General features: G+C 44.2%; 8 protein-coding genes and 1 long non-coding RNA gene across 12 annotated transcripts; 6 read left to right on the forward strand and 3 right to left on the reverse strand.

The window, feature by feature from the left end:
• The first annotated feature begins 368 nt into the window (after positions 1-368).
• UEVLD (UEV and lactate/malate dehyrogenase domains) lies at positions 369-14474 on the forward strand. Its single transcript, XM_010222724.2, has 13 exons — positions 369-423; positions 1965-2049; positions 2369-2431; positions 3271-3434; positions 4248-4383; positions 5491-5612; positions 6228-6333; positions 7138-7308; positions 7594-7767; positions 8297-8381; positions 8949-9072; positions 10222-10382; positions 14390-14474. Exons 1-13 carry the CDS (start codon positions 382-384, stop codon positions 14406-14408), a joined length of 1452 nt encoding a protein of 483 aa, XP_010221026.2. The 5' UTR covers positions 369-381; the 3' UTR covers positions 14409-14474.
• TSG101 (tumor susceptibility 101) lies at positions 12264-25637 on the forward strand. 2 transcript variants are annotated; one of them, XM_088525865.1, is made up of 10 exons: positions 12264-12416; positions 14390-14474; positions 16113-16178; positions 16751-16914; positions 17238-17364; positions 20304-20370; positions 21114-21208; positions 23375-23577; positions 23859-24098; positions 25303-25637. In XM_088525865.1, the coding sequence occupies exons 1-10, from the start codon at positions 12375-12377 to the stop codon at positions 25390-25392; spliced, it is 1179 nt and encodes a 392-aa protein (XP_088381991.1). In that variant the 5' UTR covers positions 12264-12374; the 3' UTR covers positions 25393-25637. The 2 variants fall into 2 exon arrangements, with proteins under 2 accessions (XP_088381991.1, XP_088381992.1); XM_088525866.1 differs by having other exon boundaries at positions 21117-21208.
• A 1537-nt stretch (positions 25638-27174) lies between these two features.
• LDHA (lactate dehydrogenase A) lies at positions 27175-33529 on the reverse strand. Its single transcript, XM_088525867.1, has 8 exons — positions 33511-33529; positions 31934-32068; positions 31031-31148; positions 30136-30309; positions 29729-29902; positions 28737-28854; positions 28193-28316; positions 27175-27987 (listed from the first exon to the last, which is right to left on the reverse strand). The coding sequence occupies exons 2-8, from the start codon at positions 32057-32059 to the stop codon at positions 27823-27825; spliced, it is 999 nt and encodes a 332-aa protein (XP_088381993.1). The 5' UTR covers positions 32060-32068; positions 33511-33529; the 3' UTR covers positions 27175-27822.
• An 868-nt stretch (positions 33530-34397) lies between these two features.
• On the forward strand, positions 34398-70582 carry LOC148594526 (uncharacterized). The gene is made up of 3 exons (XR_015913442.1): positions 34398-34656; positions 69221-69314; positions 70312-70582. It is a non-coding gene; the product is annotated as an uncharacterized LOC148594526 (long non-coding RNA).
• On the reverse strand, positions 54131-72603 carry GTF2H1 (general transcription factor IIH subunit 1). Of its 2 annotated transcripts, none has more exons than XM_010222722.2 (15): positions 72590-72603; positions 70576-70744; positions 68522-68714; positions 65985-66147; positions 64241-64334; positions 63588-63737; positions 62412-62491; positions 61140-61270; positions 60516-60603; positions 59769-59857; positions 58812-58929; positions 58170-58260; positions 56878-56993; positions 55914-56006; positions 54131-55295 (listed from the first exon to the last, which is right to left on the reverse strand). In XM_010222722.2, the coding sequence occupies exons 2-15, from the start codon at positions 70727-70729 to the stop codon at positions 55209-55211; spliced, it is 1647 nt and encodes a 548-aa protein (XP_010221024.2). In that variant the 5' UTR covers positions 70730-70744; positions 72590-72603; the 3' UTR covers positions 54131-55208. The 2 variants fall into 2 exon arrangements, with proteins under 2 accessions (XP_010221024.2, XP_088381994.1); XM_088525868.1 differs by lacking the exon at positions 72590-72603 and adding an exon at positions 68832-69234 and having other exon boundaries at positions 70576-70702.
• Positions 72604-74602: 1999 nt separating this feature from the next.
• Positions 74603-91380, forward strand: HPS5 (HPS5 biogenesis of lysosomal organelles complex 2 subunit 2). Its single transcript, XM_010222721.2, has 22 exons — positions 74603-74810; positions 75186-75296; positions 75728-75792; positions 75920-76112; positions 77009-77142; positions 77905-78120; positions 78456-78527; positions 78793-78881; positions 79800-79978; positions 80236-80394; positions 81229-81388; positions 82816-82939; positions 84424-84570; positions 85218-85292; positions 85770-86374; positions 87506-87629; positions 87921-88076; positions 88415-88534; positions 88850-88963; positions 89296-89402; positions 90062-90347; positions 91100-91380. Exons 1-22 carry the CDS (start codon positions 74703-74705, stop codon positions 91158-91160), a joined length of 3405 nt encoding a protein of 1134 aa, XP_010221023.2. The 5' UTR covers positions 74603-74702; the 3' UTR covers positions 91161-91380.
• Positions 91381-94839: 3459 nt separating this feature from the next.
• On the forward strand, positions 94840-95530 carry LOC104575392 (serum amyloid A protein). Its single transcript, XM_010222728.2, has 3 exons — positions 94840-94944; positions 95080-95218; positions 95363-95530. Exons 1-3 carry the CDS (start codon positions 94842-94844, stop codon positions 95502-95504), a joined length of 384 nt encoding a protein of 127 aa, XP_010221030.2. The 5' UTR covers positions 94840-94841; the 3' UTR covers positions 95505-95530.
• Positions 95531-95742: 212 nt separating this feature from the next.
• SAAL1 (serum amyloid A like 1) lies at positions 95743-104017 on the forward strand. Of its 2 annotated transcripts, XM_088525869.1 has the most exons (12): positions 95743-95882; positions 96004-96111; positions 97111-97194; positions 98661-98740; positions 99237-99296; positions 99539-99654; positions 100726-100909; positions 101181-101263; positions 101452-101640; positions 102491-102687; positions 103222-103314; positions 103865-104017. In XM_088525869.1, the coding sequence occupies exons 1-12, from the start codon at positions 95763-95765 to the stop codon at positions 103955-103957; spliced, it is 1407 nt and encodes a 468-aa protein (XP_088381995.1). In that variant the 5' UTR covers positions 95743-95762; the 3' UTR covers positions 103958-104017. The 2 variants fall into 2 exon arrangements, with proteins under 2 accessions (XP_088381995.1, XP_088381996.1); XM_088525870.1 differs by lacking the exon at positions 96004-96111.
• A 22681-nt stretch (positions 104018-126698) lies between these two features.
• Positions 126699-127407, reverse strand: FIBIN (fin bud initiation factor homolog). The gene has a single exon (XM_088525958.1). It carries the CDS (start codon positions 127324-127326, stop codon positions 126712-126714), a length of 615 nt encoding a protein of 204 aa, XP_088382084.1. The 5' UTR covers positions 127327-127407; the 3' UTR covers positions 126699-126711.
• Between the last annotated feature and the right edge of the window lie 11641 nt (positions 127408-139048).

Here is a 139048-nt window from a genome sequence, read left to right on the forward strand (position 1 = left end):
CCATCCTTGCTGAGGTCTCACTGCTGGGCAGAGCACATGTACTCGAGCACACGCATTTGCTAGTCCTGGTGGCTTCTGCTCTTATCACTGCCAAGGAGCAGCAAGGGGTTTGCTAGGGATTTCTGCATCCTCTAGACCCGCGCTGCTGTCCAGATGTCAGCACATTGTGCCACGTTTTATACCTGCCAGCTTTCCCTGATGGGATTTACTGTCTTTGAACTAGGATTTAATGAAGCTTTTGCTTCCGCACTAGGAGCACACAAGCGGCAGTATGGCACTACATTATTATTATTATCAGTGCTTATTTTTATTACTGTTATTATAATTTACTGTCCCGCGCAGGGGCGCCTGGGAGGCGGAGGCGTCCCCGGCGCCACCAAGATGGCGCTGAGCGAGGAGGCGCTGAGGCAGCAGCTGGGCAAGGTGCGCGCGCCGCCCGCGCGGGGCTGCTAACGGTCGCCGGGGGCGGTTGAACGGCGGCCGCCGCGCGCGCCCCCTCTCCCCCTGCCGCCCTGCCCGCGCGAGAGGCGCCGCCGTGAGGGAAGGGGCCTGTCCTGCGGCTGCTGAGGGAGGGAGGGAGAAAAGTTTATGTGTATCCTATATATAAACTGATTTTTAAAGTGCACCAGGTTTAGTGCGCTGGTGTAGGGCGCGGGAGCATGTCTGTTGTGCTGTGCGCTGCTCTGAGTGCAGAGTTCCTGACTTTCTGAGGTGGGGGGGTTAATGCCTGTGTTAATAAGTCCTGCTTGGCAGAGAGGGGTGTGTTTTTATAGCATTCCTAAAAAGATTTAAAAAAAAAAAAAAAAAAAAAAAAAAAAAACTATTTCCACAAGTGGCCTGGGGGTGTGCATGACAAAATGTCAGACATGCCAGCTGATTCCTGATGGGAATAGGGAAGGACTCTCTCCATAAAGCTCCCCGGGCTGCCCAGAATGCCTCACCTAGTTTGCTTTCAGAGCATAAAAGGAGGGAGATGGGGAGAATAAAGGTTTAGATTTCACAAAGCCGCTGTGGTTTTGCTGCTGTTTCTGGTTGATAGCTCTGCTGAAGAGGCTGAGTTCTAAACTGCTACTTTGGGACAGGTATTCTTTAAATATGAAATATTCCTTAAGGAACAGGTGTGCCCTAAGCCAGTGCAGGGCTGCAGCTGTGTTTGCCCTGGCCAGGGCTCTTGAGCAGCTTTGTAAAATGTGAAGCATTTCCTTAATCTGGGAAATGCAAGCTGTTTTTCACAACTGTCTGGTCTGGGTGGCTCCTCTGCTTGTGGAGGCTCAGGTCCAGATGTCTGAGGGTGACCTAGATGAAGCAATCTATTCCTGCTGACAATAACATTCAGACCACTTCTTTCTTTTTAGGCTACAGGCAGTTCTTGGGGGGGTGGAAGGGGTTGTGTTATTCTGTACGAAATTTCTCAGCCATCAAGGGCACCTTGAGCATGGGAAAATTTCCCCAAGGTTTGTTTCTGGCATGTTTAATAAGCTTGCAAATATGGACTTCTTATAAAGGTCTTTTAAAATGTGTAGAAATGGGTCTAGTTTTTTGGCAGTAACCATGTCAGTATTGTGACTTCTCTTTTCCAACGGGTTTATATTCAAATATTTTTTACACGTATTGTGCACAACTAATTTTAATTTTCCTAAGACTGTTCATAGTGACTTAAGGTGGGGTTTAAGGAACAGTGTCAGAGTTCAGGTTCTCCTGTAGCAAGAGCACACCTGTGGTCCTTCAGAGCTGATTTGGTAAGGCAAATTATATGTTAGATTGCATATAATGAAGAAAGTGGTGTAGTGTGCAAAGATCTCTGAGAATTAATTTCATGCCAAAACCGTTTATGATACCACAAGTAATTGCTAGCTGCCCTCTCTTGTATTTCTACCATTTAATTTCCCCTTGTTATATCCCGTAATGAAAGAAAACGTTTTTCTTAACTGGAACATTTTTATAATTCTTCCTTCCCTTCCCAGTATAAGTTCAGAGACCTGACCATAGAAGAACTAAAAAATGTTAACAAGACCTACCCGAACTTTGTATTCTCCATGAACACATACAGTAAGTGACTTGGTTACTTTACTTCTTGGTACTTCTACTTGCCATAAATTCAGTTTGTATATTATAGAGGCTAAGTAATGTAGTTACCTTTCAGTTGTGTTCCCATCTGTATTTTGACTTTCTGTGAAATTCTCCATTCCTCAAAGGAGTGTTTTTTTGTTTGTTTGTTTGTTTTTTTAAGGCATAGTTACATTCTGGGCTTGGGTGTTTAAGGCACAGTGTATTTGATACCTAATGTGCAGTGTGCATTGGTTGATGTGGGTGGAGTTGTTGTGTAAAATTCAAAATGATGTTTATAATATCCCATTTTTAATTTCAGCCTTCAAAGATGGGTCCCAGAAAGACCTCCTGAATTTTAGTGGCACCATTCCCGTGAAGTATGGTAGGATTAATTGAATATAATTTCCACACTTGTTACGTATCCAAAATGCTTCAGATGCGGCCCCTTAACAACATGCCACACTGCTGGGTCACAGAGACTCTTATAAAAACATGTGGCTGAAGCATGAGAGGCAAATTCTCTGCTCTCGTAGCCTGGTGGGAGAGCGGGGTGGGGAAAACCTGCGAGTGCTGCTTCTCGCTTCCAGCAGCCAAAGGGAGTGAGCTTGCTCCTAGATGTAAAGGAAGCGGAACGGCGAATTCAAACAGACAAAAACGATGCCTTTAAATGGCTTGGTCGTAGTAGTATACATGTAGGAGATGAGGCAACTCTTCTCTTTTTCAGTTGGGGTAGGATGACCAGGGCTAATCTTCCCCATTTTTGTCAAATACTGAAGCATATGTATGAATGCGAGTCTGCATGTGGTTCCTCTGGGGGCTTTTGGGACGTTCCCTGTACTTATCTCTGAGCTCAGGCTTCGTCAGAGGTGGCCGGAGGGATTTGGCATGAACTGATCGAAGCCCCTTCTGCTCCATAAGCAAGTCTCTTCATGCACACATTAGCACTAAAGTAAGCTAAGTCAGTCACCTATTAAAAATCATGTAGTTAGTGTGGGACGATGTGTATGCAAACTCTTTGCTTGTAAGGGAGGATGCATGAACCCTGTGCTTAAACAGAATTTAATCATTAGCACTTCACTTTGAGTCCTGTTTGTATTAACAGGACTAGAAGGTGATTTGTCTGGCTTGTTTTCTTTGTTACTATGAAAAATGACCTGTGTGTCTACATGTGTACCTGCTTTGCAGAGTCCCTTTCTAATGCTTTTGGTTTGTGTTGAACAGGTAACTCATATAACATACCTATTTGTCTGTGGATTATGGATTCACATCCCTTTGCTCCCCCCATTTGCTTCTTGAAGCCAACTGCGAATATGGGGATTTCAGTGGGAAAACACGTTGATGCTCGTGGCAGGATTTATTTGCCCTACCTGCAACGCTGGAGCCATGTAAGGCTGGAGTAGGTCACAGGAAAGGGAAGAATCTGGGAATAATGCATGATATATCCCATCCAGACCAAGGGATGGACTTTTTTCTTCTCTTTGCTTAATTTTTTATTAATATGAAATACATAATGATTACTCAAAGAGAAGCAGAATGATCTGTCCCTTGAAACTGCAGCCTTCAGCTAGTCTAAAGTGATTGTAAGGAAAATTATTTTAATGTGAAGAAAAAGAGGATTGATTTTGTTACAAAACAGTATATACCTCATGTGGTCCCTTCGGTATATTTTCCTTTTGTTGCTGTGAATGATTAATAATACTAGTCAAATTGAGTATTCTGTCTTTTTGACAGGAGTCCCCGATTGGTTAGAATATAAGTTCAAACGTTAATGATGTTACTAAATATTTTATGCACTGTATTAAATGAATTAATTGTGTCTTTTGGCCAAAAGAAGCAATGAATCACCAAAAATCTGAACATTTAAGCTCATCAGATAAGATTGAAGCTATCTTTCATTAGCTGCAGTTTGTCCTCTTTATTATTTTGGATGCTGCTGTATCAAAGGCTTGTGTTTGTTTATTGATGCTTTCAAAATGTAGTTGCACTAATTTAAGTCCTTGTTGTCTGATGCTTACATTTGAAATGCATCTCTTCAAAAAGTTTAAATGTTATGTAAGTGTTGAATGTCTCTGTAATACGATTAGATTCTGTATAGTTGTTTGCTTTGTGATTCTTTAAGAACTACTGCAGTTTACAGACAATGTAACTGTGTGAAATATCTTGTCAACTGTTTTGTATGTGGTGTTGCTATATTCCAGCCTCAATCAACTGTTATTGGATTAATCAAGGAAATGATTGCAAAATTCGAGGAAGAGCTCCCTTTATATTCGCTGTCCTCATCTGATGCAGCCAGGCAATCCGAACTCCTTTCTTACATTGCAAAGATTACAGAAGGTATGGATATTTTTTCATATATTTATTTGTAATGTTCTTGAACAGTATTTATTGTTACTTTACATGATAAATACGGCCGTGGAACTTTAATGCCTGGACCTTCGGCGTTTGCACGGCCACAGTGCAGTGCACAGTGCAGTGCACAGTGCAGTCTTATATCCACCGTCACAAGTCCCAGAATTTGTCTGGCCACAATCACTCATGCACAACTGTGAGGACAAGGGACATGGGGTGTTGAGTCCACGGCATATATGTTAGGTGGTTCTGGTTTGGTGGTGACCGACTCGACTGATTCTGGACTTGTCTTTTATACTTTTCAGAAGGGTTTTTTTTGAGGGGGGCTCATCTTTTGTCTTATTATATTATCTCACACGCTCTACTTTAGGGGCAAAAATTATGAAATTCACAGTTCTCATATCTGTGTATGTTATGGTCCAAGTCCTATTTTTCATGATATTGACATTTTCCTTCAAGTTACCATTTTCCTCCTCTTTCCGTTAATGACATCACATATGCTGGTCTGTAGCAATTATTACAAGCCTTGCCCTTTAGCTCTTGTTCTGCTGCTTCTTCCATTCGTTTGTGAGCGCGTTTACAAGCACACATGCACACAGTACACGTTTCTATTTACAGTTCATTTGTTCCAATCTCAAAATCTCTGTTAGAAATATTTATGCATTATACTAAGAATTGTTGATAACAGTGGCACTGGATAAACAACTTCAGATCATCGTATTTTAATCCAATTCTGTTTTGCACACCTTTACAAAATTTGAAGTCTTTTACAAGTTTTCTACCCATAATCTGTATCAACAGCAAAGGGATAACTGTTTGTATAGTCTGAATGTGCAACTCCTTAATACTTTTTGCTTGCACATTCCACCCAGTGAGAAAACATTCCTATCCAGAGAGGAATATTGGTTCTGCATGGTGGGAGTGATGATGGATTTTCCATGGCTAGCAAGGTTTGCCTATTATTTTGAAACATAGGTAATGTGGCTTAACTCTGGCTCAGCCATGATCCTTTATGGAGCAGCAATACTTGTATTGATGTTTTATAGTGGACCACACTGAGGTTTGTGTGTGTGTGTATGTTTTTAATTGTAGGAGAGACTGACACGAAAGCAAAGGGCAAAATTGGTGGAGACAAAGATAGATGTTTTAACAAAATCACTGTGATTGGAGCTGGAGATCTTGGCATGGCCTGTGTACTAGCAATCACAGCAAAGGTATGTGATTATTATGAATATTAAGAGGCCCTATTAATATTAAAGTTTCTAGGTTATTTCTTAGCATCTTCCACCCAGAAGTTAACTTAGCATTTTTAATAGTAATGTTATGGTTTATGTCATTTACTTCTTTCCTTTGGTTAACTGAGAGGAACGCGGAGCAGAAGTGTGAGTTTCTGGGTTGTTTCCTCAGTCAGCTTTTTGAATACGTAAGGTTGAATATTGAATTCATTTATATTTTGGGCATGTGCAGTTAAAGGGTTCTTGCCAAAACTGTAGCCTGTTTACATTTGGGACCTGCTAAGCCTCCAGAGGAGGATAGTCTGTAGCCTGTCAGTGACACACTCAAAGACAACAGTAACATCAACATTGATAACTTCCCAGGGTATAGGGTGCTTTGTTACTTAATGCTTTATTTTCCAGTTAAACTGATGAACTGCTTGATTCTTTTTTGTACATTTTGATGGTAATTTTGGTGAGATCTGCCCCTATTGCTTTTTTTAAATGCAGTACAACAGACAGTAATATCTTCTTATCTTCTCTTGCTGTCTCACCCTACCACCACCTTGAACAAATTTTGCTTTATTTAATTGTTGATCTGCATTATCCATACAGGGTGCTGCAGACAGGGTGGTTCTTTTGGATCTTTCTGAAGGTGCAACAAAAGGAGGAACCATGGACTTGGAGATATTTTCTCTGCCAAATGTAGAGATTAGCAAAGGTACCAGTTCTTGTTAGAAACAAAACTAGTACGGTTTTGTCTGTGCTTGTGCTCCTTTTAATGAGGACAGGACATCAAGAGAGAGACTTTGGCACATAGCCATGTTTTTAAAAAGATGCCATTATCTTTTGATAGCTTCTCATTTTTCTTCAGCTTTCCAGGGCAAAATTTGGAAAGGAGGGTTCAGTGAAGCTTGCATTTCTTCTATTTCAGGCTTTCTTCATTCTGTTCATTGAGGTGTGAGAGCCTTACTTCTAGGGTAGGAAGCCAATTCTGAAAGTAGACACATACAAATGCAGAGAATGAGATGCTGAGCTAGTACTTCAGTGTTGCAGCTGCAAAAAGAAAAGGGAAAAAAAACACAAATAGATATTAGGGAATTACAGATAGCTGTGACAATACTGTTTAAAAGACTGATAAATAAGGCCAAATTCATGCTTCAGAACATCACTTTCTTAGACTGACTTTGATTAAACATGCACATTGCCAATGAAATTGGAAAACTTACATTTCAAAAATCATCTTTTCCAGTCTTTGGTCTGTAACCTTAGGTAAATTGTGTTCTCCCTTCTCCAATTCCTGACTGTGAAATGGGGAAGGTTGTTCTGTGGGAGAACTATTTTTGACAAGTGCGGTGGAAGTACCCAAAATTTTGAGGCGGGGGGTAAAGGGGAAGTGGCCTGGCAGAGGAGAAGGATTCCTAAACTGATTGCAGCAGTTTATCATTTAGACTTATTCTTTGATTTGAATCCATTTTTTCTGTTATTTGATACAATTACATGTTTGTTTTTTTGACCTTTGCAGATTTTTCTACTTCAGCTAATTCAAAAGTTGTCGTACTTACAGTTAACTCTCTGGGTAATGCTCAGACTTACCTTGATGTCATACAAAGCAATGTGGAGCTGTTCAGAGGAATTATCCCAGCAATTTCACACTACAGTCAGAACAGTGTTCTCCTTGTTGCTTCTCATCCTGGTAGGTTGATATTTACATTCACCTGCAATATCTTCAAATTTCTGTCTGGTCTATTTTAAAAACATGTTGTTGCTTAATACATATGACGTAGTCATAAACACTTGCTACTCTAAAGTAAATTTTTCTTTTCAGCCTAGAGCAGGACACTGTCTTTGAGGTTTTTCTTCTTTTCTGTTACCAAGATAGAAAAAAATATATATACTTTGATTGATATAAAAAATACATATATTTGGATATCGAATTTGAAGAGTGACACTTCATTGTCAATCTCTCTCTCACATCTAGTTGAAATAATGACGTATGTGTCATGGAAGCTGAGCGCATTTCCCAAAAGCAGAGTTGTTGGAATAGGGGGCAATCTGGATACTAAGAGATTTCAGTATATTCTTGCAAACCTTTTGAAAACTGAGGTGCTTGGAAAAGATGCTTGGATTGTGGGTGAACAAGGGGAAGAAAAAGGTAAGCGATAAGGTATTATGAGTACTTAATGGCCTGATCATACACTTTACTGAGTAAATAAAGGAATAACTGATAAAGTAATATAGGTAGCATTAGCAGGGTGCTAGATTTTTCCACAATAATAATTTTAAATAAGATTTTGATGTGTGCCCAAGTTTTTAATGCTAAAGTGACAGAACAAATATTTGGCATAATCATAATGTAAGACTATATGAAATACAGACTTAAATGCTTTTAATTTGTTATTACAGCAAAGATTAGAGGTGCTGAAAAAGGAAGGTAAAATACATGCTAGATAACTACTAATTTAATATTTTTTACATTGCCTTTTTTTTTTTTTTTTTTTGAAAATGAGTGTCTCTGGCCAGGTACTCTAGAGATCATTTTGGCAATCCAGAGAAGGTTGCCAATAAAATTTGGGTTGTTGTGGGGAAGACATAAGGCTGTGCATTTTAATGTCCTCTGATAACCATTGTAGCCACTGTCCAGTCACTAAATGCACATTTAAATGTTATTTATTTCTGTCTAGTGCCTTCATGGACCAATTGTAATTTGGTTGCCCACCAAATTGAAACAGCAGCTGCACGTAACTCAAGGGAAAAGGTGGCTAACAGGTAACATGGTTGTAATTTTTTTGTTGTTGTTTTTCATACTTAGACTCTTTGGAGTCATAGGCTCTTTTCAGACTAAAGAGTTTCACGTATCTTCAGGTCTGAGTGTTTTTCACTTTTCTATGTTTGTGTATATTAATACCTCTGATTTTCTGGTAGTAATGCCGTGCCTGTGATGATTTGAGGACAAGCTATATTTTTTAAAATAAAAATGTCCTATTAGAGCAGCTTACATAAATATAAAAAAGTAGACAAGCCTTCTGGCACATTAGTTCTTTTTCTCATAGCTATTGCAGAAGCAATTTACCTCAAAAGGAAATACAAGTTTGGATCAATCTGATTAAATTAGCCACATATCAGTTATACTTCTTGATAGAAAGGGGTAGAAGATGGCTAAAATTCTCTAAAGCAATTCTCATCTCTTGTTTTCCCAAACAGCAAATCATGGTTATATGGTACAAATGGTACGCCTAGCTATCTTTACTGTTTTACATATAAAACGAAAGAATAATATGTCACATAAATAAAATCTCAACATTATTTTTTCCCCTCATTTCCTTATTTATATAGAGCTTTGGAAGTTCTAAAGGGAAAAGGGCAGAGATCTTGGTCTGTTGGCCTCTCGGTTGCTGATTTGACTGACAGTATACTGAAAGATAAAAGAAAGGTTCATTCTGTATCCACCCTAGCAAAGGTAAATGTTATTAATATCTCAGTTGACACTATAATGATGATATTACTGCATAGTCCATTAATTTTAACATCATAGACATTTCTACTTATAGCAACTGTTCTGAAGTAGCACTATTTTCATTACTTTCTTCTGACAGCTTTCAGCTCCAATCCACAAACATGCAAAAAACAATTGTTATGTTAACCTGAAATCATTACTAAAAGTGGATAGTTTTCAAAAAAAAACAAGAGCTCGGAGGGAAAAACATTCAGGGTTGCAGACCAGTTGCCCTCTGTTCAAGACTGCTGACCAGCTCCTCTGTAAGCCAGAACTGAGAGAAAAAAAAAAAAAAAAAAAGTACTCAGTGTGTGTCACAATTTTCAAGTACTCAGTGTTGAACGTGGATTTTTCCAGAGGGACAAAATCAGTTATGAAAATTTAAAATTTGTTTTCTGTCACTTTTTATTTGAACAACTCTGGAACAGTTGCTTTTGCTACCCCTTGATTACCTACTCTGGGAAGAAGAGCTAGAACGTATTTAAGCTAAAATCATAAACTGGGCCTTGCTGGAAGTTTTATCCTAAAAGGCTTGCTTAAAACATGGAGTCATTTCACACGATAAACAGCATGTAGAAACTTTTCATGGATCACTTCTATATACAAACTTACAGTGCTCAGTACATGGAAGTTGAACAGAAAGCTACTTATCAAATACAGATAAACATGGCTAATTTCATATTATTTTTAAGTAAAGTTTTTAACTTTTTATGAAATAAAGATGGAGGGAAATGACAAGTCTTCAGCACTAACAGAAGCAGTGATTTTTGTGTACTAACAAGAGAGTGTTTCTGCTTGTTCTACTTAAGAAACTGGTTAAACTGTGTTTTGTAGTATGTTTTGTTTGCATTGTTGAAGTCTGATGTATTCATAATAGAAAACTCTTTTAAGTGTGGCATGGTTCAAGGTGTGCAGTAATATTTTGCAGTAACTAACCAGTAATCCATAGCACAGGTTCTCAAATAGTTGAAGTCTAAGCTATGCTAAGACAAAACATGCCATGTGATGAAATGGCTTTGCTTAATTGAAATTACCAATTTACTATAATTCCATACCTCAAATTAAAGGCAAAGCAGGAATAACAAATGACAGGGTTGTTCTGTCTTGTTTCAGGGATGCTATAATATAAACAGTGAAGTATTTTTAAGTCTGCCTTGTATTCTGGGAACTGATGGAGTAATTGAAATGATGAAACTAGAGGAAGATCCCATAGTGCTAGAGAAACTGCAGAGCAGCGCAGCATCAATTCATGACCTTCAGCAACAACTGAAACTGTAAGCACACGGGAGGTTATGGTGCCTCTCAGAAGTTTGGAGGTTCGCTATGCAGAAAGTGTTGCCAAGTGTGTGTGGATTTCTCTGTAAATCAAGAACTTCATAATTTACTTTCAAATTTCCTTTTCTTAAAGATTTGGTTAAATCATGTATTACAGGCTGCACTGCACAGCAGAAAATTCCTTAAAAGTGAAGTTCTTGGTAGCCAAAATGAGGAGAGTAATGTGCAAGAATGTTTTACCTACATTTGGGTGACTCTTGTCTGCACAGTTATTGTTGCTAATTATGGCCTCGTTCGTGGGTTATTATTAGCTGTTTGCACCTCATTTGGACTCAGATACTAGGCCAGCAGCTTGCCCAGCTTTTAGAAACCTTACTGTGCAGAGGCAGCTAGAGCTCTGCCTTCTTTTTAAAGCTCTGCCTAAGGGGCTTGCCTAGAAATACGATCACACTCCAGCTGCCCAGGCGCTTGAGCTCTCATGCCCGTTGTAGGCACTCTGATGCCAGTGACTTCCCTTCTTGTATATCAGTGGGAAAAAGAAAGAAAAAAGCTTGAGTTAACATCTTTCAAACTTGAAGTATTGCATATGAATTTCTGCCATGTTTAATGATGATGTATGGGATTTTCTGGCATGACTTTTTCACTCTTATTCTGTGAGCACTTCCAAAGTATTAAAGCACCTGTATTTGGGGTTATATGGATGTAGTACTTGCACCCCCTGCAGCATTGGTGAAGGGCTTTTCCTCATGGGGAGGAGCTGGGATCAGGAATGGAATAAAGAACACTTGACAGTTGGGAACTGCAGAAATATCTGCAGCTCGGGCTGATCCGAAGCAGGTTCATGTCAGTAAGCCCTGTATCAGACTGAGGGGCTTACGGGGAAGGCAACAGATTCTACAGCCCTTCGCCAGGAGACAAAAAAGCAGCATGTGAGGCTTTAGGTAAATCTGAAAGCGTATGGTGTGAAGTTAAAGGGTCCTTTCTGTTTTAAACTATCTTGATCATTGCACTGGTATAAAAAAAGATTGTATTTGACCTTCTTAGACTTCAGCATCAAATTGCAGGCTACAAACCGCAGCAGAATTGTGGATGTTTAAGAACATCATGCTATAGTTAAGCTTTGAGGTCAAATTGTTTAATTATTCATGGGGCTTTCTAAGCAGAAGTAGGACTTGCATAATTGGTAAAGACTCGTTCCCTTGTGCCTTGTATCTGTATCTTGCAAAGTCAAGCTTGGAAGTTTCCAACGCTGGTTTTGTATTGGTCTCTCAAAGTCTTTTTTAATTTTTTAATTTTTTTTCCTGATGTTTTTAAATTTCCTTCTTGGTATTCAGTGCTGGGACAGAATTACTGATGGTTACAGAGATCAACGTAGCCATTATATTTGGAGAAAAAAAAAAGGGCAAGCCAAAAACACTATGGCTGGACTCTTGGACTCTTTGTTTTTTCATTATTTTAAAAATACACTTGAATTACCATTTGCAACTTGGTTCCTTGGGGTGCTGTGTCTTAGTTTAGGGAGCATTATCTTAATGGAAATAGTCTAGGTGTTTTTCTTTTATCTCCGCCTTCAAATTGTTAAAAGCCGGTGGCTCTTTTCGGGACTGATGATGCTTGTATCTTAAATAGCAAATGTATGTTATTCTGGAAGAAAAAAATATTTTTAAAGGAAAAAATACACAAATAACCAAAGGATTGTCATGGCAAAAATAATTATTTAAAAAAGAAGAAACAAACGCAAAAGTCCTTTCTAAAGTGAGGCTGCCTTCCATGCTGGGCGCCGCCATGACACTTCCTGGCACTGCGCCCCTCCTCCGCGCGGAAGTGGCGTCAGGGCCGGGCGGAAGCGGGTGTAGCCGGCGGAAGCGGGAGCCCGCCGCCGCTTCCTGTTGATGTAGGGGCGGGGAGGCGCGGGCCGGGCCGGGCCGTTGGGAGGCGGCGGCGACAACACCGGTGGCGGCGGCCCTTGGGCGTTTGGAGACGCGGCCGCCATGGCGTTCTCTGAGAGCCAACTCAAGAAAATGCTCGGCAAGGTAACGGCGGGGCGGGGGAGACCACTCAAAGGGCTGTGTGCGCCCCGCGGCGGGGCTCCGTGCCCCGGCCCGGGGGCCGCGCAGGAGCGGAGCGGCCGCCCGGAGCGGGCCGAGCCCGGCGGGAGCAGGCAGGGAGCCGCGCGTGGCTGGCCGCGGCCGTCGGGCTCGGCCCGAGAAGTCTCCATGCGGGGACATCGTTGTGTGTTAATGGCTGCCCCCTTCCCTGGGACCCCAAGTGCCGCGGGAGAGCTCGGTGGTTGTTTTTGTTTGTTTCCTTTTATTCGGGGAGGTGAGGGGGCGATGAGCGGTGCCTTTTAAGAAGATAAAGCATCTGCCAGCGCGTGGGTGCAGTTGCTGCAGGGGCTGCCTGAAGCCTTCCTGAGAAGCTTGCTCTTCCCCTCAAGGTATCCTCCTCACTTTCCAGTCCCTCTTTCTGTTGGGTTCCCGCTGCCGTGGGTAATGGGAGGCCTCGAATCATTTTGAGGCCTCGAATCATTTTGTGAGGAGATTCCTCTTGAAAAGTAGGCTGTAAGATATCTCTTTAACAAGGAAGTGATCCCAAGTTGCCTTCGCTAGACACGCTAAGGCCTTATTATGGGAGAGGCCTGGGGGTTGGCTCCTCTTTGTCCATCAATTAGTTGCTTCCTCATCTATCTCTGCAGAGTATAGAGTAGAAAATGATAGCTTTAAAATTTCATTGCACGTGTGAGTCTCTATGAGAGCAGAGGTGACCCTTAGGTATGACACTGCATTTGATGCTCTTTAACTTCTTTTTTTTTTTTTTTTTTTGATGGTACGTGCTTTGAGTATCAAACTTTTTATGGTGTTGGGCCCTTTTTCTTCTTTTCATGGTTGAACAAAAGAAATGTCTGTACATGTCCCTGTGATATCTGCAGACTGGCTTTTTTATTTCCTGGAGAATGTTGGCAAGGGACAATATTGTTTTTCCTTTTAAATGATAAATAACAGGAGGAACGGCCGCTGCCCAGGAGCCCATGCTTTGCTGTCTTTAAACTGTACTTCTACAACTATTAAATTCTGCATTTTGCAGATGCGTGGTACAAATTACTTCCTGCACCCGTAAAAGAAAGAAATGAAACCAAATTATTGTTGATAATATGCTGCCTTGAAAACTCTGCCTTCTGGTTGATAGATACATTAAAATATTTACAAATACTGTGATGCATGCTCTCATACTGTGAAACATGCTTTGAATGCCATGTAGCAGAAATAATCAAATGCTGCTCTGTTGATTCAGAGATGGTCTTTTATTTCTTTTCTCATAGGTTTCCTTTTCATCACATTTTTTGTTGTATTGCAAATTTACAAAAGTTCCGTGAAATCATTTAGAGCAGTTCCACTTTGGGTGGTGGTTGTATGTGACCAGAAGAGAGTGTGCTGGTTTTCTTTGCATTTTCCAAATGAAATAGATTTAATACAATTTCTTGGGTCAACTCTTACTCAATAAATGCAGGTGAACACACCGTGACATCTGCCATAGCAATATCTTAGTTGTAGAAAGATGGCAACTGGAATGCTACCTTATCAGGAAGCATGTTAAATTTTAACTTTAAAGACCCAATCCATCACAGTCTTGATCAAAAATATTCTATGCTTACCAATTCTAAAGGTATGCAGTGGTTATCTCAATGCTTGTCTTTACATGACATGTAATGTGGATTATAGTAGAATATGAATAAAAATGCATTCAATAGCTTTTCTCCAATCACTCGATGTATGGACCCGAATTTAAGAAGAAAAGCACCTTAACACTCTGTTAAAATTGGTTGAGTTACACAGGGTGTGTTCAGTCAAGTTATATGCAGAATAATGTTCTTATTCCAAGACAAGAACAGAGAAGAATGTCCATATATCATTGTAAATTCTCGTACATTAGGACTCTTTAGTAAAATTTAATTAGGTTACATGGAAGATTTAGGGTCTCAATATATTCTTTCACTTTTGTTTTCCAGTATAAGTATAGAGACTTAACTGTCCAGGAGACCAGCAGTGTTATTACTCAGTACAAGGACCTCAAACCTGTTATGGATTCGTATGGTAAGTCGGTGTGCAAGCAAAAAAAGATGTTTGCATTGCTGATAGATTTGGTAGTATTGTGGAAAAAGGAGATTAAAGCTAAAATACAGAATTTGGGTCTTTGACATCAGTACTTCCTTAGAAACAAGTGCAGTAACATAGAAGGGTTATTTAAGAAAATAAATGGCTTTACTGTGCCATGAAGTGTTACATTTCCATAGCTCAGCCTTTACCTGATTGCTGTTAGAAGTCATATTGTGCATTGCTAGCTAGTCAGCTGCTGCCCTAGAAACTGCTGGTATCCTACAGATTCAGCTTTGCTCAAATAGAAAGATATTTTTACAAGTGCATTGACTGAAAAAGTACAGTAAGTCAATGAATAAATACTTCATAAAAGTAAATTGATGTGGCAGGGCTTAAGATTATAAGAAGTATGTGATATAGCCATGTATATAGCAAACTGGCATGAGGGGTTCTGTATATAAATCAGGAGTGATTTAAACACCTTGTCAGGCATTTCACAGGGTCTCAGTAATTTCAGTGAGTTAAATGAAGAAGGCAGCCAGGGTCAGCTTTGAGGGCATGGTGGATGGTATAGCCTTTGAGGCTGTGCTGCTCCTCACTTTTTGCTACCTCTGTCAGCTGTTAGATCCTGCCATAAACCAGTTTATCTTACCAAAATTTCTACAAAAATGGGTAGTATTTTACATTCCAAATTATTATCAGGATTAATAAGTATTAAAAGGAGACATGGAAAGGTAGAAGGTAAGAGTTTTAACCTGAAAAGACGCATGTCAGCAGTTACTGGAGAAATAGAAATTCTTACTGTGGCCAGAGAATCAAAAATGATAGTGAAAGGGCTTCAGTCAAAAGAGTGCTCACAAGTTTGCATTGTGATTCAGTGTCTAAAATGCCAGGTAAGTGCAAAGCTCATTTCTGGTACCCGGATATTTCTAGAAAGGTTGAACACAAACCCACTTACAGATAATTTATAGTGCTGGGAGTAGTGAACTGAGCAATGAGAAAAGGATTACATTGCTCTTAATATTTTTCAAGTCTGTATTCAATAATGGAATATATTATCCAGTTAAGTCATGACATTTTACCTATCTCTAAAGAACATCAGCACAGAAGAACTGAAAATTGATTTATTATCCTTAATTAAACTTATCCTTTACTGATAATGTAACAAATTTAACATCTGCTGATTTTCAGTTCTCTTGCCAGCATGCTTGTTTGGAGAAACCATGAAGAATTCTTTATAATCCAGAGAAATAGTTTTTTGGGGGTTGGTTGGTTTTTGGTGTGTGTTTGTTTGAGCGTAGGTTTTTTGTTCTTTTGTTTGTTTTGTTTCTATACCTTGTCACAATTTGTATGTTTTTAAATTTGTGTGGTTTTATGTTGTACTTGGTCTTTGAATGAGGAAACAGTTTTATTTGCCTTGGGGGTAGACCGATGATATAATCAGTCATTCATTTCTCAGAAATACTTTATTTGTAAGAAATTACCAGATCATTTACTAGTCTTTAGATGTGCAAGAGCAGAACTTCTCAAGAGGAACTTATATATTTGTAACTTCTGAAAGTCTAGGTTAACCAATAGATAACTATAACTAGAACAGACTAGCATAGAAGTTTAATAATATTTGTTTTCTTTCAGTTTTTAACGATGGCTCATCTAGGGAGTTGATGAGCCTCAGTGGAACCATCCCTGTGCCTTATAGAGGTATGCATGTATTATCATTAACATTATTAATTCTTGTTGTTATTATTGTTTTTCTAGATGACATGAAGGGCTACTTAGATTTAGTGATTCACCTTCACTACTTCAGTGATTCCGATTTTCTTGAAATCCCTTACTGGTCCACAGTGGGATATTTTCCTGTTTTTGTTGTGAAAGAAGATTTTAGTGTGCAGCATTGTTGCTTCACTCTCATAGAAAGTATAAGTTACAGAGTTCTTAGTCCTGCACATTTTTCAACATTTTCTGTAGTGTTGCTGCAATAATTAACATATCAGGAGCTAGTGATGTTACGCTACAGAACAACAACAAATGAGATGGTGTATCGCTTGTTAATGATAAACATAAATCGCAGTTGAGCTGTTCTAACAAATGTTGAGTTTGTGGTTTTATTGGGAGTTGTACATTAAACTGATCGTTGGTAGATTTAAGCTTCATCTGTTAATTACCTCTGTATAATTGAATTTATTTGTTTAAGTGATGTTCTAAAAATTTGATTATAAAATGAGAGCTAGAGTTGGAATAACTTCTAAAATATTTCAAATTCTGTTTTCTAGGTAACACATACAACATCCCAATTTGCTTGTGGCTGCTGGACACCTACCCCTTTAATCCCCCAATTTGTTTTGTTAAACCCACTAGCTCTATGACAATAAAGACTGGGAAGCACGTTGATGCAAATGGGAAGATATACCTTCCTTATCTGCATGAGTGGAAACATGTAAGTGTCGCAAACCTGGAGTCAAATTGCTCTGTCCTGAATTTCTTTAGCTATTTAGATACTGTGCAGTCAGCAGCAGCTTAGGTGTTGCCCTGCGGTTCATATGCACCCATGTCTCACCCCCTTCATTCTGAGTGTAAGCGCAGCTCTAGCTGTGTTCTGCTGCGTTGTTTTTGGTATCAGCTAGCCAGATGGGAGTCTGTAAAGGGGTCTGTAACCAAAGTTAAATGAGAGCTGGTGAAATGACAGCGTTTTGTTATTTGTAGCATGTTAAGATATCCAGTAGCAGCACTCACCAACTGCTGATTCTCTTGCCCTCCCAGCCCCAGTCTGACTTGCTAGAACTGATTCAAGTTATGATCGTGGTGTTTGGAGAGGAGCCTCCAGTCTTCTCTCGGCCGACGGTTTCGCCAGCCTACCCACCATACCAGGCAACGGGCCCTCCGAACGGTAGGTGGACGTGACTACCGATCGCTATGAACACTCACACGCCTGTTCCAGGGCTTCCTGGTGCTCTGCAGAGCTGCTTGATACGTGATGTACTCTGCTTCGTTGTGGCTTTGTGTGTTGTGTTGATGGCTAATGAACTCACCTGTGCTGTTGCTGAGTTTTTTTTGAACTGTGCTGTAAAAATAGTGTGTGTGTTTTGGCTTTTAGAAGGGGAGAAAATGTCTCAGGTGTAGGAGTGTGTCTGTGTATATGCACATACATACATACATACATATATATATATATATATCTGTGACCTGTCAAAGACCTGTTCAAAGATATCCTATTCAAAGATATTTTTGGCTCTGCAGAGAGGGATCCAGCTCTGCAGAGAGGGACCTGGGTGTCATGGTGGATGACAAGTTGACCATGAGGCAGCAGTGTGCCCTCGTGGCCAAGAAGGCCAGTGGGATTCTGGGGTGCGTTAAGAAGAGCGTCTCCAGCAGGTCGAGGGAGGTGATCCTGCCCCTCTACTCAGCCCTGGTGAGGCCACATCTGGAGTATTGTGTCCAGTTCTGGGCTCCACAGTACAAGAGGGATGTGGAGCTGCTGGAGAGAGTCCAGCGCAGGGCCACAAGGATGATCAGGGGCCTGGAACATCTGCCCTATGAGGAGAGGCTGAGGGAGCTGGGCCTGTTCAGCCTGGAGAAGAGAAGGCTGAAAGGGGATCTAATCAGTGTTCATAAGTACCTCAAGGGAGGCAGTGAGGAGGATGGCGCTGCCCTCTCTTCACTGGTGGCCACCAACAGAACTAGAGGTAATGGCCACAAACTGAAACACCAAAAGTTCCACAGGAATTTAAAGAAAAATTTTTTAACGGTGATGGTGACCAGAGCACTGGAACAGGCTGCCCAGAGAGGTTGTGGAGTCTCCTTCTCTGGAGATCTTCAAAACCCGCTTGGATGCAGTCCTGTGCCACGTGCTCTAGGTGACCCTGTGTGTGCAGGGGGGTTGGACTAGATGACCTCTAGAGGTCCCTTCCAACCTTAAGCATTCTATGATTCTATGATCCTTAAAAAAGAGCCTTTTTAAGGTAACTACTTCATTTTCTTTTTCATTCTGATAATATGAGTCTTTTTATTAAGAAATTTTTTTAAACCATTGACTTTATGTGCATAAGCACACTGCTTTTATTTCCCCCATGCACTGGCCTGTTTGTATGTTTAACAACTGCTGCCTGAAAATGAAAAAAAAAAGTCATGATTTTTTTCAGATTTCTCAATTTTGATACTATTTGTTATCCATTCTTGTCTTCCTACAAATAGTCTCAAGGCTGCTTTTAAGGCTCTTATTTAAATGTTTAGGAGCATCTATTCTAAAGAATAGAGAAAGATGGAAAAAGAATTAGAGGGAGGAAAAAAATCCAAGAAAAAAACTTTACACGTGATGAGTGATTATGGAAGGGAAGCTGATGAGAAAGTCACCTCCACAACTGGTAGGGGGAGCAGGTTAGCTGTGGCCTGCTTAATGGTAGTGCAAAAGCATATGCAGTTGGATTTCTTTTTTTCTATATCTCTTGCGATATGTCTATTTTGTATTGAAATATGGCTTTTGTCAGATCATCAGATTACAGCTGAAGTGGTAGTCATCATAATTCCCAGAGGAAACTATTTTCTCCAAGGTGATCTAACATGTGAGAAATGCGTTAGCAAACACAAGTGGAAACTTTAGAGATGGCTGGACTAAAAGCTGGTGTTCTGTTCTTTTGCTTTTGTCTTTGTTTTCCAGCTTGTCCAGCACTAGCCTACCTACAACAAGAGCACTAGGCAATTCAGCAAACATGCTTGAGTTCTCAAGAACAGTGGGTGTCAGTACAAGTATAGTTTTGCTAGAGACTGTAAGCTGCATTGTGCTTTAAGGAAGGCTCAGCCCCTGAAATGTGGTCTCATCTTCTGCTTCTGTTTACAAATTATACTAAGGGCTACTATAACTGAAGGAATTTCAGAAAAAAATGCTTCCGTTCCCCCCCACACACACACATTTTTTAATAGCTGCTTGGATATGCTGGTGTAATCCTTTTTTTTTTTTTTCCCTTCCTCATTTTCCAGATACATAAACTTATTTCTAAGCTCTAGATATACCATTTAAGAAATGAAGGACACAACTTTTTAAAACACTGAATCATTTGAAAGCATTCAGGGAAGCTTTTTAAAAGCTATTTATAACATTTCTGAAATTAATATAAATATGTTGTGAGTATGCTCAAATATGAATAAGCATTATTTTTATAATAAAATTTAAAGATTCCAAAAAATAAAATTGATTAGGTTGTGTTAAAGCCTTAGGCATTTAAATGTGCTGCTGAGAGCTTTTAAAAAGTACAACTTTTAAATGTCAGAGGGGTAAAAGACTGAACGGGTTGTTAAATGGTTGATCAGTTGTTGAGAAGCCCAGCTACACTTAAGGTATTAAGAGGTATTACTCTCTTTTCAGAGAGTAGAGAATAATGGCTGCACTGGAAAGGTTTTTTTGTTTTGTTTTTTTTTGTTTGTTTGTTTGTTTTTGTTTTTTTTTTTTTTGGCCTTTCTTAAGGGAAAAAAAAGAGCGAAGGTGGGGCAAAAAAAAGCTCTTCGGGTGTGTTATAAATAACAGTATCACAGCTTATTCTGTTCCCTTGCTGAAGGTACTTTCTTATGTATCCGGAAATGTCAAGACTATTACTTCAGCATACGAGTAATTGTGCATTTTTTAATTGGCATCTATTTTTTATTCAAGCAGAGGCTAATGTATCTTTAAAGTAGCAATTAAGAAAAAATAAATGTGTCAAAGGTATTTTAGCCAGCTGTTCTGAGGAATGTATAATTGAACTATTGTTCTCATACATACATCCCCCTTCTGTTGTCTTCCCATATGGGAAACTTTTCAAAAGTAGAAATTAACAGAGTTGTTGTTTTATTTAGCATCCTACATGCCGGGCATGGCAGGTGGAATCTCTTCCTATCCACCAGGACACACACCTAACCCAAGGTAAGAACCGCTTTTAAGCATCATCATTTATATAGTAGAAGGTGACACTGAATAGAACTAGACTTATTTGTATTTGGGAATGCACAGAATATGCTTGTTTTGTATCTATTCTGTAGTGAATTGAGTCCTTTTTCTTTTTTCCTGGAATATTTTGCTTACACCACTATAAACAGGTTTACCACTGTGTTACTGGCTGTTTTGAATCCTTGTTTTGGTTGTTGTTAAATTTGTTTTATACTTAATGCAGCAGTTTCTGCTGTGACGGTAAGGAAACTTCTGTAGACTGTGGTGTTATGTCCCATCTGATAAACGTTTCAGTGACCAAATCAATAATGAGCTTCCCTTCATCTCTTGAACAGAACTGAGTCTCTCAGGAGAAGTTTCACCTTGCAACAGTGTTTCATGCAATGCTTTTATATTTATATAACGTAGCTAAGCAGCCTTACTGTTAATAGTTCTGTTAAAAATTATTAGAATTGCAATTTCTGTTTGTTAATAGCTTATCTAGTGTGTTCTAGATATTTTGGGGTTTTAGAATGGCAAGGTTAAGTGATTCTGTTCTATCATTTTTGTGTCATTTGAAATGATTCAGATGTTTGTCCAGGAAATAACCAAATAGGAACTCAAATAAAATGTCAAAATAAAGCCTAAGTAAATGTTTAACAGAGTGATGCAAAACTATCATACATGAATAACATTTTACAAATATTTACCTAACTTGAGCATGCCTTTCCTTGTCAAAGCAGCTATCCAGGCTATCCTTATCCAGCTGGGGTTCCGTTTCCAGCAACAACTAGTGTTCCGCATTACCCTTCCCAGCCTCCTGTGACTACTGTTGGTGAGTAGCTTTGACAGGATTTCTTTCCAGTGAAGCTGCCTATCAAAAATTATATGAAAGGAGAAAAATGAAGAAAATGATGGTTTTGTTTGTAATTAATCATTACAGAATAATGACATTTAATGAGGAAAAAATGTATTTCAAAGGAGGAATGAAATACTATCTTAAACATTTTTGCTTATTTTATGAATGAAAACAAAAAACTTGATTTGTCAGGTTTGATTCTTAATAGTTTATTGAGGAGCATAGCAGGAGTTGTATGTTGGTAAGGGGGGTGTCCTCTAGTGAGCTTAGTTTGCATTTAATGAAAATACTTATTCAGAGTTTTTATTAATATCCAGCCTTTCAAAGAGCTTTCTTTTTTTTTTTTTTTTTTCCCCTTCCCCTGCCATTACTTACCTTTTTGATTCAGTTACCGCTTTGCGGCTTTAGTAAGGTCACTTCTGAAACTAGACCCTGCCTAGTAAAGGTTAAGGCTTGTTGTAAAGGTTTCAGTGCTCGCTGGGTTTAATGGCCATGTGCCATCGTCTTCCCCAAGCTGGGCTAAATATGGAAGCAACAGAAAATGCTAAGGGTTCATGCTCTTTAAGAAGCTGTATAGAGTCTAATTCGATGCTCTTGAAATGATCCCTTACATGTGCAAAGGACTCTTTCCTATTTCCTGTATCTTTTTTTTTCTGAAATTTCATTGTGTTAGGCATATTGTGACTTTCCTCTCTCCTGCTTTATTGTTCAAGTGAGTTTTGTCTAAAACCTTCCAGGGTGAGGGATATCAGAAAACAAGAACAACTGATTGCTGATTGTGGTTTAAATTATAAATAATGCATTGCATGAAGGAAACAGTAGCTGAAATGTTAATGAAGCTGAAAAGGAGTTAATGCTACTTTTTGAAGTGAAATCTGATTTTCATTTTTAGCTAGGAACATGAATATTTACTATCTAGTTACAGCTTTATATAAGAAGTTCTAGACAGTGAATAAACTCCTCATCCCTGGTGGTTTAAGGTTGACTAGGTTAAGTTTTACTCCTCAGTGTAGGAAGCACTATCCAATTTTCCCTCTCATAGAAATAGTGAGGATAAATTTCTGGTTTTATGTGTGGTACCATTTGACAACTTTTGTTGTTAGTTCTAATAGATGATTAAATATCTATATATAAAATGCAATGGATGAAAAAATTGCGAAGGGTCCTGTTTACTGGCGACAGAGTGAATGGCTGCAGAAATTTAAATCGGACCAAATGGAGGCATTTGTATCACTATTAAGTGTTTTGGGTGTGATGAAGCAAGTAAAACCTGCAAATTAGCATGTGTGCAATCATGTTTTTATTATTGTTACTTAAAAAGCTGTTGTCAGCTTTTTTTTTTTTTTTTTTTTTTTTTTTTTTTTTTTAAGAGTCAGTTGATGTAACAAATAAAAGAATCTGTGTTCTTGACTAAGTTAACTTGCAACAAGCATTTTAGGAAGAATAGTTGCAGACTGTTCATAGGTGCCTTTAGCTTACTTTATAGACTGCTGTTCGTCTGATCTTCTCCCAAGTTGAGATACCATATTTTAAAAGGTTAAAAATGTAACGCTGAGTTTATACCTATAAAAAATGTGGTAGCTGATTTAGTCTGCTAGAACATGTATATAAACTATATACTAATAGCAATTGATTAATGTTTCTTAGCCATATGATCTTATTTATTTATTTATTTATTTCCTTTATTTATTTCCTTCCTTCCTTTATTTAAAGGAAGGCTGCTTGAATAAAGTGATAAATATTCTATATTAGCTTTTTTATCGTTGTTGTTTTTCCCTGCCCTCCCATAACTTGCCTCAAGTTGGCTGAATGATCATGGTGAAACCGCTTGGGAAGCGTAGATGAGTCTTTTAGTTATTTAATCCTGCTCTTACATTTTCAAAAATGTAAAAGGATTATGAGAGTTAATTTCTCTTTTTTTATTGACATTATTTTGTTAGCTCTGATAGTGTACATTTATTTTTATTTGTCTTAATGATCAGCATAGTCAGTAAACCTCAAAATTAGGATACCTACAGATAATAAAGAGAATGAATGGGGTAATAGATGAATTTAGCCCCCGCTTCCCCCCCCCGCCGCCCGAACAGGCCTGTATCAAAGACAGGGCAGGCAGTTAATTGTTTTGTGAATTTTCTTGTCCAGGCCCCAGTCGAGATGGAACCATCAGTGAGGACACCATCCGAGCCTCGCTCATTTCGGCTGTCAGTGACAAGCTGAGATGGCGAATGAAAGAAGAAATGGATCGTGCGCAAGCTGAGCTCAACGCCTTGAAGCGGACAGAGGAGGACCTGAAGAAAGGACACCAGAAGCTGGAAGAGATGGTAACTCGCCTGGACCAGGAAGTGGTAAGCTGGGATCAAATAAAGCCCTATATTTGTGCATTTCTGGTAGGGAACAGAAGTATGGGATCAGTTCCTCTTCAGCATGCTACACGTACCAAAGCTTTCAGCACTTGGCTTTCAAATAATGTATTCTCTTTCTAGGTTGAGGTGCGTGTGCAGACAGAAAGCAAGTTGGAAATAGCAGTTACGCTAAAAGATATTGTCCTCTTTCTGTCTCCTACAAATATCCATACTAGAAGAACAGCTCTTAAGAACTAGGAAATAAACATCTTAAATGTTTACAGGCTGAAGTCGACAAGAGCATTGAGATCCTCAAGAAGAAGGATGAAGAGCTCAGTTCTGCGTTAGAAAAAATGGAAAGTCAGTCAGAAAATAATGACATAGATGAAGTGATCATTCCTACGGCACCACTTTACAAGCAGATCCTGAACTTATATGCCGAGGAAAATGCCACTGAAGACACCATCTTTTACCTTGGGGAAGCACTGAGACGGGGAGTGATAGATCTAGATGTCTTTTTAAAGGTAGGCTTCTTCAAGCTATTTAAAATGCATATTTTAAATGCCTCAGCTCCTGTGTTCAGCTAAATCTCAGTGCTTTCTTCATTGAAGTAGAACTTGTAAGTATAGAAGTATTTGTATGTTGGAACACAAATTTTAAAAGAATTCCAGAATTAAGATAAAGGATCAATTCCAAAGTGTCACTGACATGAAGTCATTTATTATTAGACAAGTGCAACAGTGTCAGCATGAGCTTTCCTTCAGATGTGCATCCCGATTTTGGAGGAACTAACTTGAGGAGTGACTGGAGTATTCAGTCAGCTTTCCCCTTGCAGGCCGTGGATGCTGCTGCTGATGTGGTAGGTTGAGAGCATTAGGATTGCAGGAAAGAAATAAGGCTGAGAGAGCCCTTGAGAAGGCAGCTAGTTCTGTGTCTAGCAGGGGTCTTCCTAGACCATTTACTCCATTTCTTCGCTGTTCTTATTGCTGAAAGTTTTCATAATGTCAGGTCTAATAATTATATGAATTTCTAATACTTTAGCTAGTTATCTAATAATATCAAATTCATAATTGCTTAACTATCTAATATAACTACGTATGCAATAAAGGCTTTATTTTGAAAGTTGTATTTCCTGTGCTGTGCACTAGGGACATAGAATACAGATCTGCAGCTATTTTGAAAATACTAAAAATATTTATGAACTCGTAATTAAGCTTTGTATTTTGGAAAGAATAGTGTTCACAAATATCACAGTCTGCACTGGGGCCCCCTGGTAACAAGTGTTACCACTTGTTCCTTTTCCTAATAGTTCCATTTCCACAAAGTTTTCTACTCAAACTTTGCTTTTAACGGCTAGAGTGCAGTGCACTGAGGTGTATTACTTAGTTATGTAGCTCATTGGTTAAATTTATTGCTGTTAAAAGAACTGTTTTGCCTCCCACAGGAAGTGCATGAAGTACATGGAGTTTTTTTGTTTTGTTTCACTTTGTTAAGAATATGTTAAGAGCTAATTATTAAAATCACTAAAAATTATATAATCATTGCATTTGGTAGCCACTTGCAAGTTATCCTAAGCCAAGAAGAATGCATTTAGTGACTTAAAAATCTGTTTGGATCATACCATGTGTCATACTTTCAAAATTTGTATTGCTGTATAAATATTGTCATTTCGTAGCGTTTACAGTTGGTAGCTGTGTTTTTTTAAGTAGTTGTTTTTTCTTTCTGCAGCATGTACGTCTTCTGTCTCGCAAGCAGTTCCAGCTGAGGGCGTTAATGCAGAAAGCAAGGAAGACTGCTGGACTCAGTGACCTCTACTGAATTCTCAGACTTGAACGGAGGAGTTAGATTTCCTTTTGAAACAGCCACTCTCTTGATCTTTCTCTTAATCAGTAGATGCCCAGAATAAGTTATTACATCACTCAAGTGTAAGATATTTTGAATCAATAATATATTTTCTTTTTGGTAAAGACTAGCTTTTATTAATGCACTTTCTATTTCCTGTAATCTTTGTGCTGGTGGACTTAACGCTGAATAAAACTTGTTGCATATTTTCTTCCTCTACAGAGATGTGTACAGTGCAATGTCCTTACAAACAGGCCCAGTTTATGCAGTGGTAGTTTAACCAGGCCTTTATTTTACTTCTGAGCCCTGGAAAATATTTCAGTGTCCCAAATCAGGAAAAAAAAAAAAAAAAAAAAAAACCCAACTATGTTTGAGTGCAGCTAAGGTTTGTTATAGCCAGCAAAAGCCAGAAACTCAAAATTTCAAGACCCTGTTGGATCTTGCTGTTAACATCTAGGGATTCTGGTTTTCTGAAGTGATCTTGGGCTTGCCCTACCATCCAGCAACGATCAGAGTGTATAGACGTCTTTCCATGAGAAATAACATAAAAAAACAATTAAACGTGGGACAGTCTGTAGAAGAGAGCAGCTCATGCAGGTGAGTGTCTTTCAGTGTGACCTGCCACGGTGGCTAAAAGCGCCGCTGTGTCACTCAGCCGCAGCCGGCTGCTGTCCTTGTCCGATGGCCTGTGTGGGTTAAGACGTGAGAGCTGCCTCACCAAAGCGAGCTTGGAACCTGGTGTCTTGGTTTGATCCTGTTGCATCCATGTAGCAGCAATCAGTCTGGCTCAGACTTGCACATTTAAGGCTTTTCGTGTTGCAATTGCAGCTTGAAGTTTTGAGTTCATCTTGAAAAGCCTGTCAGGGCTTTGTCTAGTAAAGATCAAGTCCTGCGCATCTTTTGAAAGCTTTGAAGATGGAAATGGCTTCATGCCCTTGTTTTGTTAGCTATGTGAAACCTAACTGTTTGTGGTCAATATTATTCACACTTTTATTCCAGGTGCTAGCTTTACTCAGATGTATCTAAGAAAAGGTGTACAGTAAAGTACAACTTTTCCTTTGTTACTTAAGTTGCTTCTCCCCTGCCACCCCCTTACAACTAATTACAAAATATTCTGCTGTGAGCAGTACCTACCTTAGAAGTCTACTTTTGACTTAATCCAGTGATGTTCCTAAACTATAGTGTATGTTCTGATACAGGAAAAAGGCCTCTTTGTTAAATATTGGTGACAGAGAAGGTAATTAATTCTTCTTTTTCCCCATCTAGCATGTACTTAGACATAATTTGGTGATAACTTCTCTGCATAGCTGCTGTTCTGAACAGTGCAGTAATTCCAGATGAGCTGCTTCTGTGCCCTGGCAGCAACTGTTTATGGATGTCATGCACGAGATAAGAGGGAATTTGTTCCTACATGTACCTCTGTGCATAAAGGTAAGGAAGACAGCTCCTTTGGGCTGTGTAAAGTGGTTCTCCCCTCAGCTAAGATAGTGCAAAGGAACAGTCTCTGTTGGCATAACGATGAAGACCAAATTTAAGTCCTGCATATTGAACGCCCCTCGTGCTCTCATATCTCTGGTGTAAGTTCTCTATGCAAAGTAATTGGAGCCTACAGCAGAGTAGGTGCACGCGGGTGACGTCTGAGTTAGTGATAGTAAGGAAATAGGTGATGTTTTTGAATGATGTAAATATTGATGCCTTAAAGTAGAGATGGTTGGTGGAGGAACAAACCATATACAAAAAAAAAGCAGGAGACCAAAATAACAGTTCATTGTTTATTTGGTGTTGGAGCTGGTGCTACAGTTGGACAGCTGTTGTCTTGTTGCATACAGAGACATTAGGGTTTTATATAATACGTTTAGGAGACAGATTTACAACTGCTCTGATAGAGTACACAAAAATAAGGTTCTCTAAAAAAGGTATACACAAAAATTCCAAAGTAGTGTTAGGAAAATATATTTGGACCTACCAAGAGTGAAATATATAAGCTATTCAACTGGCAGAAAAGATTGGTCAGTTGGTTTGACAATCCTTTAACTGCAAGAGAAGTCTTTGGCTTCACACTGTGTAATAACCAGTTACCTGTTGTTCTGAACCAATATTAAACAGGTGAGGAAAAGGCAGAGGGTTTTCTAGGCAGTGCTGTTCTGAATGCTGGATTTACGTCACACCACTTCACATACAAGATTGGGTTGTTACGTAGCTCTGGTTAGGATCATGGGTATTTGTGAACAGGGAAAACCCTAGAGTAGTTTCCTAGCACTAGCTTCAGGAAACTGATTTGTTCAGGTTTTAATTTGTGCTCTAGTTGAGAGGCATACATTGGAGGCTTTGACGTACTTGGAAAGTGCAACGTAAGACAAACCACTAAATCCATTAAACTGCAAACAGTGAACTGCTTGGCCAAATCTAGAATTGTAGTTCCTTCTGGATTCCCCAGAGTGTCTCTGCACTCTTCCGTAACTTGTCCTCTTCCTCAGGTTTTAGGGTCATCTTTATTACATCAGTGATGCCATGGCTGCCCAGTACACAAGGAACACTTAGGAAGACATCGTCTTTTATTCCATGCATGCCCTGAAAAGCACAGAAGGACAGGCTAAGTCTTCTAGATCTCTTTCTGTTTCATAGGCTCTTCTATCAGTAAAGCTTAAGTAAGTGTAAGGTTCTGGAATTTCTGGAAATAGGTTTTAACCTAGAAAGTTACCTTCCAGGTTTCATTTTTATTATGGCAGAAAAATTGAGGGCCTGGGGTAGGGAGAAAGGGTTTAGGGCTGCTTACCTTAACCATTGTAGAGATGGGATGTACTCTTCTTAAGTTCTTCATAATAGTTTCAGCTAGATCTGCCACAGAAAGGCCAATCGCCCATGATGTGTATCCCTTCAGTTTGATAACCTCATAGGCACTGCAGAGACAAAGTTACTTACTGAAAAAACAGAGAGCATCCACTGGACTGTGTTAAGAGTTTTAATGAAAGCATTTTTGGAAATGCCCAAGTGGATCTGGAAACACCAGAAGTTTCACTGACTTGCTGACAAGACTGAAATAAAACATAGACCTGTGAAAAATCCTATCCACTATTCCCCCCAGGATTACCGTATGGTTGCAGTTAAAGCATTTCCCCAACTTTAAATTCACTAAATTGGAAAATTTATTTCTGCCGAATTTTATGTTATTACTTCATTACTACTTAATGCTTATTACTTAAAACACTACTTCAAGCTGTCTTATTTCTGTGTTTTCATATTCACTGGTATGGTGAGTGTTTACAAAAAATGAGAATATTGCATCTTAGTGATGTTATAGTTTGGGGAAAGTTATTTACCTGTCCACCACCTGCTTATGGACCTCCTTCCAGTGTTCCTTGTCTGCATCAGTTCCCATGTCGGGATGAAGAGCCTTCAGGGAGACACCAGCAACGTTCACTCCGCTCCAGACAGGTACTTAGAGTTGCACAAAGATTAGTCATCTCAAAGTCAAGAATCTCCCCAGCCACAAGAAAAATCTCACTCCTATCTTCCCCAAACTAATGGGCAACATATGACAAATTGAACTAGATACAAGTGTGACTGTTTTAGGTGTGTCTCTAGATGTAGTATGGCCTGTGAGCCTAAATCAAATGATGGGATAATAATCTAGGAGCAAACAGGCATCTTCCTTTATACATGATGTTACCGGATTTGAAAATATCTTGTCTAGGTGTTGTACTTTACTGAAGTTGAACTAATATGGCAGCAACTCTGTATTTTGCAAAGGCTTCTCTACGGAGGATGGATTTTGAAGAGTCCTCTTGGGTGCCTGGAAGCAGGTGGTGCTGCTTGGCTGCTGCTAGGAGGAGTGCAGGTTAAATTAGGGGAAACTTGCGCCTTCTCCCCTCCTTGTCTAGACTTGACCCTGCACTTCTATTCCTAAATATAGTTCTTGGAGTAAAATGAGAGATGCCAGTGAAGACAACTCAGTGACTACCAGTAGATCTAGTTCAGATCTCTGAGAGTCACTTGCAGAGAACTTCACCCTCCTGCTCCTTTTTTTTTTCATGGTGGGAGGATTGGAGCAGGGGAGTTATGGGGACAACCTAGCCCTAGAAAATGTTGGCCTCCTTAGGTTTCACTAATGACCTTTTCCGAGCAGAATAACTCAAGTCAAATATAGAACATCTAGGGTTACTGTATGCTGCAGAAGAGTTAAAGTCAGGCTTGCATTAAGTTGCTGCAGTGAAAAGATGGGGTTTTTTGAGCATTTTCTTTGCTAAAGGTTTTGCAAGGGATGCTTCTTGCAAACCATGTACAGCAAGAGATGGACAAAATTTACACTTACCACTAGAGTCTCCGTGCTCTCCGACAATCCATCCGTGGCAGCTCAGGCAATGGATGCCCAGCCTTTCTCCCATGAGGTAGCGGAAGCGGGCAGAATCCAGATTGCAGCCACTACCAATAACGCGGTGCTTGGGAAAGCCGCTGATCTTCCAGGCCACGTAGGTCAAGATATCCACTGTGAGGAGAACAGGGAAGATAACAATTGTCTCTAACGAAAAGTTCTGCTCTTTCTCAGAGAAATAATTTTTTTGAGTGGGGAGGAGGAAGGTGATACATCTTGCCATGTGTGTATTTGACACAAGCATTTTCTATAAGCCTATGCTTGGTCCTGTTAATATGTTACCAGCACCTTGCTGGGGAAAACACTTGTCTAAGCCAAGGTGTTCTAGTAGGCAGTGCAGGACAAACCTGGGTTGGAGACAATAAGCAGCTTGCAGTCAGGACTGTATTTAACAACGTTGGGAATGATGAACTTGAAGATATTCACATTGCGCTGGACCAGGTTAAGGCGGCTCTCTCCTTCTTGCTGGCGAGCACCAGCAGTGACGATGACCAGCTTAGAGTGGGCAGTCACACTGTAATCTGCAGACAAAAGGTTATGTGTCAAATGAGCTCTTTCTAAACATGGTTCAGACCAGGAGTTCTGTTTTTCTTAATAGTGATACGGCATCTTCTCATGTCAGAGTGCTGACCCTAGACTTAGCTTCCATAGGACGTTAAGGACTTTCTCTGAGAGTGTTCCATTGCCACAAGTGGCAAACTTAGGGGCATGTTACAGTGCAAATGGGTAGACAGGCAGTGGCACTGCATGCTTCTCAGGTATGGAGCTGCATATGGGTGTGTAGAGGGATGCCATACAGTGTGTTAAGTACTGCATAGAAGCCAGAAGGTATGAGGGGCTGTGCTGTCATAACCTGCTACCTATGGACACAGAGCTCACACAGTAACTGAGGAGTTTGCCCCAGTTAAGTTGCCACTAAGCTTAAAGCAGTCAGATATTTGTAGCCAGCAGGTGAGCAGCAGCCCATTCAGGGCTAACTGTGGTAAAACCGTCATAGATTCAGAAATACTTTAGGATTGCAGAAGCTTTCTAGTACTGAGTGTCCAACTCCAAGACAGAGCAGTACCCAGCTAGTGAGTTTTAGCATACAATACAATGTCAGCTGACTACTATTTCTCCAGAAACAGAAATTAAAAGAGCTTTCCCCTTTAGGATTAGGAGGACAGAGTACATGCTAGAGATGAGCAGTCTGATATCTGAAGCAGTTGCCTCTGTTTGGAAGTGCTCGATATAGCTACTTGCCTTTGCCAGAAACGATCTTGGGTGTTCTGAGGAAGAGGCTGCCATGCTGGAGATCCAGCATCTCTCCTTTGAGCTTGTCTTCTACAACATCAACCAGGGCAAGTTCATCAGCCAAATCCTACAAGAAATCAGGATTAAAGAGTAAGTCTGTCTATTACCTTTCTATCCTCACTATTCCATTTTTTTTAATGTTAAGTTACTTAAATACATTACTTTTTTAAAGTAATTTAGCTAACCTGGATCACTTTTTTCCCTAGTAACTTAAATTACTCTTCTGAGATATTCACTCTATTGAGCTAGTTTTGTACTGTTTTCATATCCACATTCTATGTGCAAGAGTCTTACAATCCAACACACCAAAATGATGAAGAGTAACTGAACAGCTACTCCCACAAAATCAATTTTGGAGTAAAGGAAAGACAGCTCGGTGTAGCCACTGCATTTTCAGTATAATTCAATACAGAGGACAAGTCACTCAAAGTATTTAAGACCACTTTTTTTTCAGCTCACTCTATAATAAACTATTCCATGATTCAGTCTCCAGCAAAATGCCCTTCTTCATTCCAGACCTTTTTTATATAGGTTTGGAATGTTAAAGGCTTCCATTTACCTGCTTGGGAGGGAATTTATAAGACATTTGATGGTAAATGCAATTCCTAAGTCAAAATATACAGAGTATATTGTCTGATGTCGTGTAAACATGCTTACAGAAAGAACTAGCTTAAAGTTTGCTGCTTCATTTCAGACCCAAGGAAGGGGAATGTACAACCAAAAGGCATGCCTTGTGCACTAGCCCAATTAGTCTTAGAGGGGAGATTACTTCTTACTACCTACCTATCCTGTACTTCTTTCAGGCCTCAGCTAGTCCCCATTGTGCTGCTTTATCTGAAGCTTGAGACTTACCCTCATCAGAATGCTGATGGCACAGGCCATGCCCACAGCACCCACTCCAACCACGGTGATCTTGTTGTGAGCATGAGGATGCTCCACTTTGTGCACATTGTGGACGAGGTGATCCTTGAGAGACATGTTGCACTGCTGAAAGGAAAGCAGAATATAACTTCTCCACACATTGGAGCTTTCACTAACACTGTAATGTTTGTATAAAGCAAGTGAGTCTTACTACAGGAAGGCAAGAACATGAATACAAATTGCAGCCCCCAAGCTATCTGGCAGTACTGCCTGTATCCAGCAGCCTGCTTAAAATTATGAATAAAATTTTGGTACCAATCCATTTTTCAAGTAAGCTTGCTTGAGCTTGCCTTCAAGTGCCGCCGAGAAGCGTTGATAGCTGAGGGCACTCTAGCAGCATAAGCAGAACGCTAAATGACCATCCATATTAGATTCAGTCAGGAGAAGCCATTTTAGTTCTTCTAGGCACCGCAGAGCTTGGCAGTCTCCTTTCTGCTGCACTCAAAGCCAGGCTCAGTACACGCCTTTCTGCAGGCGCACTTTGACACCTAAAGTTATCTCCTCTGCTTTAAGTTGAAACCACACAGTGGTGGGCCAAGGTACTCTGTTGCCCATACATCCCTGAAGCAGAGTACTGCTTCTTGTTGGCATTAGCATCATGCCCAACTCTCTCTGCGCCGCAGCCTGGTTCTGTGGGCTGTAATCTCCAACAGCTCTAGAGGTACTGAGAGGACACGATGTTGAAGAATGTAGCCTTGGCTGCGGCAACCCTGCAAAGCCAATGTGCTGCTCTCCCCATCAAGGCTGCCTTAGCCATAACCCAGCCCCTCTCTGCCCTGAGGGGCCTGGGGCGGGGGCAGCCTTGCAGACGGATGCAAGTAGAGACGCGACCTGATCCTAGCCAGCACAAAACAGGCCTAACCTGTGCGGAGCAGGAAGGGGCCAGCATCCAGCATATTCAAAGCGAGAAGCTTCTCAGCAAGAAGCAGATATACCAGCGCTTGTATTAAGAAGCTGGCAGGAAGATATCAGCCTTCGTTTGTGGCGTGAGTCTGCTGAAGCACAAGCCAATACGGCACGCAGGCGCCTCGTGCCAAGCCCTTGCCAGGCAATGGGAGCAGCAGGGCTGGCAAGCTGTGCTCACGCAAGCACCTCAGCCCCAGCGCTTCAGTTACAGGAAGCGACTCCGGGCACCGCAGCAGCCGGGTGCCCCAGCAGCGCACGCAGCTTGCAAGAGCAGCTTGTAGCGCCAAGGCTTCAGCACCAGGGCAGCCCCGAGCCATGCTCCCTGCTGCGGCGGGCTGCGCGTCCAGGCGCTGCTCTTAGCTCAGAGCAGGCGCTGCTTCCGCCTCCGTCCTGGAGCCGCGCGGGAGCGAGCTCGCACCGCGGAAGGGGAGCCTGGTGCGCCCGATGCCCCGGCCTCCCTTCGCGCCGCTCCCCGGCTGGCTCAAGTCCAGGGCCGCGCCCGCCTCGCGCTCCGCCGGGTCCCCCGCGCGCCCGGGGGCAGCGCCCCCGCTCCCCGCTGCCCACGAGCAGCCCCCCGGCGGGGCGGCGGCGCTCGCGCCTACCCGGTGTCCTGACCCAAGCGCGGCGGCGGTGGTGGCGGCGGGGCGGGGAGGCGGCCGGCGCCTTAAGTAGGGCCGGGCGGCTGACGCGCGGCGGGCGGGCCGTGCCGGTGGGGACGTGCCCGCCGACACGTCGGGGTGGCGGCAGCCGCCGCGGTGGGGGCGCCGCGGCGGGCGGCGCCCGCGCCCTGGCGGCCAGGGGAGGCGAGTCGGTCCATAGCGGTCACTAACGTCCCCTCCGTAACGGTGGTCAGCTCGGTCCCCAGCGGCCAGTAACAACAGCCGGTTCGGAACGTTCGCTCCGCTACGGCTGGTCCCTAACGGTCACTCCATAGCGGCCACTTCGGAACGTTCGGTCCCTAACGGTCACTCCATAGCGGCCACTTCGGAAAGTGCGGTCCATAACGGCCGGTCTGGAACGTTCCCTCCCTAACGGCCAATCCCTAGCTGTCGCTCCGTAACGGCCGATTCGGAACGTTCGGTCTCTCAGGGCTGCTCCCTAACGGCCTCTCGGTACCGGCCGGCCCGGCGCACGGTGAGGGCCGCGGCGGGCGGCTGCGCGAGGCGGCGCGGGCGGCCCTCGGGGCGGGTCGGCGTGGCGGGGAACCGCTGGCCCTTGCGTTACTGCGGCGCGGGGGGCGAGGGGCAACGGCGAGCTGGGAGCGCGGGAGGCTGCCCCGCCGCGGCAGCCCGGGGCGAGGGCGCTGGGGCCGCGCTGCCGCCCGGCCGTGCGCCCCCTCCCCGCCGCTGCTCTCGTCCGGGGCCGGAAACCTGCTTCCAATTTTCATCTGCGCCTCCAGGCGTTTGTTTTGTCCCAGGCATCGCTCTCTGCTGTTGATTTCCTTTATTTTTTCCCTGAGTGTTTACATATCCCCCCTCATGTTCTTGTTTTTAGTTACATAAGCTGAACCACATCCGTCCTGCATGATACAAGATCTCCATGCTCTGGTCTGTGGCATCCTTCCTGTGGGCATCTTCTCATTTGAGTTATTTTCTTCTGAGGAGATGCCACATGCAGGACTTTAGACAGTCTTCTCAGGCCCGTATATGAATACTAACATTTTCCTGTCATTGCCGAAGACACAGTGACTGGACTCGCACTTGTGTCTTTCAGAGTCACGCACACTGGCAGCTCCTTATCACCCTGCAGTTAGGAGCAGCCCAGTCCTTTTCCTCTTCATTCCTTTCTTGCTATGATGCTAACAAAGACCTAAAATTATTACTCTGTGTTTGCCTGAACTTCCAGTTTTATACTGTGCTAAGCATTTGCTGTTCTCTAGTCCTCGAGCGGTGCCTCCAAGCCAGTAAGTGGACTTGAAACGGCTGCACCTGCAGCTGTGCTTGGCGGTGCAGCTCTTTTCAGGGTCCTGGGATCATGACTGTCTCATTCCACCAGGCAGAGCACAGTCAGCTCCGTGAGCTTCGCTTGCTGCCTGGCTGCACTCGTTTGTTTTGTTGGGTTCATTTTTGCTTTCTACCCCCCTTGGACATCCTGACTTGACCCTATGGATTAGCATGATCATTCTTAATGAAAATCAGGGAAGCATTCAGTTAGCTGTGAGTCAGTAGCTACTGAACCTTTATTTTCCGTCACATTCTTGCTGCACAGTAAAGCTTTTTTTTTTTTTTCTTTTTCCCCCTCATTTTTTAATTTCTCTGGTTGCAGTAGTTTTTTTTTTTTTTTTAATGTTTGTCTCAATTTGCTTTTGGAGTTCTAGCTCTGGCTGATTTGGGGCATTAGCTCTTCTTAGTTTGACTTCCTTTTTGGTTATCCATCTCACTTGCGCTCGAAGCAGAGTAAGGAACGGTGTGCCTCCAGGTTTGTGAAACTTGAGCTGGAAAATTACAAGTTCTGTTTCTCGGCGCAGAGACCAGTACTACCAAAGGAGATTAAATGCAAAGAGCTGCCAGTTGCAGAGCAATATAGACTTTGCCTCAGCTTGAGGAATGAACAGTACCCGTGAGGTGTTTTGTGTGGGGGAACTGTGGTAGCTGTGGTAGTTACAGCAGGGAAAGGGCTACTAGGTGCTGAATAGGCCTAATGTAGCATGGACTTCAGGGCAAAAAGGAAGCCGTATGATGTAATCCTGTCATTTTGCATTATTATGGGTTCACTGAGCATCCTATTCTATCAGAAGCCCCAAGGACAGATTGAGTAGGTTATTTCTGTGTCCTAAGGGTCTTAATTTCTAGCGGCATTGGCTAAGTAGCTCCTCCAGAGCTTGGGTTGCAGACAGCAGCATCTGGATGACATTGTGTTCACCTTCACCTTGCAGGACAGAAGGGGAGTGCTTGTAGACTAATGGGTGTTTTTAAAATGCATAATTCATGTAGAGGATGTGGCATTTTAGTACTGTCATGGTGACACCAAGGCTTTTAAGACAGATGTGTAGGTGTATCTAAGATTGTTCTTACCCTATGTCTTGCACAAAATGAAACTGGACATGGTTTTCAGGATGTGAGTTGCAGCAGGATCTTCACAAGTCTCGCTGCTGTTGTTCTTTACTTCAAGTCTCCACTACTTACAGTGTCAGGTTACTTACAGGATCAGGTTCAGCTCAGCTGTCTGGTGCCTATTCAGATACCATAGGTCCTGCCTTTAGAGTCTGCTTTTAACATGCCAGAGTTAATTCACCTAAGTTACAATATTGAGAAGAATTTGGCTGCAAATGCCAAATATTTCCTGTTCTGTGCCCTTTAATAATAAATTAATAATTTATTAATAACAGCAATAGATGCTTGGAAGGAAAGCAGTCATCTGGCATGACTGACAGATTTTCTTTCTCAGAGAGCTTCAAGCAGGGAAGGTTCCCAGCAGCACAAAGAACAGGATGAGAAAAGGAGGAGCATCAGTCTTGCACGTGGCAGATAAGAGGCCAAGTCTGTTTCGATATCTTTTAAGTGGCTGATTTTGATTTCAGGGATTTGGCCTGGTGGAAATGTTCAAAGTGTGACAAGTTCTCCTTAGGAAAACTAGACATGTCCTCAGCCTGCTTGCCCTTTTTTTTTTTTTTTTTGCATGTTCCGTTTCACAGATTAAACACACAAAAAAAAAGCAATATAAATTTATTCTAGAAGTGACAATCAGAGCCTTTCCACGGACCTCAGATAGTTTTTGATAAGGCTTTGGCTGAACAGAAGAAAATGATGGCATGTATGGCACATTCTCATTATACTTTTTTTTTTTAACTTATGAGATACTGATTAAATGTTTATCTTAAAAATAAACTCCAGAGATATTTATAACAGGTGAGTTTGATGTGAGCCTCTTGCTATTTTCCTGATATGTTCGTAGATTTGTATATTTTGCTGATGTGCCAGAGGTTTTACATGGCAAAGTGAAATTTCTACACTTCTTGTCACTTGCTAAGGTCCTTGTTCCCGAAAGACTAAGTCCAAGCTGGTGTTGATTGCTGCTGCAGTGAACAGTGATACCAAGCCACAACGAACATGTTTGGTCCAAGAGCTACAGCCCAGCTGGGAGGCTGCTGGTAAACCTAAGCAGGCCTTGGTGTTCACCAGCCCTGGAAAGTCACTGGAATCTCTCTGCTCTGAGGTCTTCATTCTGTGTCTCCATCATCCAAATCTTGCAGTTTATAAGTATTTCTAAGTATTTCGCTGAATAAGATGCATGAAGTTGTTTTGCTTTCCATAAAATCCTCATTTTGTGTTCTTCAGTTTCCATAGTATAGCCACGTAATGCCCTTTGAATGCCCTCCTGAGAAAACTAAAAGCTAAAAATAGTGATTTCCTTCTTAGTTTATACCAGCAGGTAATTCTACCCATAACTAATGAGCTGTGATCACTTCAGGGTCCCTCTCCTTAGCTGCTTCCCTGCATGTGTGGTACAGCAGGGACACTGGTATTACCAAGATCTAGAGCTTGTGCTGCTTTGCACCGTCCTTTCTTTGCACTGTCATTGTGGCAAAGAGAGGGAGGGCTAATTGATGCAATTGTCATTTCCGGATATTTCTCCATATGTATTTCTACAACATATTTATAAATGTGCACTGGGGCTGTATAAATGGAGACGTGTGTAAATAATCAATAATTTCCAAAACACTTCTGTTAAATGCATTTTTGGATTGCAAGCTATGTTCTAGCTGACACTTTTCCTACTCAGGACTTCCAAGATAGAGCAGTTTTCCTTTTTCCATTAAAATGTTGTGTATGTTTCCAGAAATGGCAGCAATGGATTATGCATTCAGTATAAAGCTAAAGCAAACTTTATGTCTTGTAATAGCTTCATTGTGAAGCTAAAGCATATTATCGCAAGCACTGTGGATAGCTGCAGTTTAGCCCATGCTGTGAGCTGGGCTAAGCAGAGTGCGTGACATGGTGTCGCCTCGCTGAGGGAAGGAGCTTACTCATGGAAGCGTGAGTCACTGCGCAGGATCCTTCAAGCCAAACCCATTCCTTCTGGGCTGTGCTCAGTATTTATTCGTTTAGTTAGGAACTGCAGGAAATGGGATTCTCCAATAAAAAGCCCGGTCAGACAAAAAGGAAAAGGCAGCCTGGCATGAGCCGCTATTCAGTCTTTGCCTGAGAGAGAGCTAAGCCAATTCAGCACCTGCCTCCCATTGACTGTTGGGAGAGCATAATCATTCTTGTATCCTCCTTCCCCAGTTCTGCGCAGGCAGCAGCAGAATCAACTATTACTCAATTATTACTCTTATTTGCCTTGTTCTTGGGTGCCTGGCAGGTTGCAGTAAGGAGAGACTTTCTATAAATTACAGTAAGAAGGCTGAAGGGATATGAGAAGAGGGCTCCTGACTGCTGCCACTGCTACTTGCCAATTCCAGAGGGCAGGCAAGTTCAGCAGCAAAAGGTCAGAGGCATGTCCCTGTAGTCCGACTGGAGCAGAGACCCCTTTGCTCTTACTTTAATATTCCTATTCATTCTGCAGCTGTCAGCTTTGATTTTCCTAGGATCTCTTTAGGGAACTTTACATGTCAACAAGTTGGTCAGCTTGGAGTAAAGTGCAATGCAGAGTCCTGCAATTCAGTTCATTTGAAACAGAAGGCATTTAATAGCACGGTATTATTTCCCTGCAGTGGAAAACTTAGGTCATTGGGGAGCTCCAGGTAAGAGAAGAGATAACAAAGAAGATGGTGTTGGACCCATCAAGGAATGTGGAAGCATACTAGCATGTTGGGCAGACTCAGTAAATAAAAGGGAGATCTGTTACTCAGGACACTGTAACAATTGTACCAAACATACTATCTGCCTAAGGCTTTTACTTTCTCAAAGGTACCTTTGTAGCATCTCGCACCTTGCATATCTTGTTGAGCGTCAACATAGTCATAATGGTAACAGGTTCTCTCCCATCAGAAAATAGCCATGGCTAAACCCTCTCATTTCTGTGAATCCAAATTCCAAGATACCTGGTTTGGACCCAGGGGAACCTGCTGGAAATTCCTGTGGCTGACAAGTGGCCATGCAACTCATTAGAAAGCAGAAAGTCTCTCTCAGTGCTACACACAGGCTTGGCAGAGGAACCCCCCGTATGGCCCAGCCTACAGCAAGACCTGACCCCATCTCGTTGTCCCTTTAATAGGGTTAGGAGACAGTTCAAGGCTCTACAAGAGGAGGCTCTTACTTAGGTAATATAAAGCTGTGAGGTCAAGGAAGTTCTGGCCAGTGAAAATAGTGTGGTCTGGATTTTCATCAAGGGCTCTTCAGTTCCTCTGTGTCTACATGGGTCTTGGAGAATGGACTCCAGTTCTGTACGTGGAATAGAGCGAGAAGGCCAGAGATCAAGAAAGGACTGCTCCCTGTGTTTACAACCTCCTTTCCAGGGCCTGGATTCTCCTCCTGCCTCACAATCTTTCCCACACACTGAGCCTGGTAAAACTCCCCATGTGTGTAGCTAAGGTATATATCTGTGAAGTACTTTGAATAACAAATGCTTCTCTTTTCCTTAGGGAAAGCAGTGCACAAAGGAACTTGTGGCTTGCAAAGCTCACTTAAAGAATGGAAGTAGGTGGCCAGAGTCACTTCCATTTCAATCCACACACAAGCCACACCTGAGGCTCTTTAAAAGAGCTGCAGCTGGGCTGGGTCACCCCTAAGAGAGCAGTCCTGAGGGCTGGGTCATGGAGTTAGATTCTTCTGCACCTCTTGCATGAGAGGAGTGACTTGATGGTCTCTGCACAAGGTACTCTCTTAGATCTTTGTCTTTGTGGCTTGCTCTGTGTGCGAATGCAGAGCCTGTGGTGCGGACGGGGAAAGGCTAGTAATGTGCTAAGGTACTACCAGGCACGGTTCTTGAGGGCCACCAATATTATGTGTTCTGCCAGGCGACACTTCAAAAATTCTGCTGCTTGGGCTTTTCGATTTTATGTTGTTTAACTGTATCTTTAAAATCAAAGAGAGGCTAAGGGGAAGAAAGTACAAACAAATTCCTTAATGACTTACTTCTCCTGGCTTGTGCCGTCTGTTAGGGATGTGTTTTGCATCGTCATCTATCCAGATGTAGCTGTAGCTCTATGTGCTGTAGCTCTATATTAGTTGGCTACTTGAGGCATGTAGCAAACTGCCCTTCTTCCAGGGGTGGCCCATGGGTGCTTCAGGCCTTGTTCCCCCTGCAGCAAAGCTGCGTGTGAGCCCTGAGCTTGGCTGCAGATTCCCAGCTTCGTTGGCAGGAGAATGGGGATCATCTCTGGTCTGCCTCATGAGAGTGTTAATTTTCTTTCATTCCTTTTTTATTTAAAGACCACATGCTCTTTAACTGAAATAACATACAGAAGTCTCTGTACTACGACATGCTGGAGGTCTAAGGCTGGGCAGAGAGTGGTGCAGCCTCATAGCCTGCACTGCTAACATATGAACAAGCCTTTGCTTCATCTCACAGCATAGTGAGAGCATTAATATACTACAGGGAGGTACCAAGCTGAGCATTGCTGCAGCGGGCACGGCCTCACTTTATAGGCAGCATACAAGCCCATCAGAGTCCCTCTTGAGGGGGGGCTCGCTGACTAAAGAGAGAGAACAGGAAGCAGAAACACAGAAATGTGAAGATATCAGCACATTCCATGCTTGTATTAGTAAGACATGTTCTTCAGTAGCATCACACGCATTCTAGCAGGCTCTTATTTCTCCCAGGTGATCTTTTTACTTATCTTCCAATTTTAAATAATAGAAAATGAAAGTTTATTGCTTGCCAGCGAGTCACCCTCACAGTACTATGCTAAGTCTGGAGTTGCTGCTTTGTGGGTTTGTTCCTGTATTTAGATGAAGCTGCACAGATGTATAGCAAACCTTAGTGAGGCATAGCCTTGCTGTTTTGCAAGCTGTGGTGAATCTTGCTCAAGGAGGTGGCTGTTAGCAAAGGGAACAAGCCCCTGAATTTGAGATCTGACAAGGGGAATTGTCCTGTAGAATTTGTTGTTTCTTTAGCTTGGGGCTGGTCCTAAAAGCACCAGCGTGCCTGTGTCCTGGCTGGTAAATGCACGGCACACCAATTCCTCTTAGTTCTATTCAAACTCATGTTCTTGTAATTTTATTCAGGTTATGTTGTATTCTTAGGCCCGATGCAGATGACCCCAACAGGCAACATCTTGGTGCAGGTGCCCTTGTAGAAGAGGCCAGTATGAAAAGGAAAAATGTAAAGATCTATGGGGCAATAGAGGGTAGCTGATCTTTGCATCAAGGCTGGATTTCTGGAGGCTGTGTCTCTTGGACGTTCTAGATGCTTGTCATTTCTGTCTTGTAAATTCTGTGGTTCATTGTGGATTTGTGGGAGGTCTTTGACATTTAATGTTACTGTCAGAAGATACTGGCATGTTTTACCTTCTGCTCATTGTATGGGAGTGAGTCATGTCTTGAGCAGCAGCAGGGATGCGCAGTCCTCTTGATCTGTGCTAGTCCCTTGGCAGGGGACAAGCTTTGAGTGGTAGCTGGACAGGGGGCTCATCCATCTCCTCATGTGCAGGCAGGGGCAGGGCAGTGCCCATGAGCTAGGAGAATATCAATACTGAAACTTGCCATGGGACAAATCAGAGCCCAGGTCTGTAGGACGTATATTTATGTGTTCAGAGAGAGGGGATTTTCTGACTACATCTGCTACTTTTCCATATGGAATATCGTTCTTGGTGTGTTTGGCTTCTCCTTGTGCAATGTTGTTTCTTTAAACTCATCAAATGTTTGTGCCCTCACAGTGACAATGACGAAAGGAAATCAATTTCCCTTTCAAGTCTGTGAAACTAAACTAAACAGTGTTTGCATCTCCAGGTTTGATCTTAGAAGTGAAAGATATTGAAAGCTGAGCCTGCTCAGTAGCTTTTGCAGTCCTAGATATGTCATTTATTATTGTTTTTTTTTCTCTGCCTTTTCAGCTGTGTTGTGAAAGATATGTTGTGTTTTGTCTGTGTATACCTAGCTGTAGTGCACAGTGTTCAATCAGCCTTAGTTAATAATCTCCGTTTCACATCCCTTTTAAAATATATGTTCCCTTGCAAAAATGGCACCTGGGGCTTTGAAGTCAGCGAGATGCTGTGTTATCGGAGAATGAAAATTATGAAAAAGCATTTTTTGTAGTATTTCAGGTCTCTGTCAAAGGTTATGGAGGGTCAATTAATTCAGTCTTGACTCCTGTAAGAGATCTTAGGCATATAAGAACAGCCAAAAATAGCCCCTTGGAAGGTCAGAGAAGGCACTTTTTCTGCATGTGGTAGCTTTGCATTTCTTACCAGAAACATCTATATGTTTTACTGTAAAGCAGGAAAGCAAGCAAGCATGGATAGAAATAAAAGAGGCTATAGAAATGGACTTGGAGGGCAGGTAGAGCTTGTGAAACGTGTTCCTTATTCATATGAACCTTTCTAATCTGCTGTCTGCCTTGGAAATTTTTCTATATGTGAAATGGAGAGAGCCTGTGTTAACTTCTAAAGAACCCTTTAAGCTGAGCCTAGCCAAATAAAGCCTAGATTCAAACTGTAAATAGATGAAGAACAGCAAGAGGGGCTCTTATGTTTAAAATGGAGTCGTGGGCTCACATCCAAGTGATTTTAAGCTTCTGAATGACCCTGGAGCCAGGGAGGAATTTCAGCTTGTCAGACTGAATGTTCTCTCTCTCTTGATATCCACATGCTGAGACAGTTTACGAGAAGCTTTTATAGCAAATCCCAGAGTCAGAGCCACCGCAGAACACTTTAAATATTGAATAGGCAAGTGTTCATGCAAGAGGGAAAGGCTCTGCATTTTCCTGCATGTTAATCTCTCTCCCCACCTCCCACCCCCGCCTCCTCCTGCCCAAATCCCCTCGGTTAATCAGGTTATGTTTGCCCTATTTCACCCAGGGAGAAAGCAGAATGCAGTGTGGATAGGAATGGAGGAAAGGAGGGAGGAGAAGGGCATGCTGACAGCAAAAGTGGGTCGAGGATGCTCCAGAGATGAAAGCTGCCCTTTGGCAGGGTTCCTGCAGTCGCTGTGGGACACCTCGGGCCACAGGATGTCTCTGTGGCCTGTCACACTTGCTGATGTGCTCATCTTGCCTCACAAGCTATGTGTCAAACGGCAGAGAAGGCATCACGTCTGTCTAGGCTCAGGCTGGAGGCACCGGTGGTCTCTCTGATCAATGGCGTCCTGCCCAGATGCTCCCTCAACAGCACATTTCAAGTGCAAGTCCAGAGCAGGAGGAAACTGATGCCTATGGAGGAACTCTGCCCAGTGTTTGCCAGAAGTGCTGTGGTTAATTTGGGTGGGGACAGAGAAGCAGCATGTGCCATGCACATTCGTGTAGCAATGCAGCCTTCAGTGCTTGTTGCACTTGTCGTCTTGGAAGCTGAAGCCACAGAAATAGGGCCCAGATGGACCTGCCAGAGTGAAGTGGGGCTATGAGGAGAGGGAGCCAGCACACACTGTCGGCATCGCAGGGCTGCTGCGCTGCTGGGCCAGCCGTGGTGGTGAATCTGTGTCAGGTGATCCTGGGCTCCAGCTCTGAGAGTACTGAGGCTTGGGGGTTTTTTATATGGATGTGTGCTCTGGAAAGGCTTTTGTCTCTGGTTGCAATGAACAGCACCAAGGTGGGAGACTGAAGTGCAAAGCTCTTCCATGGCCAGCGTCTAGACCCTAGATTCGTAGCTGAAGCTCTGTGAAGAACTGTGTTCTCTGAGGTTTGGGTTTGGGGGATCTTAGCAGGAGAAGATACGTGATAGGAGAATTGGGCAAAATGACTTGGGTCTCAGGAGACTGGCGAGCACTTCAGAAAGGTGCAGATCTGCAGTCTATATTTTGAGATAACGTTTCTCTATGTGCTCAAAACCAAACCTTGCTAGGAAGCTCATGGGATTTACATCCAACTCTGCTCTCTCTGACAGGTCCTGACTGAGGATCAATTCGGTGTCAGCCTATACTTGCCTTTCGGTTTTGTCAGAAGTACCAGGCCTTGCCTGGTTCAGCTCTTTGTGGCAGCAGGTTTGCTCAGATCTCATAATGTGTTATGCCACTGAGACTCTTATACTAAGTAGAGGGATTTCTAGCACCCCTCTTTGCTCACAGCATGATTCAGAACTGCTTTTGTAGGCAAATACTAAGACTCTGTTCTTCCAGAAGCATGAGTGGTGGCAGGTGTGGACCTGAGCTATTAAATCCTGGAGGCACCACATGATTTTACATGTTCTTCAGCTCACAGCACCACTTACTGGATGGCCTCAAGCTCCTGTTACCACACGAATGAAGCAGGCAGGCAGGGAGCTGCCCAGCAGCTGGTGCAGCAGTGCCAGGGCATGAGAGGCTGTGGAAAAGCCCCGGCTGCTGTGGAGCCAAGCCCTGCTCGCGCCAAGGGACTGCATGGCCATCTCAGGCTCCCTGTTCCTGCTGTGCTGAACTCGTGGCACGTGTCCAGGATTTGCTGATGCCGCAAGGTAGTGTCAGGCCGGGCCTGGCTGCCTGTCGCTGTGAGGCGCCAGCCAGCGCTGCACGTCGCACGTGTGAGGTGAGCCAAGCGGGAGAGGAGCTGCCCCACACCAGCACCACGCATGCTTTGCATGTGGGAGCAGAGGGCTGGTGCCCGCGGGCTCAGCATGCGTGTGCCGCAGTGGTGTGCAGGGAGAAGGGCGCTGTGCCCTGTGGAGGGGAGAGCGGGGCGCAACATGGCAGCCCGGGAGGCCGTGGCTCCACTGCGGGGCGAGCAGCTGCGCCAGCCGGGCGCTCTTCCTGTCCTCCCTGGGGCTTTTCCTGAAGAGCAGAGCTGTCTGCACGCTAGCAGGAGGCCTCCTCTGCGCCTCTCTGGTACTGCAGGTACAGAGCCCTGCCAGTTGCATAACTAAATGTGTGCCTTTGCCTGCCCACCAAAATAGGGCCCAGAATTACATGAATGGTTCAAAAAGCATGAAGTGACTCTGTACTTCTGTGTTTCTGCCTTTTAAAGCTCTTTTATAAGCCAGGCCAGGATTTTTTTTTTTTTCTTTTCAGATGAGTACTGAGTCTTGTTTTTCATTTTGCAAAATCCCAGGGCCCCAGAAGGTGGAGCTTTAAGGAAGCCACAGCCGCTGCTCAGCTCTGGTAGTCTGAAAGGAAGCGGAGAGGCAGAAGCCTCAGTGCAGAAGCTGGCTGGGAGCAAGGGCTGCACCAAAGGCCGCGTTGTTGGCCTCGGTGCCTGGCTGTGGGCACGGCCGCTTGCGCGTCCCAGGGAGGTGCGTGTCGGATAGGCAGCTCATGGCACGCGCAGCGCTCAACCACACAGGTCATTACTGGGCCCATGGGAGAAGCAAGCAAGCAAGCACTCTGAAGTTGATAAGTCATGAGCACTACTGCTCCCCCAAAAGCGTGCCATTCATGTGAAAAATCTGGCTCAGAATAGGTTCAGAATTGGTTCTGCTGTTCTGCTTGTAGATGAGATAGAAACAGGAAGCTTGGATGTAAGAATATTGAGAGTATCTGACTCTTGGAAAAAATATAAGCAGCATGTGATAGACATACTAAACAAGGGGTGACTAATGCTTTTTTATCAGTATTAATTGCAGTAATAACTGTCTGAAGGGGGTGGTTTACACATCAGGAAGGGTCATGTAGAAGTTGCTTGGTGTTTCTTCTGGCTTCTTTCTTGTTCAGAAAGAGGTTTAGTTTGATAGGGTTGGTTTGTGGACTGACCTCTGAAGAAAGAACAGTTATATTTTTACCCATTTAAGACACTAGACATTTAAAATATTGAAGGTCTCATTCTGCAGACAGTACTGTACAAAACATTCATTAAAGGCCCTAAATAAATCTTTAGGGCAGGTGAGGACAAAGTGGGATGATTCTTGCCCACATAAAGGTCGGTGCAGGTCCTTTGGGTGGGAGCACGCTGAATAATATTAATAGCATAACTCTCGTGTAAAATCTTTCATCCTTTCCTATACTGTTCTGCTGAGCATGTAATGTTGGGATTTAGGGAGTGAGGGACAAGGTAGTGGGATTTAAACTGTAACTCATGATATTAACATCTCAGTTCTGGACATACAGTTTAAGGTATCTTGCAGAGACCAGATTGCTGGAAGTTGGATGTTTCATGTGTAGACAGCTGGTACTTCTAAATCGTAGCCCTTTTTAAGGTGATGTTTGTTTTCAAGAAACCTGAAATCCCCTATTTTATTTACGCTGTGCAGAGCAGGAAGCTCCTGGTTCCATATGGCAAATTATGTGTAGGTGTCTGGTAGAGTTGGTAGATGCTTATTACTGGCTGATATGTGAAACAGTTTGGTGCATTTTTAGTGCTTAGGATGCAAGTGACTTGCCTTGGAGAAAGCAGCTTTGAGAAGTTTGTCAAGTTGTGTGCCAAATGAACAGGAATTGCCTTTGGTGTGATTTTTATCCTTCTGAGGCTTTAACACTTTCTAGTTCCGTGAGATGAGATTAATCACTGATATCTGATGGTAAAGAAGTGCCAGAGTGAACATGTTTCTCAGAAAGTATCAGTGTTCTGTGGAAACTGCCTGAAAATGCCTGTAGCCACTGTCCTGTGGCTGGACTAAAGATGTCATTAAAGACCTGCTGTATGAACTATTGCACAAGAGTTTTAATAAGGGAACTACTCTGATAGGGAAATTAATTTGAACTTTGTGCTGATGCCATTTCCTGGCTGTGTGTAACTCGTTATTATCACAGGCAAATAAATAATGGGGACGGGAGGGGAGAACTCATACCCTGCAGTCATATCAATCGTTGGACTCTGTGCCGCCTGATGGAATGGTTGCAAACATACTTATTGCAAGGTTAAAAATTATTTCCCTTTGCAATTCTTCTATAACAGGTGTAAATCTAATGAACATTAGGGCTGTTCTAGGAGATATTCACCCAGGTTACTTTGCATCTGGTGAAGGGAGCTCTGCTAGGGCTCTTTCCATGGCTAACCAAGGGGGCTGCCACACTGAATCACACATTGAAGAGCTGAAAGTAATCTTGTGTTGCCTTGGCTGGATTTTAAGCCTCTTTGGTTTTGGAGGCCCTCAGGGAATCCCCTGTGCACGTGGGGATGCTTGCATGGCAAATGGAAGGTGGGCTTGGTGGTCTTGAGATTTCTGGTGAATCTCTTGGAAGCGACGTGTGCACCTTCAGGGGTCGCAGGTGGAGAAATGCGGCTTTGGAGGAGCCATCGTCCCTGAGGCCAGGGAGGGCCCAGCCTCGGCAGGCTGGCGTTACCCTTTGGGAACCTTTCTCTGACCCTTCCTCTCTTCTCCTCCACCCCCTCCTAGGGAGCCTTAAAGAAGCCAAAGTAGCCTGAAGAGGCCAAAGAGGCCTGAAGTCAGTAACAATTGCTTTTTAAATAGTCAATCCTTCTGGGCCTTATTGCAGGAAAAAAAAAATCCTGTCACTAGCCTTGGTGCAGGAAGTTTTGAATTATTTAGATCACATCTTGCAGATAATGCAGAAGACTTAGGAGTGTGTTTGGGAGAGTGCTCTCAATGAGAGGTTGAATTGGGTAATCCTCCCTTTTCTTTAAAAAGTTTGATGCTGACTAAGGGCAACTGCCAGGCTGTCTTTGACCCTGGATACTATCTTTGGATTGCATAAACCTTCTGAATGATTGATAGTGATCAGTTAATGGGAAATGACATATCTAAAATGTTGGCCCTGGTTGTTTTCTTTGCTCTTCATGCCATTGCACAAAGCTCTTGTACAAATTGGGTAGCTAGCAAGGTTGGACCTGTGCTGCCCAGTTAGGCCTCGGCTCTTGCCAAGTGAAATCAGTAGCAGGATGGCCCCAGGGTATTTTGCAAGAGTTAGGTGCACAAATACTTGGCTGTAACCCTGTCTGGATAGGTGGGGAGCTGTGCGCACAGGAAGGAGCTGTTGTTACACTAATGAGCTGGATGATCTGGAAATGAGAGCAGTAGGAAGTATTCGCCCAGTGTATTCATGTGAAAGAAGGAGTTTCTGCAGCCAGTCAGGTACCACCTGGTGCTGCTGAAGGAACAAATGCAGGCAGGAACTTGCCCCGTGGCTGCTGGGAACCGAAAGCAGAAGCGGGCTGAGCAGCAGAGCCTTGCGGTTCATGTGCAGGCCTTGTTCGGAGCCCGTCAGCCCGGTGAATTGAAGGTGCGTCGCGCTCGGGCAGCTCTGACCGGCTGCCTGCGTTAGGAAACCCTGTGTAAGAAAGAGGGGGCGATCCGCAGAGGGGAGCAGCCCGTGCTGAGGACCTGACGACAACACTAAGTGTGCTGGAGGTTTGACTTCTGTCCTGGCCTAGTCCCCTCTGCGAACTGGTGTGCAGACTGATAGGCACCAGTGACTGGAGTTCATTGCCGGTTTAGCTTTGGATTAGGGGAAGCTGCTTTCTCTGAGCCAGCCTCATGTTGCAAAGCAAGGCTCAGTAACCATGAACAGCTGGCAGATTTCCTTCAAAACGGTGCTCCCAGAGGAAAGAGAACCCTAAGGCAGGTTCGGCCAGGAGCCCAGAGCTGTTGTGTAACACTGCGGCGAGTGCTTTGAGATGTCCGATTACAGTACTGGACTCTGCTCTCAAATGGCCCATACTTAGTATTGCAAGGGGAGACATGTCTGGGGGAGACAAACAGCAAAATAACTGTGGCTTAGGCAGGAGCGTGACTGCTAAAGCAGTCCAGCGGCCTTCCTAGTGAATGGCATGGCCGGGCCCTGGCGCGGCGGTGTTTCTTCCCCACAAGACATGGAGCAGCGTTATGTAACGGCAAGAGGCAGCTCAGCAGGGCCTGAGGGAGAGCCGTTCTTGTGGGACAGAGTGTGAAAACACAGTGTTTTCATGTAGCATTCCTGGCACAACAGCAGCGTGAGTAGGACAGGAGCAAGACAGAGGGCTCCTGAAGTGGGGCCGTGCGTGTGAGGGCCCATGCGCTGCAGGCTGGGCACTGCGTGTCCGGGCAGTGACGCTCACCCTTCCTGCTTGCGTGCCGGCCGGCCCCCCTAGGAATGCGCCGTCGCCGAAATGTAGGCCAGCGCCTCATCAGCATGTCTCTCCTCTCTGCTTGAGTACTGCCAGCAGCTGCAGGGCGGCGGGGCCCGGCTGCGAGCCCAGATGGCGTGATGTGGTAAAATCACTGAGAAACAGTACTGTGCGGCAAGAGATTTTTTTCTGGTTGGCCTTCGGGGCACTGTCAGGTACAATTTCTGAGTCTCAGTGCGGCAGGACCATGCCTTTAAGTCACCTTGACTTCTGCGCCAGGTAGCAGGGGAGCTGCCTGCCCAGTGTCTTTGTCCCGGGTTTTACACGCTGAAGGAGGTCAAGATGTGGAGCCTAGGGTTCAGCAGTGTTGGGCCCTGGTGTCTGTACCGCAAGGGTCCCTTCCGAGGCTGCAGCCCTGAATGGACGCTCCAAGTCTGCTCAAAACAGCATGGGCCACTTGGAGACCTAGAGGAAGAATCTGGCACAGGGAAAGTGGCGTCTCAGTAAATTGGTGTTAACCAGAGAGCTGCGGAGGAGAGTGTTTCACTCCTGAGTTTTTCAATAGTTCCAGTGTGATTCTGATGAAGATCAATTCCAGAGTAAGCCAGGATCCCTACCAGAAGTTATTTAATGAAATCTCTGTAGTCTTAATTGCACCATCTTGAACCAGTCATCCATCTCCTTGTTATCCCGGCTCTTGGTGTGATTGGTACTCTGTTCATCTTAACAATATCAACCACCACATTCCCAAAATTTCTGACTTTGGTGTCATGCCAGGGTGTACATAAGCATGAGCCTGGTTTAATGGAGTGCTTTGTTCCCCTAAAGGACTAGGAAGGCAGAAGGGCTTTAAGGATGTGGTTTCCTGAGCTCCTCAGGGCTGCAGGGCAGGAGGAGGCAGCCCGTATTGGGGGACGTAACATGGCCACATGGAGCATGTGAAGAGCGCCCAGCCACCTGTGCTGCGTTGCTGTGGAGTGATGTACTTGGAGTCACAAAATGAGGTGCTTGGTACCCATGGGCTGGGATATCCGCATGTCTGGAGAAAACAAGCAGCCTGATCCCACGTCCCTCCTGATCCCGGGTGGCTGCTGTTTGTATGATGATGGGCTCGTGGCTGGCAGGGGAGCTGGTGCATGCGGCTGGCAGCACGGAGCCATGGCTCTGCTGGGCTCAGGCTTATCCCTACAGAGGCGCGTGACCTGATGGCTGCTCACTCACTTCTTGGATGTGCTGTGTCTGTAGAAGTAGGGAAAAGGTGGACACGGGAGGAATGCCTACAGGGAAGTGGGTGCCATGGGGCTGTGCTATCAGAGCTGTTGATTCTGACCACAGGGCAGATTGTAAGTCAAATGAAATTATTGATGTTCTCTTACTGGACCTGCCAAGCAGTTGAATGTGGAGAAGCTGCAGCTTAGGCAGGGAAGATGTGAACATGCTGCTGTGAGTTGTGCTACAGTGAGGCGAGGAGCCCCCGCTGGAGGTCAGCGTGGGAGGCAGCTCCTGCCCCTGCAACTCTGCTGAGCACTGGCCAATTCCCAAAGTGGAAAAAAAAAAAGTGTGCAGGTCCTGTTTTTCTAAAAGCTGAAGCTTGGGAATCCCCAAGAACAGGGCAGCTCAGCCCTCTCCCGGCTAGGGGCACGGCATGACCGTAGGTGCCTACAGGGCACCCGTGTGGTGGCAGCTGAGCCGCCCAGGCTTGGGCACTGTCAGCGCCTGGCGCAGTGGTGAGCAATGGGCAGCCACGTGGGCGAGCACGAGGGGCAGGACCGGAGGCTGGGCAAGGAGGGCAGTGCGTGGAGATGGCTAATGCAGCAGTGCGCAGAGGGCGCTTCCGCTGTGCGGGATACTGTAATGAAGTCATGTATTGTCAGCGTGGCCTTTTGATGAACAAGAAGGGGAACAAGTAGATGCCTGGGGACACAGACACTCTAGAAAATGAAACTGCGTGCGGGTTCCACTGGGCCTGGGGAGGAGGCTGCCTCTGAGAGCTCACGTGTAATCTGTGCGACTTGTGGGCTGTGGGTGACAGTAACGGAGCAGCTTTGTTAAAGGGGCTGTTGTCAGGCCAGACCAGCGCCTGGGTATCACCAGGGCAGTGCTTTCTTTGAGGAAATGCAGATGCTGGATTTAGGGGTGTAGCTCGGCCTCACTAGTTAGAAGGAAGACCCAGGCAGGTAGTCTTCAGTGGTGAGAGGAGGGCTGTTGGGTTTTGGTGAGGACAGGGATGTTCATTCTTGTGAGAAATAGAGCCGCTGAGGGTGTACAGACGGGAAAATGCTAGCAAAAAGCCACAGCCTCGCCCATGCGCTGAGTCACCTTTCGCGTCACTGCCACAACTCCTGCGGGGCTGCGCGGCCCGGCAGCGGCGCTGAGGCGGCCTGTGGGGCCGGGTGGCGGCCAGCAGGCCCTGGGTTGCCGGGGAGGCAGGGCTGCAACCGCAGCAGCCTCTCCGAGCCCACTGGGACTGCGCACGAGCAGGGCCGCCAGCGCTGCGCCCTCCAGACCGTGCTGCTCTGTGGGTGCCGTCCAGCCCCAGGCCGGGCCCTCTAGCGGGCACTGCCCATCGCTGTGGCCACGGGGCCCCTCCAGGCTGAGCAGCCTCTCTGGCTGCATCTTTTGTCTTTGGGTGTCTTCCACTGTGGACAGAGCTGTCCTTGGCGTGATTCTCTGCTTATGTGTTACCAAGGAAAGCAGCAAATGGGCTAGCGTTCAGCATCCAAGATGAGGACTGACTGGGTACCCCACAGGGAAACAACATCCTCGGAAGGAGCTGAAGGAAATGCAGTGCCCAAAGAAAGAGGGGAGGTTGGGGTGGGTGTCCAGAGGCCTTGACCTGTACTGCAGGGCTACATTGCTCCTTAGCTGCCCGATCTGATGGAGCAGGGCTAGATCACTGGTAAGCCCTGACTGCTGTTCAAATTGAAGTTAGTGCTCTGCTTGGGGGGGGGAAGACATCTTAAAGACATCTTAAAGAGCCCTAAAGTGTGTGTGAGGGGAAAGGCAGCCCCGGGCCTGCCCAGAGCTGCTTTGTCCCACTGAGCAGTTGGCTCTTGCAGTCTAGAGAGCCACCATTTGTGAGCGTGCAGGCTGCTGCTTCTAGGGGAGGCTGTGGTGGAGAAATGTCGTTTCCCTGCCTTGACTGGGCTAGAGCCCCTTTGAGATGGGAACGGCCCACCTGCTGCTGGGGCATGTCTAAGCGTACTTTAATGCACTGCACAGGCTGTAAATAAGTGGAGCCAAACTTGTTTTAATATGTGCTTTACATTAGCCTTTCTTCAGCCTTAGTCTAGGCTTCTTTGCTAGCAAAGCGAGGATTTGGATGGCCGACAAACAGCCAATGCAGCTCTGCTGGAGCAACAGCTGCTCTGTGGATATACGTAGCAAGCAGAGCACTAATCCTTGGAGACTTAAACTGCCTTTCATGTGATCGGTAGGGAGATACACCACTACTTAAAATGGTTTAGCTTCTTGATATAGCAGAAAATAACAACTTCTGAATCCCTCAGAATGAAAGTTTATTTTAACAATGGCTGTTCTGCTCCTGATATATCCCCAGGAGCACGGTGGGGCAGCTGAGGTAGTGCTATACACAGCTCTTTCAATTTGGATCTGAATGGAGTCTGTTTTGGATTTAATGGAACATCAGAAAATACACAGCCTAAGCACTGGAGAAGACTTCATATCAGGATTCAGTAGGGTTTATTCTACAAATCTTAGATCGATGCCAATGATACAAGTCGTATGAATTCTCGTTAAAAATACAAGTCAGTATAAAGATTCCAATAGTAATATAATGCATGATGAATCAGTTTCAAAACTTAAGGAATGAATCTGTGTTTTGGACCATGCTACAGAAAAGGGGAATACAACATGAAGAAAGAATACTTAGTTTACCTCCAGTACTTTAGGAGGGGCCTGTGCCTTATTGCCACGATACCTGAAAAAGCAACATGAAGTGCATAGCAGCCTTGCCTGTACAGTCTCTAGGCAAAACTATTGAATTTAGTATCCTCCTCTTCTTCCCCCAGTTCTGTAAATTAAGATACATTTTGATAGCCTGACATCACTACAATAACTTAAAGCTATAGCAACATCATCCCCCACAATGATTGCAACACAACAGTCCTTTGGACAGTAAAATGTTCATCTAATGCACTGAATTTTTTCCCCTGTACTCCCCAAGTCTTTTACCACACATTTCCAGGAATGTTAAATACTGATTGAAATCAAATGCAATTTAGTTCCATATTCAAAATTCCTCCCTATGATTTTAAAACAAAATGATTATTGCTAAGGCTCAGTGCAGTCTAATACTCGAGTGTGTTGTTATAACTTCAGGCACAATTAGTATATAATCAAATACTTCCTTGGACCTAGTCCTCTGATATAATGAAGGCTGTAAGAGCTTTCACAAATTTGTTGGCATTTGGCCACACAATTGCTAGATCCAATGCTTTGGAACAGGGGAGACAATGAGCTTTTCTTCAAGCTGCCAGCACTTAGAGAGGATTAGGCTTAATAAAGCCATAGCCTAAGCCTAAATTTCAAAGGAACAGATTACTTGTCGCAAGAGGTAACTTTTGACAAGATGTGCACCTCTTTCCCTGTATGCTGTATGTACATCTGTTTATTCCTAGTGACGCTTTCACCATGTCAAAAGTAAGTTGTGTCCCTCTTGTTGAGCCCTGTCATTTCTTCTAGCAGAACCACATTAACGTTACAGAGCAGGTATCATGCATCTGTCTACAAAAGCAGACAGGGAAACTAGGCTTAACAGTAATTCATACACTTCCAAACAGTTTTGGTGCAGACAGTTACATTTAACTGAAACTCGGCTTTTACCAAAATATTAGCATAATACAAAATCCCAAAACACTGGCTATAAAGAAGCTGCTGCCTTTGATGCATCAGTTAAAGAAAAACCCCTCTTGCATAAATGGAGCAGCAGCACAGAACAAGCACAGACCTGGCTGTACATATTCTCTAGGAATTTGCTGGAATTCTCCAACCTCCACCCCACTGTAATGTTTAACACCATAGTGGGGGCAAAATCCAGCATTAAGCCATCATGCAGACTAATGGGAACTTCTTCCCTAGCAAATGCTGCTGCGCTTGCTTCGAATTCATATTATCAATCTGCTTCCTCCTTGTAGTAGGTGCATCTTAGACTCTAACAGTCATGTTAAGTCAGAAGTAAAAAAAAGTTCAGTAACCCACATGGGGCTTTAGTACTGGTCAAGGTGTCGACAAAATACAAGGATGTCAGTAAACTGCATATATAATAGAAAAAAGGTTTACTTTGCATTTAAGTCACATTTAATACAAGACAAGTTGATCAGAAACAGTGAACTGATTCTATCTGGAACAAAGTATGGCACAGATTCCCAATATCTATGGACACTGTGTAAATAACATTTTTCACTCTTTTCAATGATTATCAATTCGCCAAAAATAGTTTAACAGTCAAAAGGGAAGAGTGAAAGAAAACAGATTTAGGAGACGAAATAAAAAATGTCTAAGAATTGAAAATAAGTGACTTTTTACTTTTGTAAGAAACTTTATTTTTAAACTTTTTTTAAAAATGCATTCTCTCCTCAGAACAAATGCCACCTTAAAAAAAAAAACTGCAGTAGCACATGCTTGCACTCAAAGGAAAACATGCAAAACGGATATCTGAAAAAAATCTGCATAAAAATCCAAGACTTCAGGCAAAAGTTTGGCCCCCTGTGCCTCTAGGGAGCTCGGACCATAAACAGCTTTCAGTGCAATGTCTCTTGCTTCCAATTGATGGGGAAACATATGGCAGAAGCTTGTCTCCTGACAGCTAGACTCTCTCCAGATGTTTGAAGCAAAACCAGTCTCGGCTATATTTTAAAAGATCCTGGTTAAATTGTTGCAGGAAGTACAAACAGAATTCAATAAAATTTCAGAATCCAGTGAAGAAAACTTTTGAATTCTACCCTGTGCCATACGCTTCTTCTTTAAAAAAAAAAAAAAAAAAAAAAGACAGAAAAACAGTTTTTATTAATACACCCTCTTGAAAGTTTTTTCTTTTTATTTCTGAAAGCAGCTCTTTATGCAAATCAAAAGCAGTTCCTGAGTAACTGCAGTAAACAGTGTCTTTTAAATATTTTTGCGCCTCAACTCTTCTGTTTTGGTTCTCCTTGTTTTTCTCCCTAGTTTTCAAGTTTAAACTCTGTTCTTTTTCAAAAAATGTGCAAGTTCAGTTAGCATCATTTCCAGAAGTCCACAGCTTGCAGGTCTTCCTGCAGCAACTATAAGATCTGCATGTGTGCTAGGTTGTGTTCCTATACCTATTGCAGATTTTGCTCTCCAACCTGGACAGCATGCACCTTCACGTCTTCTTCAGCATACGCCGGGACTGCCACGTGTGGAACTTGTTGTAGGCTGTCTGCAGCATCTCTTCTATATGACTTATCAACTGAAAGATGAAAGGGAAATAAAATTGTCCCAACTAATGAAAAATAGATCTTCTCCCCTCTCTTTGATCAGGCAGATATTCTGTTGCACCCTTCTTTTTACTCACTAAAAACAGTTATCTCACTAAAACCAAGGAGCCATGCCAAAGTGAGAGAAAACTTTACAACTTTGCTATGGCTGTAAAGGCAGTGGGTTAAGAGGGCTCCCAAGGTGACAAGAGCACATGGAAGTGGTATCTGAATATGCAAACTTTCTGTTCCAGTATTTACGGCGGGACTGCTTCCCACCAAATCAGATTTCAAGTAGCAAAATTTCTACCTTGTGAGAGAACTGGAAAACTGAAACACGACTTCCAATTTTTGTTGTCTATTTTGAGTAACTTCAAATCATAGTTTTATGTATTTTTTTTTTGTAATTGTTCATCAAGGTTTATAGGAAGAAATGGGGCAAAAAAAATGCATGTGTAGTTATGTACATAATTCCCATCTCTCAGTTTTCTAGCTAAGAAAAAAATTAGGCCTCTAGGCCAGAGGAAACAAACCTACCATCTAGTGATAAACATGATTCAAATTTTAATTAAATGAGCACATATCAATCATTAAATGGTACTTCCCCTTACATTTGTGCTTAAATACTGTCTCCGAATCTTCTCTTGGAATGGGCAGAGCTTTGCAACCTGAAATCTTTCCAAGTTACTCCTCATTTTCACAACCTGAAAGAGACAGAAACCAACTGTTTGCACAAAAGGCTTGTTTCCTCTGAAGAAAAAAAAATAGTTCTTCAATAAAACACACTAACTAATCTGGGGGGCTCTCTTAAATTTGCAAAGCTTGAGGAAGAAGAGTTACTAAGCTACTTAATTCTTGATTGTCGGCCCATTGTCAATGGGAGTGTAACATGCCTGGGAATGCAGGGTGGCAATGCGATTAATTGTGGGCAACACTCGGCATTTGTAAAATGCATCCTCCTGGCCTCAAGCAAATGCTGTGCTATAGGTTTTTTAGGCCATATTTTGCAGCAGAAAATCAACATGTCTGAAAGCAATTTTTAATCCTCAGACTTCATGTAAAGTAAAAGAGGAGAATAGTAATGTAAAAGTGGTAAAAGTCATATTTCTGGTATCAGATGGCATCTCTCCTTAAGGCAACTTTTTTTCTAAATTGCATCTGTATGTTTTGAAGATACAACTGAGTGGTTTTTATAATGGAGAGAAGGATGACGCGGAAAAAAAATTGTTACTATCGCTGCACTGGTTACATCTCGGAGCTGGGGAAAGGCCGCGTTGGTTTGTAAGCTGGTAATGACAAATCTGCAGTTTGAATATACCTGACCATTTGGTCAGGAATCGTCTTAGCAGCAACCTCTACTGAAGGGCATGCAGGGATAAATATGTTTTTAGTCAACAGTACCTACAGAATTGCTAGAAAATGTAATATTTTGTGTAGGTTTGACTTTTGATCCTTAGAAAAAGTGCTGCACTTGAAATATACAACTAAGACAAATGTTTTAAGTTACTGAAAGTTGCTTTAAAATATGATCTAGCCACATCATAACTAGGCCTGCCCTAGGAGGTTCCACCTTACCTTTTCTTCTAGGAATGGCGTGTTAACAGGAAAGCAGGACCAGAAGTGTCGCAGCAGTTCCCCTACTGCCACATACAAGTGTTTTAGTTCAGATTGAAGATCATTTGGCACCATCTCTGCAATAGAAGACAGACTTTCTTACATCACTCAAAATTACCCTATGTAAAATGAGAAAAGAAGGATAATGAAAGACTTTACCAATCTATAGCTAATAGAAATGAAGAGAAGCTGGCCAAAAGGGAAGCCTGGACATCATGCTTCAGCCTTGCTCCTAAAGCAGGACTATCAACAGCATTAGAACAGGTCAGACACTGATTTATATTTGAAAGCTTGTGCATTATAAAGGCAGATCTGTGCCAGGCATGTAACGGACACAGGGTACTTGTGTTCTGCGCCCAAGCTGGCAGCGTGGCGGTACTGCTTTTAGGACCACTGCTTTGTTGCCTAGCTTAGCCAGGATGTTAAAGGGAAAGGAGCTCTGCCAGCACGAAGCGGGCACTATGCAAAGAAGTGACTAGATGGAGATCGAAGAAGGATGGCTTGGCTGTTTCGCCTTTGCAGTCCACAAGGATCTTTTTCTTACAGAAAATTGTATATCTTAAATGCAAGATGCAAACAAAACCCCATTCTGAACAATTTGCTAGAGCTTGCTTCCCCGGAGATCTCCCAAAGCAGTGATTTATTTTCTGTAAATCACAGAGAAATCAGGAAGGAGAAATTGTGGATTGGAAACATGGGCACAGTTCCTAGCGCTCCGTTCTGGTAGGTTTAGCGCAGGGTTGTGAGAGTATCTATCGTTAGCTGAGGATACTCTCCTGCTTGCTGCTTACCGCCTGCGCAGTCAGGCTAGGGAGAGGTGAAGCCCCAGAACACAGCAGGCAGCTAGAGATGAAAAGCACTACAAACACTATTACAGAAGTAGCAGGGCACCGAGCAGACTAGCTGCTACTGAGGAACAAAACCCAGAAAGCAAAGCATGAGTTTTGCACGAAAAGCAGCCTTTTCTTCAGCCAAACAAGCAAAACCCATCATCTGTAGATTTCCCCATGGGATGCAGCCTTTGGCACTTGCTCTAAGTTTTCACTGTCTCCACGCAGGTAGCCAATATCCCCACCCTCGCAGCAAGGCTGCATTTTTGCTTTTCTTTTGTTGCCAAAACCCACTGTTAACTCCTGATAACTTCTGTAATTTCCTTTATCATTGTAGCATGTTTGAGAGAGAAAAAACAGCAAGACAGCTGCTACAGTACAATGCAGGAATATAATTCAAATTTTATAATGCTAAATTCTTACGGTTTATGGCTTGCTGTGTTCCACCCTGCATAAGTGCTCCTCCAGGTGACAGGACTGCAATAGTGCTAGTAGCATCACCACTTGAAAGAACCTGAGGGGAGAGAGGGAAGAACTTTTCTAACAGCTTTGTCTCTATGGACAAACAACCCTTTCTATAATACATAAACCAGCTACATAGCTATTTTGAAATGAGATCAAGCAGCAGATTCAGAGTAGTGACTGCTTTACCGAGGGTTAAATTTTGATTTACAAAGAGGGGAAATTCAGAAAGTGACTGGGGAGAGTGACTCAGTGGTTTGCTGTTATCAGGCTGCCAAGGCAGAGCTTCTCTGCCACATATTGTGTAGGAAGATTTACCCCTCCCATGTCACGTTCCGGGCAAGAGACAGCTACAAACCTGCTTATTTTAACCTCTTGAGACAGCAGTGTACCAAATATTATTTGGTAGTTTAGATTTCTTAAACATAAAAGCTGTAAACATATCTGCTGAAGTTGTAAAGTGGATTTAATAACACAAAATTATTGGAGATAGTTACTAAATTATCTGAAAAAATAAAGTTCCAATAGCTAAGAGAGAGACAGTTATACAGAAAGCACAATGCTAGCATCAAGAGGAGAACTTTTTTCAATATTCTTCCATACCTGAGTTAGTTTGGGTACATATGCTTCCATTTCTTGCCTAATACTATTAAAAGAATTAATTATGTCCTGACTGGTTGCATATTGCTGTGATTGAATTGGAGTTGGACCGTGATAATACCTGTGAGATAAGGAGAGGAAAGAAGAGTAGTAAGAGTGTTGGTGAAAGGGAAGCCAAACAAAGTGAACTGTTGTTAAAATGTTTCTCATTTTAGATGCTTTTCAACTTTTGACACTATCAGTTAAACCTTATTTGATGACACTAAAAGAAAAGAGCCTGCCAAATGGGACAAGGCTGGGTGACAGAGGGTAGGACAGCAAAATAAGAAAGTCCTTGTTTCTATTGTGGAATCTGCAAATCTCATCTTGCTCTGAAAACCTATCACTGCTGCCTTTTTGCTGAGCTCTGGGGCTCCCATAGAATAGCAAAATTCAATCTATTTTTGTTTGAATCTTAGCTAAATGTAGTTAAGTGTACATTTGGAATCATCCTCTCTTCCGTAGTATCACTCCATTTCTTTCCTAAAGTTACAACTGTGGATCTCAAATTCAAAAGTCTATAAAACAAGATTACAGCTACCAGAAAGATAGCAGACCAGTACAGTCTCAGATGTCCCCGTTGCATGTTTTTGCCCAGGAGTACATTTTACTTGGGATTTTTTATTTCCATATGCAGCACATATGTTACAAGGTGCAAAAAAGTGCTGACAGATATGAAGTCAAAATTGTAATTTTATTTATAAAATTGTAGTTAGCTGAAAATCAATATTTTTTTTTAAAAAAAAAACAATGACTTGCAAGCTGGTTTATGCAAGAGTTCATATTATGTTTTTAAACTTAACCTAAACATACTTGAATGTTTCACAGTGTAAACTGAATCAGCTAATTCTGTGCTGGTTGTGAAGACAGACCTGCTAGATTGAACATGCTGCAGTACCCATGAATGTTTTATTAACTTACCGATCAGATTTCTTTAAGTTTAGTGCAATAGTTTTAATGCTATTATTCTTTGCTAAATCTTCATATTCAATGGACTCCTGCAGTTTCACCTGAAATAAATCAAAGAATTAAACACCTTACTACTTTCTTGTTCCCCTTTTGTCAGATAGATACAGTCCTGCTATATTGTTTGGTCCCCAAGAAAAATCGGAGCTTTCAGGAAAGTCAAAGCTCATAGCTCTATATTCAACAACACACATATTCTGAAGTGTCTTCTCACTGTATACAGAGCTTTTCAATTGCCCTGCTCTTCACTCATGTAGCTGTCAACTATAGCAAGGAGTATTCAATTCAATTTTGTAGCAATACCAGTATTTCCTTCTCCATTCTGAGCTATTACGGATGGTCTAGGACAGGCTTGCTTTCATTGCACCGGGAATCATTACACTTTCAGTTTAACCTCATTCAGCTGCTGATCTTAAGATAAAGGCCAATATGTGCCAGTTTAGTCATCCCCTCTACAAACAATTCATCCTTAGATTAATATTGGTTCTACTAAAGAGATCAACAGGACCTTCAGCATATAAATTGTTTAGATTTAGTACCAGGTGCATTATAGTCACAAAGCTACTTTGTTCTTGTTCAGGTGGTGGTTCTTTATACTTGTAAAAAAGTTAACTCTTGCTTTAGATGTTACAAAACCAAATAATGAATCTTCAGCAATCCAGAGCTTCTGCTTCCTCTCAGTTACGATTGCATCAACCGTACCTTTTTCATGGGTGGCTGAAAGAAATCTGAATCCCTGGAGTTTCCATCCGTACTGCTGGTTTCGCTGCAATGGTCATTTTGTGCTTCTCTTAAAATAGAGAAACAGCATTAAGAAGAATTCACCTCACAGGAAACTTTAGATACAAATGAGAAACAAAGTAAATCATCTGTTTCAAACTGTATGTTCATATTAACAAATATATCAATTCCCGCCCTCCCCCCCCCCCCACCCCTTACATCTTGTCCTGGTTGTCAAGAAGGAAATTCAGCAGCAGGGAAGGGTGCTGCTTCCTCTCAGAAGGCTGTGGAAGGCAGCAAAGTTGTGCCTAAATTACAACACCTGTGCTGGGCTACAGCACAAGAGCAAAACAGCCTTTCCTTCTTTACGTAAGATATGTAGGTTTAAAAACGTGTCTAAAAACAGTATTTGTCATCTCATGAAGCTCCAAAGAGATTGCATGGAAGCAAAATGGAACCCATACTTCTAGATCGTAATTCTCTCGTTGATATACATTAAAAAAAAAAAAAAAGTTGGACACGGAGTTGCAGATGTTGGAAATTCCTTTAACTCCAAAAAAAAAAAAAAAAAAAAAAAAAAAGCTTTTTAAATGCACCAAAACTTACTGTTTTCTGAGGCCAGCTGCAAGGACCATGGCACTGTGATGATTAAAGCGTTTTATAATGGCAGCATTACTACTTTCTCGAGCAGATTTTGAGGCGTTTGATGTAGAGGCCACAGGAGCTACACCATAGCCCTGTAAGGAAAAGAACGTTAGTTACTACCTGCCCCCAGAATTAAAAGGGCCATTTTCTGTTGCGCAGTGATTCAGGAAAGCTTTATGCCCTAGTCTTTGGAGATCTGAACATTACTGAGTGATGCTGTATGATCTTCTGAAGTCCTATCCTCCTAATCTTTCCCACCCCCATCAGCTAGGTGTTTTTTTTTTTTTTTTAAAAAGCATCTCTGACACTGTGTTGAACAGGCAGGCAGGGGAGGCAAAAAAGCTGTCAGCTGTTTTAAAGGCCAGTCCATGGCCCACAGGCAGAATGACCCCTGTCAGGAGAACCCACTAGCATGGGAAATCAAAAACCCTTGAGCCTTAAGGCTGTTTCCTAGACCCCAGGTGGCCAAAGCAAATCTCACTGCTCCTATGCTCATTTTTATACTTGCAATTAACCAGGCTCGAAAGCAAACTAGGTCTGTTTGCATAGCCCTTCAGACACCTCTATCCTCAACTTGTAGGTCAGCTTCAGACTGTTAGCATAATGTAGCACTTAGTAACACTGATGATTATTTTTGTTTGTTTTTACTAAAATCTGAAGTTTTAGTTAAGTCAACTATAGAAAAGTGCATGTGATTTTTTTTCTCGTATTGGTACACCATTGTTTTATTTTATGCTTGGAGGCAAATAATGTTATGCATATTTTTGGCACAAACACTGACATTTAAAGGTAAGAAAGGAAACTATATAAAGGGTCTCAAATTAAGCTGAATTAAACACAAGCAATGTCTGAAGGGCGAATAAAAGCAAAATTTGTACTACTCTTCTGTATGCTGCTACAGTTTCTAAAAGGTAGGAAGAAACCAGAGACTCTACTTCAGATTAAAAACAAACAAAACATACAAATGAAATAATTCCTTTTAAAAACTGACAAGTTTTGCTTTACACCTGGCATGCTAAAACAAGCATCCAGGGCAATGTGCACCTACTAGGCACAGGCTCTAATTCTTGACACCTGGACAAGTATGTAAATTAGGAGTACTTAATAAAATTGCAGCAACACAGTAAGTGATGTGTTTTAAAGTAGTATCTGTGGTACTTAACCCAAAGAAGAACCCACATCCTCCTTAAATGAAATGAAAACTCCCCCTGCCACTCCAAGAAAGGTACTTACTTCATCTAATGTTTTATCTTCCAAAGCTGTTAAATCTAGCAGAGGGTTTTTTACTCCTTGAGACACCATTGTTTTTAACCCTATAGGAAAGGAGCAGAAAGAAAAGACCATGAAAAACTCTATCTAAACATATAAAAATAATTGTGGGATTATTAAGCTACCTTTTCATTTTAAAAGGAGCAGCCAATGGTTCTGTGGATGATTTTGTGTCCTGGTAACTTCGTCTGTGACTGGTAACTTTCAATCCTTTTCAAACTCTCCTTTAAAATAAGAAGCTTGAAAAACTACTGTAAAAGATCATCTTACTTGCTTACAGAAATGCCATCAGCTTCTACAAATAAGTGAATACTGTTCTGAGAAAAAAAAAAAAACTGAAGATGCCTATTTCAAACACAAGTACATTATTATAGTAGAAGCTGGAGACCTTAACTTCATGTTTCTTGTAATTTTGCCACTCCTGATACTGTCCTGCGTACTGTCTTGCGGTTATGTAAATCATCTCCCTATTTACATCTGATGACAGTTTTTGCATGTGAAATGTTGTGGGATTCCTAATGTTCTATCTCTGTTAGACAGAACTCATGCACATTAAGGAAGGGTGTTAAGTGACGTCCTCTCTTCACGTTTCTGTATAATCATAGAACTACCTAAAAAAAAAAAGTTTAGTGTGAAATCTTAAAATATCATCTGAGTCCTAATAAAGGCTGAGAGAGAACAGAAGCATTTAAATAGGATTCACATTTGTCTTTTGCTTAAAAAAAAAAAAATCAGGTACAAAAGATTTACCTGAGATAAGTCTCACATTAACCGTTATTCCTTAGTAACGGATTATGGAGTATAACCAAAGTTGCATGATAAGGTATTAGGGGAATTTGTCACTGAGTTGTTATTTCATGAGTTGTGGAAGGGGTATTTCTAGTGGTAGCACTTTCCAAAGGCTAATTTGTTTCAAGGAATGTATCAGATGTAATAATTCTTCGTTATCAGATACACTAAGGATAGCAAAGTCGTAGCTACCTTTCAGTGATTATTTCACTTGACAAATGATCTTCAGTAAACAGCTATCAGAAAACTTTGACTTGGCCTTAGCTAGGTTTACTAGATAAACTTTAAAGCTCTATAATATAGCTAAGAGATAATAATAGCCTGCGACAGAAGCAGAGTCAAAATTCTTACCTTTTTCATCCAGTTTGGCACACTCTGCAAAGAGGTCTTTTGAGCCTGTGTTGAGCCTGTCCCGATGGAAGTAATGAGACTGAAAAAATCGTGTCCAGAATTCCCTCTCTGTCATGTTATGTGGAACGTTTTCTGCGTATTTCATTTTTACTGCAAACAAACAAGTGATTACTACAAAGTGTTTGGCAACATGTTCTATGTTAACCATTCCTGGCTTTCTGTCTAATGCTATCTTCAATTAAGAGAATATAAGAAGAATGCATAGTTTAACATCAGCAAAGAGATGCTAGTTTTTCCCTTGCAATCTTCTAATTTTTTTTTTCGGTGGGGGGTGGATCATGAGGCAGCAGAGGTGGAGGAAGGGAGGGAAAGCATATTACAGAAGCTCAAATACTCTATTTTTATTCACACAAAATAATAATGTTATTTGCCACAATTCTGTGTGTGTTTTTTTTTTTAAAGCATTGCACACTATTCTCAAGCTAGACATCGTTTCTAACATGGGGCCAAAATGAATTGTGCCAGCAATATAGCATAACGGAGGGATGGAAATTACCTTCTTTTCATCCTAAATATTGTTTATTGAAAAACGTACCAAATTATTAAAACCTTTAGTATAGGAAGATATTTGTTACACAAAGCAGTATTCTTACCTGCAGGATATGTTCGAAATATGGATTCAATGATATCTGAAGTTAAATTGTACCTCAGACCATTGCAGCCATCTGTTTGAGGCCGTACATCAGCCTAAAAAAAAGCAAACAGGGACAGAAACTACTTAAGTCTGAATTTCTTCTGTAAACAAAGGAGGTGATCAAATGAGTTGTCAATCAAATGCTTCTATGGATAAAATAATTATCTTCCTCCAAAAGTCCATAGCATATTTGGTCATAAGCAAGTATTTTAGGAGATATAAAAGAGCACATATTAATTACAATATATTACATTTGTCAATTAAAGTAGACTGTGTCAGTGAAATAGATTTTGAAGACAAGACGGAAAGTAAAGACCAATCAAAACAAGGTATACAGAGTTAAATATGTCCTTGTTTAAAAAGGCACATTTACAGTATATGCCTGTTGTTCATTCAGCAATTTGGTTATTGAATAATCAGTGATCATGTGACAAAAGGACCTATGGCTCTTACACCTCATTTATTTATATATTAAGACCATCTCAGTATAACTGATAAGTAACACTGAATTTAAAAATGGAGGGCAAGCCTTGGTCTGAATTTGGAAGTTATAATTCTGTGATCTTCTGGGAAGATGCAGGAGCAACTACTCAGTGCAGTTCTCAGTAACAGGGAGAAGTAGGTGACAGTATGTGCTGCCTTCTTTTCATCTTTTTCTTTTCCTGTACATTTACCTTCTGGGTTTTGTACCATATGATTTCTAGAGAATTCCCAGTATAGCCATATAAATACTTTAACTTGAACTGGGACACACATGTATGTGAAGTTTTTTTTCCATTAATTTTACAAATGCAGAGTGCATAAACACAACTGGTTATTTTAAACAAAATTTCTTTTTTTTTTTTTGTTAATGTCTGAGTAACTTATACAGACAGTTGTACATTTGTAAGGATAGTGGGAGAAAGGAAATGAAGAATTAAGTTCCTTTGATTCAGGTATTTCTAGGCAGAAAAGCAAATATTTCTGCAGCAGTGAAGTTAGAAAACGAAAACCACCCACTTCCTCTTCCCTTCCTAAGCCCTTGATGTAGTCATGCAGTCATTAGAGGTGGAAATGGATTCCAGCTAGTCTGTCTAGCTCTGTGAATTCTGTTGCAGGAGTAAAAACACGTCTCCATGGGAAGAATCTGAGACTTGTACTTAGATTACAGCCTGATTGCATTTAGACTACTGAGACACGCTTTCTACAAATGGGTAACATAACAGACCTGGACAAAGAGCGAGATAAAACAAGCTTTCAGATACACAGTTGTTCCTCAAGTAGGTGAAAGCATGTACTGATTAAAAATAAAAAAATTTAAAAAGTCTTTTGCATTGGAAACCTTTTTAGCTTCTTTTATGTATATAGATGCTGCAACAGATGTTACTTTAATTTACTGCATTAATATTGGGTTTTCTAGTGGCAAGTTCTCCATTTTTCTTGTCCATTTTTACGTGTTGAGTATATGCTCACTGACACTTTAAAGTAAGTTCAAACTAAGTATCTTAAATTGTCAGAATTTTGAGGTTGCAGTGTCAGATAAAACCTTTACTTTTTTTCCTCTCCATTACTTTTGCAATAATTTAACACATGAAGCAGTTTTAGTTAGGAAACCAGGAAGGAAGAACCTTGACACATACAGGAATAAAGTAAACAAGTGATAGAACTCTCACTTTTCCCAAGTTGGTCGCACCAAAATCCTTTATACTAGAGGCTCAACATACCAGAAATGCTGCAGAGATGCCCACATCCTGCTTACTAGATGCTGCAGAATTATCCACTGCATTCAGGCTCAAACGGTTGGCCCAGAACTCTTCAGCACTGATTACTTGGCTCACAACAAGGTCTTTATAAAGCTGAAACAAAACAGGATCTTCTTGCAGCATTCTGGTAAAAAAATGTATTGAATATAATTGATATGCTGCAGAATAAATCACTAGGATTTCCATAACATGGGTTCACAAAAGGAACAGAAGCTAAATTTCTTTCCAAATGCTGTGCATTTCTTAAAACTATGCAAATGACCAACCTCTACAGCTGTACTTATTCCCAAAAGAACAAAGAAAGGACTAGAAAATATGCTTGGGGAATAGCCGTAAATCGTAGAAGATGGTAACTCTTAGGATGATATTAAGGTGCGATTCATGCCTCAACCTTAAATATTCTGCAATGCTCTTGTATCTTTGCATGCTGCACTGTGCCTTTTGAACTGCAAAAATACAACAAATTTTCTTGAACTTCTGTAACAAAGGTCTAATGGAGGGAGGGGACTTCAGTGCTAACCCAATCTTTTTAGATCTTAAATGTCAGCAGTTACAGGACTCCGTGCTAGTAGAAGAGGACAGACCGGAGTATGCATGGATTAAGACATCGTGAAACACACATTGCTTGGAGTTGTTTGTTCATGTACATTCCTCTTAGTGAGAGCCCGCTGCAGGATCCCTTAGCTACAGCACAACTGCTGCAGATGCATTCAAGCTCAGTGCTTCCCCCAGGGAATGTCTATCAAAGTCAGCATCCAATTAACAGTTATTACCTTTACAGGTATCCAAAATGCAAAACATGTCTACACTTGAAGCTTTACATAGTTCATGTTTAAGCTGCTTTTCATACAGCTCTATGCATAGTTGGTGCCTAGTATTTATTTTCTGGGAAAGCCGCATATGTATGGAGAATCAGTCAACAACATTAACAGTTTTAAGCATGCGACTGACTTGATTGCTTACAAACAAAAACAAGGGAATCTTATGAACATGCAGAAAATAGTATGTGGCCTGGGGAAGAAAACTGATGAACTGCAATTTGGTCTGAATGAAAGTCTAACTGCCCTAATGAAGATGCTGGATGAGGTGGAAGTGATACCTTTTTGTGGCAGAACATCTCTAGTATGTTTCCTTTCAGTTATTTTTCTTTTTTTTTTTTCTTGCTGATGCAAATACATGTTAATGGAAATTTCCATAAATCAGTGTGCAGCAGGCAGTAGTCTCTTAAATTGAAATATATCACTAAAGCTTGGATTTTGGTATGCGCCTCCCCTCCATGTATCAATAAATGGAAGATGTGCCCCAGGCTCTGGATGTAGTACCCTTCCACAGTAGACTTTAAAAGAGACTGTTCGGCCCTCAGTTGCAGGTGAAGCCAATGAAACTACTGGTCTCTGACTTGTAATGGTCAAAGGAACAGCCTGTGATGGTGTGCAGAGATGTTGGCTTTTCTAGAACTAGAAAATGGCTTAATGTTACATGGCATAATACTTTAAAACCCCGCTTCAGGGTACAAAGATTCAGCGCTAAGACTGTTCGTATATTCAGTACTGCTAGAAACAAGGCAGGTAGCATAAAGAAGCTATGATAACAATGCCAAAGAACCATCTCAAGGCGTCAGAGCACCAGCACAAGAGCTTATGCAGTAGCGCTGTTCCCTTCCACTGTTCAGAAAAATCAAAAATCTCATCTGCCCTTGGAAGTGATACTCGTATCTTTGCTAGCTTTAACATTTCTAACTTCAAAGCTAGAACTGCCTTTGAAAATACTGCCTAGGAGCTAACAGCTACGGGATTCACAGGAGGTATGAGCATGGAGTGAAGCTCATCTGGGTAGACGCAGAGAAGCATTCCCTGCAGCCACTAGGACCGGTTTAACAGAAACTCTGTAAGGCAGGAGAAGCTCCGGCCCTTTAGGGAAAAGGGCTTGGGCCTGAATATCTTAACCAAAAGCTTCTCAAAATAATTATCCTGCCTGCCAAATAGCTACAATAGCTACATCTCACTCAAGTGAGATGAATGAAAAGGCCTAGCAATTTAGCAGAGGATACCAAATATCAGGAAAGAATATTTCAGGCAGGAAAAAGTCACAAACCAAGGAAGGTGTGAATTTCTGGGGGAAAAGAAAAAACAGTATTTCAGGCAGCTTTTCTATGAGCATACGTATGTGCTTATGAAGGCTAGAGACAGCCTGCCACTTGTGTGCTTTGATCTCATGGGTAACGGAGGCTAAGTGGCAGCAGGGCTGTCTGCCTTTACACCCAAGGAACGTGCTACTGGGGAGGCCAGTCGCGCGTCTTGACACACACCGCGCTTGGGGAAGGCCTCGGGAACCCCATGGAAAGCGGCCGACTTTGCTATGGATACAAACGCAACGTTTCCAACCACGCTCGTTGCATCATGAGCAGCGTTGCAATACAACACAAGAACTGTTAACAGAAATTCACTACAGCTAGGTAAGAAATTCAAAAGAGCTATTTTGGAAGGCTTCCCCTTTACCTGTTCTTCTCCTCAAGTTCTTTATTAGCTTTCCTTTTGAATTTGGGCAACAGTTGTTGAAGAAGATCCTTTACTGCATCTCGTTCCTTCACTGCTGTGCTTTCATTGGAGAAGTGAAAGTTGGTTGTGTCCCCTGCATGCAATACTAGCTGAAGCTGAATTTTAGCTTTACCTTCAGGACTGATTTTCTGGCCTAGATTACACAGAGAGTATTAATTAGCAACAGGCAGTAAGCTTATGTAACAAACTGTCTCCCCTGGAGCATTTGCTTATAGGCAGTTATCCACGTCATCCAATTAAATATCTTTACCCTGCATGTGAATTCCAGCCAGGAAAGTGGAACATACAGTCTTCTCCTTACATTAATTTGAAAGCTCCACCACCTTCTCTAAATCACAGGGCGCTGGCCTCAGCTGCGCATTACTCAGTATCCTTCAGCCAGAGCTCAGCAGCCCAGCTCCATCTCTGCATTCTCACATGCTGTATTAGAAAGCCACAGCAAATTAGATGGTCATCACCATGATGTTTAAGGTAGTAACAGCTCAGGCTGCTGCTGAAGGTGACAACCTCATTCTCCCTTTCTGCTTCTTCCTGGTGCCTTTCTTGAGCTGGGGTTAGCATCTGTGCAGCAAGCCAAAGGAAGGAACTGATCTACTCAAAAGTACCTCTCCTCCCCGCCCCCCCTTTTCTTTTTTTCAGAGCTGGATCAGTTCCTGCAAAAGAGAAGTGGTAAGAAGGCAGATGCAGGGTGGAGTAGCAGCACAGCAGAAGGTGCTCTGCTTTCAAGCATCAGGTAAGCACACCCACCAGCCCTCCCAAAGGGGATCATCAGCGTCTCCAAGGTGCTGCTGCACCCTAGTGACTCATGGAAAACTCAAGAAAACCCTCACTCCTGCTTCTCTTCTTATAACCAGAGGGAAGAAATACTAAAACAGCTGTACTGGCCAACTGTTTTATTGCAGTGTTTTAGCAAAGCACTGTAAATGGCACCTGTATAACTTAAGACTCTTGAATCTTTCTCCAATGAGACTAGCAGACAGTTACCAAATGTCACCACTAAATTATGGAGTCCATTACAAATTTACAACTACCCCATTTTGTTCAATTCTGTATTAACAAAGAAGGACATCTAAGTTAGGCTTCTATCTGGAAACATTTAGTATATAAGCTGCCTAAGTCTGAGGCTAAATTGATGTAAACTCATAGACAAAACCTCTACAGAACTCGATAGTAGGTGAACAGACCTTCTAAATGCATCACATTCATGCTCAAAGAGAACAGCATGTTAGTTTTGAATCTTCACCCACCCTTTTGGTCATCCTGCAGTACCTGTAGGTGACTTTAACAGCAATATGCACTGGACCTTCTCCAAGAGAGCAATGAGTACAATTCCCCTTTTCTTTTTTTTTTTTTTTTTTTGGCATTAGAACTCATGGAACATGAACGCTAATTGGAGCCAGACAGGCAGCATAGTATAGACATTTATTGTTCACTTTTGATTTGCAAGTACTCTGCTATTACAACAGCAGCTATTTATTCAGTGATTTACCAATCAGGCTCAACTACAGAAGCTCGCGCTTCTGAAGCTGTGGTCTGGTAGATGAAAATAAAACAGTGAGGTTCATTTTATGTGAAAACTGAAGCAGCTTTAGAGGCATCGTCTAACAGATGACATGCCAGAGAGTTTCTATCTTAGACCCCGAAAATCCTGTACTATTCCTCAGCCACTCTCCCACCCTTTCCTCCACAAGCATATGGCATAGATTATTTCTCTGTTCAATTTACTGCAGAAGTTTACCCAAAGTTACTGGCAAATGCAGCACAACTTACATAGCTGAAGATGACAGAAGTTGTGCAGATGATCTGCAGCAACTCCCTTACATTGCTAATCACTCACCCTGGGCCAATGGCTACTGCTGCACAGAACAGCCTAGTGTAACCTCCAAACCCTCGCCAACTGCCCAACTGTTCCACAGCAAATAAGCCTTGGGTTGCATTCAAGCATCCCCTGAAACACTGCATGCTGAAGCGGGCACAGAAAACTCTTTGCTTACATTTGATGTCCGCATACATGTGGCTGACGGTGAACCGGTCTTTGCCTTCGGGCGCCCACGCTATCCTCTCCGCCATCAGGTAGAGCGCCCCATCCTGCTTCTTCTGCCGAACCTTCTTCACGATCAGTAACACTTCTTCAGATGACGTTGCCATGGTGCCTCTAAGAAGCTGTTGAAAACAGAGGTAGAGGTGATGGCTACCATTCTTTTCCCTGTAACTTTCTCACTATTTCTGCCTATTTCAAGGAATTAAACCTGCATTCACATGTTCATGCTGTCATCATTTTTGGACTATCCCAGATCGATGCACTTTCCTCTGTCAATGCAGAGAGCAACTTTATTTAATGAATTATATTACTAATACTGCTTGTGGCCCCATACAAAGTCCTGCAAATCTTACATTTAAATCAACAGCCAACTTTTCCTTTTTCGATGCTTCTCCACTGGTTACTCATGTTCAGAAGAAAACCAAACCTGGTCAAAAACTTATATTCCAAATGCCCACTGACATTTGGCAACATATTTCTTCTTCAGCATGTTAAAATATTTCAGAAAAAAAGAGGAAAAAAAGGCACAGGAGAAAAATGACAGTTTTCAGATTTCCTCTGTATGCAACCTAACTTGGTCCAGTTACAGGACTACAGGGCTGTTTTCCCTGTAGCAACTTCTGAGCAGTATTTCATACGCTTGACTCCAGCTAGCCCCTTTCTTACGTCCTCCAAATACTGTGTGATTAATGTTATACCTGCTTCTAAACAACGGGGACTGTGTTACCAGCTGCACATCAACAAGCCTTCTTCCCAGAAGCCACCATCTTCCTCCTTACACACACACTAAGCCTTAAATTTCTCAAGAAAATAAGAACATACAGAACATACATCAGTGCTTTCAGCTCTAAATATGCTTATCAGTCTAACTGCTCTACTTTGTACATCATACTCTTTTCTACTGTTACATAAAATGCTAATAGAAACGTTTAGAACATCTATGCATATTTCATATGTTCTAGAGTATTTGTAATATTTACAGCTGCCTGCATCAAAATTCAAAATGAAACCTGCATCAGCTATCACTGCACACTCCTAACAGAGACCAGAAAACAAAATTCCAATGCATTTAATTCATGTATGTATTTTTTACGCTAAAAGAATGGGATATTTTGCTTTGCCAGCCTGAAAAGTATTGTAGTATTCTCTTTGGCAGAAGCCTTATAACCCAGTCACTGAAATGCATTAAGCACTGTGCTAAATGGAAAGACATTTAATAGCAGAACATCTCTGCACTTAAGCTTTGCTCCTTCATCACCTCAGTCAGCCTGTGCTTTGCCAAAGACTTGCGCATGGGGTTTCCCAGCAGCCCCACTGCAGCACCTGCTCAGAGCAGCCCTGCTACTGCTGTGCTCTGCGGGGAAGCTGTGGGCCCAGCCGGAGCAGGGAGGCAGGCCTGGCACTGCTGCAGCCTCTCCGGTAGCACTGGTCTCTCCCAGCACTGCCCTTCCATTTGGGATTTCCTGCGGGGGTCTGTAGTCTCCCCTCAGCATGCTACCCTGGCTGGAAAAGGGCAGCTGGCCGTGCACCAGAAACCTCACTCTTCTGTGTGAGACCGAGGGGGTTGACTTTGCTCCCCTTTGCTTTGCGAACTCCAAATCCTTAGTTTAGATCCCTGTGATGGAGCACAGAGGTGTGGTGGATGCAGGGGGAGCAGAGCGCTCCCGCAGCCAGGCCCGCTCCGCCGCAAGCAGCTTTGCTCTGCCACCCACACCCTGCTTCCCAGGCAGGGAGAGAGCGCTCAGGGGCTCCCGCCTCGGGCGGCTGCTGCCAAGGCACCAGCTCCCTGCGGCTCTTCCTCGTGTCATCACTGCCTCCTCCTGCGGGCAGCAACTTGCAGCGGCCCTTGGAGCGGATAAATCACAAGCAGTGCGAGCAGCACTTGGAACAAGGAATGCAGCGGTGGCCTCAAAACAGGGAAGGGGGTGGCAGGAAGATCAGGAATCAGGATTTACAGAAGTTGGCACCTTTTGCTGATGGAAACAAGATGGCTCCTTGTGTAAGACAAATAAAGCCCTGCGAGCAGCTCGCAGCCCCCTCGTTAGGGAGGCGTGAGGCTGGCCCCAGGGCACCGTGGGGCCCGCAGGGCCTCAGCATACCGAGGTCCTGCTCTGGGGGCCCTCGCGGCATCCCGTGACGGAGGCCGCTGTCCCCGCCGGGTCGCGCCCGCCGCGCTCCGTGACTTTCCTGAACTTTCAGGAGCCGCCGCCGCGGATGAGGCCCGACTCCCAGCACGAGGGGCCGCGGCGCTCGCCCCGCGCTTCTCCCTGTCCCCGCGCTAACGGGAGCGGTGCAAAGGAGCGGAGGGCAGCGCAGGGCCCGTCCCGTGCCGCAGGCTCGACCCCGGCCACTGGCGGCGGTTGGTGACGGTTGGCGCGGCCGTTACGCGCCGCCGGGCACCCGGCAACGCGCGCGCGCGCGCCCATCCCCCTGCCCGCCCCCGCCCCCCGGGTCCTACCGTGCGGACGGGACAGGCCAGGCCAGGCCGCGCCGGGGCCGGTGCTAGGGGGGCCCGGCCGCCTCCGGGGCCATGGGGCGGCGCGGGCACGTGACCGGAACACGCCGCGGCGGCGGGGCGGGCGCCGCGTCACGTGACGGCCGCGCCTTCCCCTCCCCCTGCCGCCGCCGCCATTGCGGTCGTCTTCCCGGTCACGTGGCGCCGCCCTTCTATCCGCCCGGCCTCCTCCCGCCGCCGCCGCCGCGGCGAGGAAACGCACGGCGCCGCCGTCGTCCCGAAGCAGCCGGGCCCGCCTGGCCCGCGGCTCCGCTCCCGGGACGGGGCCGCCGCCGCCCCGCGCCGCGGGGGAGGGGCCGCCCCGTGCCAACGGCCCCAGGGGGGAGGGGGCGCGCGCCGCCGTCACGCGGGCGGGGCGGGGCGGGGCGTGACGCAACTTCCTGCGGCGCCCGGTACGACGCGAGAGCGGACGTCAGGTGCGGGGCGGAGCGCGCGGTGGCCGTTAGCGGCTGCGGGTGACGGTTGGGCTGAGCGGCCGGGCTGGGTGGGCAGCGGCTGTGGCGCAGAACAGGAAAGCTCCGGTTGTGACTTCCTGTATTTGAAGCCGCTGGAAGGCGTCCCTTTCACTTCAGGGTCTGCGGCTGTCGCGGGGCTCGGAAGGAGCGTCTGAGCTCGCGTAAGTGCTGTAGTCTGGAGAGTGCTCTGACGCGCACCCTGCCTTTTCTGGTGCCTCTTGAGAGCAAGTTTGCACGCTGCCGGTGATGCACGTTCCCACAGGATGGCGCTTCTGAGGGCTTTAGTTTGTAGTATTAAATATACACAAGTTTAAAGACTTAAGTGTGGCTTGTAACTTTTTTTTTTCCAAGCAATGTAAAAACATAAAAAATCATCTGCTATGTTTATGTATGTATGTATGTTTACATACATCTTGTGCTGTTTAGGCAAAGTAGATGGGGTTGCACCTTCAGCTGTTTAAGTTTTGTTGTTCATCTGGGCCTGTCTGCTTTGCATGCTGAGTAGGAGATGTTACTGCATAGCTTACGTAAGTATAAGTATAGCTATGCTAAAAACACACAAACGCAGGAAATGCTGAATTTGGTGTCAGTTAAGGTTGCAAACCCTGTAATTACAGTTTTGGGGAGGAAGAAGATGCAGGTGTAAAACTGGCATGAGAAATGTTTGTCTGCCATGCTGTAGTGAGATAGCTCAGTGAGATGCACAGGTGTGCATCTGTGTTTGGGTGAGGAGGACATGCATTTTGACATAAAACAGTGCATTTTCTGTAGGGAAGCAGGTCTCCTGTTTCACAAGTAGCTGTAAATGCTTCTAATACCAACAATTTGAATATTTCCAGAATTGAATCCTGATGGGATCCGTTTCCTCAAATGAACTTGAGGAAAAGCTTATGGTAAACAAATTAGGGCTCTAACTTTGCAGTCCTCAGGGAAGAGAATCCTCTAAGCATAGTGGAATCTGATGCTGTTTGAATGTTTTCCCTATGATAGCTTTCTTAAAGAACAACGGGAGTAGTACTAAAAGTAAACTAATAACCAACTTACCATGTTTTTGGCAGGCCTGAAGCAGTAACGCACCAATGACTGAGTGCCACTGCTCTTTATACATCCATGGCCTCTTTGCAAATGATTCCAGACTGTTACAACTATGTGTTGGCAGAGTTTGAGTGTTTGGATCCATTGCTCTCTGCACTCAGGCTGGATTCTAGTCGTCTGAAGGTGAGATTGTGATGTTCATTTAAAAAATAAGAAGTTATTTGGTGTAATATTCTGATTAGCCCACCAAGTTGATCTAGTTCTCTTGTTCTCTTTGCTGTCTGCATGTTAGCCTGTGGGAGAAGTGAACACAGAAAACCTTATTTTTCTTAGTCAACTATAGATTGAAAAAAATTAGAGGATTCCCAGCTTTTCCTGTTTGCCTCAGTCCTGAAGAATTTTATTCTGTTAGCTTAGACAAAAACTGCACTGCCAGTCTCTCAGGAGTGCATGCAAACACTTAACATGCTTTAACAACAACAAAAAGTTTTTGTGAGAAAACAACTTATTAGTCCTGGATAGGGGCTGTGTTTCTTATCACAGTCGTTGTTCCTTCAGTGCACATGCATTGCTGTGTCCAGGAGGTGGCTAGCCCTTGGCACTTCAGGGGGAGGACTCAACCTCATCCAGAAGGAAGGTTGGAAGCAGAGACTCTTCTTGACCCATAAGGTAAAGAACCGAGCACAAAAGCTTTTGGGCAAGTGGAACCTGTTTCAATTTAGTGTTTGTTAAGGGAGAGTTCTGCTTGCTGAAATTTCCAAAGAAGGTGAAATTGTCAACTTCTTCAGTTGGAAAAGGTAAAAAAAACAACCAAAAACACACAAAAAAAAACCCCTGCATGCTTAACAGTCGGAAGAAAACCTTATGAAACCAGAGCAACTAACTTGTAGATAACTATCAGTGTTTCTCTTGATACTTTCATGTTGTTGTCAGCTGAATCTTTTCACAGTAAACTCATTGTTGCAAATAAAACCCAAAAAAAACTCCACAACAACCCAAGAGCACTTTAATAATTTCATATGTAAGGATAAAAATTGCATGTTGGTAAAGGTAGTTCAGGAACTGCTTGTACCTGTGCTTAAAGTCTCCTTTGATTTCAGGAAGGTGCCATTTCCCGGGTTGCTTGTTGTTTACATGATGAAGACTATGTTGCTGTAGCTACCAAGTGAGTGATATACTTATGTTTTATGTAGCTTTCAGGTTTGTAAAATTATGCATCTTTATCGCTGATAAAGCACTGAGCAACTATAAAAGACTTATTCTTGACTTTCACTTCCTTTGAACTGTTGCAGCCAAGGTCTTGTAGTGGTGTGGGAACTGAACCAGGAACGCCGTGGGAAGCCAGAAAGGATTTATGTTTCCTCTGAGCATAAGGGCAGGAAAGTCACAGCTCTGTGTTGGGATACAGCTGCCCTTCGGGTTTTTGTAGGAGATCATGTGGGAAAGGTATCAGCCATCAAGATTAACACATCAAAACAAGGCAAGGTAAAATGTTGTCTGCTTTTCTTTGAGATAATTAAGTTCCCTAGGGATGAGATGGCAGATTTTTCTGCTCATTTTAGTGAGGTAGAACAGAAGAAAACCTGCCAATTGATGAAGATCTGGTAGCTTTGCTGGGATGAAGAACTAGCCTTTAAAGAGAAATCTTTGCATTGGGAATAGCAATAATATTGCCTTTAAAGGGGAAGAGGGAACCCTGTGGGAGGGAAGGGAAAAGGAAAGGATAGGGCAATATTAATGGACCATGGCCCTGCTTGTGCCTATTAAAGGCATCAGCCATTCTGTAAAGCAATGGGGTTCTTGAAAATAAGAAGCTGACAGACTCATACCAAAGAAAACACCTGCAGTTGTCAAGGGCAGTGACTGTCATAAAAATTTGGGCTCCCTGTGACTTTTACTTATTTTGTGAATAAGAAGTCTCTCTGAGTTACTTTTGCCACTCATTCAGATTGAGAGAATTATATCATCAATAGTATTTGGTTTGTTTACTGCAGAGTAAATTTTATGCTAGCCACCTAAACCTAAGGGAAGTTTTTCATATTAAGTTATTCTGCAGATCTACCTCCATGCGACTGTGCTGGCTGAAAGTAGCGATACTGGGGGAGGAGGGTTGAGAGCGTTAGCAAAAGAAAAAAGTTGGCAAAAGTAACAATAAAACTCATATGTTAAAGAAAATATATTATTCATTGAAAATGTGGCTGCTCTGTGACTTTTTTTCTTAAATCTTCAATAATGTCTTTGCAAAGAGGAAGATTTTTAAGTCTGTAAACGAGCTTTATTTTGTAAGGCTGTGAGAAGAAAAAAATTACATTATCTTTGTCTTACTCCGTATGATCATAGTATGCACTTTTTTTTCTCCCCTCTCCGTTCTTTAACCTTAGGCTGCTGCCACTTTTGTGATGTTTCCTGTTCAGATTATAACAACTGTAGATTCTCGGGTAGTTCAGCTTGACTACTTGGATGGAAGACTGCTCATATCTTCACTTACACGTACTTATTTGTGTGATACTGAGAGGTAAGCAATATTTTCCTTGTTAGAATAATAAATACAATCAGAAAGCATAGCTGCAGTTGGAAGGGGCTTATGAAGATCACCCAGTCCTATTTTTTCACTCAAATTATCGTCACCTAGACCAGATTGCTCAAACCTTTGTCCAGTTAGGTTCTGAATATGCCCAAGTGGGGAGACTCCACAGCCTCTCTTGACATCCTCTTCCAGCATTTGGCCACGCTCACAGTGTTAAAAGCAAGCAAACAAAACTCATGTGTAAATGAAATTATGAGTTTTGTTTGCTGCTTTTCCCTCCTCCTGTGAGCGCTCGGACAAAGCTGGAGAGGCCTGTCAAGAGAGGCTTGTGGAGTCTCCATCACGTGTTTATACATAGTGACAAGATCCTCTCAAGGCTGAACAATCCCACCTCTTGCCCTTCCTGCCAGGTGTGGGATGCACCAATCCCATAATCTTCTGTGGCCCTTTGCTGGTCTTACTCTGGTGCCTTCATGCCTATTTCTTCCTGTTTTTCCTCTTCTTTTGCTGCTGATGCTCTTGAAGAAGGCCCTTCTTGTTGCCCTTTGTGTTCCTGGTCAGATTCTGCTTGTGAATATTATTTCACCCTGTCTTTTATAATAATCATTACAGACTTGTAAGCACCTGCTCCCCCCTCCAAAAAATCAAAAACAGTTCAGTGTTAGCATTTAGTATTTTGATTCAAGGAGAACATGCAATTAGGTAGATATTTTTATTAATACTGTCTAAATAAATATATTTGCCCATCAGAGAGAAGTTCTGGAAAATTGGTAACAAAGAAAGAGATGGAGAATTTGGAGCCTGTTTCTTCCCAGTTGGAAAGAACAATGGGAATCAGCAGCCGTTAATATATTGTGCCCGGCCTGGCTCAAGGATGTGGGAGGTGAACTTTGAAGGGGAAGTGCAGAGCACCCATCAGTTCAAGCAGCTGCTGTCATCACCACCTCTGCCTGTTGTTACTCTCGGGTACTAGTGTGAATTTTGTCAGTGATAAGCTGGCTTGTGACTTCGTGTGTGAGGCAAACTACATGAATACTGAGAAATTGAAATGAACTCTTAGTGCAATCAAACTTAGTCCTCGTTGTAATGTGAATGTTTCCTACTCTAGTAATTGAAGCCAGTAGTTGAATTATCAAGAATAAGATCTTGGTTCTGCTTGTGCATCTGTTGCAATGAATGTGTCTTTAAGGCTATACACTTTTCAGCAAGCCTTGTGTTTACAGATTTAGGAATATAGCACTATTTTAACACTATTATTGTTTTCCTTGTAACAATCGATAATTTTACTTGTTGCTTTATAGGCTGGATCCACATTACACTGGTGTCAGTTCTTCTCCGCAATCTTTATCGTTTCCCAAGCTCCTATATTTGACGTAGGTATCTGTCAGCAGATGTCCTGTTGATGAAATAGACTTAAAAAATAATAAATTTTAAAAATGTATAGCCATCTAACTTGTCTTATCAACTTAGTCTTTCTCTTGCATAAGACTTCCCAAGTATTGTGCTGAAGAACAGCCTCATTGCTCCTTTGCTGTGCTTAACATCTGCAGGGCTAGTATGACATTGGCTTACAGGCTTACAGTGGCTGCCTGTGGCTGGTGTACTGAAACTTTGAATACTTATTTGTTCTGTTTACAGTGAGCACTGTGTAATGACCTGGACAGAGAGAGGCATTTACATCTTTATTCCCCAGAGCGTTCAAGTCTTACTCTGGAGTGAAGTGAAAGGTAAGCTTGAAAACTCTCAGTTTTGAAGTGTTGTCTGTCGCTTCTGAAGGTCCTTACCTAGCATGGAGCTTTTCCAAGCTCTGTTTCCACAACTGGATTGCAGAACATTTATCAGAAAACTCATTTTCCCTGTCTGTCAAGTGTATCTTTGACTACTAAGAAACCAACCACTCTCCCACCACCAACCCCTTGCTCATATTTCTAAAAGCATCTATAAAATACTTGAGAAACAAAACATAGTGTATAGTGCATCTTAAAATTATCAAGTGCAGTAGAAGAATAACCCGGTCTGCAGTATCCTTTCTGCATTTCTGTTTGTTTAGGTTTACTCTCAGGTGTCCTCTGAAGGATAATCTGGCTGCCAAAAGCTTAAAACCTTTCTAACTCCAGTCTAAAACAAAACTAGGGAAGATGCTTTAGGGAGTGGCACCCAAGTGAAGCCTCATAAATAGTTCTGCATATGTGGTTATTGCTGTAGTTTTAGAACTTGCTAGGATTGTATTCTCTTAAACTCTCCTTTTTCCTTTTTTGCTATTAATTTTCCAGAGTCTTTGTTATGGAGTGCTTGCATATAACATGACTATCTTCTTTTCAAACTGTTTGAAATGTCAAAGTTCTTTTTCCTTTAAAGAGGAATGAAAAGAACCTTCAGTAACTTAAGTGTCTTTTGCTAGCCTGTTTTTTGGAATGTTTTCCAGAAGTTCAAGTTTTGGTGTTTTTAATTATGCTACATCGTTTAGATGCTAGCTGAGTGCTGGTTAATATTTATTTTTCATACTGTGGTTACACTAAGAAGTATAATTTTTTTGCATTCTTTAGAAGTCAGATGTAAAATGTTTTCATTTATCTTCAGGAGCAGAAAGGAGTGCTGATTGGTGATTTCCATTCTTAATCACTTTTGTGCATCTGATCTTGCAGATATTCAGGATATTGCAGTTTACAAAAATGAACTCTTCTGTCTGCTTACAAATGGCAAAGTCATACACCTATCCCTTCTGTTAGTCGACCGTTGCATAGAGCGTCTTATGAGAAGAGGGTTCTGGACCCTTGCTGCCAGGGTCTGTTGTCTCTTCCAGAATTCAATCGTTTCCTCCAGAGTAAGTAAATGTCTCCCCCTAAGTGTGTAATGCAACTTTAGTTTTCTGTTTTCCTCCTTCAAGAAGCTCCATGGATTTCGAAGTTTGTATTTTTGGACTTTTTAAATATGTTGGGCATTACACATTTTGTGAAACTTAGCTTCCATACCTCCTTAAGCATTCTAAGATTCTATGATATATGGTATCTTTAAAAGCAGCCTTTTGCTTTTCATCCTGTGCATTAGAATAACAGCTTCTATTTCACTCTCTACTTTTAGGCAAGAAAAAACTTGCCTCTAGACAAGCTGGAGCACTTGAAGTCCCAGCTGGATATCTCAGCACAACAGGATCTTGTTGCCCACCTGGAAGAGCTGATGTCAAAGTTAGAACCCCCAGATTCTGCATGCAGCAGTAGGAGGAGCAGCATTTCATCTCATGTAAGTGCACTGATAATGCCAATAATTCTACCTTCTGTTTTTTCTTTAAGGCTTAAAGTCTTGTTCCTTACTCCACAGATGAAGTTTTCGCATCCATTGTGCTTATTATAGCTGATAATGTTACTTTCTAACATGAATAGAGGTAGAGAGATATGGAATACTAGTACTTATATTCTTTAGGCTCTTATATCTCTGCCTTCATTCCATATTATTTTGTGGCTAATGGTTGAAGTGTGGGCCAAGATAAACGCAAAGGTGGCTTTCTCTAGAACTGAATTCACTTTCCTGGTGTGCTTCAGTAAAGGTAGTTTTGATTTTAGTTGTGGTATTACCTGGTGAAAGCCAGCTGTCCCCATGTTCACAACTACCTTAGCTCTATTTAAGATACTGCCTCGTTTAATGAAGCTCAAGTAGAAGATGGAGAAAATGATCAAAGCAAATTTCTAGTGTTCTTTTGGATGGTGTTGTTGGTTTGACTCCATGGGCTCTTAGTACCCAGGCACAAAGGGAGGAAGTGACTAACTCCAGGTAAATAGTTTGATGCCCGATTAAAGCAGAGGTGTTTTGTCTCATGGTCTTATAGCAACTGCAGTGGTTGTTTCATAGACTACCTGCCCGCAAGCAGTTGCAGCGTATGCATCACTGGGTTGCAGATTTAGCAGCACACGTGTACTTGCACGTTTTGGGTATGTCAAAAATATGTCATTAGGCCTCTAGAGGCTGTAAGTTATGAACTACTCGGATACTATTTCTGCAAGAACAGTTGTTTCACTTCTGGGAGGCTTAACAAAATGCAACTTGAAAAATATCCAACTTTTTTTCCTTAATTGACAGGAAAGCTTCAGTGTCTTGGACTCTGGAATATATCGTGTTATTAGTCGAAGAGGCAGTCAGTCAGATGAAGATTCATGTTCTCTCCACAGTCAAACATTTTCGGAAGATGAAAGACTTAAGGAATTTCCTGTGCACCAGGAAGATGAGCGGGTGGAGCCTGGTAATCGCTCTTAATGAAAACTTACTTTTTAGATACAGCTACTCTTTTATTGTGCAAAAAATAGATCATATTGCTCTCTGCTTTAATTTTCCACTCTTGAATTTATTCCCGATTAAATCTTCTAATCGGATCAGTGGGACACAGACATTTCACCTTCAGCCAGCTTCCCGTTGTCTATAACAGTAGCAATCTTTTTAGAAACATCAGAGTGAAGTACTGTCTTCATAGAAATTCAAATTTTAAAACAAAAAACCAAAAAACCCTTATCCCATTCTTGTAGGGATGCAAAAAAATTTGTAGAAGGGATCATCCCTTTAGCATGGATATGTTAGCATAGGCATTGGTATTAGTGGCTGGTAACTGGCACTTGGGCATTGGGCAGTGAGCTGCCTTTTTTTCCCCTCTCCTCTTCCTGCAGAATATCTGTCTCTGGATAAAAGCTAGAGAGAAACATAGTAGGTCTTGTTCTCTGCTTTGCTTGGGTTAGTGGGGAATGCAGAAACTTGGAGTCATGAGGAACAGGCTTAATTTGAAGTATTAGAAAGTCTGCCCCTGAGCTTTTGCAGAGAGTGCCATTTGAGGAAGGAGATAATTTGGTTGCTTTGCCAGGCAAACTGCAGTAGGAGAATATAGAAATTCATATTTACTCTTTTTTCAGTGGTGCTAACCTGCTGATGAAGGGACGTGCTGGTTGTAGCCCATTCCTTTGCACTTGCCTCTTCCTACTTGCTTGTTATTTTTATGCTGATTCACATAATGCATCATTCAAACATTAAAATCTCTTAAATGAAGAATAACTTTCTCCATGTTGAAAGTTTATAACTTGTTGAGTAAAATAGAAAGGTTTAAATTGGCTGATGTTTTCAAAGTAGGAAAGTTTTACGTGCTTTTTTGCGAGTGCTTCATGTGGCATTTAAGATAAATAGTATACTTGGTGTATAACTTCTTTCTTTTTCCCTGAGCTGGAACTGGCTTCCCTGTTCCTATTTACGTAAGTTGTCATAAGGTCATAGTTGCTAAATCTATATGATGAACAAAAGGAGCCTTATTTACCAGAGTTTTAAAATCAACTGTGACCTTTAGGCCCTCTCTGTGTAAAGAGATTGTGGTTTGTTAATAGGATTTTGTAATAGGCTAGCATTTTCTCTCAAACATCCAGATGGGTTGGTCTGATGCAAAATTCATCTTTAATTACCAGTATCTCTTCTCCATATTTGTATCACTTAAAGATTCAGTGTCTCTGTGTGTGAGGTTGTACTAGCAAATGATTACTCAAAACACTGTAGATATTTGCACCTCCTCAAGCTAATGCGTGAAAATACCCCATGCAGGCTCTCCAGCAAATGGTTGATGACTTGTGTTTTGTTTCTGTGTTTCATTTTTGACAAGCCACTGTTTCATGATTCTTTTTCACTTCCATTTGTTAGACAACGTGTCTCATGCGTCTGTGGCGGTTGAGGCTGATCGGAACGAGACATTTCTCCCATTCAGTATCCCTTTGTCATTTCGTTCCCCATCTCCTCTCGTCTCTCTCCAGGCTGTCAAGGAAAGGTAAAGCTTGCAGGAGATTCATTCACCCATTGCACCCTGCCACTTTTCCCTCCTGTGAAATTGTAGCACTGTCTGGTTTAGTCTGTGCTCTGTTCTACAAAAATGTAACATATGAAATAAAACACAGAAGGTGCCACCTAGTGTGTTCAGTGACTTAAAGCTTTCCTCTTGACTCAAAGAAGATATAAGGAATGGACTTAAACCTTGGTGGAGCCAAGATTTCAGCCTCAATTTTTGAATGTCCACTAAGAATTTTGACTTTACCCTGTAAGCTGGGGTTGTGGCGTAGCAGAAGGAATGCAAGGAGCAATTCTGTACTGCTTGTGGGCAAATGTTAAAGCTTTTAAAATCTTTAAAACTTTTAAAAGGTGCTAGATAATGCCAAAACATGCTCCCAAAGCTTACTGTGCGATCTGCCTTCTACCCTTCTTTTTAGTGAATCTAATCAGTTCCCTAAGTGTTCATGGAATAATGGTAGCTCATACTTGGTGTGAGTAAGTGTCCATTTCATGACATATTTGTCTTATTAAAGCTGCTTTACAGGAGGACAAATGTAAAGCACATGGCTATGAAGCATACAGATTTGAAAAAAAAAAATGTGTATTTTAAATAAGAAACTTTATTTGTCCCACTTAGGTAGGCAAATGACCCTTACAACCTAAAACAAAAAGTTGTAGCTGTTGTCGATAGTGTGAAGGTCTTGGAATATGCTTTAGAAGTACTTGCCTTGTTTTGAATTCTTTCTACAAGCAATACTTGTTAGTAGAAACGCTTTCTGATAGTAATCAATTCTAAATTTTCAAGTACCTGCTATGTTCTGATTTTTCTGTTTGTGGTTGAAGTACTTCAAAAGCACTTAGTATTTATGATTAAAGATTAAAATACATTACTGCTATTTTTTTTAAGTTTCCCTTTAAAGCTGCCTAAACACTAAGGTTCAGTTCTTGTATTTGCATTCTTCCCTTTTTTTTTCAGCAACCTTTAACTTTTACTATACCTTAGTATAATGAACAATGCCGGATTTTCTGAGAGAATCAAAGGACTGGCTTTCTAGTTATTGATACTCTGAAATTAGTTCTTAGCTAGAAAGTGGATTTTTTTTTTCCTTTCAAATCTTGAAGTACTAGTTCCCTTCATGGTGTCTGAAAGAGTTGATTTTTGGTATGTGCCCTGCCTGGCCTTTTTCATGGTTAAAGTGTATTAAGGAATGGATACTGATTAGATAAAAAGCTTTCTTTTCTACTTCTGTAAGCTTTGTAATCTGTAAATACTGTAAATATATAAAATTTTTGAAGTACATTTTTTTTTTTGTAAATTTTGTAATCTTGAAGTATCAATCTGGAGTACTGCAGCTCAGTTTCCTACCACCGAGAAGGCTGTGATTTCCTAGTGCTAGTGTAATTTCCTATAATTGGAATAGAAAGCGCTTGATTCTTTCACTTGTTAATTTGGTACAATTTCAAATGTTTTAACTTGACTCCTAGTGTTTCCAGCTTTGTACGCAAAACTACTGAAAAGATTGGCACACTTCATATGAGCTCTGATACTCGAGGAAGGCAAGAAGCAAAGGATGATGAGCAGCTGCGGGAGGTGTCTGTTCATGTGGAAGCATTCCCCCAGGAAGAAAAAGAGTGAGTACAGAATCGTGTTAAGAGTTGCATTTGCTGGATGTTCTGTGGAGAACAGTCTTTAAAAAGAAAAGCAAAACCCTCCTGATGCTGGAAAAGCAATTTCTGTAGTCCTCTAATACCTGAGGAGCAAGAATGTAGAGTATTCAGCAACTCTAATGTAATGTTCCTGTGGTGCCAGTGGCATCATGGACACAAGTCTGGGTCATTTCTTGCTCTTATTGAATGCACAGTAAATGCTTTGTCTGCCTCAAAACATTAAAAAAAAAATAATTGTAAAACACCAAACTCTGTTTTTTTTTTTCCTAGTGAATACTAGGAAATACTTTTGTTAAATTACGAAATCTTAAGAATATGAAATATTTTAGACTGACTTTTGTATAGTGGCATGACACTGATTTTACTTAGTATTTTCTGAAATCTGCTGTAGTTGGAGAAGCCATTACAGAAAGCTCCTGGTATATGAAGAGTTGTTTTTCAAATCTAATTCATTCCTAATTTCTGCTGCTGCTTTAGAAATAGGAGCTTTATTTTTTGAAATAATATTAATGTTGCTTTCTTACAATCTGGAGGAAAAGCCTCACTTAAATGATGAGGTTAAATACAAAAGTTACTCAAGATGAGACTCAAATTGGAATGTTCTGCTCCAGATCAGAACCACAGAGCTGCCCACTTCCAGAAGAGGACCACCTAAGTGATCTCAAGGCTGCAACAGCAGAAGCTATGTAAGCAAACAAACTCAGGCATTCATGCGCATACGGGCCTTTGGTAGAAAAATGATAAATTTTATTTTTATTAATCACATATATGAGCAATACTGTAAGTATCTATTAACATAACATGTAATGTAAACTCTGTGATGCTGCTTTGGGTAGTGCTTTTTTGTCCAATTTAAAACCAAGCAGAACTCACTATAAGCTCCTAGAGGACTAAGGGATGACACTAGAGCAGCTCTCTGCTAGCTACAAACATACTTGAAAACAGAACAAACTCAACGCAGTTCTGCAATAATGTTTAGGGAAATTGGAAAATCATAAAAACAGTAACATCAATTGTAAAGAGCATAAGTGGTCTAAACTGCCTTTGAAGCACTTAGAACAGTCAAATTTAATGTTATGTTCTGAGTTATGCAGAACTTGCATACTATATGTGGCTTTTTAAAACTGCCCATCAACTCAATAGGCTTCTCTCTTATGCTGCAGAGCCAAACTCCAGGATCCACTGGTTTTGTTAGAACCGCAGTGTATGAGAAGGGTTTTGCAGAAGTGGCTTTTTCACCTGGAAGAGAAGTTTGGCAGCAAAGAGTGTTTTACTCCTATTAAGGAAAGCAAGACCATGTGTGCTGAGGAACAGCAGGAGGCCTCGGAGGAAAACCTGCAGCTGGATTCAAGTGGTGAAGACAGGGTAGACGAGGAGCAGCATGATGCCTTGGAAGCCTGCACCGTAAAGGGAAATACTGATGATGCCTGTGTAGGCGAAACTGTGTGTGAAAATAGCACTAGCTCAGTGGGCACTTTGGGCTGCTGCTTTCGAGTGTCTCCTCCATGCGGGATAGAACAGGGTGTTCAGAGAGACCTCACGGAGCTGGCAACGCTGTGCTTCGAGCTACGTGTGTTCCGCTGCGGAGACGAGAGCGCCGAGGAAAGCTCTGATCCCGCTCCGACAGCCACAGTTTCGTGGACTTCAGCTTGCAGGTTCCTGCAAAGCTACTTCTTTCTTCTGGATTTGAAAAGGCTAAAGCAGTGTATTATAACCAGCTATGCAAACAGCCCTGGTGTGTGGGAAATGTACATGGCAGGATTGAAAGGTAACTAATTAGACTTTATTATGAGTAAAACTAGTAAGTTGGTAAAAATAAGACTTTTATTTTGGGAGGAGCAAGGGAAAAAAAGCTACAAAATGTGTACTGGTTTGTGTGGCAAATTTTTTTCAAATGTAAGGAAATAAGGTAGTTGGGTGTAAGAGGGAAGTTGATTGATGCGGTTTTCTGTCCTTGTTGGAGAGTTGTTTCAGAGATTTTTGCTTTGTTTTTGTTTTTACCAAATAGGGGCTTTTTTTCTTAAAGAACTACTGATTCCCAGGAGGGAAAGCCACCTACTCCCAACCTCACTCCTGATTTAGTAATTCTGTAGAAACTAATTCTGAACCTTCTACTTCATGGATAGGTTGTTCCTTGAACACTGTAATCATTACAGAAAGATGCCTGTATTTCAAAGAACAACTTTGAAACATCTTAATTAATATCATATATATAGTAACAAGTAAAGTAGCAGGGCTAAGGGGAGGGCTTCAGTCTTTGCACTGAGAAGGGAGGGCTCAACTTGGAGAAACATGATTCATGCAGAATGAAACTAAATGGGGAAGTGCTTCTGTGAACACAAATAGCTTGTGATCACTCCAGAATTCCTTTTCCGTAGAAATCCTTTCTGCTGCTTTTGCTGTCCCTTTAGCCTTATTAAAGCAAAGCTTCCTGGTTATCCTGGAAAACAGTACTTCAGCTCTTCTCTGCTTTCAGCTGCTGCTTTATGTGTTTTCTTTTAAGGCTGAAATAAAGTCCCAGTGTTGATCCTATCCTGACAGTCTTGCTTGGGTGGCTGGTATTTGAGTATGTGGCAAGTCCTTTGTTGCGCAGTTGGCCATCTTAGTGCACATGAGGAATTGCTTCCTCTGAAGCCTGAAGACAAGGAAAATATTTTGAGAATATTATTCTGTGTCATAACTGTATAACTTTATCTGTGACTTATAATCACAGCTTAGTAATGTTGGCTTCTATGAAGTGGCAAAATGACCAGCTAGAATCTGTTCACTTGTTATCACTGTTAGCCAAGAGAAAATTCTATGAAAGTACTGGAAACTTATTCTCCTTGTGCTTAACAGCACTGTGTGTGTATTAGGCAAAAATATCTTTCCTTTATTTTGTAACATGTATATCTTTCAGAATTAACTTGTCACAGGCCAGTGGTCTTGGCAATGGAAAATGAAGATATGTTGAAAATACTGCGACAGTTGCACGATTTGGGGCCATGGGATGATAACCCTCTGTTACTGGTACATGCACAAAGGTGTGTAGCCAACTCTTCATAGTTTTTCTTACTTAGTTGCTTGGCTTTTTTTTTAACTCTCAGTAGCTGTATATTGCTAACTTGATATGAGGAATGGGTTTTTGACAGTTTTTTGCTCAATATTTCATTAAGTTTATTGTATATCCACTCAGGGAATTTTAAGAGATCATCTTTCAATAGTATCTTGAACTTGCAAGTGAGGTGGATTTCAAAATAGCTATTTTGTCATGGTAAATGGTAGTTTTGCTGCTGTTTGGCACTGAGTCAAAAGTCTTTATCTTTTCTCTTTAGGCTTTATGAAAAGTTTGGGGAAATAGCTCTTCGTCCTTTGATCAAGTTCCACCCTTCTATTTTGCCTTCGGATATCAGGCAACTTTGCCGGAATGACCCAGCTCACTTTCTGGCATATTTAGACAGTCTTGTGAAATCAAAGCCAGAGGAGGAAAGGTAAAGTGAATGTATAACCTTTTCCTTCTGTATGTGGACCATGTATAATGTAGCTGTTCACATTCATTCTTCCTGTATCTCTGTGGTGCTTCTTGGCTTTGGCTGTATTAGAAACTGTCAATCTGACCATTTCCTGCTGTTCTTATTAGTCCCTAAGAACATGAATCACTCTAGGCTGTTCCGCATGTGGAGAATTGATTGTATTTTTTCCAGGTATTGCATCATGATGGTTAAGGTACATCCAAGCTCTGACTTAGTGTGTGTGCGTGTGTAATTGTTACTGCTCCATGCCCAGTATACTTAAAACTGATAGTTTTCCCATGTGCTTTATTGCCTAGGTCATATCTCCTTAGGTCTCTTCTGCAGCCTGAATCCCTGCGCCTGGATTGGCTCTGCTTGGCTGTTTCTCATGATGCACCACAAAGAGCAAGCACTGTGGATGCAGAAGGAAATCCCAGGTAAAGTAGGGCTCACCTGAGTTCCCCAGTGAGGCAAAAAGCTTCTGCTGGTCTGTAGGCTTTTGTTTGGGTTTTATAAAAGAGTTTGAAAATCACCAAATCAGTGGGCCATTTCTTGTATTCCAGAGTGCAACAAAAGCAGCCAGAGGATTAAGAAACTTCTTTATCTGAAATTTTTCTCACAAAGGTTTCTCTACCAAGACTGCATACCCAGTTTCATGCCTTGTCCTTTTCCCATTTCATATAGTTGACCTGTAGTGGGAATGTTAAATTTGTGAAGAAAACCATCGGCACTTTAAATTTCTCTTCTTCCAGGCCACGATCACATTTGTTTACCTGGGGCTACAGTCAGCTAATTCTGCTTTTGATTAAACTTCCAGCTGACTTTGTAACTAAAGAGAAGATGGCTGATATCTGTAAATCACATGGGTAAGATGAACTCAGTTATTTTTGACATGTGGTTGGAATTCTGAGGCACACAAACAAATGCAAGACCCAAATGAAAACCATTCATCTACTCTACTAGTGGTTTCTGTTAATTTTTACAATGGGAGATGGTTTTTATTTCTAAGTCTCTTTAAATGCATGCTGTTCTTCTGGGGGGTATCCCCTGTGTCCCTTTACTGCAAAAAATAGTGTGATTCCTGGTATTCAGTATTTCTGTTGCTTCTGTCTTCTCTGTATATAGGAAAAAACAATTGTTGTTGGCTGTAGTTTAGATGAGTATTTGATTCCTGGAAATCTTTACTCTCTTATTTAAGATTCTGGCCTGGATATCTTTTTCTCTGTCTGGAGCTGGATAGAAGAGTAGAAGCCTTTACCAATATTGCTCATTTGGATGATTTGAGCCTGTTGAATGGAGAAGATGGTTAGTGCATCTTAAGCTGTGTAAACATACCTCTAATACAGAAAATTCCCTTGTGATGTACTGATGAGATTTGTCCCAAGGTGAATGGCATTTAACAAACAAACAAAAATAAAACCCTGCTTTGGCAGAGGCTCAACTAAGAACATAGGGCAGCATATTTGAAGTCCGTAAATAGGTGTTGTATTTTCCTATTTGATATCAGCCTTGATAGAAAATGTGCAAAGAACTTGGAGCTCTTGGGCAGAAGCAAAAGCCAAACCTGGAGCTGCGCAGGGAGGAGTGAGCAGCTAGTGGAGGGCCCAGTTCAGACACCTCCCATATCCCCATGCAGCGTATGTGTGGTACCTGGCAGAAGAAAATTCCCAGTAGCCTTTAAAGAAAACGATTTTTTAAGCTTTTGCCTCAGTTCAGTATTTTAGACTCTGGGTTGTTATAAGAGTTTGAATATTTCAGTGCCAAATCTTTACGCTGAGTCAGTCACGGCAGCATGCCCTGCTTGCATGTAATGTGCTTGTTGCTGGTACCTGAGGTTTTTCTTGAACCTTGAAAGAGAAAAAGAGAATTCTAGATTACTTTAAGTGCAAATATATTAAAAAGAGTAGGTTTGGAAGAATCCTTGTTTTGCAAGTCAAGTGCTAACAGTCTCATTTTGACCGTAGGTTTGATCCCAGAGACCACAGAAGAATGGAAGTTCCTTCTGCATCTTGCAGCAAATCACAGTGCTGCTTTGCATCAGCACAGCGTACATAACGGGGACACTGTCGGCAACGGCAGCCCTGCTTGGGCAAACTGCATCACTGTGGAAAACGTCTCTCTCCTCCTGGCCAAGGCCATTGGCCTGAATGGTGCCTTGCCCCTGCTGCAGGAGTGCGGCTGCTCCCTAGAACGGTCCGAGAGGTTTAGCAGGGTCTGGGAGATGCTGAGAATTGCAGAGAAAAGGCAAAGGTAAGATGGCACGTTCTTAGATCTGTCTAGGCACACTGTGCATTTTGGGCGCTCCTCTTGCTTCAGGTTTTCTTGTCAGTTAACAGAAAATAAAATATGTCACATCCAATTTCTGGAACTGGAAACTCAGCTGAGAGCTTTTCTTGTATGTAGCAGTTATCTATATGCAGTATAGGCACCCTAAAAATGGAAAGTGAGGGAAACGGGAAATAATGCATTAAAGATGGATTCCTTTTGAAAAGTATTCATTATTGACTTATATCTCTTCAAAAATGAAGAAATTATGAAGGAGAGTTTTGCTCTCCTCTAGCAATTATCTGTACAGCTCCTTTCTTAGACAAAGAAGGGGATTTAAAATATCTGCTATAGACCATGATGGATAAGTTCAAAATATAAAGCCTGCTCTGCTGCTGTACACTGATGTCAGATACCCTATTCTAATTCTGAAAGAAAGGGCATGGAAACAGGTGATATTGTATTCTGAAAGGGCTGATGGCAATTTAAGGGCTTTCTGTCACATCAAGCCCAGGCCCTGTGAGAGTCTATGTGTGGATTGTGTGAAGGACATGTGTGATTTGCTCAGTCCTTCCATGGGCTTTCAGCTCTGACCTGTTCCCTCCCAAAGAGACTGTGTGTGGTGATGCCATGGTGTTATCTCTGAAACACAATCACGCTTTGGACAAACTTCAACTTGGCAAACAAAACACAATCGTCTTTAAAGTGTTTATTTTTTTTCTTTGCTTTTATTGCAGAGCCCTGATCCATTCCATGTTGGAAAGGTGTGACCGGTTCTTGTGGTCTCAGCAAGCATAGAAAACAATTCTGGAAACTTTGGGAACATATTTTTTTACTGTAACTATTGTATATTAAAGTGCCTCATAAGCTTCATAGTCTCTTAAAGAAATAAACTCCTGTCTCATAATTCCACTGTCTTCAGTCTCTATCTGGATGGTACTTTCCCAGGAATTCCTGACAGCTTTTTATTCTTTTGCAAATAGATTTTGAACTTCAGAGCTTAGAATGAAGCAATACAGTTTGTATCCTGATATTATGCCCAAAGGCTTGAGATGAAGAAATTTGGGTTTTTCTTTTCCTCTGAGTCTGCATGATTTAAGTGTTAAAATAGGAGTCCCTAAGTATTAAATTACCGTGTATAAAATTGGGTTTGTGTTTGTTGCAAAGATGAGTAGCTGTTCTTGGGAAATAGCAGAGCACAGATCTGCTTCAGTTGACAGTGATGTTCACTTTACTAAGGAGCTGTAGGAATGCTTGTGACAGGATCTTTCTTCCCTTGAAGTATGTGAACTATTCTTGACAATTCAAAAAGGCATTAGAAGAGCAAGTCTGAAAATGGGGAGGAGTGTTTTGGGGCAAGTGCAGTAATGAATAAAAACAAAGATTAATAGAGGATTTTAATTTAACTAAATGCTAAACTGTATGAATACGGTATTCCTAAATTGTTAGTGTCTGTTGAGGAAATATGACTCCAGACTTGAGCTGGGCTGTTTCAACAGGATGTGAGGGCAAGGGTGTTCCCAAGGGAGTTTAGACCTTTTTGGGCAGCAAGAGGACCCTGTGCCTAAAGCTTCCTGGAGGATGGCACTGGAGAGGGGATGCAGCTGCTGTCAGCCCCCTGGTGTAGCCCCTGCTTGTCTGGATGGACATGTGCTGAATTGGTGTGTGCTCAGCTCCTGTTGGTTCCAGCTGACCCGCGGTGACGGGCCCTGAGGGAACGGACACCAACAGAGTCTGGAGAGACTCTAAGTAGAGGCTGCTCTTGCAAATGTCCCATGCGTGCAGCAAATCATGATTTAACTGCTAGAACTATTAGCAGTGCATATTACCGGCGCATGAATGCACTGGGATAGTAATCCTCTTTAGGATAAGCATTTATAAATGCAGGAGAGACCAAGTTTACAGTCTGTGTGCAAGCCAATATATAAACCTCTGTGGGGTACGGTGTTAGTAAATATTCCAGGACAAAATTCCCTGAAATCAATTGTTGTTTGGGTAAACTTAGATAAGGCAGTATTATTTCCCAGAATAATTGCATGTACTATTGTGTTTGAGTTGATAATTCAACTCTCACTATTTCTCAACCAGGTTTACTGATTTGGATTGCAAAACAACTAGATTGCAAAATGGAGGTTGTATTGTGTAGGTGCTTGCAACGGATTTCCACTGGTTTGGAAAATCCAGACTCCTCTGGGTTTTCCTGGTAGCTTTTACCTTAACTATGTCAGAATGTGCACACTTGCTTAAAGCAAGTCTCATAGGGACCCTGGTTGTGCTGCATTGGCAGAGTGTGTAAATGCTGCGGTATGTTCATAGTGGCTGTTGGTGCCAGGCCAGGAAGAACTATGACACTGAAGCCCTTCTGTGTGCTCATGGCTGGGCTACTAGCGCAGAATTGGGGAGCATGTTTGGAACAGAAGACTTGAAATACCCTCTGTGGTCCAAAAATGCTGGCGCTCTTGAGGGAAGTGCTCCTTCAGTTGGGTTTGCAGGCAGGGCTGTCCTAGGTCCCTGTTCCCAGGGACACACACGTTACTGAGCCTCTTCACAACCACATGGAGACATTTTTCAGTCTTGAGGGGTGTGTGTGTGTGTGTGTGTGCAGATGTGTATGTTTTATTAGGACTAAAGAGAGATGGGCATGGACACTTGCAGCCAACAGAAGGAATATGATGTGCACCTTAAAGGCATGAGTGGTCACCAAGATGTGAACAGTGCAGCAAAGCACTCCAGGCCCTCGAATAATGGAGCTGTTACCCAACTGGGCATGAGGTTCAGGGGTGGCAGGGGCCAAAACTGCCTGGCCTGCTGCTGTTTGCAAAGTTTCCTTTCCCAATGGGTTGCAACTCAAATTATTCTTGTCTCGCTTCATTTATTGTTTTCTCCAGAGATATTGTATTAGATAATATGTCTTTCCACTCCAGGCTGTTGGTAGAAAGTGTCTCTTCCTGCCTTAAGCTTGTTGGAAGCTCAGGGATGTGCCAGGGAAGTTTATTGGTGGCATTTCATTAGCTCTGAGGTTGTTGTCATACTGCTTATCTCATGTACTGCCCTTAAACTCCAGCTGCTAATTGTTTGAGTGGTAGTGGTGAATGGGACAACTACACATACGTCTTGTGTAGAGGATGTAAAGAATCCTGTTAAATCAGGTATGAGACGACATACTGGAGAGCCATTATAAGCACTGAACCTAAAGCAAAACTGCAAAACCCAGAGCCTTCAGTAGGAAAGCAGTGATTACACAAGGGAAGCCAGCACTGAGCAGAGTTCTTGGGACATCTTGCAGAGACCTGTCTCTGCTGACAGGGGAGAGGAGTGGGGATGTTAACACTGGACCATTCCAGGAAGGCCTGGTACTTTTTACACTTAATCTGAAAGCTGCCTGCCATGTGGCTGTCTGGATTTCATTTTGCTTTTTCTGTATCACTGCATCAAATATATCCTTTCTTTAGAGTCTCTGGGCCCTTCTGAGCCGATGTTGCAGCAGAGGGGCCTACAGTCCCTTGCGAGTACAGGAGAGCAGAAGGTGGCGCACGAGGCTCCCGCCACGGCCGCAGGATGCGCTCCCTCGGCGCGCAGCAGCAGCAGGGACGTCGGTGCGCGCAGCCCGTCTCGCAGCAGAGCCTGACAGCAGCACTTGGTGTCTGCCAGGCCATGTTGGTGAGCGTGGGGCTTGGGTTCAGCACTTCTTGCATTGGGCCTGTGAAGGCGGCAGCTCTTTCCTCCTCACCTTGCGTTTCATGGTAGATGCAGACGATGGGGCAGCTTCACTGGATCCTCTCCAGCAACGGTGTTGCTCTTCAGCCAACTCTAATGCTTCGAGCCCCTTTGGCCTGCAGGGCAGCTTCCAGCCTGCTCATTGCAAAGAGCAGGTAGGCCCGAGGACATCTGAAGAGCCCTATGCTTTTTTTGTTTGCTTAAATTGTGCAACAGTAGTTACAGTTTTTGAGTGAGGACAGAGACAGGCTTCCAGTAATGCTTTCTGTGTTGAAATGTGAAATGGGAGTGGGAAATCCCCAGACTTGGGAATCCATTTCAGTTTCCTTTTTTTTTTTTTTTTTTTCCTTTTTCAATCATTTATAAATACCCATTCTGCCTCTGAAGACACAAGACAGCTGCTTCTGGCCTTGCCTTCCAGCAGTGGTGAGTGATTCTTTGCAGTGTTTTCTATCTGCTGTTCAGGAACAGGACTAGTGCTTTAGTGTTTGGGACTTGTTAGTACCGAGTCAGAAGGAGCAGCAGGGACTGCTGAAGTGCAAGTTTCTCCTGCCTGTGTGTGAGGAGTCCTGCGTTTCGTTCTGCTCCTGCTGAAGGCATCAGCCCTTGCAGGGGGAAAGGGAGCTCTTAGTCGGGATGGCATCAGGCACTGGTGCAGCAGCGTGATGAAATGTTAGATCTGAATCCTCTAGAAAATGCTTCAGGGTGCTTCTCCTTTCTCAGGTTTCCCTACAGCTCCGGGCCAGCCTCAGGAAGTGCACCATGAAGCTCAGCATCTGCCTCGTGCTGCTCTCTGTTGCTGCGTGTGCAAGCGCTGACAACCCCTTCTCCAGGGCTGGAAAGTTTGTCCGGGATGCGGTGGGAGGTGAGTAGAGCTGTTACCACAGCCCTTCCCCCGGGGGACACTGGCGCGGCGCTAACCCATGCGCCCTTGGCTGCAACGGTGCTTGGGGCTGGGGAGAGCCGTTCAAACCAAGCGTCGCCTCTCTGCTCTCGGCAGGCGCAGGGGACATGCTCAGAGCCTACCAAGACATGCGTGAGGCGAATTATGTAGGAGCGGACAAATACTTCCATGCCCGGGGGAACTACGATGCTGCCAAAAGAGGCCCTGGGGGTGCTTGGGCTGCCAAAGTGATCAGGTAAAGGGGGCAGAGGCAGCTCCAGGCCCACGGGGGCCGGGTGAGCCCCTGTTTGAGCTGGCTCCTGCTTCAGCAGCCACGCGCTGCTCGAGTGGGGACTTCAGAGGGTGGCGGGTTCAGCCACCCCTTTTTCCTCCTTTCTAGTGACGCTCGGGAGTTCTGGCAAGGCGGCGTGAGCGGCCGCGGCGCTGAGGACACGGCAGCCGACCAGGAGGCCAACAAGTGGGGCCGGAGCGGCGGGGACCCCAACCGCTACCGCCCCGCCGGCCTCCCCTCCCGCTACTAGCGCGGTGCCCCCCCGTGCGCCCCAATAAAGACTCGTTGTTACCGCCTCGCCCGTGTCCTCTAACGCGTTAACGGGCGCCGCTCCGGGGGGAGGCGGCGGGGGCCGCTCCGCACCGGCCGCGCGGGAGGGCCGGGCAGGGCAGGGCGGGGGACGCGCTGCGCCGCGGCCGCCCCGCGCCAGGGGGCGCTGCGCCAGGGGGCGGTGGCGGCGCCGCCGCTCTGGGCGCCTCGTTGCGGCGGGGCCCGGCGGCGGGGCGCCATGGAGCGCAACCCGTCGCCGCCCGGCAGCGAGGCCGAGGAGGAGGAGGAGGGCGACGCGCTGGGCGGCACGCTCTACAGCAAGCACTGGCTCTTCACCATCCTCACCCGCCTCATCGAGGTGCGCGGGGCCGGGGTGCAGAGGGGGGCCGCGAACCCCGCGCGCGCGCTCGCCCTCCCCAACGGCTGTTAACGGCCGTAACGGCTGCTGGGGGTGCTCATAGCCCGCTCCGTCCGCGCAGGTTATCAGCCCTGAGCAGGGGGAACCCGGCGCGAGCGGGGAGCAGACGGAGCTGGACGAGGAGATGGAGAACGACATCTGCAAAGTGTGGGACATGTCCATGGACGAGGTAGGAGCGTGCCCAAAGCCGAGCTACTCCACCAGAACACGGTGAATAAAGCTCGGGCTCTGCCAGGCCTTGCCCCAGGGGTCTGGTACCACGCAGCGCTGGGGCCGCACATCAGCCCTGCTCTGCGCAGCCTCGGCTCCCTGCACTGCCGCCAGCGGCTGCCCTGAGTCCTTAGGATGCGGTGCCACAGCTGAGGCTGAAGGTGCCCCAGGTGCGAAGCGTTACCTCCATGAGCTGAAGGTGCTCCTGGTGCAGAGCGTTACCTGTAGGAGCTTGGCCCTAGAGTGATACTGGATCTATCTCTAAAAGGATGTCCTTTATTTTAGCCATAGGCACTCGTCATGCTGGTAAATGTAGTTGTTTCTGAGGGATAAACTGTTTTTAAATTAATGGCAGTTAAATGAAATCCCCCCCCCCTTTTTTTTCCCATGGACGTTCTGAAATACTAAAGAAAGTAAGAGCGAAATTTTTTTTTTCCTCAAGATTATCCTCTCAAATAAGAGAGATACTGTTCTTTGTTCAGATAATTTAAGTAAGCGTGGAAGATAGGTCCTTCAGTCCTCAACAGAGCACTAATCTTGTGTGTGAAAGGTGTGAGGTGAAATGAGTTCTGTGAGATGTTCCTCCTCTGTGTGCTCTGAGTGAGTGCGGTGGTGATCCCTTCCCTGTTTCTTTTTATACACTTGGATTAAGTTATGGTCCAAGCAAGTTGTATTTCCTGGATTCTGTGTCTGACCCTCGGTGAGCAGAAAGCCCGAGAAGCTGAAGGGGTTGGCACACAATGACACACAATGTGCCACCGGGGCTTGCTGAACTTTCCCCACCGAACTGTGAGGGTGGTTGCAGAGTGTGTTATTGCTATTAATGTGGGTGAATATTTGATGTTTTGTAACAGATTTGACACCTATTTGATCCAGTCCTGGTTCTGTGAGGAAAAGGCTTGACTTGTGTTCAGCAGTGATGAAAGGCAACTTACTTCTCCATTTGGTTCTTCCACAGGACGTCGCTTTGTTTCTGCAGGAGTTCAATGCCCCTGATATATTCATGGGAGTTTTTGCCAAGTCAAAATGTCCTCGCCTTACTGTAAGTACAGGCTGTCATAAAACTGTCCCATACAAATAGCAGAAGTAGAGAGCTCTATATGTGCATTCGCAAAATATTTTTCTTCTCCTCCCATACTTAAACTCTTTTTTTCATGTCCTGTTTTTGCACGGTATCTCTAATATGGTTTAATCAGTAATTATTTTGGTAGTGCTGGAGTTGATGTATGCTACTGTTGATAAAGGATTAAGTGTTTCAAACTTCATAATAAGGCTTGCCATTAAAAAACAATAGTGATTGGACTTTTTTTTTTTCTCTTATCGTTTGCTTCATGGTTACTGAATAGAAAGGATTATGAATTTGTTAAATCAGAACTGCGAAATGATCTTATTATCAGGAACTTAGACATGAGTATTTAAACCTTTTTTTTCTTCTTAGTTTTGATAGAATTGTTTTGCAACTTGTTCGTCACAGTTGGCTAGTGGTTAGAAATTTAAGATAGAGTTCTCAAAGTTGCTTGGTATTGGTATAGCTTCTGCTTCCTTTGACGTTACCAGAAGCTTTACTTTAGGAGAAGATGAGTTAGAGATGTATGTGTTTTGCAAGTTCAGGACTTTGCCGTATGAAAGTACAACAGAAATCTGGAAACCAGTGCAATTTGTCTATTACTGTTAGTAGCAGTAACAGTGGTAGCTCAGTTTTTTGAAATAGTGGCAGCTGAAATGTACAGTGAATTTTAGCAGAAATAGCAAAACATGTATAAAGTTGATGTCCTTGACAGGTCAGGGCTGAATTCCAGTGTTGCTGAAATCGAGAGATTCTCAGGACACTCTGTGCTAGCTCACTTGCAGGTTTTCCAGAATCCTTGTTCCCTTTGCAGAAGTGTGATTTTTTTTTTGATGATTCTCTAGAGTAGAATCCTAATAGGATGCACCACATTAGTTTTTGAAAATCTATGATTGGAGGATGAGTTTTGCTGGGAGTTTATATTGAGATTGCCCCCCCTTTTTTTTTTTCAGGAGGGAGTGAGTATTTCCGAGTGTTGCATTTATGTGTTGATTTTTTTTTCTTTAGACTCCCTACTGCTTTGATAGTAGAGTTGTCAGGTTAGCTTTAAAACAGCATATGCGTGTGCTTATATGTATGTTTGTGGGAATATGCATATATATATATATATATATATATATATATATATATATATATATATATGTATATAGGGAGAGGGAAGAGAGACTCACAGTGCAAGTAAGGTTGGTTTTAAGGTATGTTCTCTTATATGGAATACCTTAACTATGATAAATATCTGAATAGCATCTCCCATGTTTTCAACCGGTCTGACAACATGCTTTATAAGGATGCATCTCTGTCTTGAAGCTGATAGTTTGTGTGGTCTCAGAAATCAAACTGTAAAGCACTTTTGAACATTACTTACTTTGTGTGATGACATCGGAAACAAAATTGTGAAGTATGTTGTGATAGTTTAATAATGCCATGTTTTAATTCTTCAGGAAATCTGTGTGGGAATACTGGGAAATATGGCTTGTTTCCAAGACATATGCATGTCCATTAGCAAAGATGAGAATCTTGGGTAAGTGTCTATGTGCTTTATACATGCATGTGTGAACACTACTCTTAGTAATGGATTTTGGACCAAGTAGATGAATATTAGTTATTAGATTTTTTTAATTAATAATTTGACTTGAGAAAATGAATATGATGCTTTCTTCGGTGCTGTTAAATGCAAGGAAGATAAGTTAAATGTACTTGTTTGCTTGACTCTCTCAGTCGTGCAAAATATTTTATAACAGGGTCCAATTTTGCTTTCCTTGCCTCATCTTCATTCAGGCCTTTTTGGCTAATCGTAAGTGATTGAGAAGTGTTAAGTGTAGATAAAAGAAGGGATACAGACCATAACTTTTTTGACACCAATCAAGGTCTTGAATCACTAATTTCTAAGTCTGGTAATGTTGAAAAACTGGAGAGCTTTAAAATATGGCTACAGCTATAAAAGTAGCCTTTTACAGCTTTTTTTTTTCACAAAGTTGTTTTTTGTTAAAACTCCGTTTTGATTTTTCTGCTTACAGCCAAGTGATATTGCAACGTTTGTGTGATTCAGATTCTCCAACTCTTCTGGAAACAAGCAGGTAATGCTTCTTAGTAATTACTGTATCACTAATTAATACCTTTCTATGAAGAAAACCGACAGTTAGACTGATTAATATTTTCCCATCTTATTCCTTTGTCATTTCCACATTTTTCTGGAAATGATTTGCCTTGAGCTGTGTTTCTGTTTCTGTCACATCACTGTAATTATTTTGGCTTTGGCGATGCGCAGTTAAAAGCAATCTGTTGGTTTCCAAACTGTTAAATGGCAATTCTTGTCTAGGTTGCTGCTGACTTGCCTGTCCCAACCTGAGGTGGCCAACGTCTGGGTTGAGAGAATCCGAGAAAGCCCTTCTGTCTACGACTGCGTCTGCTTTATCATGTCAAGCTCCACAAATGGTAAGTTGCCATAGCAAGCTGCAGGTCAGAGGATGTTTGCAGGAAAAAAAAAAACAAGTAATCACTGAAATAATGCAATTTCAAAGGAAAAAAAATCACTGAATTACTTGCCTTGGAACTTGCCTGTTTTCAGTGCAGAATTTCTTTATAATCAAATGAACCTGGTAAATTTAAAGGAAATTACAATTAATTTGGACTGCTTTTGCAGGGTTTATTGATGTATATAAACTCAACAGCAACAAAAACAACCACAGATAAGTTTAAAAAAAAAAAAAAAAAGACTGGGAGATTAAAGTTTAATGGAGAAATTTGTATTTGTCACCTTATGGAAAAGGACACAGTCCTGATTAAGAAATATACCCCTAAAATGTACTACTATTATAAATACTACTACCATAGTTGAGCAATGCTGAGTGTTAGGATGGTTCTGTTACTTAGACAGCAGGATATTACTTAGGGTTTGATATGCTGTCAGTGATACTCTTGATAGCACTAATCTAGCAAAATTGTAATTAAACAACAAACACTGGAAACATTTTGAACAGTATTTATTTTGAAAGATGGAATTGTAACTGCAATAATCATTTATAAAGAAGTTCCTGGTAAACTTTTGGAATTTGAAGAATTCAAGAGCTCTGCTGTTCTTTTAAAAATATGTAATTCACAGAAACCACACTCAGACCAATTGAAATCACAGCTCTGCTCACCTATTTGCTGATCGATAGGTGAAAGGTTAGCAGAAAGCTGTGCACATGTAGGGTCAAACAGCTGGGGCTATGATTTCAGAGGCTTAAGTTATGACTTTTGAGGAGCCTCAAGCTCAAATTCTCTCTGCAGAACAAAGTTCCTACTTTGGTGGTGTTGGTGAGCTTTCCAACAATCCTGGTTTATCAAACTCATGACCTTGTTTTTGCCCCAAAAAGAAATTAAGTCTTGTAACTGTCAGTGGATCATGAGATTTAGCATTGTATTAACTCTAAATACTTTTGTATATTAGCATTTTGTGAGCATTTTTGCTCTGTTTTTTATTTTTTCTGCTCTTGAATTTGATATATTTTTTTTCTTACGCAGTTGACTTGCTGGTAAAAGTGGGTGAAGTGGTGGACAAACTCTTTGACCTAGATGAAGAGCTAATGTTAAACTGGATTAAAAATGGTTCTTGTCAGTCCGTGGGACCATCTATAGATGATTCTCCTGAAGAACTTCCAGATTTTAAGATTGTGCCTTGTATACTTGAAGCAGCCAAGCAAGTCCGGTACGTGAGCTTTACTTTCAGTTTTGTGGCTGGGGAGACCCCTCAAAACCTTTTTAAAGACATGTCTTGAAAATCTCTTTTCAGTGCGAGCTCTGTAGTTTGCCAGATTGGTAGAGTACATGGGCCTCTACTTATCATTTGAAACTAGCCAATTAGCTTGTAAATCAAGAACGCTCTTTAGGATGATCTCTTTAGGATCTGAGACAAATTGGAAATATACACTTTTCAGTAGTTAAGTCTTTAATTTGGCTTTGGTTTTCGTTCTATGTAGCTCTGATAATCCAGAAGGACTTGATGTCTATATGCATATCTTACAGCTCCTAACTACAGTGGATGAGGGCATTCAGGCTATCGGTAAGACACTTGACTTGCTGTATGTGGGATCAAGAATGGCAATAAATTTTAGATCATAAGATATAAAGCTTAGTCAAAAATCATGCTTTAATGAGGGGGGGAAAAAGTGCCTAGATTAAATTTGTTGGGTTTGTGTGTGTGCATGTTGTTGTTGTTGTTGTTATTATTATTATTATTTCCTTCTCAAGTGCAGGCTCCTGATGGAGGAAAAGAGACTTGGAGTCTTCTTTATGACCTAGTTTGCCATGAACTCTGCCAGCCAGACGATCCTGCGATCATTGTTCAGGAGCAGAAAACTATATTGGCCTCTATTTTGTCTGTATTGTCTGCTATGTTTGCTTCACAGACCGAACAAGAATATGTCAAGATGAGGAAAAGCAAGTGATGCTTTCTTTCTTGATTTTTTTTTAGGCTGTTTTGCCATTGAATTTATGTATTTGGGATGAAAGGTGGTTAATGTATTACTGTTTACTAGCTGTCAGTTTAGAACACAAAAATCAGGTAGATGCTTGAATGCTGTAAGGTTCATTAGTGATGACCCTAAAAATCACAGTTGATTCCAAGCCCTGACATGAAGAGTTAAGATAATATAATCTGCAGACTGTGTTCAGTCCCCTCTGCACAGAGTGCAGTTTGCATAAAAATTACATAATTTGTCTTTGCTAAGATATGTGATCTTGATAGTGGTTATCCTAAGAGAAGGAAATATGGCACTTAAACTCATCTTAGTCACTTCTTTGATCTTGTGGGCAGTCTTTAGAACTGAAAGGCTCTCTTGGGAAGGAAGTCTCCTTTTCTGGAGATCTTCAAAACCCGCTTGGATGCAGTCCTGTGCCACGTGCTCTAGGTGACCCTGCGTGTGCAGGGGGGTTGGACTAGATGATCTCTAGAGGTCCCTTCCAACCTTAAGCATTCTATGATTCTATGAGTCAGTGTTAGTGCTCCGCAGGACTCTGGAAAGAATTGTGCTTGCTCTATGCTGCCAGCAGAGATGTTGTCCTCATGTTTCTTACCACTGGTAAGAAATTGTTATAGATATAGGTTAGTTTGTTTTCTTAATAAAGAATGTGGTGGTGGTGGTGGTGGTGGTGTTTTTATGTTTTCACTTGCCTTTTTAAAGCAGTCTTTGGCTAACATAAACACAACAGTGTCAGTATATACATACCGATCCTTAGTATAAAACTTTGCTATGTGTTAAGCGTATAGTTTCTTATTACTGTTTATCAGATATGCCTCTGATTGGGAGCTTGATTCGTATCTTACAAAACATGGAAGACTGTGGGAAGAGATCTGGGGATGACACACAGAAATCCAAACAAGATGAAACTGAGAGGGCAGAATTACACGAGGAAGATTTCCATTTGAAAATTTTGAAGGATATCTGCTGTGAATTACTCTCTAATATGCTTCAAGAGCTGACCAAGGTAAAAATAAAGTTTTAGGAGGGTTTTTTCAGGGTAGGTAAGAAAAAAAAGATTACTGTTAAGAGAGTGTTTTTGCTGTGATCTTTTTCCCTTCTTTTGCAAGTTCCCTATATTCCTTATGGGAAACTGAGCAGAGAATTGATGGGCCGACATGTAGTGCCATGTGTATTAGAAGAGAGGGATGCTCTGAGGTGTGTGCCCTCAGGACTGAGCTCCTCTATGGCCAGTTCCCAGGTGTATGTTGCCAATTTCTCCTGAATGGAAATCAGTTTACTTCAGGAAAGAATGCCAAACCCTCTATTATATTATTACTTTCTTAGCTGGACTAATTTATTATGGAAGTATTAAGATTAGGGCACTGTTTGCACACCTTTTTGTACTAGTTTTGTCTGATATTGTCATAGAACTGTTGTGTTCATGGTGGTTCTACCCATTTGTGAGAGCCAAGTACACACTGTGTGCACAGCAGAGAATTTGTCTTTTTGGCAGCTGTTCATGTCATGATAGTTACATTTCTCATCTTTTATTTTCCAGGAAAATATATTAGAAGGATTAAACCAGGGACATTTAAATGAGCAGACATGTTCCTGTGCATTTCAGAACCTCTTGCCTCTGTATTTCACATCGGTGAGTATATGACAAAGTCTTTAATGTAGCTGAAAAAAAATACTACTCTGGTGGTATGGCCTTTCATAAGCAGATAACAAACACATGACAAAATGGCTTGTAAACAGGTGACATGGAGTATTAGGCAGGCTTATCTTCTCCCTTTCTGCTTTACTTCAGCCAGAACCTTGCCCGGATCATTGGCTGATACAGGGGCCAAACTGTGCTGAAATGAATGAAGGTTTGCAAACTCATACTTGCTGAGTATTTGTCCCCTGCAGTCGTATAGACTGATTATAATCATATTTGAAAGGAATCTTGTGTGTATTTTTAAACAGTAATAGTTTTGGAAAGACAATTGATAGTGTGTTTCAGACCTTAGGTCTACTGAAATTATAGAGTTTAGGAGGATGGTATCTACTATGGAGCATTTTCCACTGTTCTTGTACAATGGCCATTCTTAGCTGCTCTTGGAAGGAAAAATGCAGGAGTGGAAAAGCCTTCAGGCTAAATTCAGTATTAGAACTGTGTTCCATGAACTGTATTTTCTGTATTTGCAATTCTTTTCCAGGTGGAGAGCTTCCTGGAAGTACTGCGTGAAGCTGATCAGACACTTGCTGACAATCTAGAAAAACGTTTCCCAAGCCTGAAAGTCCACACCTAAGAACACACATGAAATACTTTCCATCTTTGGAATGAAAATTTTTGACTGTTTCTTTACAGTGTTTTAGAAGTCAGATTTTAAGTAAGTGCAGAAGAGTAAGGCAATATTCTTACCAGTAGATGACTTTTAAGATTTTTTTCTAGGTAGCCCAGATTAATTCTGGATTAGTCTGGTCTGCATGGGGAAGGATATTATTCTAGGTTTAGTTTTGCCTCTTCCATCCTGTTTGCTGTGGTGATGAGAGACTTAATTTCTAGCTACTGTTCTGCAGAGTAGCACTATTTGATTGATCCTGTGCTTTTCAGCTTACATTGGAACAGTGAGATGGATGAAATGCACTGAGTGTATGAGTGTTTTACAGTCTGGCCTTTCCAAATTGTTGTTGGCAGAAGGAGGATCGATCAACAGGAAATCTCAGATGTCCTATGATTAACAGGTCATCGTTCGTCTTCAAGTGCCCGATAAAAACACAGAGTAGAGACTAGTTTTCTTTTAGGTCGTATCCCTACTTTGAGTAAATATTATAACAAACATTTCATCCTGCTCCTTTAAGGTCTTTACGCTTGTTTTAAAGTCTCTTCTGCACTGCAGCCCTGAGTCATAGAATCCAGGGCCTGTGCAATTGAAATGAATGTGAGAATATTGTTATGGATGGTCTGTTATTCATCTTCCACCTTTTGCATCAAGTCACCCAGAATCAGAGTTGCAGAGCAGGCTTAGATTTAATCCCTGGCTTACTTGCAAACTTTGCCTAAGCACTCTGCTTCAATTTAGGAATCTAACATCTATCTGAGAATTCTTTTCCTGATTTTATGTTCAAAGAGTTCTCTGAGTGACATTAGAAATACCATGTTAGCCTGGGTTCTTTAGAGGAGCTTAAGGTGTTGACTCACTTTCAGACAGCGATTTGAGTTTATGGTCTTCTCAAAATCCCCGTCAACTATATTACATTTGAACTATATTCTAGCTACATCACATTCTTACCTCACCTCTCTTCATGCGGTGGAGCTAACATTCTTTTCTGTGTCTAAAAAGATGCTTTACCCATACAGCAGCTCCAACTACTTCTGTTAGTTAGGAAAACAGTTGGTCTTTACTGTGTTTGAGATATAAAGGAAAATGGGAGCCAGAACAAAGAATAGTTGAATAACATACACATTCCCCTGCTGTCCAGGATTTTATAGGCTTTAAATACCGTATTGGGCCATGTTTTGTTTGCCCAGAGTTGCATGTACACGTGGTAAGATGGAGTATATGTATGTAGTCTTTGCATCCATACTTCTGCCTTTCAAATCAATCCTTCCTTGGACTGCCAGCGGCCTCCTAGTTGTTGGCAGGGAATTTAGTATTAGAAATACGACTTGTATCATCAAAAAGAATTGCAATGGTTTCTATGAATTTTTGTATGCTATGTTTATTGGAGAAAACTGGTAACTGTGAACAGGACGACAGCATTTTCATACTACTTTGGCAGTTTTTGGATATTTTCTTAAACCTATGGATTTGTAATAAAGTTTCTTTAAAAAAAAAGTATGCTTTTCTTCATTTTAAGTGTCAATTAAATTTTATGTTTTGAGCCACTGGAAGTGTCTATTGACTAAGCCATTTGTAGGAGCAAAATTGAACCTCCTCTTAGTGTCAGTGTCCTGTAAAGTGTGGTGTCCTTTATTGGGTGTTATTTTTAAGTGTCTCTTGCTTTCTTTGCTTACTCATTTTTTATAGTTTGGAAGTTGATGTCTCTGTCATCCGGTTGTTATGTTCTTCTGAACTTAGCTTGTTTCAGGGTGCACCATAAATATCTTTTATGGTAGACTACCAAAGTTAAGAATTTTTTTTGGTCTACACTTCTTCCAATTTGGTGATTTCCAGTGCTTATTTAATGTAATGTGCAAAAAAGTTGCTTTGCTTGCTTCCTTTGTCAAGACACAGTTATCCATATTGGGGGACTAATTGTTAAATGTGGTTTTACTGATCCCAAGGAATGGGTGAGATGCAGCATTTCTGTGAAATTATTATTGCCTTAAGTTGGATTCCTAATACTTGTAATGCAGCAGAAAAAAAAAAGATTTCAGTCAATGGGGAAAGAGCTTGGCCCCTTCTACTCCCTTTGCAAAAAGGGGTTGGTCAACCTTGTTTCAGCAGCTGGTAATTGAAATATGTCAGGAGTTTTCATTCTTCATGAACATGGAGGCAAGGAGGCCGAATTCCCCTTTTGCCCCAGCTAATGATTCATGTGCATTGTTTACTTCTTTATTTACTTCTTTACTTTCTTTACTTTCTTTACTTCTTTACTTCTTTCTTTACTTCTTTACTTTCTTCTTTCTTTACTTCTTTACCTTCTTTACTTCTTTACCTTCTATACTTTTTTACTTCTTTTCTAACTTCTTTACCTTCTTTACTTCTTTCCCTCTTGCTTTCCCTCTTGCTTTCCCTCTTGCTTCTTTCTTCTTCGCTTCTTTCTTCTTCGCTTCTTTCTTCTTCGCTTCTTTCTTCTTCGCTTCTTTCTTCTTCGCTTCTTTCTTCTTCGCTTCTTTCTTCTTCGCTTCTTTCTTCTTCGCTTCTTTCTTCTTCGCTTCTTTCTTCTTCGCTTCTTTCTTCTTCGCTTCTTTCTTCTTCGCTTCTTCTTTCTTTCCTTCTGTCTTCACTTCTTTACTTCTTTCTTCTTTCTTCTGTCTTCACTTCTTTACTTCTTTCTTCTTTCTTCTGTCTTCACTTCTGTCTTCCCTCCTGTCTTCCCTCCTGTCTTCCCTCCTGTCTTCCCTCCTCCCTTCCTCCCTTCCTCCCTTCCATCCCTCCAGCCCCTTCCTCCCTTCCTCCCTTCCTCCCTTCCTCCCTTCCTCCCTTCCTCCCTTCCTCCCTTCCTCCCTTCCTCCCTTCCTCCCTTCCTCCCTTCCTCCCTTCCTCCCTTCCTCCCTTCCTCCCTCCGATTCTTGATCCCAAGAACTGGCTTCAGGTCTCCCTTTGACCTCTAGTGACCCTGAGGGCAAACTGGTGACCTCAGGTGACCCCAGAGGCCCTGCTTCAAGTCTCCCTTTGACCTCTAGTGACCCCGAGGGCTAATTGGTGACCTCAGGTGACCCCAGAGGCCCCGCTTCAAGTCTCCCTTTGACCTGTAGTGACCCCGAGGGCTAATTGGTGACCTCAGGTGACCCCAGAGGCCCTGCTTCAAGTCTCCCTTTGACCTGTAGTGACCCCGAGGGCTAATTGGTGACCTCAGATGACCCCAGAGGCCCTGCTTCATGGCTCCCTTTGACCTGTAGTGACCCCGAGGACTAATTGGTGACCTCAGATGACCCCAGGGGCCCTGCTTTAGCTCTCCCTTTGACCTCTAGTAACCCCGAGGGCTAATTGGTGACCTCAGGTGACCCCAGAGGCCCTGCTTCAGGTCTCCCTTTGACCTCTAGTGACCCCAAGGGCTAATTGGTGACCTCAGGGGACCCCAGAGGCCCTGATTTGCACCTCGTTCTGAACTCTAGTAACCCCAAGGGCTTAATGGTGACCTCAGATGACCCCAGAGGCCCTGTTTCATGGCTCCCTTTGACCTCTAGTGACCCCCGAGGGCTAATTGGTGACCTCAGATAACCCCAGAGGCCCTGCTTCAGGTCTCCCTTTGACCTCTAGTGACCCCGAGGGCTAATTGGTGACCTCAGGTGACCCCAGAGTCCCTGTTTCATGGCTCCTTTTGACCTCTAGTGACCCCGAGGGCTAATTGGTGACCTCAGATAACCCCAGAGGCTCTGCTTTAGCTGTCCCTTTGACCTCTAGTAACCCCGAGGGCTAATTGGTGACCTCAGGTGACCCCAAGACCCTGCGTCAGGTCTCCCTTTGACCTCTAGTGACCCCAAGGGCTAATTGGTGACCTCAGGTGACCCCAAGACACTGCTTTACGTCTCCTATGACCTCTAGTAACCCCGAGGGCTAATTGGTGAACTCAGGTGACCCCAGAGGCCCTGATTTGCACCTTGTTCTGACCTCTAGTAACCCCGAGGGCTTAATGGTGACCTCAGATGACCCCAGAGGCCCTGTTTCATGGCTCCTTCTGACCTCTAGTGACCCAGAGGTCTAATTGGTGACCTCAAGCGACACCAAGACCCTGCTTCAGGTCTCCCTTTGACCTCTAGTAACCCCGAGGGCTATTTCGTGACCTCAGGTGACCCCAAGACACTGCTTTACGTCTCCTATGACCTCTAGTAACCCCGAGGGCTAATTGGTGACCTCAGGTGGCCCCAGAGGCCCTGTTTCATGGCTCCTTCTGACCTCTAGTGACCCCGAGGGCTAATTGGTGACCTCAGGTAACCCCAAGACACGGCTTTACGTATCCTATGACCTCTAGTAACCCCAAGGGCAAATTGGTGACCTCAGGTGACCACAGAGGGCCTGTTTCATAGCTCCTTTTGACCTCTAGTGACCCCGAGGGCTAATTGGTGACCTCAGGTGACCCCAGAGGCCCTGTTTCATGGCTCCTTTTGACCTCTATTGACCCCGAGGGCTAATTGGTGACCTCAGGTGACCCCAGAGGCCCTGTTTCATGGCTCCTTTTGACCTCTAGTAACCCCGAGGGCTGATTGGTGACCTTAAGTAACCCCACAGGCCCTGTTTCATTGCTCCTTTTGACCTCTAGTGACTCCAAGGGCGAATTGGTGACCTCAGATGACCCCAGAGGCCCTGATTTCTACCTCTTTCTGATCTCTAGTAACCCCAAGGGCTAATTGGTGACCTCAGATAACCCCAAGACCCTGCGTCAGGTCTCCCTTTGACCTCTAGTGACCTCAAGGGCTAATTGGTGACCTCAGGTGACCCCAAGACGCTGCTTTATGTCTCCTATGACCTCTAGTAACCCCGAGGGCTAATTGGTGAACTCAGGTGACCCCAGAGGCCCTGCTTCAGGTCTCCCTTTGACCTCTAGTGACCCCAAGGGCTAAATGGTGACCACGGATGACCCCAGAGGCCCTGATTTGTACCTCTTTCTGACCGCTAGTAACCCCAAGGGCTAATTGGTGACCTCAGGTGACCCCAAGACCCTGCGTCAGGTCTCCCTTTGACCTGTAGTGACCCCGAGGGCTAATTGGTGACCTCAGGTGACCCCAGAGGCCTTGTTTCATGGCTCCTTTTGACCTCTAGTGACCCCCGAGGGCTAATTGGTGACCTCAGGTGACCCCTAGACCCTGCGTCATGGCTCCTTTTGACCTCTAGTGACCCCGAGGACTAATTGGTGACCTCAGATGACCCCAGGGGCCCTGCTTTAGCTCTCCCTTTGACCTCTAGTGACCCCGAGGGCTAATTGGTGACCTCAAGTAACCCCAGAGGCCCTGTTTCATGGCTCCCTTTGACCTCTAGTAACCCCAAGGGCTAATTGGTGACCTCAGGTGACCCCAAGACACTGCTTTATGTCTCCTATGACCTCTAGTAACCCCGAGGGCTAATTGGTGACCTCAGATGACCCCAGAGGCCCTGTTTCATTGCTCCCTTTGACCTCTAGTAACCCCGAAGGCTAATTGGTGACCTCAGGTAACCCCAGAGGCCCTGCTTCAGGTCTCCCTTTGACCTCTAGTGATCCCCGAGGGCTAATTGGTGACCTCAGGTGACCCCAGAGGCCCTGTTTCATGGCTCCTTTTGACCTCTAGTGACCCTGAGGGCTAATTGGTGACCTCAGGTGACCCCTAGACCCTGCTTCAGGTCTCCCTTTGACCTCTAGTCACCCCGAGGACTAATTGGTGACCTCAGGTGACCCCAGAGGCCCTGTTTCATGGCTTCTTCTGACCTCTAGTGACCCCGAGGGCTAATTGGTGACCTGAAGCGACACCAAGACCCTGCTTAAGGTCTCCCTTTGACCTCTAGTGACCCCAAGGGCTAATTGGTGACCTCAGGTGACCCCAGAGGCCCTGTTTCATGGCTCCTTTTGACCTCTAGTGACCCCCGAGGGCTAATTGGTGACCTCAGGTGACCCCTAGACCCTGCTTCATGGCTCCTTTTGACCTCTAGTGACCCCGAGGACTAATTGGTGACCTCAGATGACCCCAAAGGCCCTGCTTTAGCTCTCCCTTTGACCTCTAGTGACCCCGAGGGCTAATTGGTGACCTCAGGTGACCCCAGAGGCCCTGCTTCAAGTCTCCCTTTGACCTGTAGTGACCCCGAGGGCTAATTGGTGACCTCAGGTGACCCCAGAGGCCCTGCTTCAAGTCTCCCTTTGACCTCTAGTGACCCCGAGGGCTAATTGGTGACCTCAGATGACCCCAGAGGCCCTGCTTCATGGCTCCCTTTGACCTGTAGTGACCCCGAGGACTAATTGGTGACCTCAGATGACCCCAGGGGCCCTGCTTCAGGTCTCCCTTTGACCTCTAGTGACCCCAAGGGCTAATTGGTGACCTCAGGGGACCCCAGAGGCCCTGATTTGCACCTCGTTCTGAACTCTAGTAACCCCAAGGGCTTAATGGTGACCTCAGATGACCCCAGAGGCCCTGTTTCATGGCTCCCTTTGACCTCTAGTGACCCCCGAGGGCTAATTGGTGACCTCAGATAACCCCAGAGGCCCTGCTTCAGGTCTCCCTTTGACCTCTAGTGACCCCGAGGGCTAATTGGTGACCTCAGGTGACCCCAGAGTCCCTGTTTCATGGCTCCTTTTGACCTCTAGTGACCCCGAGGGCTAATTGGTGACCTCAGATAACCCCAGAGGCTCTGCTTTAGCTGTCCCTTTGACCTCTAGTAACCCCGAGGGCTAATTGGTGACCTCAGGTGACCCCAAGACCCTGCGTCAGGTCTCCCTTTGACCTCTAGTGACCCCAAGGGCTAATTGGTGACCTCAGGTGACCCCAAGACACTGCTTTACGTCTCCTATGACCTCTAGTAACCCCGAGGGCTAATTGGTGAACTCAGGTGACCCCAGAGGCCCTGATTTGCACCTTGTTCTGACCTCTAGTAACCCCGAGGGCTTAATGGTGACCTCAGATGACCCCAGAGGCCCTGTTTCATGGCTCCTTCTGACCTCTAGTGACCCAGAGGTCTAATTGGTGACCTCAAGCGACACCAAGACCCTGCTTCAGGTCTCCCTTTGACCTCTAGTAACCCCGAGGGCTATTTCGTGACCTCAGGTGACCCCAAGACACTGCTTTACGTCTCCTATGACCTCTAGTAACCCCGAGGGCTAATTGGTGACCTCAGGTGGCCCCAGAGGCCCTGTTTCATGGCTCCTTCTGACCTCTAGTGACCCCGAGGGCTAATTGGTGACCTCAGGTGACCCCAAGACACGGCTTTACGTATCCTATGACCTCTAGTAACCCCAAGGGCAAATTGGTGACCTCAGGTGACCACAGAGGGCCTGTTTCATAGCTCCTTTTGACCTCTAGTGACCCCGAGGGCTAATTGGTGACCTCAGGTGACCCCAGAGGCCCTGTTTCATGGCTCCTTTTGACCTCTATTGACCCCGAGGGCTAATTGGTGACCTCAGGTGACCCCAGAGGCCCTGTTTCATGGCTCCTTTTGACCTCTAGTAACCCCGAGGGCTGATTGGTGACCTTAAGTAACCCCACAGGCCCTGTTTCATTGCTCCTTTTGACCTCTAGTGACTCCAAGGGCGAATTGGTGACCTCAGATGACCCCAGAGGCCCTGATTTCTACCTCTTTCTGATCTCTAGTAACCCCAAGGGCTAATTGGTGACCTCAGATAACCCCAAGACCCTGCGTCAGGTCTCCCTTTGACCTCTAGTGACCTCAAGGGCTAATTGGTGACCTCAGGTGACCCCAAGACACTGCTTTATGTCTCCTATGACCTCTAGTAACCCCGAGGGCTAATTGGTGAACTCAGGTGACCCCAGAGGCCCTGCTTCAGGTCTCCCTTTGACCTCTAGTGACCCCAAGGGCTAAATGGTGACCACGGATGACCCCAGAGGCCCTGATTTGTACCTCTTTCTGACCGCTAGTAACCCCAAGGGCTAATTGGTGACCTCAGGTGACCCCAAGACCCTGCGTCAGGTCTCCCTTTGACCTGTAGTGACCCCGAGGGCTAATTGGTGACCTCAGGTGACCCCAGAGGCCTTGTTTCATGGCTCCTTTTGACCTCTAGTGACCCCCGAGGGCTAATTGGTGACCTCAGGTGACCCCTAGACCCTGCGTCATGGCTCCTTTTGACCTCTAGTGACCCCGAGGACTAATTGGTGACCTCAGATGACCCCAGGGGCCCTGCTTTAGCTCTCCCTTTGACCTCTAGTGACCCCGAGGGCTAATTGGTGACCTCAGGTGACCCCAGAGGCCCTGCTTCAGGTCTCCCTTTGACCTCTAGTGACCCCGAGGGCTAATTGGTGACCTCAGGTGACCCCAGAGGCCCTGTTTCATTTGCTCCCTTTGACCTCTAGTGACCCCGAGGGCTAATTGGTGACCTCAGGTAACCCCAGAGGCCCTGTTTCATTGCTCTCTTTGACCTCTAGTAATCCCAAGGGCTAATTGGTGACCTCAGGTGACCCCAAGACCCTGCGTCAGGTCTCCCTTTGACCTCTAGTGACCCCGAGGACTAATTGGAGACCTCAGATGACCCCAGAGGCCCTGTTTCATTGCTCCCTTTGACCTCTATTGACCCCAAGGGCTAATTGGTGACCTCAGGTGACCCCTAGACCCCTGCGTCATGGCTCCTTTTGGACCTCTAGTGACCCCGAGGACTAATTGGTGACCTCAGATGACCCCAGGGGCCCTGCTTTTAGCTCTCCCTTTGACCTCTAGTGACCCCGAGGGCTAATTGGTGACCTCAAGTAACCCCAGAGGGCCCTGTTTCATGGCTCCCTTTGACCTCTAGTAACCCCAAGGGCTAATTGGTGACCTCAGGTGACCCCAAGGACACTGCTTTATGTCTCCTATGACCTCTAGTAACCCCGAGGGCCTAATTGGTGACCTCAGATGACCCCAGAGGCCCTGTTTCATTGCTCCCTTTGACCTCTAGTAACCCCGAAGGCTAATTGGTGACCCTCAGGTAACCCCAGAGGCCCTGCTTCAGGTCTCCCTTTGACCTCTCGTGATCCCCGAGGGCTAATTGGTGACCTCAGGTGACCCCAGAGGCCCCTGTTTCATGGCTCCTTTTGACCTCTAGTGACCCCCGAGGGCTAATTGGTGACCTCAGGTGACCCCAGAGGCCCTGTTTCATGGCTCCTTTTAACCTCTAGTGACCTCGAGGGCTAATTGGTGACCTCAGGTGACCCCTAGACCCTGCGTCATGGCTCCTTTTGACCTCTAGTGACCCCCGAAGGCTAATTGGTGACCTCAGGTAAACCCCAGAGGCCCTGTTTTCATGCTCCCTTTGACCTCTAGTGACCCCAAGGGCTTAATGGGTGACCATTGATGACCCCAGAGGCCCTGATTTGTACCTCTTTCTGACCTCTAGTAACCCCAAGGGCTAACTGGTGACCTCAGGTGACCCCAAGACCCTGCATCAGGTCTCCCTTTGACCTCTAGTGACCCCGAGGGCTAATTGGTGACCTCAGGGGACCCCAGAGGCCTTGTTTCATGGCTCCTTTTGACCTCTAGTGACCCCCGAGGGCTAATTGGTGACCTCAGGTGACCCCAGAGGCCCTGCGTCATGGCTCCTTTTGACCTCTAGTTACCCCGAGGACTAATTGGTGACCTCAGATGACCCCAGGGGCCCTGCTTTAGCTCTCCCTTTGACCTCTAGTGACCCCGAGGGCTAATTGGTGACCTCAGGTGACCCTAGAGGCCCTGTTTCATTGCTCTCTTTGACCTCTAGTAATCCCAAGGGCTAATTGGTGACATCAGGTGACCCCAAGACCCTGCGTCAGGTCTCCCTTTGACCTCTAGTGACCCCGAGGACTAATTGGAGACCTCAGATGACCCCAGAGGCCCTGTTTCATTGCTCCCTTTGACCTCTATTGACCCCGAGGGCTAATTGGTGACCTCAGGGGACCCCAGAGGCCTTGTTTCATGGCTCCTTTTGACCTCTAGTGACCCCCGAGGGCTAATTGGTGACCTCAGGTGACCCCTAGACCCTGCGTCATGGCTCCTTTTGACCTCTAGTGACCCCGAGGACTAATTGGTGACCTCAGATGACCCCAGGGGCCCTGCTTTAGCTCTCCCTTTGACCTCTAGTAATCCCGAGGGCTAATTGGTGACCTCAAGTAACCCCAGAGGCCCTGTTTCATGGCTCCCTTTGACCTCTAGTGACCCCAAGGGCTAAATGGTGACCATTGATGACCCCAGAGGCCCTGATTTGTACCTCTTTCTGACCTCTAGTAACCCCAAGGGCTAATTGGTGACCTCAGGTGACCCCAAGACCCTGCGTCAGGTCTCCCTTTGACCTGTAGTGACCCCGAGGGCTAATTGGTGACCTCAGGTGACCCCAGAGGCCTTGTTTCATGGCTCCTTTGGACCTCTAGTGACCCCCGAGGGCTAATTGGTGACCTCAGGTGACCCCTAGACCCTGCGTCATGGCTCCTTTTGACCTCTAGTGACCCCGAGGGCTAATTGGTGACCTCAGGTGACCCTAGAGGCCCTGTTTCATTGCTCTCTTTGACCTCTAGTAATCCCAAGGGCTAATTGGTGACATCAGGTGACCCCAAGACCCTGCGTCAGGTCTCCCTTTGACCTCTAGTGACCCCGAGGACTAATTGGAGACCTCAGATGACCCCAGAGGCCCTGTTTCATTGCTCCCTTTGACCTCTATTGACCCCGAGGGCTAATTGGTGACCTCAGATGACCCCAGAGGCCCTGTTTCATGGCTCCCTTTGACCTCTAGTAACCCCAAGGGCTAATTGGTGACCTCAGGTGACCCCTAGACCCTGCGTCATGGCTCCTTTTGACCCCTAGTGACCCCGAGGACTAATTGGTGACCTCAGAGGCCCTGCTTTAGCTCTCCCTTTGACCTCTAGTAATCCCGAGGGCTAATTGGTGACCTCAAGTAACCCCAGAGGCCCTGTTTCATGGCTCCCTTTGACCTCTAGTGACCCCAAGGGCTAAATGGTGACCACGGATGACCCCAGAGGCCCTGATTTGTACCTCTTTCTGACCTCTAGTAACCCCAAGGGCTAATTGGTGACCTCAGGTGACCCCAAGACCCTGCGTCAGGTCTCCCTTTGACCTCTAGTGACCCCGAGGGCTAATTGGTGACCTCAGGTGACCCCAGAGGCCTTGTTTCATGGCTCCTTTTGACCTCTAGTGACCCCCGAGGGCTAATTGGTGACCTCAGGTGACCCCTAGACCCTGCGTCATGGCTCCTTTTGACCTCTAGTGACCCCGAGGACTAATTGGTGACCTCAGATGACCCCAGGGGCCCTGCTTTAGCTCTCCCTTTGACCTCTAGTGACCCCGAGGGCTAATTGGTGACCTCAGGTGACCCCAGAGGCCCTGCTTCAGGTCTCCCTTTGACCTCTAGTGACCCCGATGGCTAATTGGTGACCTCAGGTGACCCCAGAGGCCCTGTTTCATTTGCTCCCTTTGACCTCTAGTGACCCCGAGGGCTAATTGGTGACCTCAGGTGACCCCAGAGGCCCTGTTTCATTGCTCTCTTTGACCTCTAGTAATCCCAAGGGCTAATTGGTGACATCAGGTGACTCCAAGACCCTGCGTCAGGTCTCCCTTTGACCTCTAGTGACCCCGAGGACTAATTGGAGACCTCAGATGACCCCAGAGGCCCTGTTTCATTGCTCCCTTTGACCTCTATTGACCCCGAGGGCTAATTGGTGACCTCAGGTGACCCCAGAGGCCTTGTTTCATGGCTCCTTTTGACCTCTAGTGACCCCCGAGGGCTAATTGGTGACCTCAGGTGACCCCTAGACCCTGCGTCATGGCTCCTTTTGACCTCTAGTGACCCCGAGGACTAATTGGTGACCTCAGATGACCCCAGCGACCCTGCTTTAGCTCTCCCTTTGACCTCTAGTAACCCCGAGGGCTAATTGGTGACCTCAAGTAACCCCAGAGGCCCTGTTTCATGGCTCCCTTTGACCTCTAGTGACCCCAAGGGCTAATTGGTGACCTCAGGTGACCCCAAGACACTGCTTTACGTCTCCTATGACCTCTAGTAACCCCGAGGGCTAATTGGTGACCTCAGGTGACCCCAGAGGCCCTGTTTCATGGCTCCTTTTGACCTCTAGTGACCCCGAGGGCTAATTGGTGACCTCAGGTGACCCCAGAGGCCCTGTTTCATGGCTCCTTTTGACCTGTAGTGACCCCGAGGGCTAATTGGTGACCTCAGATGACCCCAGAGGCCCTGTTTCATGGCTCCTTTTGACCTCTAGTAACCCCGAGGGCTGATTGGTGACCTTAAGTAACCCCAAAGGCCCTGTTTCATTGCTCCCTTTGACCTCTAGTGACCCCCGAGGGCTAATTGGTGACCCCAGAGGCCCCGTTTCATGGCTCCCTTTGACCTCTAGTAACCCCAAGGGCAAATTGGTGACCTGAAGTAACCCCAGAGGCCCTGTTTCATGGCTCCCTTTGACCTCTAGTGACCCCAAGGGCTAAATGGTGACCTCAGATGACCCCAGAGGCCTGATTTGTACCTCTTTCTGACCTCTAGTAACCCCAAGGGCTAATTGGTGACCTCAGGTGACCCCAAGACACTGCTTTACGTCTCCTATGACCTCTAGTAACCCTGAGGGCTAATTGGTGACCTCAGGTAACCCCAGAGGCCCTGTTTCATGGCTCCTTTTGACCTCTAGTAACCCCGAGGGCTAATTGGTGACCTCAGATGACCCCAGGGGCCCTGCTTCAGGTCTCCCTTTGACCTCTAGTGACCCCGAGGACTAATTGGTGAACTCAGGTGACCCCAGAGGCCCTGTTTCATGGCTCCTTCTGACCTCTAGTGACCCCGAGGGCTAATTGGTGACCTTAAGCAACACCAAGACCCTGCTTAAGGTCTCCCTTTGACCTCTAGTGACCCCAAGGGCTAATTGGTGACCTCAGGTAACCCTAGAGGCCCTGTTTCATGGCTCCTTTTGAACTCTAGTAACCCCAAGGGCTAAATGGTGACCTCAGATGACACCAGAGGCCCTGTTTCATGGCTCCTTCTGACCTCTAGTGACCCCGGGGGCTGATTGGTGACCTCAAGCGACACCAAGACCCTGCTTCAGGTCTCCCTTTGACATCTAGTGACCCCAAAGGCTAATTGGTGACCTCAGGTGACCCCAAGACACTCCTTTACGTCTCCTTTTGACCTCTAGTAACCCCGAGGGCTGATTGGTGACATTAAGTAACCCCAGAGGGCCTGTTTCATAGCTCCTTTTGACCTCTAGTGACCCCGAGGACTAATTGGTGACCTCAAGTAACCCCAGAGGCCCTGTTTCATGGTTCCTTTTGACCTCTAGTAACCCCGAGGGCTAATTCGTGACCTCAAGTAACCCCAGAGGCCCTGTTTCATGGCTCCCTTTGACCTCTAGTAACCCCAAGGGCTAATTGGTGACCTCAGTTGACCCCAAGACCCTGCTTTACGTCTCCCTTTGAACTCTAGTAACCCCGAGGGCTATTTCGTGACCTCAGGTGACCCCAGAGGCCCTTATCTGCACCTCGTTCTGACCTCTAGTAACCCCGAGGGCTTAATGGTGACCTCAGGTTACCCCAGAGGCCCTGTTTCATGGCTCCTTTTGACCTCTAGTGACCCCCAAGGGCAAATTGGTGACTTCGGGGGACCCCAAGACCCTGCTTCAGGTCTCCCTTTGACCTCTAGTAACCTCAAGGGTTAATTCGTGACCTCAGGTGACCCCAGAGGCCCTGTTTCATGGCTCCCTTTGACCTCTAGGGACCCCGAGGGCTAATTGGTGACCTCAGGTAACACCAGAGGCCCTGTTTCATGGCTCCTTTTGACCTCTAGTAACCCCGAGGGCTAATTGGTGACCTCAAGTGACCCCAGAGACCCTGATTTGTACCTCGTTCTGACCTCTAGTAACCCCGAGGGCTTAATGGTGACCTCAGGTTACCCCAGAGGCCCTGTTTTATGGCTCCTTTTGAACTCTAGCAATCCCGAGGGCTAATTGGGGACCGCAGAGGCCCTGCTTCATGGCTTCTTTTGACCTCTAGTGACCCCGAGGACTAATTGGTGACCTCAGATGACCCCAGGGGCCCTGCCTTAGCTCTCCCTTTGACCTCTAGGGACCCCGAGGGCTAATTGGTGACCTCAGGTAACCCCAGAGGCCCTGCTTCAGGTCTCCCTTTGACCTGTAGTGACCCCGATGGCTAATTGGTGATCTCATGTAACCCCAGAGGCCCTGTTTCATGGCTCCCTTTGACCTCTAGTGACCCCGAGGGCTAATTGGTGACCTCAGGTGACCCTGAGGCCCTGCTTTACATCTCCCTTTGACCTCTAGTTATCCCAAGGGCTAATTGGTGACCTCATGTAACCGCGAGTGCCCTGGTTTGGGGCTCCCTTTGATCTCTACCTACCCCGAGGGCTAATTGGTGACCTCAGGTTACACCTTGGGCTCCCATTTCAGTCGCTTTTACCTCTAGTAGCCCCGAGGTCTTATTGTTGTCTTCTCCTGGACCCCGGAGGCACATCTTTTTAGACTCCCTCTGATTTCAAATAACCTGAGGGCTAACTGGAGACCTTCAGTGACTGGGAGGCCCTATATTGTAGCTCCCTTTGACCTCTAAAAATCAATTATCCCTCGGGGTTCCTAGAGGCCAGAGGGAGCCCCAAACCAGGTGTGTGGGTTGTCTGGTTGGGAGCCCCATTCCAGGCATGCTCCCTGTGCACTTGCATGTCCCCATTCCCAGTCTCTATATTTTTAATAATGTCACACATAGAGGTACAGGGGGAGGGTCCTTTATTCTGCTCCCTGGATCTGGGCCTGTTCCTTGTCTCTCTGCCAGCAGTTCTTGGTTCCATTGATGCTTCCAGCCTGCTCCTTGCTTCTGCACAGTCCTGCTTTCCAGGGAGACCCGGGGGCTCCCAAATTCTCCTGAACTCCCCTAGCACCCATGGGCACCTCCCCACATGGTGGCTTTTCCTCTGCCCCATGTCCTCACACCACTTGCATCACCCTATTTTAAAGAAAACTATACAACACACGCAGCCCCAGCTTCTGCTTGCAGATCATAGAATCACAGAATGCTTAAGGTTGGAAGGGACCTCTAGAGATCATCTAGTCCAACCCCTGCAGGGTCACCCAAATCACGTGGCACAGGACTGCGTCCAATTGGGTTTGGAAGATCTCCAGAGAGGGGGACTCCACAACCTCTCTGGGCAGTCTGTTCCAGTGCTCTGCCGCCCCCACTGTTAAGAAATTTTTCCTTAAGTTCCTGTGGAACTTTTGATGCTTCAGTTTGTGGCCATTTCCTCTAATTCTATCAGTGGCCACCAGTGAAAAGAGGCCAGCACCATCCTCCTCACTGCCTCCCTTGAGGTACTTATAGACACTGATCAGGTCCCCTCTCAGCCTTCTCTTCTCCAGGCTGAACAGGCCCAGCTCCCTCAGCCTCTCCTCATAGGGCAGATGTTCCAGGCCCCTGATCATCCTTGTAGCCCTGCGCTGGACTCTCTCCAGCAGCTCCACATCCCTCTTGTACTGTGGGGCCCAGAACTGGACACAATACTCCAGATGCGGCCTCACCAGGGCTGAGTAGAGGGGCAGGATCACCTCCCTCGACCTGCTGGAGACGCTCTTCTTAACGCACCCCAGGATCCCATTGGCCTTCTCGGCCACGAGGGCACACTGCTGCCTCATGGTCAACTTGTCGTCCACCATGACACCCAGGTCCTTCTCTGCAGAGCTGCTCTCCACAAGGTCGGTCCCCAGCCTGTACTGGTGTCTGGGGTTATTCCTCCCCAGGTGCAGGACCTTGCACTTGGCCTTGTTGAATTGCATGAGGTTTTTCACTGCCCAGTTGTCCAGTGTGTCCAGGTCCCTCTGAATGGCAGTGCAGCCCTCTGGGGTATCAACTACTCCTACCAGTTTCGTGTCATCAGCAAACTTGCTGAGGGAGCACTCTGTGCCTTCATCCAGGTCATTGATGAATAAATTGAACAGGACTGGACCAAGGACTGACCCCTGGGGGACCCCACTAGCTACAGGCCTCCAACTAGACTCTGCACCGCTGATCACCACTCTCTGGGCCCTGCCATCCAGCCAGTTCCTAATCCATCTCACTGTCCACTCATCTATCCCACACTTCTGGAGCTTGCCTAGGAGGATGTTGTGAGGGACGGCGTCAAAAGCCTTGGTGAAGTCGAGATAGACGACATCCACCGCTCTCCCCTCGTCTATCCAGCCGGTCATTTCATCATAGAAGGCTATCAGGTTAGTCAGGCAAGATTTCCCCTTGGTGAATCCATGCTGACTACTCTTGAGCACCTTCTTGTCCTCCATGTGCCTGGAGACAACGGCCAGTATGAGCCGTTCCATCACTTTTCTGGGGACGGAGGTGAGGCTGACTGGCCTGTAGTTGCCTGGGTCCTCCTTCTGGCCTTTTTTGAAGACTGGTGTGACATTGGCCTTCTTCCAGTCCTCTGGCACCTCCCCTGTTCTCCAGGATCTTTCAAAGATGATGGAGAGTGGCTTAGCTATGGCATCTGCCAGCTCACGCAGCACTCTGGGGTGCATCCCATCAGGGCCCATGGATTTGCGGGTATCGAGTTTCCTTAGGTGCTCTCTGACCCAATCTTCCTCTACCCAGGGCAAGTCTTCCTCTCCCCCGGCTTCTTCTCTTGTCCCTAGGGCCTGGGGCTCTAAAGGGCTGCCCTTGGAAAACACCGAAGCAAAGAAGGCATTGAGCAACTCTGCTTTTTCTGTGTTATTCATAACCAGGGTGCCCATCCCGTTCACCAGTGGTCTCATGTTTTCCCTGATCTTCCTTTTGCTGTTAATATATTTGAAGAAGTTTTTCTTGTTATTTTTAATGTCCCTTGCCAGATTGCATTCCAAACGCGCCTTAGCTTTCCTTGTCGCATCTCTGCACTCCCTGACTACGTTCCTGTATTTCTCCCAGGGGACCTGTCCTTTTTTCCACATTTTGTATACCGCCGCCTTCTGCTTGAGCATTGCCACAAGCTCCCGGCTCATCCACGCAGGTCGCCTGCCCCCTCTGCCTGACTTCTTACACACAGGGATGCACTGTTGCTGGGCGTGGAGGAAGTGCTGCTTGAAAACTAACCAGCTCTCTTGGGCCCCCCTGCCTTCTAGAGCTCTAGCCCATGGGATTCTTCTGAGGAGGTCCCTGAAGAGGCTAAAGTTGGCCCTCCTGAAGTTCATCGTTGCAAGGCTACTTACAGCCCTGCTTCCTCCTCGTTGTGTCCTGAACTCCACCAACTCATGGTCACTGCAGCCGAGACTGCCCCCCACCTTAACATCTCCTGCAAGTCCCTCCCTATTTGATAGCACAAAGTCCAGTAGCCCACCTCTCCTCATCAGCTCCTCCACAAGCTGCATCAAAAAGTTATTGTTGACGCTCTGCAGGAACCTCCAGGACTGTTTGTGCCTGGCCGTGTTGTCCTTCCAGTTGATGTTGGGGTAGTTGAAGTCCCCCATGAGAACCAGGGCCTGTGACCGTGAGGCAATATCCAGCTGTCTGTAGAAGGCCTCATGGACTTCCTCATCCTGGTCAGGTGGCCTGTAGCAGACACCCACCACAGTGTCTCCCACATTAGCCTGCCCTTTAACCCTTACCCACAGCTCGCTCATCCTCCACTCCCAGGTTGAACTCCATGCATTCCAGTTGCTCTCTCACATAAAGAGCAAATGCACAAACAGCAGATCCCCTGCCGCACGTCCAGAGCCGCTCTTGCTCACTAAGCTCAATAATAATCTTCGTGTGTCCAAACTGCGCTGTAGCGCTGAAATTGGATGCATCACTTAATTCTAAAGCAACTGAATCTTACCTTGCTTGCCTTAAAAGTGGCAAATTCCATACCTGCAGATACTGTATAGATGTTGTGACTGCTATGTGTCGTTCTTCCATATGGCCGTTGTTAGCCTGCAAATCTGCAACACATCTAGGAAAGGTCAAGATCAAGGATTTTCGCTCCATTTTCATTTATGTGCCATGAAGGCACTTCTGAATGCATTTGGGCTGAGAGAAAACATTTTGTTTCGTATGCTGACCAGTAACATCTTACATTCTTCCATGTTCCTATTTTTACTAATTAATAGAAGGATTTCAAATAAAGTTGCATCTAAATGACAGGCTTGTAAGTTTTTAACTGGGTAAAATCTGTTATTAACATGAACTAAGCATACAGATGTACACAGACCTTGCCACAACCTTAGCTGGCTTAAAACCAAAAGAAAAATAGAAGAGATTTTGGTAATAAAAAAAAAAAAGGACTGTGGAGAAGCTTTGATGCCAAGAGGAGAATGTTTTGCAATATTATAACCATAATAAGCTGAGTGTGAGAATTGAAATGGCCACTGGTCTAATTCTGTAACAGGAACAGGAACACTCCAAAGTATTTGCCAGTGCTGGCCTCTGTTTTCCTAAGGGGTGTTACACAACATGCAAGTGGAAAAGCCTCCCGTCCAAGTGGAAATAAAAGCAAACTGCCTTCAACATTACATAATAACTCAGCAAAATATGACTCACCCGCCTTTTACTTGCCGAGTATCTGTAAAAGAAAGATCTTGACAAGAGGTGTGCCAGAAATACTTTACACTGGGAATCTGGAATGCATTTATTTTACAGCACTTTTATTTGTCTTTTTACTGTCACTATATCAACTTACCGAACCCTGTAGTGCAAGATTAGTTTATTTATTCCCTCAGGGCCTTGTCCTGTCTCCCTCATCCACAGGGGAAAGCACGCTAAGTGTAATCCTGTTTCCATAAGCCTGCCTAGCCTATGGAGTAAGTTACTGTCAAATAAATTGAGGGTTGTCAACAATTGGTAGGTAAAGGGCAACGCAAAATGCAAAGGTGAGGGCTACCAAGCAAGCAGCAGCAGTAGAACGTGTCACTCACCTCCTGCTAACACCATTTTTTCCTAAGGACATTTGTTTGTGTTGCCCTGAATGCCAAACAACAGTGAAAAGTCTTTTAGAAAAGTTTTTTTTTTTTTTTTATATGAAAGGTCTTTTAAAGAAAGCAGATACGTTGCTGGCACATTTGCTGGAGCACCTGCACTGCATCCAGTTTGAAATCTCTCTCTGTTTTATCTCTGTTTTATCTCTTAGTAAGTCATGTAACTTAATTTAGGAATAAATTCATAGTCCCAAAAACAAAGAGGCAAAATCTGCTGCTCGGAAAGCTGACTACCCTTGCTTAACCAAAGAGCCGCCAACACAGACAACGTATGGGGAGGCTTTTTCTTTCTTTCTTGTGTGCGGAAAATCTCGCTGTCAAGAACTTAATGTCCAAAAAGGAGACAGGGGAGTCCTAAAACTTTATTTGGATAAAGGGAGAGTCCACCGGGCACATCCCTGTGGGGTCTCTCCAATTGCTGGGGGACGCAGCCCCCCTTTTATCCTAATTTCCCGACCGAGGGACGCCCTCTCCTTTTCCCCATTGGCCAAGGTACTCAGAAGTTACAGCCTTCCCGGCCCGCCTACACCGAACTGCGGCCTCCCGCCATCTGTTCTCACCCGAGCTCACCGACTCCTTTGTCCCCCTTGCTGAAGAATGTGGGGGAATTCCCCTATTTCCCTCCTTTGTAAAGGCCCCATCTCCTTGCAGATGGCTCTTTTTGTCCCACTGGCTCATGGCTCCACTCAGTCTCCCCTCGCTTTGTCCTGCTCTTCAGCCAAACTGTGGAGAAACCCCCTTATTGATGAATACAGAAACTTGAGCATTCCGCTCACTCGTAACCCAGGTATGTGCATAATAAGCTCTCGGACAAATTTAAGTCGGATAACTGAGAGCTAAAGGGAAAGGGCTTACTCAGAGCCCGCTGAAGTCATTTTGTTGGCCCAAGCTCTAAACCGGGAAAATCCTGATGCATATTTTGGAGAAGAGATGATCTGTTAAGTAGACGGGGGGGGGGGGGGGTTGGGTGGGGAAAGTAATTCTGCAGCTTGGATAGTCTGCCTATGATAAAGCCTTTATTATTTACACTAAAGCTAATTTATGATGGTTCCTCCTGTTGTAGTTAAATCTTTACTGCATGAGAAAGGATGGAAAATATGATGCAAGTCCCTAGCTTTTTCTGCCATCTGCTTCTTGCCAACCCTAAGCACTGGAGAACGGATCTCTCTCTAGGCCAACATTCTCCACGGATTTTCTTTTTGGTCTCCGCAGCAAGTTAAGGCATAATAAGCACTCGCTGCCGCGTAAATAACCATTTCAGGATGCATTTCCCGGGGTCAGACACCTGTGGCCCATGCAAAGCTACCTTGGGAGCCAACCCGGCACGCTTGGCCAGGGCATGCTGGCCAAGTCAGCGGCGCCTCTCCAAGCTGAGGCCCGACAAGCCGCGCCGCGAAGAAACTGCTGGTTACGGAGACCGCATGTTCCTCTCCGTGCAGAACTGGTCATTAAACGTTTCCTTTCCAGGTGTAAACTGGTCTTGTAGGCGAGAGGACAACTTTATGAAGGAAATAAAATAGAGGTAAGAGGGTTTGTTTCCCAATATATATATTCTAGCATGACTTTTTCTTTGTAAAGAAACACGTACATGGTTCAATATCTTTGTCAATATCTTTTTCTGGAATCAAATATAGGCCCCCAAGTTGTTATTTTTTTACCTAACAGCTAGCAAAAAAAATCAAAGCGACAGAAAACAAATTCCCTAAGAGTCTGCAAACCAAAGTACATTTTAGCAGATAGAAAAATGTCTTTCTCAGCGCACAGGATTACTTCATGAAGAATATTTGATAAAACGCATTTCGGCAGCACTTTGATAGCATGTCAAACTTTGATAGCATTTGGATATTACTTCCATTCTTTCTTAAAAAAAAAAAAAAAAAAGCTACCACTAAAGACACATGAAGTCACCTGCAACAGCAACAAGACAGCCCCAGGAGAACTTGCCTTGTACTTGAAAAAACTCCTGCAAACATCACCAGAAAAAAACAAGGCAGCTTAGTCTTACTGCCACTTTCTGGTAGGAAATAATAAATAAATAAATAGATAAATCTAAACGCTGTAGCAATATTTAAATCCAATAGGAGGAGCTGTTGGGTCAAAGTAGCAGTTAAGAGGCATCCTTGCAATGCGCTCTGCTTGAAAATCTTGAGCAAATCTTCAATAAAGATTTGAAATGGACTATTTGAAATACACTACATAAAACCAAAACAAACAAACAAATAAAAAACCACTCTATCTCTTCTGGCTTCATCAGAAAAAAACAAGCAAGAGCAGCAAAAATACTTTAAATCCAGAATATCTCTTCCCCTCGCACCTGAAAAACAAGTCAATGAAGTAACACCATAATTCCACCGAAATCCAGCAAGAAAATCTTTCAGGACTGCGACACTGACCTCCAGAGCCAGTGTGGCCTGGAAGGTGGCCAGAGACACCGCGAAGGACCCCGCTGCGGAGGGTGGCGGGAGGGTCTGTGGGCACTTACCTCACTCACCTCCCTCGGGAGTCTCCTGCCGCCTCCGCAGCGCCCCTCGTAGGCGTCTCGTGTCGACCTACGATGCTTCTGAGCAACTTACCCAACCTGAGGGCTTGCAGCCCCGTGTGGAACCGAACGCGAGAGGGGCTAATCAAAATGAGACCTCTAATAGTCATATATAGCTACAACGTATAAGAGGCTGCGGTGGACACTGCTCTGCAGCGCTGCCTTTAATGAAACGCGCTTTGAGCCTCTACGTTCTTCTTTATTTTCACCAAAAAGCAAGTCATTGCATGCCGCAGAGTCTACACGTTCCCACCGTTTTGCCAAACAGACGTATTACAAGAGTGTGTTTCAAATCCCGAGCGACTCGAGCAGAACAGTGCGAGGAATAAAAAAAATAGTTGTGCTTTAAGACTTGAAGATCATTTTCAAATATTTATTAAAACAACGTATTAGCTTTTTTGTCTTTTTTTCTTTTCCACACAAACAGCAATTCTGCCTGCAGTACCTGTAACCTAGTAGCCACGTTACTCCAAAATGATGATTAAACACTGGAGGGTCTATGAGCTCCCAACCTCCTCGCACTCCTCCCCACTAGGCTCTTCTGCTCTTGTCCAGGGGCACAAATAACCTTAATGACAGCAAAAGCACAGAGGCACCAGGCGGCGCCGGGTAGGGGCAGACGAACGCTCGCCGCCCGCCTCAAAAACCAAGCGAAACACAAAAATGACAAGGGACGGGGCGCTTACATCGCGGCGCGAGCTCAGGCTCCTCCTCCTCCTCGCGATAAGCACCAGCCTCAGCGTTCCCAGGACGTGACATGAGGCTTTTTGCCCGGCGTGGGACTGCGGAGAGTGCGGTAAGTGAGCCCGGAGGAGGCCCTGGCCACGGGAGCTGCCTCCCTCCCAAGCACGCGTGGGAACCGCGGCTCTCGGTTGAGCGCAGGGCGCAAACAAAACCAAAGGCAGGACAGAGGGTCACCCCCAATAACACCCAGGGACACCCGAGTGCCCATCGCGTGGGACCGGGAGCTCAGGCGATACATCAAGTGCCAACAGGAAATCCAGCACGAGAGTGGTCGCGTTGCCTTGTGAGCAAACGCAAGCCACGCGACACGGCCGAATTAATATTTTTGTTTTGCTTTCCTTTTTTTTTCTTTTTTAAATATGGGGTGTTAATTTAAACATATATCTACCCTCCAGCTCTACAGGAGCGCGCTGGCTGCCGCGGGCAGTCGCAGGGAATAAATACGGTCCCGGGTGGCATCGAGCGCGCGGCGCCGGCTGCGCTCGTGACACGGCGGAGGCGCGAGGCCGGCGCGGTGCCGGGGCCGCCCGTGGGGATGCTCAGGCGTGGAGGTAGTCGCTGCGCAGGCGGCTGAGGCGGGCGCCGTGGCTGCGCACGGCGAGCGCCAGCAGCTCGTGCTTGTCGCGCAGGCCGCCCGAGATGCGCAGCGTGTCGCGCAGCAGCGCCCGGGCGCGCAGCAGCAGCGCGAGCGACGCGTCGCCGGGCCGGGCGCCCTCGCGGCCCTCGGGCTCGCGGCCCTGGCGGAACTTGCCCTCGAGCTCGCTGAGCGCGCGCTCCGAGCTCGCGTAGGCCTCGCCGATCTGCGCCGCCTCGCGCCGCAGGTACTGGCTGTAGCTCTCCTCGCCGTCCAGATCGTAGGAGATGCTGCGGCCGATGGCCTCCAGCACGCGGCCCGCGTCCTCCACGTGCCGCGCGAGCACGGTGAGCTCTTCGCGCAGGCTGAGCGCGCTGCCCGCGCCGCCGCACCGCTGCGGCTCGCTCACCCTGAAGAGCAGCTGGCAGCGCTCGGGGTCGTCGTTCTCCTCGTAGTCGCCGTCGGGCACGAAGTAGTGGTGCAGGCTCCCGTTGGACATCTCGGGCTGCAGCGGCCCCGAGAAGTAGCCGCTGCACAGGCCGCCCAGGCAGCCCAGCCACAGCAGCCGCAGCGCCCGCATGCTGCAGCCCTATGGGCGCCCGCTCGCCCGCCCCATGGGCCGGCCCGGCTCCCCGGCCCGGTTCGTCTCGGCCTGGCTTGGTTGCTCCCGGCCTGGTTCGCTTCGCTTCGCTTCGTCCCGGCAGCTCCCGCCCGGTTCGGCTGCTCGCGGCGGCGGCTCCGCGCTGCTGCTCGGCTCGGCTCGGCTCGGCTCGGCGCGGCAGCTCCGGTGTCAGGTTTCGCTCGCCCCGGTCCTGCCCGGCCCGTCCCGCCTTTAAGGGGCCGCCCCGCGCTGCTGCCGGGGCGGGCCGCGCCGCCTCGTCCCCGTCCCACCCCCCGCGACACCGAGGGGGACAGGGGGACGCGGAGGGTCCCGCGGCACCGGCGAGGAGCCGCGTCCAGGGGCGGAGGCCCCCAGTCCATCGAGGGGCCCCGCCGAACCCCGGCGCGGGGCGACACCCGTGCGTGTCGGCTGCACTGGGGAGCGCGGCCGCAGGGCGCCCTTCGCAGCAAAGCCCCCAGCCTCTGCATCCCGGGAAGCCAGGCAGGCAGGTATCCGCATGGAAACGCTCCACGCGTGTGGCAGCATTCACAAATAGGGTGCATTCAGCAAAGATCTTGCGCTTTGGGTTCCCATGGAAGGTTTAAGTCTTATTCAGCTGAGCTCGCTTGGCACTTGGCCTTGGTCTGCGCGTGCCAACAGGGGCGCTTTCAAGCGCTTTAATTCCCAGGACACTCTCGTTTCACCTCTGCTCTTATTCGCTTGCCAGCTCTTTGCCAACCATAGCACTTTGGTGCCCCGGCGGGCCGGTGTCATAGCCCGTGGGCTGCTTTGGCTGAGGCTTGGCTTGTGGTGGGCTTCAAATTGAGGCCTCCGCTGCGCTCGCCCCGGCACCGGGGCGCTTCCTCGAGGGGGTTGGGGGATTAATTGAGAGACCCCCAAGGCATCAAAGCAGAAGGATTGAAGGGAATGTGTTGAGAATAGCAGGAAAGCAGGGTAGAGAGAAGCATGGAAGAGAGAGGAGGGTTTTTTGCTGAGCATTTCTTTTTTTCTGCTAGGAGCCCACTGGGGTAAATGTATGAAATCTGAGGAATTTTGGGGATGAAGCCAAGAAACAGCTGGTCCTTGTGGCACGCTCCCACGAAGACCCTCGCTGAAATCCCAGCAGCACCAAAGTCATTTTCAAAAGTCCTACTGATTCCACCACGAGAATATTTTAAATCTCCCAAGCTGTTAAATCATTTAAAAATTCCTTTTGCACCAGAGAAAATCCTGGAAACCAGCAGCACATAAATAAGTGCACCAACCCTGTCTTTCTACAGCTACTTGGCAAGACAGACCCTGCTACTCAGGTAAAGCCAAACTGCAGCACCCCAACGTTTTGGATGCAGATGGCTGGTAATCTGGAGAACAGCTCTATGTGATGTGGTCCTAAAGGCCCCGCAGGCTTTAGGGTACGGACACTGTTTTCTGCCTCCTAGTGCCTGTTTCCCTGCTGGGAACGGTGAGGAAAGTACCTTGTTTAAACACGAGAGCAGCAAGCAGCTCCGGGTGACTTCTCCTGGTAGGGCGCAGAGCTGAGCGCTCCAACGGCCTCATCTGTTTAGCGCGCTCTTCATCCGCCGCAAAGATGCTTCATAAAATCTATCCAGAGCATTCTCCTTTTCTTTCCAAATGAAAAAGGCGGGGGATGCGTGCGTAAGGTATGGATGGGTGTGATCCTAATGCACGCAAATGCACTAAAAATATCCTAAAACTGAGCTCTGTGGCTGTAGACGTGCCCTGCCAGGCGCCAAAGGTACCAAAGGCAGAAGCAAAGGACAGGCTCTGTACCTAGAGGTGTTGCCGATGCATTACGTAGGCCCAATAACCTTATTTTGACAAGTTTTTATAATAATTTACACAGCTCCTTAGTGATACAGCCCTATTCAGTGTGTGCTGAATTGCCTTCTGTATGTGCAGGCGGCAGGAGGCAGCGAGAGGTAAAGAATTTGGTTTGACTTATTAATAGGTGGCCAGTTTATGTGTCTTCCAGTCAGCACGAGCCCTTCTTGGTGAAGCCGTATGGAAAATGGAATTCAAAACCCACGAGGAGTTTTAAGCAGGGCTGCGTATGAGGCCGTGTGTGAATAAAACTATGGGGAAGTTTGGAGCCCGCCGGTCTGCTTGTCTCAGCAGAATGTGCAGTTAAAACTGAACCTACCTCGGCTTTAGCCAACGCCAAAAGGAGTTGAGCCACGGCAGAAAAAAAATTACAGAAAGACATGGTGGTGAGTATGTGAAAGGGAGAAGGCTGCGCAGGAAAACATGTGTTAGGAGAAAAATCCCATTTAATTTAGGATTTTAAAAGATAAATATACTTTGCTGCTTCTTCCTTCTCTCCTTCCCTCACAAAGAACTAAAACCAGACATATATTGTTCAGGCAGGGCTAGGAAATAATTTGAATTTGGAAGGAGTCTGCAGGAGTCTGGTGGGACAACACTGACGTAATTTAAAATGTGATTAGTGCATTGATTTCAAGATGGTTAACCAGAATTTGCAGTGCTGAGAAGTCATCAGATGCGTTCGTTTGACACAAGTGGTACATATTATTTCCAGCAGGCTTTCTTATTGAGGATGCTATTTTCCGACACATAATCCCATCTATTAAGAGCAGGGCTGAATTCCCGAATAAAACTTAGATCCTCACACATTTTCATTAGTAACCAAGTAACCTCTTCGTGCCAGGTATTCAAAGACCCTGCCTGGCTATGAGGTTAGGCCATGGGCCCACGCATTCAGCCTCCCAGAGAAAACCCATATCCTAGGATTTACCAGGTTTAATTCCATTTTACCCTCCCTCTTCCCAATGTAGCAAACAAAGAATAAACCAAACATGCTTCCATAATAAAATTCACCGCTGCTCCCAGACCTGTCTTTAAAAAGGTGGAAAATACCCATTTTGCCCCCAAGCACATTCACTCTGACTTTCATTTAAGGGTTTTTAACAGTGTGTTACGTTTAAAACCAGCCTTACTTTGTATCTGAACAGCGCAAAACCCAGCATCTGGTTTCAATTGAAATACGCCCAAACCTCCTGGTTTTCAGAAAAAAAAGAAAATGTTCCCTCTAGCAAACATTCTAATAAAAATCGACTTGAAGCAGCAGGTGAAGGAAGCCTATTTACAGCCAGCCCTCTATTTATTTTTGTGCAGAACTGGGTTTCTCGTGGCACACAGAGCCTTCATTGACTGCCCCAACACTGCGTCCTTCTCCCAGCACCTGGAGCACGTGCTGAAAATCCATGGGGCATTTGTGGCTGCTCCCGCAATTTGCGGCTGTTGTTCAGGCTAAAGCAGCGTTTTCTTAACCCCTTCTTGTGTGAGAGATGTTTCAGTGTGAAGCCAGAAAAGGGGTTGTTTGCCACCAATAAAAACCCTCAGGATAGTGGTGAAGGTGTTTTCAGGTAACAAAACCATGTGGTTATCTTTGCACTTACCTCCCAAAGCCATCTATGTGGAACGTGACGGTGAATTTTGGGGTGATCTCACCTTTTGGTGCCCATTTGGTGGCATTCCGGTGATGCTGCAGAGTTGGCGGCTCTGTCAGGTCCAACTTGGAGGATTTGTCACTCACCCTGACACCAAATAAGGGACATTGTCATTAAATGTACCTATATGGTTTTATGCATTTTTCTTCAAAGAACATTTGGCTCGTGTTCTCCTTTTGCTGATTTTTAAAACTGCATTATGCTTTTGAACTGACCTAACCTATAAAGCACTAGGCCACTAATCAGTAAAATTCACATATTCTTGAAAACATATATCCAGGATTTTCTATTAATGAGCAATGAATGTTATTCTACACCTTTGGGGAGGTCTTGTAAGGTATAAATTTGGTAACCAGGACTACTAACTCGGTGTCAATCAATTAAATCATATTTTTGGCACCTTAGAACATCTTGGAAATACTTGTTCCTGTTGCTTCTGCTTACAGTGACCAAAGAGGACCAGAAGTTCAAAACTGTTTCAGCACAAATGGAGGTAAGCAATTATTTTAAAAACTAAGATAGCCAGAAATAGAGATTGAGGAGTGCATTTTCTAAAAATGTGTTCTCTAACTTTTGCTGAAAGCGATGGGAATTTTACCCGCTTTCAATGGGACAGAGTCAAAGTCAAAGATGAATCTTGGAACTATTCTGTTCTATATTGTATCTGGCTGCCTTGTGCTTGGCTTACTTGCAAAAGGCTTGCAGAGAGTCGCCTTTTAGTTTTTGCTCCGTGACTCATCTGGGAATCTACGTAATGAATAATACAGGAATCGCTACTTGTTCTGCAAATTTAAATTTTCAGAAATCTTGGGCAATTCCAGATACGAGCAGTAATTGTTCACTGGGGCAATTCCAGGTGATTTACAAATCAGAAATTGTTGTCATTAATTAAATGAACTGTGGCCTATATAATGCCTCCAAGCAGCCCTCTCTGACCGTTAGCTGTTTGGAGTTAATTAGTGATACGTGATGCTTAGCCTTGGGACAAAGCTGTTGGACGAGAAAAATCATCACAGAAAAAAACACTTCTCGTTCAGTTTTTCAGCTGAACTTCCTATCTGCTGGGAGGTACAACTGTTGGCATTCCCAAATATTTTAAGTCATCGAAGGTTTACAAACTATTAGTTACACCATTTAAGAACAACTGAGTGCATAAAGTGCATTTTAACTAATTAACTAACATTTTGACTAATGCAAATTAATTTTTTTTTAACTTTATTGTGCAATGTAATGATAAAATTAAATCCAAGCTAATTTGAGAGTAGACTCTAATTTGAGAGTGCCCTAAAGCGTATTGTTCTCCTACTACCTAAGAATTCATTTTCATTTCTTCATCAAGTAGTGAAATTTGGAACTATTCCTGTATCTATTCTTAACTGCGTACCCGGTCCCGACGTTGATGGGACATCCTGCTGCCAAGTCTGAGTGCTCGGGTGCTGCAGGTGGCTCCTCGGGGACCGCTGGTTCACCCAGGCTTTGCTGGAGTTGACAGCAGCCTTTTCTTCACCCCTTTGTTGAGGCTGCTTAATTCCTTAAGAGGAACGTCTTGGATGTCCAGGGGAAGGCCTGGTCCTGCTACAGCCCTGGAAGTTGGAATTTACAGGTTGTTAATCTGTGTTATAAGCAGTCACTGACACATTCTCTCTTGACTCATCCTCTTAGAGCATACAGATATCAGCACATATGTTTTACCTTACAGGATTTTGCAAGGATTACTTAGTGTTTTTCTTCTAATTTCCTTTTATTATTATTATTATTATGTGTGTATTGACTGTTGCGGATCATATTTGGCAATAGGATCATGGCAGTGTAATTCCCTGCGAGCCTGGGAGAGCTGTGACTTCTGCCCCAAGGGTATGTGCAGGGCCACAGGGACACAGCTGCTCTGGGCCGTGCACTGCCTAAGGACATGGCAGTAGCTCTGTAGCCAAAATATTTTCTTATCCTTTCCACTAAGCCTACAACAGAAAAGAAAATAGGGCTCACTTCCTGCCACGACACTGCTATGAAATATTTAAACCATGCTCTTCTCCTCAATTTAACATCAGCTTTTCCCAGCTGTTTGAATGCAATCCCTTTTGTTTTGCTCAAATATCTGAGGTCAAGCAAATGTTCAGACAGCACTTGCTGCTAAATCCATTCCTTCCATCACTTTGTAGACTTGCACAGAGCTAGGAATGCTTTGCAGCAAAGTCTCTTTTTTGCAGCAGAAAAGGGAAAGCGGAAAAAAAAGGCCATTTTAGAAGCAAGGTAAAGAGAGGCAAATCTCAGCTGTTGCACGAATACTACCAAGGCAAACGCCATGGCAAGACCCACAAAATTCAAATTATGGTTGTGATATAAGGCTGAAGTTCAAGATTGCTCCGTTTAGCTGGGGCACGGCTACAGCTGTGCAGGGGAGCACATTGCAACTCTGCCAGCAGCAGCAGGAAGGCTCCCATGGGACACGCTTCTGTATGCCGCTAAAATAGCTAAAATAATTAGGAGACGTTTGCTCATAGTTGGCAGAAACAGGTCCTGCCTGTGCTGGAGAGCTTAGGGGATCCCAACCATGGGCAGGATGGGATTTAGAGCCTCCACAGTCCTGCATGTTCTGCTCTGGATTGCTTGGCCCTTTGCCCCCACACAGCAGTACACATGTGGCACACAGATGCTGCCCCGGCAGGGAAATCCACCTGTTTACTTCCCTAAATCATTCCCTTGTCATCCTCATTAATAACAATATCTGCTCTAGGGCAGTTAGCCCTAGGACTCTAAACAAATAAAGGACCTCGGTTTTGTGGATCTCAGCAGACAGATGTTCAAACATTTACCTGGCGTCGCGGCTGCTTCTGCAGGTTGCAGCGGTGGAGCAAATATTTAGAGAGCCAGCTTTCCAGCAGGTGCATCCCCTACCACAGCTATGCTTATGTTAATATTGGCAAAAATGCCGTGTCAAACCTTCTCCCAGGAACCCAAAAGGAAAATTCCCACAAAACTGCCTGGGCCAGGAACATGCCATGTACAATCTGAAACCTCCAATGCCTCTTCAGTCAAAACCCTGGAGTTTTTTTTCCCAATATGCTGCTGAGGAAGCCAAACAAGGTTATTTCCCCAGTATATTCCACTTGGATGTATGGATCAGTATGGATCATTAGCAATTATGAAGACAATAACTTAAGCTGTCTTCATTTCAGCATGATCCTGTACAGCTAAATAATGAGGCTTCCCATGAAATGTGAAAAAATAGCCTGGTGTACCGTTTCCTGTGGCATTTCTTACTCACTTTTCCCTGGCGAGCTCTGCTTGTGGCTAAGACCCTGCAGCAATATGCTCTGGGGAAACAGGATGCAAAACATGACAGACTTTGCCCAGAAGAATGTGTATAATAAACAATTTTAGAACTGTTACAAAACAGTTGTTTTTTAGACAACTTCTTTTTCTCAACCTAAGACTTTCGTTTTGTTTCTCCAGCAGATGAGAACCTTTCTGCTTCCCTTTCATTTCATAGGTTGTTTTTGGTTTTGTTTGTTTTTTCTTTTAGGAAATTACTGCTCTATGGGGTTTGACAGTGTAGTCCAAAGTATTCCTCCTTTAATGCTTTTCTTACATTTCTTGCCTCTGGCCAGTGCTGTGAGCTGCAGTACTGTGGCTTCATGCTCACGAGACCAAGGTAGAAAGTTGCAGAGCTCTGGCTGCAAAACATAATTCATTAGAGCTTCACACGTTTACTTTACCAGCAGTGTTTCCCTGCAGCAGTCTAGGCTCACTTGTTTCTTGCAGCGACTCTCATGCCTATATTTGCCCAACTGCAGTGAGCCTCTTTTCGCACCTCCAAGTGCTCCTGGGAAAAGAGGCAGGGATAAACTGAAGGAATAAAGACTAGATTATTTGCCTTTATTTTTCATACCAGAAGGGGAAGAAAAAAAAAAAAAAGCCCTCTAGGCAACAGAATCCAGAGTTTAAAGCATGAACTAGGAAGGAGAGGTCCAGCACACAAATCAATTAAAGATGCCAAGCTGGGATCCCATCCTTCTCCTTGCAGCAATGAGAAATGCTCTTGTTCAGGTTTCCCAGTGCATCCCTCTGACTCAGCCGTGGCAGCTTGGCTACTTGGGGATTGCAAAACATATTCTCTTTAAAGGTCAGCTGTTGAAGGGACACGACCTCAGCCTGCCCAGGGATTTGGTGCCCGCCGTCTGCTGTGTCCAGCATGGTCTTCCACGTTGTGCATCCCCCATGCCCGTATTTGTTCCCAAGATTTCACAAATCCCACCCGTTTCAGCGGGGGCAGAGCGAGGGATCCAGCCCCACGTCGCGGCCCCGTCGCCTGCAGAGACAGAGCAGCACAGCTGAAACTGGGCTTCACAGAAGGGCTTTGTACCTCCTAACTCAAATGTCTCAGCTCCAAACTACCACTACGTGCCATGGCTGTGGACACAGTTGTCAGAAAACTTTCCAGGCTATCAATTCGCCCCTTGAGCTGGGTTTAGGCCAGCTTTATACTGCATAACAGTGAATGAAGTTGGGTTCACCTTTACACAGAAAATTCTCTTCTTGGTGTTTTTTTTTTTTTCTTGCATTATGTTGTGCAGACATATGGCACATCGACAGCATGATCCTGCTATAGCTACTTGGTTCTGATTGCCTTGTTTTGCAGGAAACGTTTGCACTATTTGCATCTGTTTGTGGAGAGAGAACAAGCATTTTAAGGGAAAGAGAAAAAAGAACAGCAAACTGGGAAAATGCTTTCTCTGTCAGCACTACTGTATTAATAGCACTTGCTGTTTCACTCTGTAATAAATAACAAACCATTCCTTCCTAAGGAAAAAAAAAAAAAAAAAGCAGCAGCAAGCACACACCCTTAGCCAAAAACATCCCAAGCAGAAAAGCCAAGTTTCCGTAAGTGCAAAACTACACTAATTAACTACATTAATTTTTCTGTTGTTCTTTAAACGGAGCATGAGATTGGCTATGGTTTGTCCGAGTCAGAAGGCCCTGGATTCTGCCTTCAGATTGGAGCAATTATCTAGTATAAATGGCTTTCTCTGGAGCTAATTAACTTCCATCCCAGGCTCTAACCTAAACTGCATGCACTGTATTTTAACATTCCAGGGCTAAGCTGCTTGCTCTGTGAAAAGCCAGACAGAAAGAAATTATCTTGGAGAAGGTAAAGGTTTTAATATAGATTAAAAGGCGGCAGCTCCTCATGCTGTAAAAACACTTCCCGTGTTACATTAGCTTTAGGCAGATCTGATCTGAGAAAGGTTTCCATGTGTGTAAAGTCCTTACCAGCAGCTGGCTGCATTTTCTGAAATGTTAGGAGTGATCACTACGTACCCAGTGGCAGTGGCATCTATTTCTTTCATCTCTGTTTTCACAGCTATGTAAAAATGACAATGGAGGAGAAATAACGCAGAGGCCACATGCTAAAAATCAAGGTATTTTGATGCTGCCATTAAAATAAATAAATAATGTAACCTAGGTGCTGGCCTTTATGTGTGTATCTGGCTTGGTTGTAGATCTGGAGACCTACATTCAGGAAGACACTTATCACCCTGCAAGCCACCCAAAGGCAAAGTATTGCAAAATATCGTGGCACTGGCTACAGCCGTGGGTTGGGGTACGGCTGGAGGACCCTTCAGCCAGTGTATTTTATTCTGCAAGAGCTCATAGGCGCTTCCCAGCTCCGATGGCGGCAGCCGCTGCAGAAACGTGTCGTGAAAGACCCCACTTACCTCATGCTGGTGGAACGCATGAGCTCATGCAAAACGTGAGGCTACGAGTGGGAAGGCATGAGGAAACCATACGGGATGAGCTGCATCATCTCAACGGGAGAGCGCGGGGGCCTCCGCGGCCAGGGACAGAGGCCGTCTCCAGCCCACGCTTGCGCCTCACCAAATAAAGGAGCTCGTGGATGCGGCTGAGTCTTCTGGACGTACCTGTAATTCAAATAAATAATAAGACTTAAAACTACTCGGGCTATGCTAGTCATAAAGCAACTCGGCCAGGAATTCAGACACAAATAGGAGAGCAGGAACAGAACTGGCCAAAAATACCCAATAAAAGACAGGTTTGCTGAGCCTGAAGTGCTGGGCATTATGACCAACTATTACGTATTTGTAACAAAATGGAAAAGAATAAAGATTCCAGGGAGCAGCCGAAAAGCTGCTTTGCTAGAAGTAATTTGCTTTGCTTCAGGCTAAACCTAAGGAAAATGGAGTTTCCTGCAAGCTTGCACCTGGGCTAAGAGTCCAATGTTCACACAAATCAGTGGTTTCTCAATTATCAGATTCTGCTCACTCTTAAAGTGGTGCCTGTAAATGGTGAGAGTCTTTGGACTAGCTGGTAGACTGATATCATTAGTTTACACCGTGTTTGGATTAGGGCTGAACTAAATGCACGTGCATCTCAGTTACTTCTGTTTTCCATTTCTAATATTTCTGATCTGAGGAGAATTAGGACTTGCTTGGGGCTTTTGTGATATTCCATAAGAGCCTTGGAAAATTCTGCTTATGAAATACAGATGGTTTCAGTTTCTGACTTGGCTTTTTTTTGCTAGGTTTTTTCATACAGCTGGGGTAAAAAGAAGGAAATAAAAATGTTTAGAAAAAAATGTTATCTTACAAATCTAAGTGCTTAAATGAGTGCAAATTACACCCAGTGTACTGCCTTAAACAAACAGATGAATATAGCAGCCAGATCTACTTACTTGACTATCAAATGTGATTACATGTCTCAGGTATAGACTGCTACTCTATAGTTGGCTCCCCGATTACTGTGCAATAGTCATCTAAAATATTATACCATGAGTCAGATGAGCTGTAATACAAAGATTTGTGGTTTACAAATGCATTTTTGGTGCCAGTAATATGACTACGCCACAATCCCTAGTGTGCTGTAGTATTAGTTGCCTTCAAAGCAATCTGCATCATCGGAAAACACAAGCTTGGATGCAGATTCACATCTAATACCAGCCTGTCTGAACCCAAAGCTTTAACCAAAATTAAAATAGTGATTTGGAATTAAAGGAGTATTAAGGTCGGCTCATCCTTTGGAATTAAATTGAATAAAACAGCTCAAAACTTATTACATTCCTGAAAGAAGTAACGTTTCAGATTTGGTGCTAGACTCATCTGGGGTAGAGACCCATTAGCTAGACTGATGTACGTCTTTGATACCATAAAGTACATCTATGATTTGATGTACTTTGCACAGTTGAACACAGAATGTAAATTCAAATCCAGCTGCCCTTACCCAAACATTGTTATTTTTCACAACCTTTCTCAAACCTCTTGCAATAATTATGCAGAGCTGGAAAACTGGAGAAGTTTTAAGATTTACAGCAAAAAGATTAGGCATTGCAGGAGCTATGCAAACATACAAGGACAGCAGTTTCACTTTTAAATAACTTCAATATAGTTATACAGTCTAGATCACTTAGAAAAAAAATATTGTATTGTTAGGATATTATTAGTCATTATTTTAAGGAAACTTTTATTTACGATTCTAGGGATAAAATCTTATTTACAGCAGTCACGAGCAAACCTTATATAATTGAAGACAGGTCTCTCCAGAAATACTTAAGTGTTGCTAAAGAGAAATACTGGATCCCCAAGTGCTGGTGCTGTAACCAAATGAGAATATCCTGTATACAATAATTCAAGGAGTTCCTCAAGAACTCCATGCTCTTGGAACTTGCATTATTTAATATTTTCCTTATTGATTTTGGCCCCAAACGCTGGAGAATATTAGTGACATACAATGGAGACCTAAAACTCAGAGGCCTCAATATAAGAAGGATGAAGAGGAATTTATCACTTACACAGTGAAACAGAAACAGGGTGAAATTTGGCAAAACCAGTTACTCTGGAGCTGAGAGCAAGAATCTGCCTTGAGCTTGGAGTTCAGTACGTGTAAATGGAGGAAGATGTGAAAAAGCCTTAGATATTAGCTGATCACGGGACAATGAAACCACTGAAAGGCAGCTGTGGAAGAATTAGAGTGAAGTCTAATGTTTCAACCAAGGTATTTTGGACAGAAACAAACATTAGTGAGATTGTTAAAGTATTAGTGGGACTTACTCTAGAAATTTCCATGAAAGAAAGTGATTTCAAATAAAAAAGGAACAGAAAAGTCTATCTTATGGGGGAGACTGGAAGACACGAGCCGCATTAAACCTAGTAAAATAAGGCCTGGGAAGCCATATGGCTCCTTTCCATAAATACACTATA

Source organism: Tinamus guttatus, unplaced genomic scaffold, assembly GCF_059628265.1.
Source record: "Tinamus guttatus ecotype Peru unplaced genomic scaffold, ASM5962826v1 Tinamus_guttatus_pri_ptg000240l, whole genome shotgun sequence".
NCBI lineage: Eukaryota > Metazoa > Chordata > Aves > Tinamiformes > Tinamidae > Tinamus > Tinamus guttatus.

What these genes read in the sequence shown, in the direction of transcription:
- TSG101 (XM_088525865.1), top strand. Translation starts at nt 12,375, where the DNA reads ATGGCGTTCTCTGAGAGCCAACTCAAGAAAATGCTCGGCAAG. An exon ending in TCAAGAAAATGCTCGGCAAG is followed by an intron (nt 12,417 to 14,389) that starts GTAACGGCGGGG and finishes TTTGTTTTCCAG; the next exon opens with TATAAGTATAGAGACTTAAC. An exon ending in GGACACACACCTAACCCAAG is followed by an intron (nt 20,371 to 21,113) that starts GTAAGAACCGCT and finishes TCCTTGTCAAAG; the next exon opens with CAGCTATCCAGGCTATCCTT.
- SAAL1 (XM_088525869.1), top strand. Translation starts at nt 95,763, where the DNA reads ATGGAGCGCAACCCGTCGCCGCCCGGCAGCGAGGCCGAGGAGGAGGAG. An exon ending in TCCTCACCCGCCTCATCGAG is followed by an intron (nt 95,883 to 96,003) that starts GTGCGCGGGGCC and finishes CCGTCCGCGCAG; the next exon opens with GTTATCAGCCCTGAGCAGGG. An exon ending in TGCCTCTGTATTTCACATCG is followed by an intron (nt 103,315 to 103,864) that starts GTGAGTATATGA and finishes ATTCTTTTCCAG; the next exon opens with GTGGAGAGCTTCCTGGAAGT.
- HPS5 (XM_010222721.2), top strand. Translation starts at nt 74,703, where the DNA reads ATGGCCTCTTTGCAAATGATTCCAGACTGTTACAACTATGTGTTGGCA. An exon ending in ATTCAATCGTTTCCTCCAGA is followed by an intron (nt 79,979 to 80,235) that starts GTAAGTAAATGT and finishes CTCTACTTTTAG; the next exon opens with GCAAGAAAAAACTTGCCTCT. An exon ending in CTCCAGGCTGTCAAGGAAAG is followed by an intron (nt 82,940 to 84,423) that starts GTAAAGCTTGCA and finishes CTTGACTCCTAG; the next exon opens with TGTTTCCAGCTTTGTACGCA.
- FIBIN (XM_088525958.1), bottom strand. Translation starts at nt 127,326, where the DNA reads ATGCGGGCGCTGCGGCTGCTGTGGCTGGGCTGCCTGGGCGGCCTGTGC.
- UEVLD (XM_010222724.2), top strand. Translation starts at nt 382, where the DNA reads ATGGCGCTGAGCGAGGAGGCGCTGAGGCAGCAGCTGGGCAAG. An exon ending in AAATGTAGAGATTAGCAAAG is followed by an intron (nt 6,334 to 7,137) that starts GTACCAGTTCTT and finishes TGACCTTTGCAG; the next exon opens with ATTTTTCTACTTCAGCTAAT. An exon ending in TGAACAAGGGGAAGAAAAAG is followed by an intron (nt 7,768 to 8,296) that starts GTAAGCGATAAG and finishes ATTTCTGTCTAG; the next exon opens with TGCCTTCATGGACCAATTGT.
- LDHA (XM_088525867.1), bottom strand. Translation starts at nt 32,059, where the DNA reads ATGTCTCTCAAGGATCACCTCGTCCACAATGTGCACAAAGTGGAGCAT. An exon ending in CAAGATCGTTTCTGGCAAAG is followed by an intron (nt 30,310 to 31,030) that starts GCAAGTAGCTAT and finishes TTTTGTCTGCAG; the next exon opens with ATTACAGTGTGACTGCCCAC. An exon ending in GCTTATTGTCTCCAACCCAG is followed by an intron (nt 29,903 to 30,135) that starts GTTTGTCCTGCA and finishes TTCTCCTCACAG; the next exon opens with TGGATATCTTGACCTACGTG.
- GTF2H1 (XM_010222722.2), bottom strand. Translation starts at nt 70,729, where the DNA reads ATGGCAACGTCATCTGAAGAAGTGTTACTGATCGTGAAGAAGGTTCGG. An exon ending in ATTTCGAACATATCCTGCAG is followed by an intron (nt 63,738 to 64,240) that starts GTAAGAATACTG and finishes GTTTGTTTGCAG; the next exon opens with TAAAAATGAAATACGCAGAA. An exon ending in AAGATAAAACATTAGATGAA is followed by an intron (nt 61,271 to 62,411) that starts GTAAGTACCTTT and finishes TTTTCCTTACAG; the next exon opens with GGCTATGGTGTAGCTCCTGT.
- LOC104575392 (XM_010222728.2), top strand. Translation starts at nt 94,842, where the DNA reads ATGAAGCTCAGCATCTGCCTCGTGCTGCTCTCTGTTGCTGCGTGTGCA. An exon ending in TGTCCGGGATGCGGTGGGAG is followed by an intron (nt 94,945 to 95,079) that starts GTGAGTAGAGCT and finishes TGCTCTCGGCAG; the next exon opens with GCGCAGGGGACATGCTCAGA. An exon ending in TGGGCTGCCAAAGTGATCAG is followed by an intron (nt 95,219 to 95,362) that starts GTAAAGGGGGCA and finishes CCTCCTTTCTAG; the next exon opens with TGACGCTCGGGAGTTCTGGC.